This window comes from Haliotis rubra, unplaced genomic scaffold, assembly GCF_003918875.1.
Source record: "Haliotis rubra isolate DU_JTF1 unplaced genomic scaffold, ASM391887v1 Scf736, whole genome shotgun sequence".
NCBI classification, from domain to species: domain Eukaryota; kingdom Metazoa; phylum Mollusca; class Gastropoda; order Lepetellida; family Haliotidae; genus Haliotis; species Haliotis rubra.
In genome coordinates this window covers 15,669-159,847 of record NW_025767453.1, presented here as the reverse complement: position 1 = coordinate 159,847, position 144,179 = coordinate 15,669, and the positions used below count along the sequence as shown (strand labels likewise).

Here is a 144,179-nt window from a genome sequence, read left to right as displayed (position 1 = left end):
TAGCTTCATGGAATGTCGACCTACTTGTGATACATGTTACAGCCACATCAATGTATGCTGACTTATTCATACCTTCATGGAAGGTCGACCTACTTGTGATACATGTTACAGCCACATCAATGTATGCTGACTTATTCATACCTTCATGGAAGGTCGATATACCTGTGGTACATGTTACAGCAACATCAATGTATGCTGACTTATTCATAGCTTAATGGAAGGTCGACCTACTTGTGATACATGTTACAGCCACATCAATGTATGCTGACTTATTCATAGCTTCATGGAAGGTCGACCTACTTGTGATACATGTTACAGCCACATCAATGTATGCTGACTTATTCATACCTTCATGGAAGGTCGACCTACCTGTGGTACATGTTACAGCCACATAAATGTATGCTGATTTATTCATACCTACATGGAAGGTCGACCTATCTATGGTACATGTTACAGCCACATCAATGTATGCTGACTTATTCATACCTTCATGGAAGGTCGACCTACCTGTGATATATGTTGTTACAGCCACATAAATGTATGCTGATTTATTCATACCTACATGGAAGGTCGACCTATCTATGGTACATGTTACAGCCACATCAATGTATGCTGACTTATTCATACCTTCATGGAAGGTCGATATACCTGTAGTACATGTTACAGCCACATCAATGTATGCTGACTTATTCATACCTTCATGGAAGGTCGATATACCTGTGGTATATGTTACAGCCACATCAATGTATGCTGACTTATTCATACCTTCATGGAAGGTCGATATACCTGTGGTACATGTTACAGCCACATCAATGTATGCTGACTTATTCATACCTTCATGGGAAGTCGATATACCTGTGATGCATGTTACAGCCACATCAATGTATGCTGACTTATTCATACCTTCATGGAAGGTCGATATACCTGTGATACATGTTACAACCAGAGCAATGTATGCTGACTTGTTTATTCCTTCATGGAAGGTCAACCTACTTGTGATACAGGTTACAGCCACATCAATGTATGCTGACTTATTCATTGCTTCATGGAAGGTCGACCTACCTGCGGTACATGTAACAGCCACATCAATGTATGCTGACTTATTCATACCTTCATGGAAGGTCGACCTACCTGCGGTATATGTTACAGCCAGATCAATGTATGCTGACTTATTCATACCTTCATGGAAGGTAGACCTACCTGTGGTACATGTTACAGCCACATCAATGTATGCTGACTTATTCATACCTTCATGGAAGGTCGACCTACCTGTGATACATGTTACAGCCACATCAATGTATGCTGACTTATTCATAGCTTCATGGAAGGTCGACCTACCTGTGATACATGTTACAGCCACATCAATGTATGCTGACTTATTCATAGCTTCATGGAAGGTAGACTTACTTGTGGTACATGTTACAGCCACATCAATGTATGCTGCCTTATTCATAGCTTCATGGAATGTCGACCTACTTGTGATACATGTTACAGCCACATCAATGTATGCTGACTTATTCATACCTTCATGGAAGGTCGACCTACTTGTGATACATGTTACAGCCACATCAATGTATGCTGACTTATTCATACCTTCATGGAAGGTCGATATACCTGTGATACATGTTACAGCCACATCAATGTATGCTGACTTATTCATAGCTTCATGGAAGGTCGACCTACTTGTGATACATGTTACAGCCACATCAATGTATGCTGACTTATTCATACCTTCATGGAAGGTCGACCTACCTGTGGTACATGTTACAGCCACATAAATGTATGCTGATTTATTCATACCTACATGGAAGGTCGACCTATCTATGGTACATGTTACAGCCACATCAATGTATGCTGACTTATTCATACCTTTATGGAAGGTCGACCTACCTATGGTACATGTTACAGCCACATCAATGTATGCTGACTTATTCATACCTTTATGGAAGGTCGACCTACCTATGGTACATGTTACAGCCACATCAATGTATGCTGACTTGTTCATACCTTCATGGAAGGTCGGCCTACCTATGGTACATGTTTACAGCCACATCAATGTATGCTGACTTATTCATACCTACATGGAAGGTCGACCTATCTATGGTACATGTTACAGCCACATCAATGTATGCTGACTTATTTATACCTTCATGGAAGGTCGACCTACCTATGGTACATGTTACAGCCACATCAATGTATGCTGACTTATTTATACCTTTATGGAAGGTCGACCTACCTATGGTACATGTTACAGCCACATCAATGTATGCTGACTTATTCATACCTTCATGGAAGGTCGACCTACCTGTGGTACATGTTACAGCCATATCAATGTATGCTGACTTATTCATTTATGGAAGGTCGATATACCTGTGATACATGTTACAACCACATCAATGTATGCTGACTTATTCATTTATGGAAGGTCGACATACCTGTGATATATGTTACAGCCACATCAATGTATGCTGACTTATTCATTTATGGAAGGTCGACCTACCTGTGATACATGTTACAGCCACATCAATGTATGCTGACTTATTCATAGCTTCATGGAACGTCGACCTACCTGTGATACATGTTACAGCCACATCAATGTATGCTGACTTATTCATACCTTCATGGAAGGTCGACCTACTTGTGATACATGTTGTTACAGCCACATCAATGTATGCTGACTTATTCATACCTTCATGGAATGTCGACCTACTTGTGATACATGTTACAGCCACATCAATGTATGCTGACTTATTCATACCTTCATGGAATGTCGACCTACTTGTGATACATGTTACAGCCACATCAATGTATGCTGACTTATTCATACCTTCATGGAAGGTCGATATACCTGTGGTTCATGTTACAGCCACATCAATGTATGCTGACTTATTCATAGCTTCATGGAAGGTAGACCTACTTGTGGTACATGTTACAGCCACATCAATGTATGCTGACTTATTCATACCTTCATGGAAGGTCGACCTACTTGTGATACATGTTACAGCCACATCAATGTATGCTGACTTATTCATACCTTCATGGAAGGTCGACCTACTTAGATGATACATGTTACAGCCACATCAATGTATGCTGACTTATTCATAGCTTCATGGAAGGTAGACCTACTTGTGGTACATGTTACAGCCACATCAATGTATGCTGACTTATTCATAGCTTCATGGAATGTCGACCTACTTGTGATACATGTTACAGCCACATCAATGTATGCTGACTTATTCATTGCTTCATGGAAGGTCGACCTACTTGTGATACATGTTACAGCCACATCAATGTATGCTGACTTATTCATACCTTCATGGAAGGTCGATATACCTGTGGTACATGTTACAGCAACATCAATGTATGCTGACTTATTCATAGCTTAATGGAAGGTCGACCTACTTGTGATACATGTTACAGCCACATCAATGTATGCTGACTTATTCATACCTTCATGGAATGTCGACCTACTTGTGATACATGTTACAGCCACATCAATGTATGCTGACTTATTCATACCTTCATGGAATGTCGACCTACCTGTGATACATGTTACAGCCACATCAATGTATGCTGACTTATTCATACCTTCATGGAAGGTCGATATACCTGTGGTTCATGTTACAGCCACATCAATGTATGCTGACTTATTCATACCTTCATGGAAGGTCGACCTACTTGTGGTACATGTTACAGCCACATCAATGTATGCTGACTTATTCATACCTTCATGGAAGGTCGACCTACTTGTGATACATGTTACAGCCACATCAATGTATGCTGACTTATTCATACCTTCATGGAAGGTCGATATACCTGTGTATACATGTTACAGCCACATCAATGTATGCTGACTTATTCATACCTTCATGGAAGGTCGACCTACTTGTGGTACATGTTACAGCCACATCAATGTATGCTGACTTATTCATAGCTTCATGGAAGGTCGACCTACTTGTGATACATGTTACAGCCACATCAATGTATGCTGACTTATTCATTGCTTCATGGAAGGTCGACCTACCTGTGATACATGTTACAGCCACATCAATGTATGCTGACTTATTCATACCTTCATGGAAGGTCGATATACCTGTGATACATATGTTACAGCAACATCAATGTATGCTGACTTATTCATAGCTTCAATGGAAGGTCGACCTACTTGTGATACATGTTACAGCCACATCAATGTATGCTGACTTATTCATAGCTTCATGGAAGGTCGACCTACCTGCGTGATACATGTTACAGCCACATCAATGTATGCTGACTTATTCATACCTTCATGGAAGGTCGACCTACCTGTGGTACATGTTACAGCCACATAAATGTATGCTGATTTATTCATACCTACATGGAAGGTCGACCTATCTATGGTACATGTTACAGCCACATCAATGTATGCTGACTTATTCATACCTTCATGGAAGGTCGACCTACCTGTGGTACATGTTACAGCCACATCAATGTATGCTGATTTATTCATACCTACATGGAAGGTCGACCTATCTATGGTACATGTTACAGCCACATCAATGTATGCTGACTTATTCATACCTTCATGGAAGGTCGATATACCTGTAGTACATGTTACAGCCACATCAATGTATGCTGACTTATTCATACCTTCATGGAAGGTCGATATACCTGTGGTATATGTTACAGCCACATCAATGTATGCTGACTTATTCATACCTTCATGGAAGGTCGATATACCTGTGGTACATGTTACAGCCACATCAATGTATGCTGACTTATTCATACCTTCATGGGAAGTCGATATACCTGTGATGCATGTTACAGCCACATCAATGTATGCTGACTTATTCATACCTTCATGGAAGGTCGATATACCTGTGATACATGTTACAACCAGAGCAATGTATGCTGACTTGTTTATTCCTTCATGGAAGGTCAACCTACTTGTGATACAGGTTACAGCCACATCAATGTATGCTGACTTATTCATTGCTTCATGGAAGGTCGACCTACCTGCGGTACATGTAACAGCCACATCAATGTATGCTGACTTATTCATACCTTCATGGAAGGTCGACCTACCTGCGGTATATGTTACAGCCAGATCAATGTATGCTGACTTATTCATACCTTCATGGAAGGTAGACCTACCTGTGGTACATGTTACAGCCACATCAATGTATGCTGACTTATTCATAGCTTAATGGAAGGTCGACCTACTTGTGATACATGTTACAGCCACATCAATGTATGCTGACTTATTCATACCTTCATGGAAGGTCGACCTACCTGTGGTACATGTTACAGCCACATAAATGTATGCTGATTTATTCATACCTACATGGAAGGTCGACCTATCTATGGTACATGTTACAGCCACATCAATGTATGCTGACTTATTCATACCTTCATGGAAGGTCGATATACCTGTAGTACATGTTACAGCCACATCAATGTATGCTGACTTATTCATACCTTCATGGAAGGTCGATATACCTGTGGTATATGTTACAGCCACATCAATGTATGCTGACTTGTTTATTCCTTCATGGAAGGTCAACCTACTTGTGATACAGGTTACAGCCACATCAATGTATGCTGACTTATTCATTGCTTCATGGAAGGTCGACCTACCTGCGGTACATGTAACAGCCACATCAATGTATGCTGACTTATTCATACCTTCATGGAAGGTCGACCTACCTGCGGTATATGTTACAGCCAGATCAATGTATGCTGACTTATTCATACCTTCATGGAAGGTAGACCTACCTGTGGTACATGTTACAGCCACATCAATGTATGCTGACTTATTCATACCTTCATGGAAAGTCGATATACCTATGGTACATGTTACGGCCACATAAATGTATGCTGACTTATTCATACCTTCATGGAAAGTCGATATACCTGTGATACATGTTACAGCCACATCAATGTATGCTGACTTATTCATACCTTCATGGAAAGTCGATATACCTGTGATGCATGTTACAGCCACATCAATGTATGCTGACTTATTCATACCTTCATGGAAGGTCGATATACCTGTGATACATGTTACAGCCACATCAATGTATGCTGACTTATTCATAGCTTCATGGAAGGTCGATATACCTGTGATACATGTTACAACCACAGCAATGTATGCTGACTTATTCATTCCTTTATTGAAGGTCGACCTACGCCTTGTGTTACAGGATTTCAGCTTTTCCATCTGTTTTATTTCGGACATAAACCATTTACTCGTATTCAGAGGAAATATAAAAAATACCGACATCATGACTCGAACATTGATTTTCAAAACTGTTTCATTTTGATTATGCAGAAAAATAGACTCTAATTAGGCGAAATGTGATAAGAAGGCAACAACTGACAAGTGCTGAGTTCATTTCTGTTATGAACCGTTCTGACATACTTCAAACTGTCTCATTAACTATCCCACGTATTACTAGCTAATCAGCTTCTTAGACGTGTTTTATTGTAGCAAATGTCGGTGTGAACGAATATTGAGTAATCAGTACCTGCCAAGTATATTGACCCAAACACCTTAGTTATTCACAACCATGGGGTGAGAGCATGGGCTGAAGTCAGTGATAATATATATATTATGAAATATTAATACAATTGGTGAGGTTAACACAGATGCATATATGCGTGTTCTTCACCATTGACAATATCAAGTCCGATAGTCTGAACTGAATTTACTTTCAAGCCTTCGTCAGCTGCATGAATAGAACGTACACATTTGTATTTCAAGTACACAATTATTATTTGGAACACATTCTTTAGTGAAAATGTAGGGCAAATTCAGAAAGGTGGGATATTTGCGATAATGCGACAGGATACAAATACTTCTCTGTTGTTTACAAGATGATCAGGTTCTTATAATCATCATTGCCCCTTGTATCACATACTGGATATAATAGATTTATGTTCCATCTACCATATCCAATTGAATGTCGATAACTTAAAGTTAAAAAATGACATACTGATATCCCACATCGGAAATTGTTCCGATAATGTTCAGGATATATATTATTTCTAAGTACTAGTAGTGTATGCGTTTTATACACTTTCTGTTTCATTGCTTTATACTTGTCGATACTAATCATGTAATATTTTGGAAATACCATTCCTTGTTTAGAAGTTAGAAAATCTATTTGGGTTACCAAAAATTACTGATGCCACAATTATCTAGGTTGTGTAAAACATTCTTGCAGTCATGCATTCAGGTCATGCATTCAGGTTGATATTCATCTGACAAAAACGTCATTTTTTTATTTTGTAAATGCTTAGACCAATAACACAATACAGAGTTTGTGACGTCAATAAATGATGAGGATAGACCCTTTTCTCAATGTTGTTATGAGGCAGTGTTATACAGTGTGCAACAATGTTTCATCTGTACGGTTAGTGTGGGTCAGTGGTGTGCTATGTTTAGACAGAATCTTCTAGCATCGTTTTCTCAGGTGCATAAGGGGGTCTAGCTATTGCCTCTTAACTCAATTACAACTCAAGTCACCAGAAGACCAGCATTGTGTGTGATGCTTACATACCGTGGTATTACTGTCAAAATATTATTGTCTTGATTGCTATCATCACTGCTCTCTATTATATTACCTGTAAATTTGTACAGCTACACGAGGTATCCTCCCATTACTCCTCCATCCCATTACCCCTACAGCTTATAACAACAAAGTTCACGGTCCAATGCACTGCTAATCCCCTTCCTGTTACCTGTTACCTTGACAATGGACAAGCCCAAACACATGAACACAAGATTTAATGTTTTAATTTATGGATTTAATTACACAAATAAATGAATATAATACACATATATCTTCCTGGTCGTGACATGAATATGAGCAGCAGGTCATGTTAACTTTTTAATGTAAATTTTTGTCTTTTAAACAAGTCTCTATCCTCCAAATGGCCTGACAGTAGTGGAAGAAGCAACCCTTCACTTCAGCAGCCGGAAACTCTCTCTCTATAGCATGAATTGCCGCCAGCTCAAAGTCTGTCTGGACACAGGATGGGGCAAGTGGCCAGTTAAGTCTCTGCTGAACTTCATTCTTGATGAGTCTGAAGAGTCTGGAGTAGGTCTCAGTCTGACGGTCGGGGACTAAGGTGAAGATGAGGGGATAGGTTGTGGTTCCACGTCTTGCATGTAGGATGTACACTTGATTCCACAGACCAGGGCAGGCAGTAAAGGTTCCATCCATATAGATGATTTCAGAAGACTGCAAGGCCTGAAGACTATCCATGGTGCCAAATGCCAGGATCTTATCGTCATCACCATCTGAAAACAGGAGGAAAGGTCGACCATTTGCTGTCTGCGTCCAGGAATCTTGAAGGTTCACTTCCGATCTCGTCTGCGGCAAAACAGGAATTGTCTTCTGTCGATGGCGGTACATAGCACTGCTCATGGTCGGGAAGGATGGCATCACTGGTTCGCATGTTCGTAATCTCGTTGTTGTAGAGGGTGTGCATCGATGTTGACTCCTCCCTCGCTCTCTTCCTCAGCTTGCTGACAAACCGGACCTTCTGGTTATCCTCTGGCGGATGATTATGCTCCGTCGCATTCCTCAAAACATTTCCGACTGTTGTGACTCTGCCTCTGCAAGTTGACTGGACACACTTCCAGTGTACACAAGACTGTCTCTCGACATTCCTAGTGTGTAGATAACCCTCAAATAGGACTTGGGTGCTACCTCTCCGTGCCATTGCGAAGACCAGCCATGTTGATGTCATGTTAGTCTCATCTCAGTGTCAATTTCAACATTTACTTCATTTCATCTTAAGCAACTTTCTCTGACCAAGAACACCTTAATCCTTTCTAATTTGTATACACAACACTTTACTACACTAAGTCATCTCAAATTACTTGTCTCATCTAGGTGTCAATTTCAACATTTACTTCATTTCATCTTAACAAACTTTCTCCAACCAAGAACACTTTAATCCTTTCTATTTTGTATACACAACACTTTAATCGCTCCCATGGGTAAGTTCATTATGCCAGACAGGTAAATGCCGTGTGTTGTTTTAACTAATTGTAGGGGTACTGGGATGTATGGGGTAATGGGATGTAGGGGTAATGGGATACAACCCTACACGATTGTGTACTGCCATAGTGATACCTTTGTATTGATTTGTTAACTTTGTTAATTTTAGAATATAAATCTTAACGACAGCACATGTCTTTGTTGTTTGTTGGAATTGTTAACCAAATGCTCGGTTAACATTTAAGTTGGAATCGACACAAAAAATAGACAATTTTCAAAGGCATGCTTTTAAACTGAACAAACCCCTATAACAAAATTGGCTATATCACGGATTCAAAAATTTATAATTGACTTTGACAATTGAGTGATGATTTACAATATACAACTCTGATTTGCCAGTTCATTTTCGGCTTTGAAAATAGAATTATGTACAGTACTCTGCAAATATGCAAGGTTGTTTCCAACTGTACAAATTCATAATAACTTCAGACACTTTCCATGCAATCCATTTGTAACTGACTTATTTCTAAGCCCCACTTCCCATACACCGGAGGCTCTCTGAAAATCTGTAAAATCACAAAGTAGTTTCTCTCTGTGTGATTTAAGCATTTAGGTGATATCACGAAGTGTAGAGATATGAAGCGTTGTGGATTCACATGTTCTAAAGCCTGTCTCAGCTGCATTTTAACTTGGAGATTAGTTCTTATAATGACTATAGTCGGTCTTGTGTTTCACGTGGAAGAGAGCAATTCACCAAGACAACTGCTAAGAGTTCTTTGTCTATAGTTGTCAGGTATCAATGGATCATCCTTTTTATAAACACGTTCAGTTATTCCACTAAGCCATGGTACTGGGAGCATGCCTTTATGAAATACACGGTTTAGCAAGTTTTATTTCAGCGTTAACATTTTTGGAAAAGAGTATCATCTTTTCATTAACGATGTCGTCAATGTCACAAGCTTATATATTTTCTGCTTTGCGAATGTGTTAATTACATCTTCTACTGTGATAGAAGCATTGATATGGTTAATGTTGTGATCGTTCGGATAGCTGAGTGTAGCTCCAGTAGTCTCAAATTCCTCTTCCGAAGAATTAAAATCACGAACATCCTATAAAAATCGTTCAGTGGTTCAAATATTTTTAGCGGCAATTCGTTTATATGTATTTTATTTGAATCCAGTATAGTTGACGTGTGTTCTTCAGATTTCAATTTGTTTTTGGTTTTAAAGCTACCCCAAATATTTCAAAATAGTTTCCTTCACTAGCATTTGCAACCTTTGCTTACTGTGCATCGGACTCTTATATTTGAATGTTCAAATTGAAAAACTCAAATTATGTCATAAATAACAGGGAGCAAGTTTTTAAGCTTGAATATGCTACAAGTCTACCATACACTGACCGTGACACAATGTGCAACAGGTGATAATTTCAGATTCGATCAAAACATAGCATTGAGGACTTGGAATAGATCCTGTCAGAACATAAGATGTAACATTGAGGAATTGGACAGATCCGGATCCAACATAACATATAACATTGAGGAATTGGGACAGGCCCAATCACAACATAACATTGAGGTATTGGGACAGGTCCGATCACAACATAACACTGAGGAATTGGGACAGATCCGAACACAACATAACATATAACATTCAGGAATTGGGACAGGCCCAATCACAACATAACATTGAGGAATTGGATAGATCCGATCACTACATAACATATAACATTCAGGAATTGGGACAGATCCGATCACAACATAACATTGAGGAATTGGGACACATCCGATCACAACATAACATATAACATTCAGGAATTGGGACAGGCCCAATCACAACATAACATTGAGGAATTGGATAGATCCGATCACAAAATAACATTAAGGAATTGGAACAGATTCTTTCAAAACTTAACTTTGAGGAATTGGAACAGATCCTGTCAGAACATAAGATGTAACATTGAGGTATTGGGACAGGTCCGATCACAACATAACATTGAGGAATTGGATAGATCCGATCACAACATAACATCGGACCTGTCCCAATTCCTGAGTGTTATATGTTATGTTGTGTTCGGATCTATCCAATTCCTCAATGTTATATTGTGATTGGACCTGTCCCAATACCTCAATGTTACATCTTATGTTCTGACAGGATCTATTCCAAGTCCTCAATGCTATGTTTTGATCAAATCTGTTCCAATTCCTGAATGTTATGTTGTGATCGGATCTATCCAATTCCTCAATGTTATGTTGTTATTGGATCTATCCAATTCCTCAATGTTATATGTTATATTGTGTTCGGATCTGTCCAGTTCCTCAATGTTATGTTGTGATCGGACCTGTCCCAATTCCTCAATGTTATATGTTATATTGTGATCGGATCTATCCAATTCCTCAATGTTATGTTGTGATCGGACCTGTCCCAATTCCTGAATGTTATATGTTATATTGTGATCGGATCTATCCAATTCCTGAATGTTATGTTGTGATTGGGTCTGTCCCAATTCCTCAATGTTATATGTTATATTGTGATCGGAACTGTCAAATCCCTCAATGTTACATCTTATGTTCTGACAGGATCTGTTCCAAGTCCTCAATGTTATGTTCTGATCGGATCTACCCAATTCCTCAATGTTATGTTGTGATTGGGCCTGTCCCAATTCCTCAATGCTATGTTGTGATCGAATCTGTTCCAATCCCTTAATGTTATGTTGTGATCGGATGTATCCAATTCCTCAATGTTATGTTGTGATTGGGCCTGTCCCAATTCCACAATGTTATATGTTATATTGTGATCGGATCTGTTCGAATTCCTCAATGTTATGTTGTGATCGGATCTGTCCCAATTCCTCAATGTTATATGTTATATTGTGATCGGATCTATCCAATTCCTCAATGTTATGTTGTGATCGGATCTATCCAATTCCTCAATGTTATATGTTATGTTGTGATCGGATCTATCCAATTCCTCAATGTTATGTTGTGATTGGATCTATCCAATTCCTCAATGTTATATGTTATGTTGTGTTCGGATCTATCCAATTCCTCAATGTTATGTTGTGATCAGACCTGTCCCAATTCCTCAATGTTACATCTTATGTTCTGACAGGATCTGTTCCAAGTCCTCAATGTTATGTTGTAATTGGGCCTGTCCCAATTCCTCAATTTTATATGTTATGTTGTGATCGGATCTGTCTGAATTCCTCAATGTTATGTTGTGATCGGATCTGTCCAATCCCTCAATGTTACATCTTATGTTCTGACAGGATCTGTTCCAAGTCCTCAATGTTAAGTTGTGATTGGGCCTGTCCCAATTCCTCAATGCTATGTTGTGATCGGATCTGTCCCAATTCCTCAATGTTATATGTTATGTTGTGATCGGATGTATCCAATTCCTCAATGTTATGTTGTGATTGGGCCTGTCCCAATTCCTCAATGTTATGTGTTATGTTGTGATCGGATCTGTCCCAATTCCTCAATGTTATGTTGTGATCGGATCTATCCAATTCCTCAATGCTATGTTGTGATCGGATCTGTCCCTATTCCTCAATGTTGTATGTTATGTAGTGATCGGATCTATCCAATTCCTGAATGTTATATTTTATATTGTGTTCGGACCTGTCCAATTGCTCAATGTTATGTTGTGATCGGACCTGTCCACATTCCTGAATGTTATATGTTATATTGTGATCGGATCTATCCAATTCCTCAATGCTATGTTGTGATCGGATCTGTCCCTATTCCTCAATGTTGTATGTTATGTAGTGATCGGATCTATCCAATTCCTGAATGTTATATGTTATATTGTGTTCGGACCTGTCCAATTCCTCAATGTTATGTTGTGATCGGACCTGTCCACATTCCTGAATGTTATATGTTATATTGTGATCGGATCTATCCAATTCCTCAATGTTATATTGTGATCGGATCTATCCAATTCCTGAATGTTATATGTTATGTTGTGATTGGATCTATCCAATTCCTCAATGTTATATGTTATGTTGTGTTCGGATCTGTCCAATTCCTCAATGTTATGTTGTGATCGGACCTGTCCACATTCCTGAATATTATATGTTATATTGTGATCGGATCTATCCAATTCCTCAATGTTATATTGTGATCGGATCTATCCAATTCCTGAATGTTATATGTTATGTTGTGATCGGATCTATCCAATTCCTCAATGTTATATGTCATGTTGTGATCGGATCTCTCCAATTCCTCAATGTTATGTTGTGATCGGACCTGTCCCAATTCCTGAATGTTATATGTTATGCTGTGATCGGATGTGTCCCAATTCCTCAATGTTATGTTGTGATCGGATCTATCCAATTCCCCAATGCTATGTTGTGATCGGATCTGTCCCAATTCCTGAATGTTATATGTTATGTTGTGATCGGATCTATCCAATTCCTTAATGTTATGTTGTGATTGGGCCTGTCCCAATACCTCAATGTTACATCTTATGTTCTGACAGGATCTGTCCCAATTCCTCAATGTTTTGTTGTGATCGGATCTGTCCCAATTCCTCAATGTTATGTTGTAATCGAATCTGTTCCAATTCCTCAATGTTATGTTGTGATCGGACCTGTCCCAATTCCTGAATGTTATATGTTATGTTGTGTTCGGATCTGTCCCAATTCCTCAATGTTATGTTGTGATCGGACTTATCCCAAGTCCTTAATCTTATGTTGTGATCGGATCTGTCCCAATTCGTCAATGCTATGTTGTGATCGGATCTGTCGAATTCATCAATGTTATGCTGCGGCGAATCCCAGATTTCTTCGATGTCATACTGTGTTGTAGCGAGTATTACAGCGTAATGCTGAGAAAGTAATGTCAAATTCTGTTTTTACATTATCATTTAGGTTTGAGAAAATACATTATTAATGCCGCGCTGTTGTAAAATAGAAATGCCTAAGCCTCAAGCTAACTATATAGGAATGTTGTATGTAATGTGGTTTATAGTTCAGAGTACTATAGTTTTAAGTACAAAGCAATTTCAGTTATTGTCGTCACTTAGTCCATATATTACCGCCTTTCTTTCAGCTGATCACAGGCTTAGTTATTCCTGGTTGTAAAGATGTTTTCTCTCTAGCTAACATGTCATACCACCAAAGAGGGTTCACTAAACAAACAAAGCGCCAGAGCTACTTAAAATGTTAAGTGGCCTTCACCTTCAATAATGGTTAAAACAAATATGCAACCCATTCCAGAAGGTCAACGTGACCAGCAGCATTAACACTGAGGGGTAACTGAGATACCGGCCCCACGATAAGGATGACACCTTCCAAGTTTGACAGACCTACATAGAGTCAATGCTTCTGAGGTTATCCGGAAAACATACTTTTCTCAAGCATGTGGATCTAGAGGATGGCCGTGATTGATTCTTGCCTTATCAATGTCTCACATGAAAGTTAAAAGTCTGGTTTTAAAAGTAAAATGAGCCAGTGGTTTCGTAAGCGTATTCTGACAAAACTTCATTTACATTTAGCTTCCTAACAATTCCAATATGGATTTCAAGATCCTTTTCACTCTTCCATACTGACAGCATGACAAACTAGTAACGACGTAAGGACAAACTTCAACCAAGGCGTCGCAAGCAGCATATCGTAATTACACTTCGCAGAGAGACTAGTCCCAATAACAACTGTCGTTCGCCTCAACACAATGGATCTTCTATGTCACAAGGTTACTCGTTAACCTTGGTTTATAGAAACTTGATTATGGTAATTTTCCTCAAACTGACATCACCATTACCACTTGCCTTTGCGAGATGCTTGCGTATGTTTTATTCAAAATCTCTGAAATCCACTATTATGTAGGTTGAGCAATATTTTCTCTCCTTTAACCTCACAATTGATACACCATTGAATAATTCCAGTATTCTCTCCCTCCTCTGAACTGTTGATGGGATCGTGGTGACACAAAGACGTTCAGTCATATTTCATTCTACTTATGTTCTGGGCATTCGAACTAAGTCGAACCATTAATAAACATGTTATCTGTTTTATAATATGATCACTAAAACAGATTTGCTAGAATTCTGATTTGGGATTGAGCAACCATCTCAGAATCGGATAATTCTACAACGATGTAGAGTTCCATAGGTAGTCTATACAAATGGCATTATGCAGTCAGCAGATACGTCGCATATACTAACGGAAAAAAGTAGCTATGCATAAAACTAAATTGCATAAAATATAAGTTATTTAAAAAGTTATATCAATAACCCTAAATAAACATGTAGCAAGGCACTTTGCATGACATTTGATGTCACGTTTGGCACGTGCACTTTGTGCACAATGAACTGACTCACTTTTTGCATGATTTTGACACCTGAAGTCCACACACTCCTGATATTGAAAATTGAAGAACGGTTTACTATTCTCTAGCCTCTGAATGTTGTGGAAACACGTTAATTTCAACTTAAACTGCGCGTACGTCGCGCCACGACTTACAGAAAATCAGCGTCTCCCCGCCATGGGTATGCTGGAGACTGGTATGGCCCGAAATGAAGTGGACGGACATTTTGGTGTCCATCGAAACACAATCTCATCTCTAATGGAGACGTTTTCAACACAATCGGAATACTAGAGATTGGACAGGACGTCGACGCGTGACTTCACGTCAGCCAGACAACCACATTCGGCTGACCCATCTAGGGAATCGATTCCAGGCTACCATTTTGACTGCTCGGACCATTACTGGCTTGCCTCCAATATCGTAATATCTCTAAATATGTTTAAGATTAATTAAATGAAACAATTAAACAATTACGATCATAGTGTACATACTTGTATTAGAAATTAATTCAAGATATCTTGAAATAATTTACACATATCAATTCAATTAGAGATATCTTTAATTCGGTTAGAGATATCTTCAATTCTTGCTATTACTGATATCTAAAATAAAAATAGAGATAGCATTGATAATTTTGAAGATATCGTGAAATCAATTATTGATATCTGTAATACAAGGAGAGAATGGCAAACGAATTATTCCCCAAAAGGACGGGAGACGATTTCCAGATATCTTTCAATACTTCCAGCTATACATATCCGTAAATACTTCCGGTTCAGAAAATGGCGGGTGACCATGTACACAGCTCGTACTAGCCGAGAGCCGCGATGCGGTCTTACCCAGCTAACGTTATGCTTTCGTTGTTACAACGTTATTCTGTAGACTCCCATTTACGTTGTCACAACGTTGTGGCCTGACGTTGTGATACGTCATTTCTCGTCGCCACAAGGTTAAAGTTATTTGAGGCAAACGTATTTTACGTTGTCTTACTTTCAATCTAACGTTAATAGCTGAATAGTTTCCCAGTGGTGAATAGTACATAGAAACAAAGCAGAAAATCACTTCAATGTTTATTCGTCAAATTGCATGTTGTTTTGGTTGTGAGCATTCTGATACTGTACTTATAGCTGAATAGTGAAGAAAGAATCTCAAAGTGAAACATTTTACAGAAAACTCTACCGTGACACTTTGTGAGGAGCCCAAAGCATAACGTTTACTCAACGTAAATTTGCAACGTTGTTATTACGTTGTGACATAACGCTATAAAATGACGTAATACTAACGTTGTGTCATTACGTTACCAATCTACAACCTTCCCACATCGCTGCGAAAACGCTGTGTGTTAGCGGGGAATACAGCCAAAACAGTAACACCTGAATGTATAAAGGGAAGCCTACAGGAATAACTGACACGACTAAAGTGTTAACACAAATCTCCGGGTCTCCCAACTGTGCCGGACACTAAAACACTAAGTTAGGAAATATTCAAGAACAGATTTCGGTTTGGGCTTCTCGATATCTCCTCTGTACAAGAAACCCCACATCTCCTTTCAGTATGATAATGTAGGCATTGTTTTATTTATTAAATATGCTATAAACTACGGTAAAAGGAAGAGATGGCGATTCAAATGTATGTTTATTTTGTGTACATAAGTTATTAAGGTAATATTGAGTAGTAAGGTGGATGACATATTTCCATTTAATTAATTACTTTATTTAACTATATAAACACCTGTAAGAGCCTGAGGTATGTTTATATGGTAGAATTGTAGAATCTTACTTATGTTTATTTTCTAATTTTTTTCGCATGCAAAAGCTCTGCATAGTAAGCCTTGTAACACTCAGTCTAACCTCCACCAGTTGTCACACTGCATGCTTATGTAGCCATGGTTCTCCCAGTTCAGCTCTGAGCTTCTTTGGTTAAGACGATGACAGAAGGCAATGGTGATGGTAATGTTTTATTTCGATGGTGTTGATGAAGCTACTGCTGAGGTACAAGGCTGGGAAAGGGAAAAGATGTTTCCACCTCAGCAACAGCAACTGGAGTCATAAAATTCAACAAGCAAGTAAATAATTTTAACAATAAATATTGAATAGTATAAATGTCACAGAAAATATTGCATGTCATTAATTTAAATAACAGGATAAATATATTGCACTTTGAAAATTATAGAAAATTGAAAGCACATGGTCTCAGTCATGTTTATTGATATATACTAATTTTAATACAGATATATTTAATTGATTTTTTGCATTACAAATTAAGTACTACCTTTAATATTTTACTATTACTATTTCTATGACATTTTGCACTTTATAATATGAGTTTAAAAAGAAATGAGGCGGACGCAAGACAGATTAGAAAAATGGCCATACCTGGGAAAGGGGAAAGGGATAAGGATGTTTCCACCTCAGCAACAGAAATTGGAGTGAGGTGAAAAACAGGTGGCTAAAGGAATTAAGATCAGAGGACACAATAGCTAATTAGAAAGCAGGTAACACATCAAAGGAAGTCTTAGATGTGACCCATAAATAAAATAGGGAAATCCCAGAGGATGGGTAATCTAGCTAAAAATAGACAAGAAGTGAAGGGACTTCCTTGTTGACAAGGCTCCAGGAAACAGAAGGAAAAGGTGAAGATGTATAGAAGCAGCATTCAACGGCAAACACAGACACATAGAACAAATGACACTTAAACAAATAACGATGTTTAGGATACATGTGAGGCAATATTAATCCCTGCTACATTTACCCCCCTTTTGGGATATGGCGTCCTCGCCATTAACTAATCAGTCTGATCAGCATAGGGTAAAGGTGGATACAAGGGAAGACAAAAGGAACCAGAAGAACTGGTAATCAGAACCAGACAACATTGTGCTTGACTTCCCACTGATCGTCCTTCATCCACTTTGGTTTGGAACGCGTGTGCTGTAGCCGGTGTATCAAAGAGGGGCCCGATCCTGGGCCCTTATTCTCGAAACGTTCGCAGCCCTAAGAATTCTTAACTTTGATCGTAGCCAATGTGTTAAGAATGGGCTTAGGAAATTCGTAGGGCAGCGAACGTTTCGAGAATAGCTAGCCAGGTTGGGTCGAATCAGAAGGAGCTTGGTGCTGGTATTGGCGGTGTCAGCGTCAAAGTCTGATTGTGCTGATCCTGCCTGAGGCAGCAGGGGTGTGTCTAGATGCTGAGTTGCTGAAAATTCCAACAACCAGTTCGGACGAGGAGAACTCCAGAGGGGACTGAGATAACTCAACCATAGTGTCAGACACATTTAACCGTGGTGTAGGACTGTGTGACTTGGAAGTCCCTTTCCGTCAGTACCAATCGGGAGAAGCATTTGCGGTGGAGCACATGACATTCAGCAGTCCCTACATTCAGTTGTGCCTCCACGACATAGATTCTTCTTCCCACCGATCTGTCTTCCCAAGCTTCTGTTTACCTCGAATGCCAACGTGGCAGGAGCATTTTGTCAGACCAAAAGGCATCAGTTTGCATTCATAAAATTTTAAGGGACCAACCGCGAAAGCGGTATGAGGCTTGTGCTCTTCTGCGACTTCAACCTACCAGTATCCGGACTTGAAGTCAAGACATGAAAAGGAGCGAGTTCCGTGAAATGCATAAAGGGTCTCTTCTATCCTAGGCAGAGCATACAAATCGCGAATTGTGCGATTGTTCAACTCTCTGAAGTCAATACAAAAAAGAAGAGAGGAATCTTTCTTGCGTACAAGTACCACAGGAGAAGCATAGGGACTAAGGTTAAGGGAACCAGGAAGTGTGAGAGAAGACGAGGCAAAGAAGTGTTTCCCTTTTTGTGGTGGTTTACCCCTGCAAATACCAGTAACGATCTGATTGCAGACAGGGACAGTAATCGACTTTTGTTGTCTGCACACTTTCGGTACAATTGATATCAACCCTGAGAATTAATAAGCAAGTGACGCGCTGGAGAAGAAGAACCTGAGATAGGTGAACCAAGTAGATGACAAGCGTAACCCATGGCATTGGTACCAAGAACCAATGGCACTTTGTGGTGATATTGCATGTTGCATGAGACGTTGCACTTGCACGTGAAGCACGCGAGGAAGATCATTGGAGATAAATAGATATTTATCGTAAAGCAATATTGACGAAGATATTCACATTCAGATTGATATCTGAGGTAAAATGAGGCTGAAATTGTCCATGGGAACAAAATGGCAAAGGAACAAGATGGCAAATCATTTGCATGCGTATAACCAGGATGTCATGTCAGGCTATATGCAGACAGTTGAATATCAGTCACAACCATTAGCAGACTGGTTGTAAAACCTGCCACTGGAGACGTGAAAGATAGGGCTAGGTCAGGGCGCCAGAGAAACACAGATGCCAGGGAAGACAGAGAAGACACGGTTCTTGTCAAGATGGCCAGACACAATCCGTTCCTCAACAGTGTTCAGTTACAGAACCAATGGCGGCCACTACACAGAGTCTCCACAAGCATTGTGTGAAGACGTCTCCATGCTTCTGATCTGAGGGCAAGACATCCTGTTCAAAGACCCCTATTGAGCCCAAGACACAAACAAGATCGTCTAAATTGGTGCATGGCAAGGCAGAACTGGAACATGAGGTCATGATGCCATATTCACTGGTCCGACGAAAGTCGGTTCTTGCTCCACGTCACTGATGGTCGTGCAAGGGTATAGCAGTGATGAGGATCAGCTTACCGCCAGGGAAATATCCAGGAGGAAGTCCCTTTTGGTGGGGATAGCGTCATGGTGTGGGGCTGCTGTTCTTTTGACTGTAAATTGGATTTGGGAATCTTAATGGACAGCAGTACCAAAATGAAATCCTGAATCAACATGCGGTGCCTCATTTTGACAACCATATGTTCTTGTCAGTCACCCAGTTTTCATGGACGACAATGCCCGACCCCACTGCGCACGCACAGTTTGCCAGTTCCTTCAAGACAATGCGATTGAAATGATACCATGGCTAGCTCAAAGGCCAGACCTGAATCCCCTGGAGCATGTTTTGGACATTACGGGACGCAAGATCAAACTTGGAGATCCTCCCATGAACAAGCTGCAAGAATTATCCCAGGCTTTAGTGGAGGAGTGGCGCAGGACACCAATGAGGGCATTCAGAAGATTCATCGAGAGCATGAAACGACCTGTCAGAGACACCATTGCCGCCAGAGGGGGATACACAAAATACTGAAGAGACTTCATTTTGTAAAACTGCAATTTGTCTGCTGTATGTTTGTTGCAGAAGAATTCTTCTGCCGCCATGTTGGGCCTCTGGAGGACAATACTTTTGCGTCATTCGAATCAATGGGTATTTATGGTCATTAAATGATGCCTCTCAAAACATCGCTGTGTCAATTTTTAGCAACAAATGTCCTATAAAATGCTCAAAAAAGACAAGATCTACTTAAATAATCCATTGTAGACAAGTTGCTTGTGATTATTTTCTTCATTCTGAGCTGTATATAACACAACCTTTTTATATAGAGGGCGGTGCATGACTTTTGCTGAGGTGTATGCAAACAAATCCTAGTATACTTGTATACTTATTTCTCTCATAGACATTAAAGATAAATTTAGGAAATAAACCTAACAACAAACTCACGAATCTTACTATGTAGCTATATCCTAGTGCATAATGCACCACTCTCGTGGGACTTAAATGGTACTTACCTGCCTGGACACGAATTCTTTGATTGTTGATCATACTTATTGCATTTGAAGGGGTGTTCTCAACTTCTAATTTCTCACATAAAGTGAGCAGCTGCTGGTTCGGCCGTCTGCCGGACAAGTACTTCACATTATCAATTGAAGGCGATATACGATGTAAATTGGAGAAAGCAGTCTGGAGGAGTTGTTTAGCTGATGAAACATTGGCACTTTGAGTCAACAAACGCTGTACGCAGTCCAGTAGAATCAATAAGAAAAGTTTTTATCTTGATCCAGCATATTTATTTAGTTCAACATGCACAATAGATAAACAATAACGATAGTACTATGTCAGTTTGGTAATCATACATCTTGACCTCACATCAATAACAATAAGTTATTTATGACCATTTCTCAAGTCCATTAGTAGCACATGATCCACTATAATCCAGTACAAAATTTTCAAAAGGTGTCCTCCCAAAACTTCTACATGCCAAAACTTCTACAGCTTGAAACAACAAAGTTCATGGTCCAGTGCACACTGATCTCCTGGCTATTACCTGTTGGGCATTGATTGGAACAGTCCAATTAATTTAGTGTAGGAGTTTGGGCACTTCTCCAGTTTGACAATTTTATATTTATTTCACTTCTAAGTACTATACAATAAAACATAACATAAAATGACATATAATGAAGACAATGTATTTCAAAAACTGTACTCATATATAGCACTGGTGTAAATGAATAGTACACACACTTTTTGCGTTTAATGGTGCTGTGTAATTTGCAATGAAGGCTATAATACTATTTACACATTAATGACTATTTACTAATTTAATGTCACAAGTGGCCTCACTCTGTCACATACAGCACTAAAATTATTATATTTCATGTCGCCTAACCAAGTTTGAGAAGATGACCAAGTGCATCAAGGAACTTAATAAAGGTTTTCTTTATTTGAGGCAACATGTCCTTAAGACGTCTCAGGCGATTTTCAGTCTCGCTGTACACTCACTTCCTGCTGGGTGGGGCGATGGTGAAATCCACCAAGATTGTTGTTGTCTGGCTGTCTGGTGGTGATTCCACAGAGGTACTGGAAACCGAGCATCTTCGCCAACCCAGTTGATGACCATATAGTCGTTGAAGTCTTCAGCTCTCAGAACTTGTGGAGTTGCCTGCATAGCATCCAACCAGGTGTCCTGGACATCAAGCAAGGGCAGGAGGGCAAGTCCAGCAGCTCTTCTGATGAAGTCACCTACAGTGGTGCATCTGCTCTTACAAGTGAAGAAGAATTCATTACATCCAGTCAGGTATCTCAGTCCATACCCTATCGTGAGCAACTTTAGAGTGGGTCTGGGGCAGGGCAGGTGTGGTTTTGTGGAGTGACGGTACAGGGCGCTGCTGACGCTGGAGAAGGACGGCAGGTGAGGGACCACAGCATCGTCTACTTGGGATACCTGGCCATTGTAGAGGGTGTGCATCTGCGTTGTTTCTTCTCTCGCTCCCTTCCGTAAATTGCTGAGGAACTTGGTCTTTGTGGCATCTTCAGGAGGATGGATGTGGTCGATAACATTCTGAGAATAGTCACCCACAGTGGTGCACTTGCCAGGACATGCAGTGACGACACATCGCCAGTGTTTGCAGGTCTGCCTTACTTTGTTCCTGTAGTACAGATACCCGTCAAGGTGTATCCTTCTGTGATGTAACAAATTCTACCTTTCGCTGTCGAGTTGATATAATTTGTTGATCAATACAAGCTAGGCCTACTAAGCAGGGAGCACTATTTAGGACTGTTCCATTTCAGCTATGGGCGCTGTCTTAACTAATCTCCCTCATTAGTGTCTAAGATATGGGTGTCTAAGATATGGATGTCTGAGTTTTGGGAGGTAACCGAGTGTGGATTGGAACTCACATCTTGAACTTGGGCTATATAATTTCACCTGTTAAGAGAGTAAACTGACGAATTAGAGTTACCTCCTCTTTGTTGTTGTTGCTGCTTCCGGCGGAAGACTGTGGGATTCATTCCAGTGATTTCTATTAGGTCGTAGTGTGATCTACATGGTCATAGTGAGGCCTGGCTAATGCTATATTAGGTATATAAGGGGCGGTTGTTGAGATGTATGAAGGAGGACAAATACTGCTGCTTTGGACTTACGGTCATCTGTCTCTTAACCTCGTCTACATTAGTCATTCAACAACTGTCAACAATCTTCAATCAGTATATTCGTTTACAGGAATATCAAGACTTTGGTGAGTTAATACTCAATTGTATTGTATTGGAAATAATTCATTGTAACCGTGTTGATTGTTTATTCAATATATTGTTGAATATCATAGACTTGTCTGCGTTCTAAGGGGTTTAAAGGGGACCCACAAGACTTTTATCTCAGTAATTTCTAAACCGTAAGCGTTATATAGATGGAGGGCATAGTGATTTGATTTGGTTATATTGATGGAGGAGATATTGAAGCTATATTAAGCAGCAAAAGAAACGTCAGTTTGGAATTTTCCTTCGCAATAACGTATAACTGTAAACTCATTTAATGTTTTGATTGTATATTTTTGACAACATCTCCAACTTTATCTGAGCAAAGACATTCCTTCCCAAACTCAGATTTGAACCCAGGAAATGGTCTAAAAAATGCAACCTGATCTCGGAGATGGTACGGTGTTCTCCATGTTTTTCATGCAACTCATGCTGCACGTGCTGTTCACAGGGACCATCCCTATAAAATGCATCCCCAAACCTGGTTGAAACATTCACATTACAACGTCAGCAGGATGCCGCGACTCACGACAGCTCAGAGGAACCAGACGCGAGGAAGACTTGAAGCTGGCCACACTGCACAAGCCGTTGCCAATCACTTCAACGTTCGGACCATCTACAGGCTGCAGCAACGTTTCCGGGCCACCAACACCATAAATGAGCGCTCCCTTACTGGCAGACCAAGGGTGGCCACAAGACGACAAAACTGCCATGTTGTGCGACAGCATGTATAGAATCCCTTCATGCACGCCAGACAGTGCGAACACACGGAAGACCAATCAGTACTGATACAGTACGCCGACGTCTTAACAGTTTGCCCTACAACACCAAAACTGGCGATACAGGCAATGGAGAACTGTTCTGTTCACAGATGAGAGTCGGTACTGCGTATCAAGTGCAGATGGCAGAACAAGAATATGGCGACGACGTGGCCAGCGTTACTCTGACCAATGTGTTATGGCAAGAGACTCATGAGGAGGTGCAAGCATCATGGTATGGGATGGAATAGGTCTGAACCAGAGAGTGGGTTCTGTGGTGTTCCAGAACCTTGGTCCAGGGTGAGGAGGCGGCATCACAGCGGTGCGCTACATCTACCAAGCTCTCAGACCCCACGTCATACCACATTTCGCACGTCACCGGAACAACCTTTTCCAGCATGAAAACGCCCGGGCTCATACTGCCAGAGCTACACGGGACTTCCTACAGCAGAACGGTGTCAACATTATGCAGTGGCCAGCCCTTAGTCCTGTTTAAACCCAATTGAACATCTTTGGGATGAAATTCAGAGGAGACTGAATAATGTCATACCAAGGCCGAACACAGCCGATTTATTGCGCCAGGCCTTTCTCAGAATGTGGTTCATGGTGCCAATGGCCTTCATCAATCGATTGGTGAACTCCATGCATAGACGCTATGCTGCAGTTATTGCCGCTCGAGGTGGTCACACTAGATACTGAAGTCTTGAAATTGTGCTGAGTTATTCATTTATGTGTTTTAGTTTAGTTTAAACATATTTTATTCACAATGTGAAAAGGATCGGGGATAATTTCTTTCAACTTATTAAACCTCTCCGAAGATATTTACAATAACTAATTACATCACAAGCAATTATTAGAAACAGAGACAGTGTCAAGATATTGTACACAAAAATGGTTTTTGATCTGCTTATTATGTCCATTTCTGTAATGATTTCATTACAGTGCCTATCTAATTTTGAATTCGTACTGACGTTTGTTTTGCTGCTGAGTATATTATAGATATGGATTAGGGTTTGGCTATGAAACAGGAAGGTATACTTTGGTAATAGTGTGATGATATTAATGGAGTCATACCTCTGCTGTAGAAACTGCCCGGAATAAGAAAGAAAGCATTGTTTTCTTTTTTTGTGTGATAGCTATACTTCAAGTGCTTACTTTCTTGTGCCCGACAATTTAGATAGAGAACAATCTCAGTTTTCTATCCATCCATCCATCCATCCATCCATCCATCCATCCATCAACCCACCCACCCAACCACCCACCCACCCATCCATCCATCCATCCATTGGCATGGTGTGAAACAGTAGGGAAGCTCTGACAGATGTTTCCTACAGATCGTACGCGTTGGAAAAGTCAACGAGGTATGGCAAAATCCAACTAATAGCAAATAACTTCACCTGAACAAACGATGCAACATTTCTTTGGAAAGGAACTGTCTGCACCTCAGACTAACGGTATTCCACACTGAGGCTGATCGATGACACCACACTGTGAACTTGGTTCTAAACTTCGATGTTTGACTGGGTGGGTGTAGCAAGTGGAGGGGATTTTGAGTGGCCGGTGCTCAGCTTCGATGGTGACTTCAAAAGAACTCTTGAGGAAAGCGATCAGTCTCCATTTCTTATCATGGTGTAACGTCGACAATTAATAATGCTTAGATTGTCGGTTAAAGTGGAGAACAAGTAAAAGAGAGTTGCAGTTACTTGAACATTTCACGTGATGGTTGTGTGCAATATGACACACGTCGATTAAAAGGGAGGAGAGAGTACTGCTGTACATGACATCCTCTATATACATATAAATGTTTTTAACAGCCACATAACAGGGTAGGTGCATTGTACTTATTAATGGAAAATATAATGCAAGTATAAAAGATGGGGAAACTTCGCGGAATATATGGTAGGATATATTAGTAACAGAGGGCGGAGACTCAAGGGAAAGTGAGAAGGGGATATCTGAGCAACAGAGGGCGGAGACTCAAGGGAAAGAGAGGAGACAATATCTGAATAACAGTGGGCGGAGACGCTAGAGAAAGAGAGGAGAGGATATCTGAGTAACAGAGGTCGGTGACTCTAGAGAAAGAGAGGAGAGGATATCTGAGTAACAGAGGGAGGTGACTCTAGAGAAAGAGAGGAGAGGATATCTAAGTAACAGAGGGCGGTGACTCTAGAGAAAGAGAGGAGAGGATATCTGAGTAACAGAGGGCGGAGACTCTAGAGAAAGAATGGAGACGATATCTAACTAACAGAGGGCGGAGACTCTAGAGAAAGAGAGGAGACGATATCTGAGTAACAGAAGGCGGAGACTCTAGAGAAAGAGAGGAGGGGATATCTGAGTAACAGAGGGTAGAGATTCAAGGGAACGAGAGGCGAGGATACCTGAGTAACAGAGGGTGGAGGCTCAACGGAAAGAGAGGAGACGATATCTAAGTAACAGAAGGCGGAGACTCAAGGGAAAGTGAGGAGACGATATCTAAGTAACAGAGGGCGTTGACTCTATAGAAAGAGAGGAGACGATATCTGAGTAGCAGAGGGTGGAGACTCAAGGGAAAGAGAGGAGAGGGTATCTGAGTAACAGAGGGCGGAGACTCAAGGGAAAGAGAGGAGACGATATCTAACTAACAGAGGGTGGAGACTCAAGGGAAAGAGAGGAGACGATATCTAAGTAACAGAGGGCGGAGACTCAAGGGAAAGAGAGGAGACGATATCTAACTAACAGAGGGCGGTGACTCAAGGGAACGAGAGGAGAGGATATCTGAGTAACAGAGGGTGGAGACTCAAGGGAAAGAGAGGAGACGATATCTGAGTAACAGAGGGCGGTGACTCTAGGGAAAGACAGGAGGGGATATCTGGGGACTAGAGGATCGTATTCCTGAGTAACAGAGGGCGGTGACTCTAGGGAAAGAGAGGAGGGGCTATCTGAGTAACAGAGGGCGGTGACTCTAGGGAAAGAGAGGAGAGGATATCTGAGTAAAAGAGACAGGTGACTCCAGGGAAAGAGAGGAGGGGATATCTGGGGACTAGAGGATCGTATTCCTGAGTAACAGAGGGCGGTGACTCTAGGGAAAGAGAGGAGGGGATATCTAAGTAACAGAGGGCGTTGACTCTAGGGAAAGAGAGGAGGGGATATCTGGAGACTAGAGGATCGTATTCCTGAGTAACAGAGGGCGGTGACTCTAGGGAAAGACAGGAGGGATATCTGGGGACTAGAGGATCGTATTCCAGAGTAACAGAGGTCGGTGACTCTAGGGAAATAGAGGAGGGGATATCTGGGGACTAGAGGATCGTATTCCTGAGTAACAGAGGGCGGTGACTCTAGGGAAAGAGAGGAGGGGATATCTGGGGACTAGAGGATCGTATTCCTGAGTAACAGAGGGCGGTGACTCTAGGGAAAGAGAGGAGGGGATATCTAAGTAACAGAGGGCGTTGACTCTAGGGAAAGAGAGGAGGGGATATCTGGAGACTAGAGGATCGTATTCCTGAGTAACAGAGGGCGGTGACTCTAGGGAAAGACAGGAGGGATATCTGGGGACTAGAGGATCGTATTCCAGAGTAACAGAGGTCGGTGACTCTAGGGAAATAGAGGAGGGGATATCTGGGGACTAGAGGATCGTATTCCTGAGTAACAGAGGGCGGTGACTCTAGGGAAAGAGAGGAGGGGATATCTGGGGACTAGAGGATCGTATTCCTGAGTAACAGAGGGCGGTGACTCTAGGGAAAGAGAGGAGGGGATATCTGGGGACTAGAGGATCGTATTCCTGAGTAACAGAGGGCGGTGACGCTAGGGAAATAGAGGAGGGGATATCTGAGTAACAGAGGGCGGTGACTCTAGGGAAGGACAGGAGGGGATATCTGAGTAACAGAGGGCGGTGACGCTAGGGAAAGAGAGGAGGGGATATCTGAGTAACAGAGGGCGGTGACTCTAGGGAAAGAGAGGAGGGGATATCTGGGGACTAGAGGATCGTATTCCTGAGTAACAGAGGGCGGTGACTCAAGGGAAAGAGAGGAGAGGATATCTGAGGAACAGAGGGCGGAGACTCAAGGGAAAGAGAGGAGACGATATCTAACTAACAGAGGGTGGAGACCCAAGGGAAAGAGAGCAGGGGATATCTGAGTAACAGAGGGAGGTGACTCTAGGGAAAGAGAGGAGGGGATATCTGAGTAACAGAGGGCGGTGACTCTAGGGAAAGACAGGAGGGGATATCTGAGTAACAGAGGGTGGTGACTCTAGGGAAAGAGAGGAGGGGATATCTGGGGACTAGAGGATCGTATTCCTGAGTAACAGAGGGCGGTGACTCTAGGGAAAGAGAGGAGGGGATATCTGGGGACTAGAGGATCGTATTCCTGAGTAACAGAGGGCGGTGACTCAAAGGAAAGAGAGGAGAGGATATCTGAGTAACAGAGGGCGGTGACTCTAGGGAAAGAGAAGAGAGGATATCTGTGTAAAAGAGACAGGTGACTCCAGGGAAAAAGAGGAGAGGATTTACCTTTATACCGCCCTCTGTTACTCAGGAATACGATCCTCTAGTCCCCAGATATCTGCGCAAATAGGGTTGAGCAACAGAGAGAGAAATGACCTGTCTTTATATATATGCTAGCGAAACGAGAAAAGGTTGCCAACGTGCTTCCCTCGCTTCGATTCGAAAGTATTTTTAAATCTAAAATAAAACCCATTGTCGTGATATTATTAAATAGGAAGTTGGAAATCTGAGAGCACAACCCCGTGAGGAAATGGGTGTCTACCTTTAATGGTGGCCATATTTTATTTTGATATTAAAAATGTTTTTCGAACAGAAGCGAGGTAAGTACGTAACCAACCTTTGCTTGCTTCGCTCGCATATAGGAAGACTGGTAATTTGCTCATTGCTGCACAACCCTATTTGCGCTACAATTTGTCTGTGCTCTAGGGAATAAAGCAGAGGATATCTGAGTAACAGAGAGTGGCGACTCTAGGGGAAGAGAGGAGAAGATATCCGAGTAATAGAGGGCGGAGACTCCAGGGAAAGAGTGAGTGAGTGAGTTCAGTTTTACGCCGCTCTTAACAATATTCCAGCTATATCACGGCGGGGGGACGCCAGAAATGGGCTTCACACATTGTACCCATGTGGGGAATCGATCCAGGGAAAGAGAGGAGAGGATATCATTCTGAGAAATAGAGAGTGGTGACTCTTGGGAATAGAGGAGATAATATCTGAGTAACAAAGAGAGGTGACTCCACTGAAAACACCAAAGTTACTAGTATTTCTCCAAAATGGGATCGCTATATCTGCACTATATGATGCCGTTTGATTGTCATCGAACAGGAGAAAACTTTGTATTGGAAGTACTAAGACAGAGTCATGTCTTCTGATGGTTCAGTTCACAGAGAATGTTTTACACATGCTGTGTAAAGTTTAGGTCAGGCAACTCGAGTGGACAATACTTTTGTGCCAACACAAATATCTGAAGATGATTCTGAATGATGATTTCAGGAAACTGGAACGGGCACTGCATCTGCTTTTACATGCATCATGCCATCGGGTATATCTCATAAACATATGTTATATTTGGGATTACACTTTCTCAGTAAAGTACAGATTCTAGTACTTTTTTTCTCTTTTTTTTCTTTTTGGGGGGGTTGAGTCCCATCCGGGATTCGAACCCACACCCTCAGAGTCAGGCACCTAATCGCCAGGACACAAAGTCAGACGCCTAGACCGTTTAGCCTCCTCGGCTTCCACAAAAATGGAAGTCGGACAACTGGTAGTCTAGACTGCGGAGTTTGTGCACACCTCTGATCAGTGGAAATTGGCACGGCTCCCACGGCCGAAAGCTATGAAATGGAGAAGAATGGGCACTATAATGATGACATGACAGATGTCTGACGGACTAACATCTGGTCTCTGAAATGAACATTTTTAACAGAAAAAGCGGATCCTAAATCATTATAATACAACACAAGGGAAGGGAGTTCAGAGACTTTCTTCGTCAGGGTAATCAAGGGTGACACAACAAGGACAGAAGGACAGTAGGGTAGATAATTCGAATGTCAGTGATATTTTACTCACTGTTGAAGAAGAAAGCAACACATCCTCACCACATATGTACCTTTCAATCACTGATTTGGACAAATGCTAAGTGTATGTGTCTGATTTGAGTATTGTAGACACATCAATAAAGATGACTTGTTTATTTCAGCATTCAAGTCATCTGCCTAAACATCTATAGCACTACACTGCACCTCACTGACTCTACAGATACAATGTATCACTGTTACAGCACCTCACTGACTCTACAGGTACAATGTATCACTGTTACAGCACCTCAATGACTCTACAGGTACAATGTATCAATGTTACAGCAACTCACTGACTCTACAGGTACAATGTATCACTGCCATAACCTCACTGACACTACAGGTACAATGTACCACTTACAGAATCTCAATGACTCTACAGGAACAATGTATCAGTGTTACAGCACCTCACTGACTCAACAGGTACAATGTATCAATGTAACAGCACCTCACTGACTCTACAGGTACAATGTATCGATGTTACATAACCTCACTGACTCTACAGGTGCAATGTATCACTGTTACATAACCTCACTGACTCTACAGGTACAATGTATTACTAACAGAATCTCACTGACTCTACAGGAACAATGTATCACTGTTACAGCACCTCAGTGACTCAACAGGTACAATGTATCACTGTTACAGCACCTCACTGACTCTACAGGAACAATGTATCGATCTTACATAACCTCACTGACTCTACAGGTACAATGTATCATTGTTACAGAACCTCACTGACTCTACAGGTACAATGTAACACTTACAGAATCTCACTGACTCTACAGGTACAATGTATCACTGTTACAGCACCTCACTGACTCTACAAGTACAATATATCAGTATTACAGCACCTCACTGACTCTACAGGAACAATGTATCACTGTTACAGAACCTCACTGACTCTACAGGTACAATGTATCAGTGTTACAGCACCTCACTGACTCTACAGGAACAATGTATCACTGTTACAGAACCTCAATGACTCTCTATGAATAATGTATCACTGCTATATAACCTCGCTGACACGACAGGTATAATGTATCACTGTTACAGCACCTCACTGACTCTACAGGTACAATGTATCACTGTTACATAACCTCACTGACTCTACAGGTGCAATGTATCACTGTTACATAACGTCACTGACTCTACACGTACAATGTATCACTTACAGAATCTCACTGACTCTACAGGTACAATGTATCACTGTTACAGAACCTCACTGACTCTCTATGAATAATGTATCACTGTTATATCAACTCGCTGACTCTACAGGTACAATGTATAATTGTTACAGCACCTCACTGACTCTACAGGTACAATGTATCACTGTTACAGCACCTCACTGACTCTACAGGAACAATGTATCACTGTTACATAACCTCACTGACTCTACAGGTACAATGTATGTCTGTTACAGAATCTCACTGACTCTACAGGTACAATGTATCACTTACAGAATCTCACTGACTCTACAGGAACAATGTATTACTGTTACAGAACCTCACTGACTCTACAGGTACAATGTATCACTGTTACAGAATCTCACTGACTCTACAGGTACAATGTATCACTTATATAACCTCACTGACTCTACAGGAACAATGTATCACTGTTACAGAACCTCACTGACTCTACAGGAACAATGTATCACTGTTACATAACGTCACTGACTCTACAAATACAATGTATCACTGTTACATAACCTTACTGACTCTACAGGAACAATGTATCAATGTTGCAGAACCTCACTGACTCTACAGGTACAATGTAACACTTACAGAATCTCACTGACTCTACAGGTACAATGTGTTACTAACAGAACCTCACTGACTCAACAGGTACAATGTATCACTGTTACAGCACCTCACTGACTCTACAGGAACAATGTATCGAAGTTACATAACCTCACTGACTCTACAGGTACAATGTATCATTGTTACAGAACCTCACTGACTCTACAGGTACAATGTAACACTTACAGAATCTCACTGACTCTACAGGTACAATGTATCACTGTTACAGCACCTCACTGACTCTCTATGAAAAATGTATCACTGTTATATCAACTCGCTGACTCTACAGGTACAATGTATAATTGTTACAGCACCTTACTGACTCTACAGGTACAATGTATCACTGTTACAGAATCTCACTGACTCTACAGGTACAATGTATCACTTACATAACCTCACTGACTCTACAGGAACAATGTATGTCTGTTACAGAATCTCACTGACTCTACAGGTACAATGTATCACTTACAGAATCTCACTGACTCTACAGGAACAATGTATCACTGTTACAGAACCTCACTGACTCTACAGGTACAATGTATCACTGTTACAGAACCTCACTGACTCTACAGGTACAATGTATCCACTTACATAACCTCACTGACTCTACAGGAACAATGTATCACTGTTACAGAACCTCACTGACTCTACAGGTACAATGTATCACTGTTACATAACCTCACTGACTCTACAAATACAATGTATCACTGACATAACCTTATTGACTCTACAGGAACAATGTATCAATGTTGCAGAACCTCACTGACTCTACAGGTACAATGTATCACTTACAGAATCTCACTGACTCTACAGGAAAAATGTATCACTCTTACAGCACCTCACTGACTCAACAGGTACAATGTATCACTGTTACATAACCTCACTGACTCTACAGGTACAATATATCAGTGTTACAGCACCTCACTGACTCTACAGGAACAATGTATCACTGTTACAGAACCTCACTGACTCTACAGGTACAATGTATCACTGTTACAGAACCTCACTGACTCTACAGGTACAATGTATCAATGTTACAGCAACTCACTGACTCTACAGGTACAATGTATCACTGCCATAACCTCACTGACACTACAGGTACAATGTACCACTTACAGAATCTCACTGACTCTACAGGTACAATGTATCACTGTTACAGAACCTCACTGACTCAACAGGTACAATGTATCACTGTTACAGCACCTCACTGACTCTACAGGAACAATGTATCGATGTTACATAACCTCACTGACTCTACAGGTACAATGTATCATTGTTACAGAACCTCACTGACTCTACAGGTACAATGTAACACTTACAGAATCTCACTGACTCTACAGGTACAATGTATCACTGTTACAGCACCTCACTGACTCTACAAGTACAATATATCAGTATTACAGCACCTCACTGACTCTACAGGAACAATGTATCACTGTTACAGAACCTCACTGACTCTACAGGTACAATGTATCACTGTTACATAACCTCACTGACTCTACAGGTACAATGTATCACTGTTACATAACCTCCACTGACTCTACAGGAACAATGTATCAATGTTGCAGAACCTCACTGACTCTACAGGTACAATGTATCACTGTTACAGAACCTCACTGACTCTACAGGTACAATGTATCGATAACAGAACCTCACTGACTCTACAGGTACAATGTATCACTGTTACAGCACCTCACTGACTCTACAGGAACAATGTATCGATCTTACATAACCTCACTGACTCTACAGGTACAATGTATCACTGTTACAGAACCTCACTGACTCTACAGGTACAATGTATCACTGTTACAGCACCTCACTGACTCTACAGGAACAATGTATCACTGTTACAGAACCTCACTGACTCTACAGGTACAATGTATCACTGTTACAGCACCTCACTGACTCTACAGGAACAATGTATCACTGTTACAGAACCTCAATGACTCTCTATGAATAATGTATCACTGCTATATAACCTCGCTGACTCTACAGGTATAATGTATCACTGTTACAGCACCTCACTGACTCTACAGGTACAATGTATCACTGTTACATAACCTCACTGACTCTACAGGTGCAATGTATCACTGTTACATAACGTCACTGACTCTACAGGTACAATGTATCACTTACAGAATCTCACTGACTCTACAGGTACAATGTATCACTGTTACAGAACCTCACTGACTCTCTATGAATAATGTATCACTGTTATATCAACTCGCTGACTCTACAGGTACAATGTATAATTGTTACAGCACCTCACTGACTCTACAGGTACAATGTATCACTGTTACAGCACCTCACTGACTCTACAGGAACAATGTATCACTGTTACATAACCTCACTGACTCTACAGGTACAATGTATGTCTGTTACAGAATCTCACTGACTCTACAGGTACAATGTATCACTTACAGAATCTCACTGACTCTAGAGGAACAATGTATTACTGTTACAGAACCTCACTGACTCTACAGGTACAATGTATCACTGTTACAGAATCTCACTGACTCTACAGGTACAATGTATCACTTATATAACCTCACTGACTCTACAGGAACAATGTATCACTGTTACAGAACCTCACTGACTCTACAGGAACAATGTATCACTGTTACATAACCTCACTGACTCTACAAATACAATGTATCACTGTTACATAACCTTACTGACTCTACAGGAACAATGTATCAATGTTGCAGAACCTCACTGACTCTACAGGTACAATGTAACACTTACAGAATCTCACTGACTCTACAGGTACAATGTATTACTAACAGAACCTCACTGACTCAACAGGTACAATGTATCACTGTTACAGCACCTCACTGACTCTACAGGAACAATGTATCGATCTTACATAACCTCACTGACTCTACAGGTACAATGTAACACTTACAGAATCTCACTGACTCTACAGGTACAATGTATCACTGTTACAGCACCTCACTGACTCTACAGGAACAATGTATCACTGTAACAGAACCTCACTGACTCTACAGGTACAATGTATCACTGTTACAGCACCTCACTGACTCTACAGGAACAATGTATGACTGTTACAGAACCTCAATGACTCTCTATGAATAATGTATCACTGCTATATAACCTCGCTGACTCTACAGGTATAATGTATCACTGTTACAGCACCTCACTGACTCTACAGGTACAATGTATCACTGTTACATAACCTCACTGACTCTACAGGTGCAATGTATCACTGTTACATAACGTCACTGACTCTACAGGTACAATGTATCACTTACAGAATCTCACTGACTCTACAGGTACAATGTATCACTGTTACAGAACCTCACTGACTCTCTATGAATAATGTATCACTGTTATATCAACTCGCTGACTCTACAGGTACAATGTATAATTGTTACAGCACCTCACTGACTCTACAGGTACAATGTATCACTGTTACAGCACCTCACTGACTCTACAGGAACAATGTATCACTGTTACATAACCTCACTGACTCTACAGGTACAATGTATGTCTGTTACAGAATCTCACTGACTCTACAGGTACAATGTATCACTTACAGAATCTCACTGACTCTAGAGGAACAATGTATTACTGTTACAGAACCTCACTGACTCTACAGGTACAATGTATCACTGTTACAGAATCTCACTGACTCTACAGGTACAATGTATAACTTATATAACCTCACTGACTCTACAGGAACAATGTATCACTGTTACAGAACCTCACTGACTCTACAGGAACAATGTATCACTGTTACATAACCTCACTGACTCTACAAATACAATGTATCACTGTTACATAACCTTACTGACTCTACAGGAACAATGTATCAATGTTGCAGAACCTCACTGACTCTACAGGTACAATGTAACACTTACAGAATCTCACTGACTCTACAGGTACAATGTATTACTAACAGAACCTCACTGACTCAACAGGTACAATGTATCACTGTTACAGCACCTCACTGACTCTACAGGAACAATGTATCGATCTTACATAACCTCACTGACTCTACAGGTACAATGTAACACTTACAGAATCTCACTGACTCTACAGGTACAATGTATCACTGTTACAGCACCTCACTGACTCTACAGGAACAATGTATCACTGTTACAGAACCTCACTGACTCTACAGGTACAATGTATCACTGTTACAGCACCTCACTGACTCTACAGGAACAATGTATGACTGTTACAGAACCTCAATGACTCTCTATGAATAATGTATCACTGCTATATAACCTCGCTGACTCTACAGGTATAATGTATCACTGTTACAGCACCTCACTGACTCTACAGGTACAATGTATCACTGTTACAGCACCTCATTGACTCTACAGGTACAATGTATCACTGTTACAGCACCTCACTGACTCTACAGGTGCAATGTATCACTGTTAAATAACGTCACTGACTCTACAGGTACAATGTATCACTTACAGAATCTCACTGACTCTACAGGTACAATGTATCACTGTTGCAGAACCTCACTGACTCTCTATGAATAATGTATCACTGTTATATCAACTCGCTGACTCTACAGGTACAATGTATAATTGTTACAGAATCTCACTGACTCTACAGGTACAACGTATCACTTACATAACCTCACTGACTCTACAGGAACAATGTATCACTGTTACAGAATCTCACTGACTCTACAGGTACAATGCATCACTGTTACAGAACCTCACTGACTCAACAGGTACAATGTATCACTGTTACAGAACCTCACTGACTCTAGAGGTAACATGTAACACTTACAGAATCTCACTGACTCTACAGGTACAATGTATCACTGTTACAGCATCTCACTGACTCTACAGGTACAATATATCAGTGTTACAGCACCTCACTGACTCTACAGGAACAATGTATCACTGTTACAGAACCTCACTGACTCTACAGGTACAATGTATCACTGTTACAGCACCTCACTGACTCTACAGGTACAATGTATCATTGTTACAGAACCTCACTGACTCTACAGGTACAATGTAACACTTACAGAATCTCACTGACTCTACAGGTACAATATATCACTGTTACAGCACCTCACTGACTCTACAGGAACAATGTATCACTGTTACAGAACCTCACTGACTCTACAGGTACAATGTATCACTGTTACAGCACCTCACTGACTCTACAGGAACAATGTATCACTGTTACAGAACCTCAATGACTCTCTATGAATAATGTATCACTGCTATATAACCTCGCTGACTCTACAGGTATAATGTATCACTGTTACAGCACCTCACTGACTCTACAGGTACAATGTATCACTGTTACAGCACCTCATTGACTCTACAGGTACAATGTATCACTGTTACAGCACCTCACTGACTCTACAGGTGCAATGTATCACTGTTAAATAACGTCACTGACTCTACAGGTACAATGTATCACTTACAGAATCTCACTGACTCTACAGGTACAATGTATCACTGTTGAAGAACCTCACTGACTCTCTATGAATAATGTATCACTGTTATATCAACTCGCTGACTCTACAGGTACAATGTATAATTGTTACAGAATCTCACTGACTCTACAGGTACAATGTATCACTTACATAACCTCACTGACTCTACAGGTACAATGTATCACTTACAGAATCTCACTGACTCTACAGGAACAATGTATCACTGTTACAGAACCTCACTGACTCTACAGGTACAATGTATCACTGTTACAGAATCTCACTGACTCTACAGGTACAATGTATCACTGTTACAGAACCTCACTGACTCTACAGGTGCAAGGTATCACTGTTACAGAACCTCACTGACTCTACAGGTACAATGTATCACTGTTACAGAATCTCACTGACTCTACAGGTACAATGTATAACTTATATAACCTCACTGACTCTACAGGAACAATGTATCACTGTTACAGAACCTCACTGACTCTACAGGAACAATGTATCACTGTTACATAACCTCACTGACTCTACAAATACAATGTATCACTGTTACATAACCTTACTGACTCTACAGGAACAATGTATCAATGTTGCAGAACCTCACTGACTCTACAGGTACAATGTAACACTTACAGAATCTCACTGACTCTACAGGTACAATGTATTACTAACAGAACCTCACTGACTCAACAGGTATATTGTATCACTGTTACAGCACCTCACTGACTCTACAGGAACAATGTATCGATCTTACATAACCTCACTGACTCTACAGGTACAATGTAACACTTACAGAATCTCACTGACTCTACAGGTACAATGTATCACTGTTACAGCACCTCACTGACTCTACAGGAACAATGTATCACTGTTACAGAACCTCACTGACTCTACAGGTACAATGTATCACTGTTACAGCACCTCACTGACTCTACAGGAACAATGTATGACTGTTACAGAACCTCAATGACTCTCTATGATTAATGTATCACTGCTATATAACCTCGCTGACTCTACAGGTATAATGTATCACTGTTACAGCACCTCACTGACTCTACAGGTACAATGTATCACTGTTACAGCACCTCATTGACTCTACAGGTACAATGTATCACTGTTACAGCACCTCACTGACTCTACAGGTGCAATGTATCACTGTTAAATAACGTCACTGACTCTACAGGTACAATGTATCACTTACAGAATCTCACTGACTCTACAGGTACAATGTATCACTGTTGCAGAACCTCACTGACTCTCTATGAATAATGTATCACTGTTATATCAACTCGCTGACTCTACAGGTACAATGTATAATTGTTACAGAATCTCACTGACTCTACAGGTACAACGTATCACTTACATAACCTCACTGACTCTACAGGAACAATGTATCACTGTTACAGAATCTCACTGACTCTACAGGTACAATGCATCACTGTTACAGAACCTCACTGACTCTACAGGTACAATGTATCACTGTTACAGCACCTCACTGACTCTACAGGAACAATGTATCACTGTTACAGAACCTCAATGACTCTCTATGAATAATGTATCACTGCTATATAACCTCGCTGACTCTACAGGTATAATGTATCACTGTTACAGCACCTCACTGACTCTACAGGTACAATGTATCACTGTTACAGCACCTCATTGACTCTACAGGTACAATGTATCACTGTTACAGCACCTCACTGACTCTACAGGTGCAATGTATCACTGTTAAATAACGTCACTGACTCTACAGGTACAATGTATCACTTACAGAATCTCACTGACTCTACAGGTACAATGTATCACTGTTGAAGAACCTCACTGACTCTCTATGAATAATGTATCACTGTTATATCAACTCGCTGACTCTACAGGTACAATGTATAATTGTTACAGAATCTCACTGACTCTACAGGTACAATGTATCACTGTTACATAACCTCACTGACTCTACAGGTACAATGTATCACTTACAGAATCTCACTGACTCTACAGGAACAATGTATCACTGTTACAGAACCTCACTGACTCTACAGGTACAATGTATCACTGTTACAGAATCTCACTGACTCTACAGGTACAATGTATCACTGTTACAGAACCTCACTGACTCTACAGGTGCAAGGTATCACTGTTACAGAACCTCACTGACTCTACAGGTACAATGTATCACTGTTACAGAATCTCACTGACTCTACAGGTACAATGTATAACTTATATAACCTCACTGACTCTACAGGAACAATGTATCACTGTTACAGAACCTCACTGACTCTACAGGAACAATGTATCACTGTTACATAACCTCACTGACTCTACAAATACAATGTATCACTGTTACATAACCTTACTGACTCTACAGGAACAATGTATCAATGTTGCAGAACCTCACTGACTCTACAGGTACAATGTAACACTTACAGAATCTCACTGACTCTACAGGTACAATGTATTACTAACAGAACCTCACTGACTCAACAGGTACAATGTATCACTGTTACAGCACCTCACTGACTCTACAGGAACAATGTATCATGATCTTACATAACCTCACTGACTCTACAGGTACAATGTAACACTTACAGAATCTCACTGACTCTACAGGTACAATGTATCACTGTTACAGCACCTCACTGACTCTACAGGAACAATGTATCACTGTTACAGAACCTCACTGACTCTACAGGTACAATGTATCACTGTTACAGCACCTCACTGACTCTACAGGAACAATGTATGACTGTTACAGAACCTCAATGACTCTCTATGAATAATGTATCACTGTTATATCAACTCGCTGACTCTACAGGTACAATGTATAATTGTTACAGAATCTCACTGACTCTACAGGTACAATGTATCACTTACATAACCTCACTGACTCTACAGGTACAATGTATCACTTACAGAATCTCACTGACTCTACAGGAACAATGTATCACTGTTACAGAACCTCACTGACTCTACAGGTACAATGTATCACTGTTACAGAATCTCACTGACTCTACAGGTACAATGTATCACTGTTACAGAACCTCACTGACTCTACAGGTGCAAGGTATCACTGTTACAGAACCTCACTGACTCTACAGGTACAATGTATCACTGTTACAGAATCTCACTGACTCTACAGGTACAATGTATAACTTATATAACCTCACTGACTCTACAGGAACAATGTATCACTGTTACAGAACCTCACTGACTCTACAGGAACAATGTATCACTGTTACATAACCTCACTGACTCTACAAATACAATGTATCACTGTTACATAACCTTACTGACTCTACAGGAACAATGTATCAATGTTGCAGAACCTCACTGACTCTACAGGTACAATGTAACACTTACAGAATCTCACTGACTCTACAGGTACAATGTATTACTAACAGAACCTCACTGACTCAACAGGTACAATGTATCACTGTTACAGCACCTCACTGACTCTACAGGAACAATGTATCGATCTTACATAACCTCACTGACTCTACAGGTACAATGTAACACTTACAGAATCTCACTGACTCTACAGGTACAATGTATCACTGTTACAGCACCTCACTGACTCTACAGGAACAATGTATCACTGTTACAGAACCTCACTGACTCTACAGGTACAATGTATCACTGTTACAGCACCTCACTGACTCTACAGGAACAATGTATGACTGTTACAGAACCTCAATGACTCTCTATGAATAATGTATCACTGCTATATAACCTCGCTGACTCTACAGGTATAATGTATCACTGTTACAGCACCTCACTGACTCTACAGGTACAATGTATCACTGTTACAGCACCTCACTGACTCTACAGGTGCAATGTATCACTGTTAAATAACGTCACTGACTCTACAGGTACAATGTATCACTTACAGAATCTCACTGACTCTACAGGTACAATGTATCACTGTTGCAGAACCTCACTGACTCTCTATGAATAATGTATCACTGTTATATCAACTCAAGCTGACTCTACAGGTACAATGTATAATTGTTACAGAATCTCACTGACTCTACAGGTACAACGTATCACTTACATAAACTCACTGACTCTACAGGAACAATGTATCACTGTTACAGAATCTCACTGACTCTACAGGTACAATGCATCACTGTTACAGAACCTCACTGACTCAACAGGTACAATGTATCACTGTTACAGAACCTCACTGACTCTAGAGGTAACATGTAACACTTACAGAATCTCACTGACTCTACAGGTACAATGTATCACTGTTACAGCATCTCACTGACTCTACAGGTACAATGTATCACTGTTACAGCACCTCACTGACTCTACAGGAACAATGTATCACTGTTACAGAACCTCACTGACTCTACAGGTACAATGTATCACTGTTACAGCACCTCACTGACTCTACAGGTACAATGTATCATTGTTACAGAACCTCACTGACTCTACAGGTACAATGTAACACTTACAGAATCTCACTGACTCTACAGGTACAATATATCACTGTTACAGCACCTCACTGACTCTACAGGAACAATGTATCACTGTTACAGAACCTCACTGACTCTACAGGTACAATGTATCACTGTTACAGCAACCTCACTGACTCTACAGGAACAATGTATCACTGTTACAGAACCTCAATGACTCTCTATGAATAATGTATCACTGCTATATAACCTCGCTGACTCTACAGGTATAATGTATCACTGTTACAGCACCTCACTGACTCTACAGGTACAATGTATCACTGTTACAGCACCTCACTGACTCTACAGGTGCAATGTATCACTGTTAAATAACGTCACTGACTCTACAGGTACAATGTATCACTTACAGAATCTCACTGACTCTACAGGTACAATGTATCACTGTTGCAGAACCTCACTGACTCTCTATGAATAATGTATCACTGTTATATCAACTCGCTGACTCTACAGGTACAATGTATAATTGTTACAGAATCTCACTGACTCTACAGGTACAATGTATCACTTACATAACCTCACTGACTCTACAGGAACAATGTATCACTGTTACAGAATCTCACTGACTCTACAGGTACAATGTATCACTTACAGAATCTCACTGACTCTACAGGAACAATGTATCACTGTTACAGAACCTCACTGACTCTACAGGTACAATGTATCACTGTTACAGAATCTCACTGACTCTACAGGTACAATGTATCACTGTTACAGAACCTCACTGACTCTACAGGTGCAAGGTATCACTGTTACAGAACCTCACTGACTCTACAGGTACAATGTATCACTGTTACATAACCTCACTGACTCCACAGGAACAATGTATCACTGTTACATAACCTCACTGACTCTACAGGTGCAATGTATCACTGTTACAGCACCTCACTGACTCTACAGGAACAATGTATCACTGTTACATAACCTCACTGACTCTACAGGAACAATGTATCACTGTTGCAGCACATCACTGACTCTACAGGTACAATGTATCACTGTTACATAATCTCACTGACTCTACAGGTACAATGTATCACTGTTACATAACCTCACTGACTCTACAGGTACAATGTATCACTGTTACAGAACCTCACTGACTCTACAGGTACAATGTATCACTGTTACAGCACCTCACTGACTCTACAGGTACAATGTATCACTGTTACAGAATCTCACTGACTCTACAGGTACAATGTATCACTGTTACAGCACCTCACTAACTCTACAGGTACAATGTATCACTTACAGAATCTCACTGACTCTACAGGTGCAATGTATCACTGTTACAGAATCTCACTGACTCTACAGGTGCAATGTATCACTGTTACAGAATGTCACTGACTCTACAGGTACAATGTATCACTGTTACAGCACCTCACTGACTCTACAGGAACAATGTATCACTGTTACATAACCTCACTGACTCAACAGGAACAATGTATCACTGTTACATAACCTCACTGATTCTACAGGAACAATGTATCACTTACAGAATCTCACTGACTCTACAGGAACAATGTATCACTGTTAGAGCACCTCACTGACTCTACAGGTACAATGTATCACTAACAGAATCTCACTGACTCTACAGGAACAATGTATCACTGTTACAGAACGTATACCGTTGCTTCATAACAGTTCTACTGCTGCTCATAATCTATACAACCCAGTTGTAAAAACTGCGCTCTCGGGTTCCCCAACGTGATGATAATGAGAAGCTGATTCGTAAGAAACGTCCAGAAGATCAACAATCTGTCAACGTTTCATGTTTCAAGCCGCGATATGTGTTCATACCATATCATCCGGCTCCAAGCCATCATCATTGTCATCTACGGTAGACCAGATCAAGCTGGTATGCGATAACATTCTATTGTTCATTTATGTTGAGGCCAGCAGTGAAAATAAGTATGGTATGAAGGTAGCGATGTCGTAAGAAAGTGGCCTTAGGACTGTATCGAGTACAGATAAATCTTTTTTTTTCAATTAAAATACAACACTGAGTGCAAATCCTTGTGTTACTATAGTAAACTGTTGAGAGATACATACTTTTTATGATCAGAAACTTCAGACAATTAACACATGTAAAATGTATATTTTGCAACAATCGTTTTCAGTAAGTAAAGTGTATGCTTGAAGTATTGTGTATTGATAGAGCATCATATGTCGAGGAGTTTCTGTCTGGTTGTCGGTTTTACGCATGCTGCCGAGACAGAGGGAAACGTTAGACTGCATTAACTAAATAACCCTATGGTTAATCTAATATACATGTTAGAACTCGATTACTTGAGCATGAGGCGATATAGGGCAGGTTTGACAAGACATGCTTGACGCCAAGTCTTACACACATCTGACATTTATCCATGTCACGTCAGGCTATGAGAGTTTCTTGGAGAGAGAGAGGGAGACATAACAATGTTTGAGTCATTTGATGTTGTAATCTGTAATTGTTTTCTTTTCATCTAAACGGTATTTACTATTTACTACGGCCAACCTATTCTTTTGGGCAAGTATGTTGATCATACCTGGAACCAAACAAGAAGATAACATTATGTGCGGCCACGTGCCTTTAGAAAGAAACCCATTGATTCCAAATCAGGTCTCATAATTACGAATCTACTTCGTCTACTACGAAGTGTAGTAAGATTAACTTTTGCCCTGAGCTATTATATATTACCCATGCTATGCTAATGATCGCCACTTTAAAAAGTTAGTCCGACTGCAATAAAACATGTGACCGATAACCACAATGTCACCGTTTCAAAACTGAAACGAAAAAAAATCATGAAAACTAATTCACCTACCAGGAAATCCAACTTTTCCCGTTATTGATTGCTGTCGAGCATCCGGATAGCTGATCCCAACGTTTGGTATCGATTCCCTGCCCTGCTGATCCCACCTCTATTGACACCAAAAACGTTGACAACGTGACGTTGTGTTGACCCTGTTTTATATGTGCCTATGCCTCTCACTAAACCGGCGCTTGTCAGTTGCTGTGGGTGTTTAAATACACTCAGTTGCTGCAATCACCAGCTCTCTTATAATGATTTACTCGATCCCGCCATGTACATCCAACCACGAGTTCTCAAACACCTCGAGCCCATGACTCTGTCCGTGCGACATGAAATTAAGGTCCTGAATAGGTTACCCAATCATTATGTGTTATTTATTGGATGATGTTGTCAGCAAACACTAAGTGGCATAGTTAGGTTCCAAATATAATATGAGGCATCTCATCTACGAGTTTCAAAATACAGGTTAATCTCCTGATTAGACAGTAATTACTCTGTGGTCTAAGAATAGCTAGTTCTTTTTGTGTGTGTGGAGGATTTGGGGTTCCATCTGAGATTCAAACCCACACAGTCAGAGTATGGCACCTTATTTCCAGCACATAACGCCAGTGTTCTGACGGCTAATGAACAGCACATCATGCCACGACTCACGACTACACAACGTCATGTGGCTATTAGGATTTCCTTGAGGGAATTTCCTCCCGTATAGAGCATGTGTGGGATGCCCAGCATCCTCCCGTATAGAGCATGTGCGGGATGTCCAGCATCCTCCCGTATAGAGCACGTGCGGGATGCCCAGTATCCTCCCGTAACGAGCATGTGCGTGATGCCCAGTATCCTCCCGTATAGAGCACGTGCGGGATGCCCAGCATCCTCCCGTATAGAGCACGTGTGTGACGCCCAGCATCCTCCCGTATAGAGCACGCGTGTGACGCCCAGCATCCTCCCGTATAGAGCACGTCTGTGACGCCCAGCATCCTCATGTATAGAGCACGTGTGGGACGCCCAGCATCCTCCCGTATAGAGCATGTGTGTGACGCCCAGCATCCTCCCGTATAGAGCATGTGTGTGATGCCCAGCATCCTCCCGTATAGAGCACGTGTGGGACGCCCAGCATCCTCCTGTAGAGAGCATGTGTGGGACGCCCAGCATCCTTCCGTATAGAGCACGTGTGTGACGCCAAGCATCCTCCCGTATAGAGCACGCTTGTGACGCCCAGCATCCTCCCGCATAGAGCATGTGTGGGACGCCCAGCATCCTCATGTATAGAGCACGTGTGGGACGCCCGGCATCCTGACATCAATGTCATGGGCAACACGCTGTTCCCGCTGTCTTCTTGTTATCTCAACCTCCACCAATTAAAGGTTGCATGGAAACTTTTCATTGATGTTGCATTCTCAAATTTATTAGAATTTAAACAATGCAGTTTCTTTCCCTTTTTAAGCTAGTAAACATAGCGCGTCCACTTTCGGCTTCCACTGATTGTCTTTCCTCAATCAGTAAAAATTCCCCAGATACTTCTCTCAGTGACAATCCATATGCTTCTACCACCTCATGAAGTTATGAAGTAGACAGTGTATGTGTATTCCCAAATGTAAAGTATTCATTTGCATGAATTAGGATTTGTTTTGTTTGTCATTGTGTGTATGTGGTAATTTCCTAATTCAAGTCATTTAACAACTTCTGTACTTGTATGAGATTAACATCAGAATATCTGTTACTGTACAATATTTGTTAATGTACAATAAGAAACACCAATGATATTTTGGACAATACATAATGATACAATATTCTTCCCAAAATATACTACCTATCAAAAGTTTAGACTCACTTAAAGCACTCACTATATGTTATGAATATATACTCTTTAAAAAAATGAAACTTGACATAGGAAAATATTGAATTTTAGAACATATTTGACACAAACCAACCCATCCTGAATCCCAACATGTGGGGGAATGGTTGCCGACGACACAACGTTTGAAAAAAAGAAACGTTGAATAACGTTACACTCACGTCTGTAGTGAATCGCTAAAAAGCACTACAGGAAATGCACGTGCATAATGAAATTGTGTATCACCCTGCGCTGAAGCCTGTGAATGTAGGCTTTAAAAAGCCACATCAATGGTACTCCACCTGCATTGCTTTAAGCCACTATAGACGACAAGAGAATAAGAAGACTGACAGAAGCTCAACGACACAACGCCATCGGCCGTTTGTAAGGACGGACATCGCAGCATGAGGTGGCAAGGCACTTCAGCGTGTCCAGACAGACCATCTCAAACCTATGGACCCGATACAACAATACTGGGAGTGTTAATGACAGACCCAGGTCAGGTCGACCTAGTGTTACCACCGCTGCCCAGGATCGCTTCATCCGGTTGAGACATCTTCGTTCAAACACAACGGCCGCATCATCCACAACAATCCAAATCCCTGGACTGCGCCAAATCTCCGACCGCATTTGGTTACGAGAAACCAAACTTTTTGCCAGAAGACCAGTTCAACGTCACGTCGTTCCCGTCATCAACTTTAATGGTTGATCTTTGGAGCATGACAATGCTCGACCTCATGTTGCACGTGTTTGACTGGATTTCCTCCAGCAAAACAATGTTCAGGTGTTACCTTGCAATTGGCCTTCACGACCCCCCGATTTGTCCCCCATTGAACATCTATGGGATACTCTTGATCGACGCTTGCGCCAGCGTAATCCGCCACCTCAGACACTACAAGAACTGCACACAGCACTTCAGCAAGAGTATCAAAACATTCCTCAAGACAGCATTCAGCATCTCCTTTCTTCTATGGGTCACCGCTGCCAAGCTGTTATCGAGGCTCATGGTGGTCACACCAGATACTGACATATTACACTGACCAAGTAGCTTTAATAACCCACTGTGGTTTTACCAAACACTTTCTGGATAATCATGTGTTGGAAATTTGTAAAGTGGTGATTTTACTGTAATTGAGCAATGATGTCATGTTTGTATCAATTATGTGCACTCAGTAAGTAAACTCCAAAACAGCATGTCAAGTTTCTTTTTGTGAAGAGTATATATATGGTTACATCGAAGACGAATTTCTTCACTAACTGCAAAATTGCACGAGTATCATGCATCAAATTTCATCATTTATTGAACTCATGACAACAATCTTTTCAACGTTTTCAATTCGTTTTACAACACATCAGTTCATGAGTAAACAGCACCTTCAAACAGTATGGAATATTTTGCAAAATCTAGTTCAGAACAGTTGACTGAAGTAAGAGGCTACATTTACACTTGTGAGTCTAAACTTTTCATGGGTAGTATATGTTCAAATTCTAAGCATGTTCAGATCATGCTGATGTTGTGTTCAAGTGTTGTTTACATTGTGAGATGATAATTCAAGTGATGAGATAGATAGATAGATAGATAGATAGATAGATAGATAGATAGATAGATAGATAGATAGATAGATAGATAGATAGATAGATAGATAGATAGATAGATAGATAGATAATCTTTATTTCCTCCGAAGTCGAAGATACAGCCGGTTGTAACATAGGTTATACAGATGTATTTACAGGTTACAGAGTGTGACAATCAAATTTAGAATAGGTATTTTAGTTGATGTAGACAGGGTTTTACAGAGTTTGCGATTAGTTTTATACACTTAAACCACATTCCTTGTTCAAGCTCTTGAGCATATACATTTGGTAGACCACCGAGCATAAATGAGACAAATAGGTCTTCATCATTCCATAAACTGACAAAAGTGTCAACATCTAGCATGTCAACTAGTAACTCAATCAAAGCGTTTCTACTACTTTGTATGAGAGTACAGTGTAGAAATACATGTTTTACAATATCATAGGCATCTATGCCACATTCACACTCAAGAGACTGAATGTGCTAAGTGTGCTGATACGTAAAAGAGCAGCAATATTATAGAAACATTCTGGCATTTTATAATATGCAGAACATAGTCTGTGAACATATTTAGGGTATCTTATAGTCTGATATCTTTCAAGGTTAAGTCTCAACCTCGGTACAGAAGCAACATATGTATCCTCAGCTTTAAGTATTCTTTCTTTAACCAGTACAGACCACTCAGCCTTCGTTAAGATGGAAGATTGGGTTACAAAGTTGTAAATAGTTGTACAAATCTAGGTCATACATTGTAACAAGATTGAGCATGTGGAAGATTGGCGATGACTTGCTATATCGCTCTTTCTCCAGTAAAAAAGTCTGTCTGTAGTGACAGAGTCTATGCTCAAGTCTATACATAGTTTGCCGAGAAATAGCAAGGACTTCTGGTGGATATATCTTCGTAGTGTGACCAGGGCGAGACTGTCTCTGGCTATTGTGGATGATCCACGTTTTGAAAGGCCTTGGAAACTCTTACAAAACTGGTTTTGTACAGTTTCCAGCATATCATATTCCTTTTCAGGTAAACGGGCCTATACATTACAAGAGTACAAACCGCATGGCAGAATAACTCTTTCCCAAATACGGATACATCAGAGTGGGTTAAGGCCACCAAAACACAGGCCATAGTTCTTATTGGCATTAAAGAGTATCCTAAGCCTTTCACATACAAACTGCGTACGTCCTATAGTTTTACCGGATGAATAGATTTGGAGACCAGTAAATTTTACATGTGTATTAGAAGGTATTTCCTTCTCACCAATGTATAGCTTAGGCTAGACATTTCTTTTTGTATCTCCAAATACAAGAAATAAACTCGTTGAGGCATTAAAACGCAAGTGTCATGTCTGCGCATACTTATGTACAACATCAAGCAAACTATGAAGTCCATCTGGGTATGCACTTAACAAAGACAAGTCGTCGGCTAACAGCACCCCTGGTGTTTTACCCCATGGTAAACATATGCCATGCCCGATACTGTGTAGTCAACGATACTGTGAAGTAAGTCGTTTATATATAGAGTGAAGAGCCAAGCTAATAAGACACGACCCTGACCTACCCCCTGTTTTACATCAAATACATTAATTTAGAAATACAGCCACCAGTGCTAACACAAGATACCATTGATGTATACATAGGGTATATAAGTCGCCACAGTCTACCCCGAATTCCGACATTGTAAAACTTATAAAAGTCCATTCAACCAAACTCTGTCAAACGCTTTCATCATAGTCTTTAAATACTCTTGCATATGTTTCCATTCTAAGTACAATGTTTAAGTGTTGGGCGAAACTTCTTCACCATGCCTACCAAGAACTTCGACTCACACAAACACTTATATGATACGTATTTTTTTTTAATGCAGAGTTTGTGATAAGCAAAAACATAACAATAATTAAGTGAGTATGGTTTTACGCCGCTTTTAGCAATATTCCAGCAATATCACGGCGGGGGACACCAGAAATAGGCTTCTCACATTGTACCCATGTGGGGAACTGAACCCCGACCTTCGGGGTGACGAGCCAAAGCTTTAACCACTTGGCTACCCCAACGCCCCACAATAATTAAGCATTAAATCTACCCTGATACAAGTTCAGAATGATGTGCTTATGTCCGTCGACTCTAAAGGAGCTGTTGCTCTTGACTTGTCCGTAGCATTCGACACCAGGGGCGGTATTCATAAAGCTTCTAAGAATTTTCTTAAGAGTTAAGAATTCTTAAATCCACTAAGAATTCTTAGTTTCCATAACAACGTTCTTAACTTGTAATAAAAAACTTAGACAAGTAATTTTGTTCTTAGTTTTCTTCTTAACTTTAAGAAACCTCATGAGGACACCTAACTAGTTACGAAAATTCTTAGTAATCCAATATGGCGGCTCACGGAAACGCAAACTTTCACACTAGGAAGAATGTTTTTGATATGTACACCGACAGAGAGTTATTACGACGTTATCGTCTTGACAGAGGAGGGATAGAGTTTGTGACAGGCTTGATATCGGATGAAATCGACGCACTTATCTTTAGAAACAGGTCCTTACCAGCCCTATACAAAGTGCTTGTAACATTGAGGGTTTTGGCTACAGGCAAAATGCAGCTTTGCAATGCAGATGACATGGATATTTCACAACCAACAGTAAGTCGGGCTGTAGCGCAGACGTTAGCTGCTCTAAATGCACCTCATATTGTGCAGAGATTCGTCTCGTCTCCATTGTGTCAAAGACAATTAACCGATAACGCTAATGAGTTCGCTCACGTTGCAAACTTCCCAAATGTGGCCGGTGTCATTGATGGGACCCATGTTCAAATAATCGCACCACACGTCAACGAACCTGCGTTTGTGAACCGAAAACGCTACCACTCAATCAACACCCAACTAGTTTTTGATGCGCATTACCGGATTACCGACGTCGTCGCCAAGTGGCCAGGATCAACACATGATGCACGGATCCTTCGAGAAAGTGGCCTCCAAGTTCTCTTTGAAACGAGGAGGGTACCAGGCAACTTTCATTTATTAGGAGACAGTGGGTATCCCTAAAAACTTGGCTTCTGACACCATACCTGCGGCCGAACAACGCTAACCAACTTGCGTATAACCGGTAAGTTAATTCAATTAGACTTACTTCCCTTATTTTAGGAATGTCAAAAGTTGAAATGGGTTATTGCAAAATTATGATCTCGAAATGAAATGTGAACTTGTTCAAATAAAATGAATACAATCCAGTGTTAATTTGAGTGTAATTGATTTATTACTGAGGCAGTATATTATCAAAGCTTTATTAGACAATTCACGCCAATAGCATTCCATTATAATTTGAAGATATATGTTTTTTTCCACTTTTATATGTCTGTATCTTCAACTTTGAATTGTCAACATTATTTATGAGACACCCTTACCAATTATTTGGAACATTTACTCAAATGCATTTTGTTATACCATGAATAATACCTGAACGTGATAAAATACAACAGAATGCATTTATTGGTGTTCACAAGGATACATATAGATGTTTCTTTACTAGACAATATAAACTGGAGGCCATACAAAAAGTCCTGCTTTATATCACTGTTTAAAGATAATATTGGTCAGGCAAACTAAGTTTAATTTGTATTGAATATTATATTTGTTGGGTCATCAAACAACTTCAGAATGTAAAAACAACAACCCAATAATCAAAATTTCATTATGATCCTAAAACATCAGTGTCATTAAAAATGAAATGTTGTGACAATAATAGTTATATTCAGGTTATATTAGAGTGTTATAATGACAAGAAAAAGAAGCGAAAGACCTGGGCCTGATGATTTTTCTTCTGAATTTTACAAATTTTTCTGGAAGTAGATTTTGAAAAAACCTTTGATACAGTTGTTTGGAAATATATTGATAAAGTACTAAGTTTTTTTCCAATTCTGGCCCAGTAATAAAAAAATGGATAAACATACTCTACAAAGATATAAATTCTTGTATCTTTTTGAATGGATTTGCTGATCCTTTCTTTCCAATATCACGTGTAAGTTTCTTTGAAATTTGCCCAAATCAAATAAGAGAATAAGCAAAGACTGTAAACCAATATACATGTATGTTCATAGCTGTATAGACTCTGATATTAGCATCTTTACATACTAGTAAATACATATTCTCTTGAAGGTGTTAAGAACATGCAAATTGTTAATCTAATGTCTCACTAACGCCCCCGACCCTCGGCATGCTGACTTCTTGAATTGTGTACTTAAGCTGATGAGTGTAGTAGGTTCCTAAGAATACATTTAGTTCCATAGACTTAGACGTTATCAATTTTGTAAAGTAACACAACAGTACTGGATTACAAAAAAGATTGAATGAAAACATTGGGATGAATATTTTTTTCTAATCTGAAAAATTCTTCACATCTAAAAAAATGCCTAAGTCCAAAAATAAAAAAAATTCAAATAAAATTAAAAAACTGGCATAATCACTTGAAAGTTGGCACTGTACCTCTATCATTAGTGCGGAAGGCTTGGACAAATATGAAAAGAATGAGATGAATAGTTTTTCCACAATCAGTCAGACAAATTTATAACTCTGAAATGACAAAATACCCCAATATTCACATAAAATTACAAAATCGGTGAAATTACATGAAAATCATTACTGCCCCATTAGCATTAGTGCGAAAGTCATGTGCAAAATTTACTCCTCCCAGTATTTTTCAGCTCTTTCACTAAGACTGCTTTCCTTAGTTTGAGAACTTCAATTTCCAGTTTTAATTTTGAATCGTTAATGCTGCTTGTTCCTTTGCAGAGGCCTGGCAAGTATGACAGCTTGAGGATGGAGCAGTTGGAGTTGAAACTGGTGGACACACTCTGACTAGGGGCTCGCTCACTGTTGTCGGCATGACTGGAACCTGCACCCCGGAGAAATCCAGCCTCCTCAGATCCACCTCACTGAAAGTGTCTAATCTGTTAAAAAAAACAGAAATTGTTAGTCATGTCGTAAATAAATGTCCTACTATGCCATTGGCCCGAGTAACCATAATATCTGTTTACTTGCCTTAGAAAATAATAGGACCAACTGTCTGATCAGCTACAAATGGAGTGCTTTCTTTGGATGTGTCACTAATGCTGACGTGGCTGTTGCAAATCTACCAGTATTCATAAAAATAACACTCAAATATTTTTATTGGTTTACAGTTTCAAGCATTGTACCTTTTAATGAAAAATTATATTGCATGCATCTTAATCCAAAAACCATAATTTCTAAACTGTTTTTGAACGTCATTTACATTACCAGCAAATATTACTGTGTCATTAGCATACATTATGATAATTACAGTTTTACATATGGCAATGGCTTCATTAGCTAATTCAAAACCCTTACATCCATGGAAAGATAATCTTTTCAGTCATTTACATACAAGAAAAATAAAATTGGGTAGTTAAAGTGTCGTTTCATGTTTTTAATGGTTTTAATGACTTCATCTTAACTTATGTCCTGATTCAATACCGAGTTATCTCCCATGCCAAAGTCATTTAGCTAACTGTCTCAATATTATCACATTGATTTCTCTGAAATGCTCAGAAATCTATAAGTGTTGCCATGTTGCTATCTGTCTTGTTAATCCTATCAGATTTATTCAAAATCTTCCAATAGTCCAAAAGGGACTTTGATTTCATGATTCTTAATCTGTTATTTGTTAACAAAGCCATGTCACTCTCTCAGTTTGGGGGTTTTGCATATATGATAATATGATAAATAAATGTCAAATGCCATGTGTATCTCATTTCTCCAAATATGAGCTGCATCACTTGTGGAAATATCAAAGTCCCATATTTATATTAATTTGTGTATATTTGTATGTTTTCCCTATGAAACTACCCGTTTGCAATGAGTAACATAACATTATTGTACTAACTCAGTGAAATATCATATGATGACCAGAAAATAAATACCTGTTGGCTTCAAAGCTGGGTGACATCGCCAGTACTTGCAGCATGCTGGAGTCAGTGCCGTAATTTAGAAATTATTATTCATTCATTCAATCAATTGTCGCAGGAAAAGTCTTGTGTTTTTACTTCAAATGCCTATTAAAAAATATCTATACTAATTCAGATTAAAGAGCCAGAAAATACAAACCACTCAATCACTTAATATATGTTATGTATATTTATGAAACTGTTTGTGGTTGAATGATAATTTCTAAATTACGGCACTGACTCCAGCATGCTGCAAGTACTGGCGATGTCACCCAGCTTTGAAGCCAACATGTATTTATTTTCTGGTCATCATATGATATTTCACTGAGTTAGTACAATAATGTTATGTTACTCATTGCAAACGGGTAGTTTCATAGGGAAAACATACAAATATACACAAATTAATATAAATATGGGACTTTGATATTTCCACAAGTGATGCAGCTCATATTTGGAGAAATGAGATACACATGGCATTTGACATTTATTTATCATATTATCATATATGCAAAACCCCAAACTGAGAGAGTGACATGGCTTTGTTAACAAATAACAGATTAAGAATCATGAAATCAAAGTCCCTTTGGACTATTGGAAGATTTTGAATAAATCTGATAGGATTAACAAGACAGATAGCAACATGGCAACACTTATAGATTTCTGAGCATTTCAGAGAAATCAATGTGATAATATTGAGACAGTTAGCTAAATGACTTTGGCATGGGAGATAACTCGGTATTGAATCAGGACATAAGTTAAGATGAAGTCATTAAAACCATTAAAAACATGAAACGACACTTTAACTACCCAATTTTATTTTTCTTGTATGTAAATGACTGAAAAGATTATCTTTCCATGGATGTAAGGGTTTTGAATTAGCTAATGAAGCCATTGCCATATGTAAAACTGTAATTATCATAATGTATGCTAATGACACAGTAATATTTGCTGGTAATGTAAATGACGTTCAAAAACAGTTTAGAAATTATGGTTTTTGGATTAAGATGCATGCAATATAATTTTTCATTAAAAGGTACAATGCTTGAAACTGTAAACCAATAAAAAATATTTGAGTGTTATTTTTATGAATACTGGTAGATTTGCAACAGCCACGTCAGCATTAGCGACACATCCAAAGAAAGCACTCCATTTGTAGCTGATCAGACAGTTGGTCCTATTATTTTCTAAGGCAAGTAAACAGATATTATGGTTACTCGGGCCAATGGCATAGTAGGACATTTATTTACGACATGACTAACAATTTCTGTTTTTTTAACAGATTAGACACTTTCAGTGAGGTGGATCTGAGGAGGCTGGATTTCTCCGGGGTGCAGGTTCCAGTCATGCCGACAACAGTGAGCGAGCCCCTAGTCAGAGTGTGTCCACCAGTTTCAACTCCAACTGCTCCATCCTCAAGCTGTCATACTTGCCAGGCCTCTGCAAAGGAACAAGCAGCATTAACGATTCAAAAATTAAAACTGGAAATTGAAGTTCTCAAACTAAGGAAAGCAGTCTTAGTGAAAGAGCTGAAAAATACTGGGGAGGAGTAAATTTTGCACATGACTTTCGCACTAATGCTAATGGGGCAGTAATGATTTTCATGTAATTTCACCGATTTTGTAATTTTATGTGAATATTGGGGTATTTTGTCATTTCAGAGTTATAAATTTGTCTGACTGATTGTGGAAAAACTATTCATCTCATTCTTTTCATATTTGTCCAAGCCTTCCGCACTAATGATAGAGGTACAGTGCCAACTTTCAAGTGATTATGCCAGTTTTTTAATTTTATTTGAATTTTTTTTATTTTTGGACTTAGGCATTTTTTTAGATGTGAAGAATTTTTCAGATTAGAAAAAAATATTCATCCCAATGTTTTCATTCAATCTTTTTTGTAATCCAGTACTGTTGTGTTACTTTACAAAATTGATAACGTCTAAGTCTATGGAACTAAATGTATTCTTAGGAACCTACTACACTCATCAGCTTAAGTACACAATTCAAGAAGTCAGCATGCCGAGGGTCGGGGGTGTTAGTGAGACATTAGATTAACAATTTGCAAGTTCTTAACACCTTCAAGAGAATATGTATTTACTAGTATGTAAAGATGCTAATATCAGAGTCTATACAGCTATGAACATACATGTATATTGGTTTACAGTCTTTGCTTATTCTCTTATTTGATTTGGGCAAATTTCAAAGAAACTTACACGTGATATTGGAAAGAAAGGATCAGCAAATCCATTCAAAAAGATACAAGAATTTATATCTTTGTAGAGTATGTTTATCCATTTTTTTATTACTGGGCCAGAATTGAAAAAAAACTTAGTACTTTATCAATATATTTCCAAACAACTGTATCAAATGTTTTTTCAAAATCTACTTCCAGAAAAATTTGTAAAATTCAGAAGAAAAATCATCAGGCCCAAGACTTTCGCTTCTTTTTCTTGTCATTATAACACTCTAATATAACCTGAATATAACTATTATTGTCACAACATTTCATTTTTAATGACACTGATGTTTTAGGATCATAATGAAATTTTGATTATTGGGTTGTTGTTTTTACATTCTGAAGTTGTTTGATGACCCAACAAATATAATATTCAATACAAATTAAACTTAGTTTGCCTGACCAATATTATCTTTAAACAGTGATATAAAGCAGGACTTTTTGTATGGCCTCCAGTTTATATTGTCTAGTAAAGAAACATCTATATGTATCCTTGTGAACACCAATAAATGCATTCTGTTGTATTTTATCACGTTCAGGTATTATTCATGGTATAACAAAATGCATTTGAGTAAATGTTCCAAATAATTGGTAAGGGTGTCTCATAAATAATGTTGACAATTCAAAGTTGAAGATACAGACATATAAAAGTGGAAAAAAACATATATCTTCAAATTATAATGGAATGCTATTGGCGTGAAATGTCTAATAAAGCTTTGATAATATACTGCGTCAGTAATAAATCAATTACACTCAAATTAAACACTGGATTGTATTCATTTTATTTGAACAAGTTCACATTTCATTTCGAGATCATAATTTTGCAATAACCCATTTCAACTTTTGACATTCCTAAAATAAGGGAAGTAAGTCTAATTGAATTAACTTACCGGTTATACGCAAGTTGGTTAGCGTTGTTCGGCCGCAGGTATGGTGTCAGAAGCCAAGTTTTTGAGGGATACCCACTGTCTCCTAATAAATGAAAGTTGCCTGGTACCCTCCTCGTTTCAAAGAGAACTTGGAGGCCACTTCCTCGAAGGATCCGTGCATCATGTGTTGATCCTGGCCACTTGGCGACGACGTCGGTAATCCGGTAATGCGCATCAAAAACTAGTTGGGTGTTGATTGAGTGGTAGCGTTTTCGGTTCACAAACGCAGGTTCGTTGACGTGTGGTGCGATTATTTGAACATGGGTCCCATCAATGACACCGGCCACATTTGGGAAGTTTGCAACGTGAGCGAACTCATTAGCGTTATCGGTTAATTGTCTTTGACACAATGGAGACGAGACGAATCTCTGCACAATATGAGGTGCATTTAGAGCAGCTAACGTCTGCGCTACAGCCCGACTTACTGTTGGTTGTGAAATATCCATGTCATCTGCATTGCAAAGCTGCATTTTGCCTGTAGCCAAAAACCTCAATGTTACAAGCACTTTGTATAGGGCTGGTAAGGACCGGTTTCTAAAGATAAGTGCATCGATTTCATCCGATATCAAGCCTGTCACAAACTCTATCCCTCCTCTGTCAAGACGATAACGTCGTAATAACTCTCTGTCGGTGTACATATCAAAAACATTCTTCCTAGTGTGAAAGTTTGCGTTTCCGTGAGCCGCCATATTGGATTACTAAGAATTTTCGTAACTAGTTAGGTGTCCTCATGAGGTTTCTTAAAGTTAAGAAGAAAACTAAGAACAAAATTACTTGTCTAAGTTTTTTATTACAAGTTAAGAACGTTGTTATGGAAACTAAGAATTCTTAGTGGATTTAAGAATTCTTAACTCTTAAGAAAATTCTTAGAAGCTTTATGAATACCGCCCCAGAGCTCAATCAATTCTCTTGTCCTCACTCGAATCGTGTCGGCATAAGTGGAGATGTTTGGAGGTGGTTGGAATCGTACTCAAGCAGCCGATGTCAATCAGTTGCCATACATGGTAAGGAGTCACGGAAGCAGGAACTCACTTAGGGCGTTCCTCAAGGATCAGTTTTAGGTCCCATACGGTTTACACTATGCACACTACCAGTGCTGTTCAGTAGGGGATACTATTTGAAAGTACAAGCTTGGGTTTCACATGTATGCCGACGATTCCCAAATATACCTGGGATTTACACCACTTGTGCCTTCCTCTGTTGCCACTGCTTAAATGACTTGTGGATTGTGTAAATGAGATACAAAATTGGATGTCAATTCACTTTCTTCACCTTAATGCTGACATGGCAGAACTTATCATCTTCGGTTCAAAGTCAACACGATCTAAGTTTCAGTTTCCTCCACTGAAACTCAGTGACTCTGACGTCACCCAAGCAACAAATCGAGGAGTCAGTTTAGATTCATCCCTGGCCATGGAGCGACATATTGATGTTGTCTGCAAGACAAGTTATTTCCACCTCAGAAACACCAGCTCAATCAAGAAGCACATTGAAATATCAGCTGAAAAGACTCTTGTTAATGCCTTTGTCTCCCCTCGCGTTGACTATTGTAATAGTCTACTGTATGGAGCATCACTTAACAGACGCCAGAGAATACAAAACAGTGTAGCTAGATTACTCACTGGAACCAAACGTCAGGACCATATAACCTCAGTTCTACGCGATCTTCACTGGTTACCTATTCGACAAAGAATCATGTTCAAGATCCTTGTCTTTGTGTTGAACGATCAAGCGCCACCATACGCTAGTGAGCTTATCTCCCACTACATCCCCAGGTGGACTCTGAGAAAGAAAAATCATCACTAGTATTGGAGACACCACCTACAAAAAAAAGACCTATAGTGACAGATCTTTTTTAAAAGCAGGACCCATTTTGAGGAACAATATCCCCCAAAACATCCAGGACATACGCGAACTCGACCAGTTTAAGCGAATGCTAAAAACACAGCTTTTTGACACTGCCGTTGCCTGAGCAATTTGTTGGAACAGGTGCTGTATAAATATTAACTTTATCATTATTATGTTTTACAGATTAAAAATAGTATGCAGGAGAGAGGGTTCAAACCCACCAAAAACTTTCCGGAGAATATGAAGGCTCCCCAACACTGCAGCCTTCTGCATTACCCAGAGTGTAAATAGGGCTGTACTCCCGGTGGAGAAGCCGGGTGCTCTCCGGATCTGCGCCAAGAGATCAGGAGGTACCAAACCAAGGGCACCGAGAACAATGGGGAGCCTGACGACAGTGTAGCTGGGATGCAAGCGAGACATTTCAAAGGCGAGGTCCGCATATTTAGCATTATCTTTTCCTGAATCTTGCTTTGTAAACGGGGACATTGTGGAACCTGTGAATGAGTAGTTGAAGTGGCATATGAAACATTTATACCGATAAGGACCATTTCACGTGTGCTTTAACCTGCACTTCCGCACAAAAACTATTCTTTAGGGTACAATATGCCAGTGGCGTCATGAACACTACAGTGGGTACAGAGTGCCTATGGGACAGAAAAAGCATCCATAAGCAGCAAAAAGAGCATCCCCTTCCGTTGATTTGTTTTCATCATCATTTTATTCACTCATTAACGCCACCAACGGTGGTACATGAGCATACATATATATATTACCCTGTGATTAAAAGACACAAGATGCCTATATACATTGATATTTGTGTACAAATATATTAGTCGATTATTGATATAGAGTATATAAGAACTGTACATACATACATGATTATAATATATTAAACGAAAAGTGTTGATGGACATAATCAGCAACTTTTTAGGATAACTTTTATAAATTTGGATAGGTTTTTCAGTTCTCTAAGCTTTTTTGTTAACATTAGTCTTTTAAATTTTATCAAATATAGCCAGTCATAATAATAACTATTAGTCAGCTGCACCCGCTGTTGGTTAAGAGCCTCGCACTTCAGTGAGTAGTGAAACTTGTCACCAACCGCAGGTGAGTTACACAACTGACAAACACGTTCTTCCCTTGGAATTGCTAGAAATCTGCCTGTTTCAATCGGAATATTATGATTATTTAGTCTGAAACGAAGAATTGGAATATAAATTTAGAAAGGTAGGGGTAGGTTTCAAAATTTGGCTTTTTCTTTAAAAGTACGAGTATAAGCCGCCATATAGCTGGAATATTGCTGAGTGCGGCGTAAAACTAAACTCACTCACTCACTGTAGTATAAGCCTTTTGAACTTTCATTAATTTCTGACTGCCAAGATGGGTGAAATTGATCTGGTAGTGTTGTATTAACCATTGAAGCAAGCCATGATGTTGAGCAGATTGATGGGTTTTCAAAAATATATGAGAGGCCACATTTATCGAGAACTGACTTGATAAACGAAAACCATGTATTATTTTTAACAGTATCTTGAATATTTATGGACATAAAAGAATAAAGAACCTGGAAAAGTTTACGCGATTGCATACTGCTTGCAAGTTTATGCCAGAAGGAAATGACTCTTTTATAAATAGCTATGTACAATGGACATCTTCAAAATTCACCGTAAAGCATGAACAATGGAGTAGAGGCTTTGAGACCAGCCGCCAATTTTAAAAACTTTAGGTGAACTCTTTCAACAGTAACAAGATTTTCATGACCCCACACCTCACAACCATCAACAGTATCGGGACAACCATAATGTCGAAAGCTGATAGCAGACAATCAAATGGTAAATTGACATTTCTAGCCCTTTGTAATAGAGAGAACATTGCTTTCGTAGCACTTTCTGACAAATTCTTAATAGCTTTTATAAGCCGCCTGTTTCTATGAAACTTTATACCAAGATATATGTAATTGTCCACTATACTAAGATATTTATCTGCTAACAACTAACTTTCCAGTAGGATATGCTCCGTAGATTTGAAATAATGAACCCGTGAAGAATTGGTCTTCAGTAACCCAGGCGACTAACGGGATAGGGTGGTCAGGCTCGCCGACTTGGTTGTATCCCAAATGCGTAGATCGATGCTCATGCCGTTGATCACTGGCTTGTCTGGTCCAGAAACAATTATTTACAGACCACCGCCATATTGCTGAGTGTGACGTAAAACTTAACTCACACGTAGATGCTTGATTGGCATTTTAGAAGATGATATTTGATGAACATAGAGATTTTTTCTGGGTTACATCTTCTTTTTATTCTCGAGTACAACGTTTCAGGGCTTGTTCTGGCCCCATCATCAGGTAAAACTGAACAGTAACTGTTAACTCTGGCCGTGACGTCACAATGCTTATGACGTCACAATGCTATGACGACGCAATACATGTGGTGGTCAATAGATACAGATGACATGGCTAATAGAATACATGTTATTATGAATATATAAGATGTCGTTTACTGCAAAATTAATGGATCAATTTAGAACTGTGCAGATACTTATACAAAATTGTTGATTGATTTAGAAATGTACAGAGACATATTTATAAATGTATAGAATGTAAAGTAATAGCAGTGTATACATAGAAATTATGCTTTATACATGGGAACAGTGACGAGGGTAGGGTATATTGTCTTATTGTTTTATGTACCATGCATTTGGGAGGTAGACACCCTGATCCCTGTTTATTGCTGGTTTTGTGCGTTTGATGAAGATAGCTTCAATCAACTTGCGTTTCCGCCAGTCACTGATGTTTTTTGCGAGGACTTCAGTTTCCCAGTCAATTTCATGATCGGGATTATTCATAATGTGTTCGGAAACTGCAGATTTCAGATCTGATTTGTTTTGTGTTCTTTCACACGTGTAGCTACTGGTCTGCCTGTCTCACCAATGTAGATGTCACCACAGTCACATTTCAGTTTATACACACAGCCTTTAGGGTTGGATATAGCGTGATTGCACCCCTTACCATTTGCACGTAGCAAAGTTTTAAGGGTTTTGCCAGACGAGAAAGTGGTGTCAATGCTGGCCATTTTCTTTAGGAGTCTGCTGACTTGGTGGCTGATGGGCCCAACATACGGGATGTTGATGCGGATGGGAGATGGTTCAGGTTTCGGAGGAGGCTGAACTTGATCTTGTAGTGTTTTCTTTATGGTGGTTTCTACAAGGTTCTTTGGATAACCATTGTATGTGATGAATGTTGTCATCAGGTGGTCTGTTTCTTGTTGCAGTAGGTCAGGGCTACAAATCTTTTTCGCGCGTCTCGCAAGTGTGGCAACAATTGCTCTCTTGATTTGGGGATGGTGGTTTGAGTGATAGTGAATATATTGGTCTGTGTGGGTAGGTTTGCGATAGACCGACGTGATGAGCTGGTGTTTGAGTTGTCAATGGCGATGTCCAAGAAAGGGAGGTTGTTATGCTGCTCTGTTTGCATCGTAAACTTAATTCTAGGGTGTTGATTGTTGAGGTGGTCTAGGAGTGCATTGGGGTCTTGATGGTTGTCTAGGATAGAGAACGTGTCATCAACTTTCCTGTGCCAACATAGTGGTTGGAATGGTGAAGTAGCCAGAGCAATTTCCTCAAAGTTGGTCATGAATATCTCAGTTATGAGAGGTGAGAGTGGAGATCCCATGGGTAGACCATGAATCTGCTGATATATCTGATCTTGCCATGTAAAATAGGATGTTTCAAAACAGCTGGATACAAGGCTGATGATGCTGTCGATGGAAAGTTTTGTGTCGATATGGTCTATACAGGACTCTAATCGGGATCGCAGGATTGCTAGGGATTCTTCTAGAGGAATGTTAGTGAATAAGTCTACCACGTCATAACTGACCATGGTTCCACAAGCTTGGTAATCCTTAAGTTTGTTAACAAACGATGATGAATCAGTGATGAAGGATTTACCTTCTTTCCCTAATGGTGCTAAAAGTTTCGACAGGAATTGGTCAGTATTGTAAAATACCGACCCTCGGGAGCACACTAAGATTCTGGTCTTCACTGGCGATTTATGAATTTTGATAGTGGCACGATCGTAAGGTGGCTGGGAGTTGTTGGGATTCAGTTTGTTGTGTATGATATCATTAATCTCACCTTTGTCATGAAGTGTTTTCAGGTTCTTCTTATGTTTAGATTCTAACTTTGCAGTTGGGTCCTTAGACACTAGTTTGTACGTGGAGGTATCACTTAAGGTAGTGTCAACCAGGGTCAGGAATTCAGGTGTATTCATAATGACGGCTGCTTTTCCTTTGTCAGCTTCGGTGATAGTGATGTCAGCATCACCACGTAACTCTGCTTGGGTACTTATATGTGTCAAATTTAGGAAACCAAACGATCGGCACTTCACAAAATCAAATTTATTTCCACGAACGCGTATCTCTTGCATAGTACTATATCACACGAATTACTCAGCTTGTTCAGTATGAAATTCGGCTGAATGAGCCTGGTAACCTATTCCGCCTGGTATGTCGCAAGTTTAGTTATGTTTCCTATCACCTCCTTGTGGGCTGTCACCTTAAGTTAGCACAGTAATAATTACTACACAACATACCTCTAGCCAAAGATGCATATATCTTTGCTCTTGCCGAGAGCCGCGATGGGACTAGCCGAGAGCCGCGATGCTGTCCTATACAGTTTATGAAGGTGGTGTTCTCGGCCGCGATGCCGGGTCATGTCTTGACTGTATAGGACCGCATCGCGGCTCTCGGCTACGATGGGGCATGTCATGACTGACGGAACCAATCCGAGGCAATCGCTGCAAACATGTCTCAAAATCGAACACAAGCTCAACGTGTAACAGACCATAGTTCCCAATCCCTAATTTCCCCACGAATTGACCAAGGAACACATTCTACATGTGTCCAAATATATCCCCCTCAGGACAGTGGAGGGGGAATAACTCTATCCACATTACGGAAATTCACGGAAATTGTTCGCCTGTTTCCGCTGTAATATTTTAAAATTATTTTCACATGTGAATAAATCCATATCTGATATATATGACACACATTTAACCATCACATGTTACATAGATTTGTACCTTAATAGGTATACACGAATATTTCGAGATCGATCTCACGTGTCCGGGAAACTGCCGTCTTTAAACAACATGGCGCCAATGTGTAAGAGTTGTTGAGGTTGTCATTTGTGTTTTATGCACATGCTGACATAATTGTCGCCACAGCGGGACAGACATGGCTTCGACAGAGTACACAAATGTCGACTGCCAATCAGTTAGCGATTTGCAAGCATTGTTGTGGGGAGTTGGACTAAAGGACGAGGTTTTCTCCAGGTGGACACAGGGTAAACAATGCAGAATTACACTGGCCATCATTGGCATCAACTTTTATCTTCATTTATTATAAAGAAAATGTATATGATTGCATCCGTACTAACAGTAATTTCACATTGATTTCATTGATTATAGATTGATATGTTTCACCAGCTTCAGCTTCAAGCTAAGGAGCAAACACTGAAATATGTGAATCATTATTTCTCCATCACCTGAATTCAGTTTGATAGTGATTTTGGTTCAAATACGTGCAGGATAGACTCTCACATGTGCGATAAATCCAGTAAACAATATATGAATATTTGTTTAAAAAATAACGATATATTGCCTTTTTCAAAATCATGCATAGTCATGTTTTTAGCAACGTTTACTTAATTGTCAAGTCAAATAAGGAACAAAATCGATAAAGCAAGACTTTTTTTTTCCAGTTTCCAATGTATAATCATGATAATGCATGTTGTTGTTTATATACTAATGTATTACAAATTTTCATACCTGCTCAGCTTCTATATTTTCACTTGTTTCTATTTGTTATCACAAAGATAAGTATGTATCATGGGCCCAAGGCCTCTTTATTGAATAAAATCTGTCCGTCTGTCAGATTGTAGGACAAAAAACCCTGTGGACAAAAGCCCCCTGGGACAAAAAAACCCTTGGACAAAAGCCCATAAGGACTAAACCCCCAAACATGTTTTAACTACTGAGTGATTGGCTTAAAGGTCACATGCAACGTAAAACACAACTTTGCAGATTCTGATACCTTTTGGTATGGACATACCGAAACAAATCGTCAAAAATGCAAATTCAACTTATAAAGTTGAAAAATAACGCGATGAAAAAAAAAGCGCGAAATCGGAGTTCAAACGTTTCACTAATTTTCCCCAGACTTTTCGGGGGAAAACTGGTTTCAACAGCTGGGCTGCGCTCATAGCACGTGCGCAAGTAAATAGGTTCGCGCAGCTTGGAAGCGGGTTGTCGGGTGAATACTCGGTGAAGGCTTTGGTGTGAGGTATTTTTCTAATGTTTTGTTGATATCTCACAGGCTCGAGCTTTTTATATGTTATGACAGTAAGTTAACTGTTTATATAATTTCATTTGTCTATTTCACCACACGACCTTCTTACCGAGACACTTTCTCAGTTCGATACTTAAAAGCAATGTCATTATTTAGCGTTGACAGAATTTCTAACTGTGATATAGATATGTCATTGTCACAGACAAAACTCAATGTCTTGTTTTATTGACACCTGTGTGTCTGCCTGCCTGTCTGCTAATGACAATATTCAATACACAGCTGCTATCACTGACCACATGCAATTTGAACTTAACACCAATGAGGCTATACACCATAAACAAAATGCATTGATTTATGGCCGAGTTCGTTCTCTGTCACATTATGTAATTACACAGACAGGCAGGTGTGATACTTGAACACATAATATGTTATGATGTCTGTTGATTGCAAAATGTTATACACAAAAAATGAGCATGTATTTACAAAACCCAACATCTCTATATATATATACACACAATTAGCCGTGAAGGCATCTGCAAATGAACCAGCCGTTACACTTGAGTGCACACCCACCCGCTCTGACTGGGTTAGGTATCCCGGCTGCTTTGGTTCTTGGGAAGTAAACCGAAGTACACAATTTTGCACTTTCGATTTGCGATTGTACGCTTATAATTTTGTTTATATATTTTTTCGTTACCAGCAATGTATATTATATGTCATGAATAAGTGATAATTGTGTTTTAATTATGTTTGATTTTTTGGTTGCATGTGACCTTTAAGTAACATGTTTTTATTGGTGTCAACTCTCCTCCACCAGTTAGCCCGAGGAGTACGTCCAGCCAAGAGAACCATCAAATCAAGAGACCACAAGGCTTCAAGTTTGTTGAACCTATGTTCCGATCGAAGAGATGCTAAGATCTCCATTGAAGACTTTCTGATCAGTGTCGGACATAACATCAGGTTGTGTTGAGATGCAAATTAGTGCTCAGATTGGGATGGACCCAGTTTGTGCTAGTGCTCATAATATGTGATGTCGGCTGAATAAATATTTGACTGATAAACAGTCTTCATTATTCATTTGGAGCTTTATTTTTTTTTTGTCCTACATGGTGAGGGTTTTTGTCCTAGGGGGCTGTTGTCCTAGGGTTTTTGTTCCAGGGGGGTTTTGTCCACAGGGGTTTTTGTCCGCACACCGTCTGTCAAGAAAGGCACATGCTGTACATAGTTGAACATATTCTAATCCATGAATTATCATTAGATCCTATATTAAACATTATCTTATCAGTGATAAGAAAACATTATCATAGTTTACTTATTGGTGTTTTACAATTGGCTCTGCAAAGATGTGGTTAAATAGCAGTCTACCTTTGATACTGGATACCTGCATGAGATGTTCAACCAGCAATGTTTACCTGTCGCTCTAAATTATTAGGGTAAATGACATTTCCAGTTATTAAAGTCAAGGAGAAGCATCAATCCTCAGTACATGTGGCACCGATGTATGTAATTGATGTGAAACCAATCATGGAACTTCAATTTTCAGGTAACTTATTGGTATTGATGTGTGCTTTTTAGTGGTCATGAATTCCTTTGGTATTCAATTTTGAAATTGAAAACATATTAAACCATACAGTTGATACTAATGCAGTCCAAATTTTTTTGCTTATATTATTTGTCCAAATATTTTCATTTAGCCACATTGTTGTGTGTTGCCATTTCAGAGGCATCAGACAAATATGGCCAAAAGGTAACTGGTATAATGCAAGTGTACCAAAAAGTTAAACTTTTTGGCAGCTGTCTATCAATAAATGAGTCTGTGCCAGGTAAATAAACAATCGATCAATGTCCTACACCATCAGGGTAGGTAGGATTACATGCAAACAACCTAGTAACTAATAAAGACAACCTATTTAGCTGCATCTTTTAGCAACCTATCTGTGGATGTACATTCTAACCAGGAATCCACATTGGGATATGTTGAAAAAAAAGTCCTGCAACTTATGATGCTAGCTGTCCTAATCCAAGACAACCCATATACAGAATTCCATTTATCTAAAACATCCGAAAGCTCATCAGCTTGCACCATTTGGTTACAGACACTTCCAGAATAGCCCAGCATTAGAGTTACCTCCCTTACATGACACTCATCATTCCTCCCACCTGGACTCTGTCATTCTTGTGCAGTTTGAAATTAATTGTTTCTATTAACAAGCAACATATTTGTATAATGAATTTGCAACTGGTAATACTAATGAAATACAGTAAAGAAATACAAATTTGATACTAACTGATGATTAATCTAAGGCAAAAAAACAAACAGAAAAGTGATAGTGTTGGTGACCTAAGTTAACAATCCTCGTTCAGTGCTAACTGACATGCGGTTCTATTGACATGTCTGCCCTCTTGCGTTATGATGCATGTTACCAAGAAAACAAATGATAAACAGTTTAAAGATGGTTTAAGGACTGGTTAAATATCTTCTATACATTATTTTCAATAAATTTGAGATTATCATAAACTTATGGGGCAATATGAATTTCTCATTTCTACTTCCAATATAACTTTAGATCAGTATATCCAGATGAAGCTGACTAGTCACGCGACATTCCACAGATGCATTGTGGGACTGTGGACCTAGACTTAGTTGGAGAACGTTGACATATCACTGTATATTTGTGACTCGAGCTAAGACATTTTTTTTCGTCAAAAAAGTTAAATGTAATATTTCCACCAGTGATGTTAGCTGACTGAAGCAACTGCAAACCAAGAAATGGGGTGCTCACATACAACGTAAAACACAACTTTGCAGATTCTGATACCTTTCGGTATGGACTTACCGAAACAAGTCATCAAAAATGCAACTTCAACTTATAAAGTTGAAAAATAAAGCGATGTAAAAAACCGTGCGAAGTCAGAGTTCAAACGATTCACTAATTTTCCCCAAGCGCTTGGGGGGAAAAGTGGTTTCAACAGCTTCACTGGGCTGGGCTGGGCTGCGCTCATAGCACATGCGCAGTGAAATAGGTTCGTGCAGCTTGTAAGCGGGTTGTCTGGTGAATACTCGGCGAAGGCTTTGGTGTGAGCTATTTTTCTAATGTTTTGTTGATATTTCACAGGCGCGAGCTTTTTATATGTTATGACAGTAGATTACCGATTTAACTGTTTATATAATTTCATTTGTCTATTTCACCACACGTTCTTCTTACTGAGCCACTTTCTCAGTTCGATACTTAAAGCAATGTCATTATTTAGCGTTGACAGAATTTCTAACTGTGATATAGATATGTCGTTGTCACAGACAAAACTCAATGTCTGTTTTATTGACACCTTTGTGTCTGCCTGCCTGTCTGCTAATGACAATATTCAATACACAACTTCGATCACTGACCACATGCAATTTGAACTTAACACCTATCAGGCTATACACCATAAACAAAACGCATCGATTTATGGCCCGAGTTCGTTCTCTGTAACATTATGTAATTACACAGACAGGCAGGTGTGATACTTGAACACATAATATGTTATGATGTCTGTTGATTGCAAAATGTTATACACAAAAAATGAGCATGTATTTACAAAACCCAACATCTCTCTATATATATACACACAATTAGCCGTGAAGGCATCTGCAAATGAACCAGCCGTTACACTTGAGTGCACACCCACCCGCTCTGACTGGGTTAGGTATCCCGGCTGCTTTGTTTCTAGGGAAGTAAACCCAAGTACACAATTTTGCACTTTTGATTTGCAATTGTACGCTTATAATTTTGTTTATATGTTATTTCATAATCAGCAATGTATATTATATGTTATGAATAAGTGATAATTGTGTTTTAATTATGTTTGATATTTTGGTTGCATGTGACCTTAAACCAAAACAGTGTATGATATGTTAACCAAAACAGTGTATGATATGTTAACCAAAACAGTGTATGATATGTTAACCAAAACATTGTATGATATGTTAACCAAAACAGTGTATGATATGTTTATTTCAGCCTACCTAATTAGTGCTGAAGTTTTCAACATCATGATAAGATACTTTATTTAATGATAAGATACTTTATATATATTAATAATTTTGCCTTGTCAACATCATGATAAGATACTTTATATATATTAATGATAAGATACTTTATATATATTAATAATTTTGCCTTGTCTTTTGTCCTAAACTGGTTGATGCTGGAAAAATATCTGCTTTGTCATCAATATGTCAGGTCATTCAGTCACCGCCCATTGATGAGATAAACATGTACAGGGATTGGAATAGTGCTCAAGTTACATGCTGTGGCTTGATAAATATTGAAATGGCATGGATGAAATAGTTTCATTCAATCATTGTGCCCTGGCGGCCCAACTAAAATTATAAGTGACTGAGTGAGTTTAGTTTTAAGCCGCACTCAGCAATATTCCAGCTATATGGCGGCAGTTTGTAAATAATCGAGTCTGGACCAGACAATCCAGTGATCAACAACATGAGCATCGATCTGCGCAATTGGGAACCGATGACATGTGTCAACCAAGTCACCGAACCTGACCACCCGATCCCGTTAGTCGCCTCTTAAGACAGGCATGGGTAACTAAAATCATGAAAATATTCACATCATGATTCATTTAATGGAAAACACGATAAATTTGATCAACTGAATTTGTTCAAAACCTATTTTTGAACCCCATCATACTGTTATTGGTGGCACTTTATCTCACAGCTGAACATGGGATGGGCCATATTTGATGCCAGTGCGCATGACAGGAAATCCTATTTTGTATGATAATCTAGTCCTGGACAAATGAAACGGAACTATTCTTGCACAAAATGACAGTGTTCGGGAAATCCATCCTTCAGGTTTACATGTTCACATGTTGTTTACTGATAGCAATAAATTGCAAAAACATAATTGTTGTGATGTTTTAAATCTACTTGGATCATCAAAAGGTATCGGCTCGCTTATTTTCACAAAGGCACACTTAAATTATCTGTCTGTGTCCTCTTGCACCCTTCGAAAAAGCTCAAAGCTAAAGTGTGTGAAGTGAAAAATGCATTTGCCTACATTATGTTGACTTGCGCAAGCTCAATTATATCATAGTAGAATTTAATTAATGTCTGAGCTTTAAACTGTTTTACAGGCAGACATCAATAGAAAATAATTTTAGCCATTGTTGCCCCAAAGTTGTGTACCCAAAAGGGTTGGATGATTATTTTTCCTTATCCTGATTCATGCTTAATTGCTTGTCTCCTTCTTCTTGCGAATGATAGTGGAACACTTGAATCCCCTTTTGAAGCTCCCTTAAAAAAAGCGGACGTAAAATCACTCACCCAGGGTTATCTCCCTTTAGATGTTTGGGCGGGAAAATCCATCACATGACCCAACATGCTCTTCACTCTCTCCTTCTTCGCCCTAGAGGACGGTTGTGAGAGCGCCTGGGTCCCCTATACGGCGTTATATCCTTTTATATTTAGGCCTTTACTACTAAATTAGCTGTATATGGCATTTAGGATGATATACCAGCAATATGGTTTGAAATTTTTGTCTAAATTATCTGTTTTTTCACGTTGTTGACATGATTTTTCATCTTGTTAATACAATTGATGAAAACTTGCATTCGTTGCAGGTACCGGTTGTCGGTTGCTGATCCGCATTTATTATGTCCTAATTGTACTTCTACATGTTCTTCCAGCTTTCGCTGTCAACTTTGTCAGCATTTATTTGAAATTGAATTTAATTATTATTTATATTCCATTCTTAGACGTGCCAAGGACAGGTCTAGACGGCTTTTACAAGTCATGTCTAAACCAAGTCATTGCGCTGATAACCGTTTATTGCTGTCTGCTGACATTCACCATTCCAGTGATTTACCGGTGGCTACTACGGAGCATGTTGCTGTGGCTGATGGTAGCTCCGGCTCCAGGAAGAGGTCGTCAACATCAACTATAACCTCGTCACAGTCTCAGAAGACTAGGGCATCGTCTTCTCAGAAGAAGAAGTCGTCTGTAGATAAGACTCCGGCGAAGTCTTCCCATGGGGCAGCGCCACAAGACGAGGTCCTTCACTGCAGAGATCATCTCTTCAGACGAAGTAAACTTCACGAGAACCTGCCAGCCTGGACAACGATGAATCTGCAATAGATATTCCAGAGGAGCCTTCGTGCAGGAGCAGAACCAGATGTTCACCGGAGCATCGCAGATCATCCTCCTCAGATATGGACAGCCATCAGGAGCCTGCGCGCAGGCACCCTACATACCATAGAAGAGAATCTACACCTTCACGAAGGCACAGAGATACGTCTCAAGACACCAGGGAGGATCCTTATCCGAACCAGTCGCCTGCGCGCAGGTCTCCACGAAGGTCTCAACGCAAGTCTCCAGGCAAATCTCCGTGCAGGAAGGAGGCACAACGGCAACGATCTCCAGAACAAGAAGCCTCTAGATCTGAAGATGACGGCGGAATCATATTCTCCGATACAGAGATCAAATCTTGGATGGCAAATGGATTGGAACTTGCATCACCTTCTAAAGAGGATAATGAAGCATTTACGTATATGATGTCAAACGAGGACTTTGATACATTTACCCTTCCACCCATCGATCCTGTCTCGGATGTACCGGAGAACCTCAGCACAGCCTTCAGGAAGGCAACGAAGTTCCTGAGTCAAAGCGTCCCGCCATTCAACGCAAGGAAGTTCTCACTTCACTACATGGAACCCTTCATGAAGGCCCCAAAGATAGATGAGAACTACAAGATCATCAACAACTCCCGATCTAGGACTTATAAAGTAGAGGATAAAAAGTTGGCACAACTAGACACAACTACCAGACGTACCTTCTTTGGTCTAGCCAGGTCAAGAGCCATCAATGAAACCCTCATCGCAAAGTTCAGGAACTCGACCTCTGAAGAAGATAGAATGATCTACTCAGCATTGCTGACCCAAAAGAAAGATCATCAGTTTATGTCCGAACATCTGGCATCCACATCAGTGGGCCTGACGCTCTTGAGAAGAGAAGGATTGCTGTCTTCCTGTAGTTGGAGTGAGCGCTTCACCAAGTCACTATACAGAGCTCCGTGGTTAGCATCATCTATCTTCGCAGGGGAAATTGAGGACGTGGCCAAGGAAGTAACAAAAGAGTCAAGGGAGGTAATGATGATCAAGTCCATCGATACACTAGCCAGTGTTATCCGTCAGACGTCGCACACACTCATCGGCCCACAACTATGTTGTCGACCAGATGGAGAACATACTCGACGCCATCATAACTCTACTCGAGAAGGAGGCGATCGAAGAAATAAAACAGGAGCTCGTCAGGCCCGGTTTTTACTCCCCAATCTTCTTAGTACCAAAGAAAAATTCCAGGGAAAAGTTCCGACTTATCTACAACATGAGGAAATTCAACCAAGATTATCTACGCAGTCCCGCAAAGTTCAGAATGATACATCTTCCTCAACTGCGACAACTCATACATCCATTAGACTATCTCGCCAGCATAGCTCTACAGGATGCGTATCTTGACATCCTGATACATCTGGACTCAAGGAAATATCTACGATTCCTCTTCAACGGACGTCACTTCCAATGGAAGGTGCTACCATTTGGAATATCGTCGGTCCCCTGGTTGTTTACTCGAGTGACAAAGCCAATCATCACATATCTACATCGTCGAGGTCTACGCAGTGCGTTTTACCTGGACGACGGGATTCAAGCTCATCAAGATCCCAGTCAACTCAGACTGCAGCTAGACTTCACAATCAGGCTACTCACTCAACTAGGATGGCTAGTAAATCTGCTCAAGTCGGAACTACAACCCACACAGGATCTGCAATACCTAGGAATATGGCTCATCACATCGGCAAATCGTATAGTCGTCCCAGAGGAGTGTTGGGTCAAGATACAACAAGTGATATTTCAAGCACTACTCTCTCCATTACCACTACGAAGTTGGCAGAGCCTACTTTGTCTTCTCACGTCAGCACAAGACATGACACGCAGAGGAAAGCTACAACTGCGCCAACTACAAGTGTTCGTGAACGCTCATTTAGACAGTCCGGACTCCTTCGGACTACCGGATGGACTGAAACCATATCTTCAATGGTGGACTCGGAAGTCGAATGTTTGCGGAGGAACCTACTTATCAGAGCCGGAGTACAACACTCATCTCTACGTAGATGCATCACTTCAAGGATGAGGAGCCCACCTGGACAACGAAGTGGCAACAGGGAATTGGTCGAGTCAGGAGCAAAATCTGCACATCAACATGCTCGAGATGAAAGCAGTAATAAACGCCTAACTACACGGTCTAGCATACTAAGGAACGCACAACTGATGATCCATACGGACAGCTCCACAGTGGCGTTCTACATCAACAAACAAGGATCAACAAGGTCAAGGAATCTTCTAGACCTTAGCTTTCATCTGTTCAGCATAATAGACAACCTGAACGTCAACTTAAAAGCATGTCACATTCCCGGAGCCAAAAATATGATAGCAGACGCCCTATCTCGTCCAACACAACCATCCCCGACAGAATGGATGTTACATCCAGAAGCATTCAGATGCATCATACAGAGGATAGGATCTCCGCTGATAGACCTGTTTGCTACAAGGTTCAACAAACAACTACCAACATTCGTCTCTCCGGTTCCGGATCCACAAGCATTGGCAATAGTTGTTTTAAGCATCTCCTGGGAAGGACTAAACACTTACGCCTTTCCACCTCCAGCTCTAATACCGCAGGTATTGCAGAAAATCAAGCAGATGAAGAAGCTGCAACTGATTTTGGTCGCACCCTACTGGCCAGCGAAGGTGTGGTTTCCCATCCTCATGCAAGAACTCGGAAGTCAAAACATTGCAACTCCCAGAGTGGCCGAACCTACTAATTCATCCGCACACCAAGTAAATACACGGAAATCCAACAGTATTCCAACTACACGCATGGAACGTATCAAAACCTGCTTTAAGAAGAGAGGATATTCCGCCAGAGCAGCGAACACAGTCACACTAGCTCTATGTAGATCAACCCGCGGCTTGTACGACGACAAGTGGCAGAGTTTTGAGAAATATGCATTGAGGAAGGGCTTCACGGCGATGAAAGCAACACATCCTCAAGTGGCGGAATACCTTTGTCATCTAAGACAAAGGAGGCGGTTAAAAGGTTCAACTCTCTCTACATACCTAGCGGCCCTCAGCACGGTTATCACCATGAAGACGGGTGTTAAGCTGACCAAAGTACCAGAGATACTGGCTCTACTACGCTCCTTTAAGTTTGAAGACCAAAAAAAGAAATTTACAGCGCCTGCTTGGGATCTCAAGGTAGTCTTGCAGCATCTCACCAGTGACGCTTACGAACCACTAGCAAGGACATCCTATGAGTTTCTAACACTTAAAACTCTGTTCCTGGTCGCCTTGGCAACAGCAGCTTGGATGTCGTTTGATGCACATCGCAACATCATACATCTGGGATTGAGATGGAACTTCATAGCAAAGAACCAACTGCCCGGTCAACCAGACAGACAATTCCACATCCCAGCACTCTCGGCAGTCCTTGGGCCACAGGATACTCAGGATCTATCCTTATTCCCAGTCAGAGCATTGAAAGTCTACCTACAAAGGTCTAAGACGAGGAGACGAAAATTCAAGCGCCTTTTCATCCCTCTATCTACGGAGACGCCTACAGAGATCTCACGTACGACGATATCGATATGGATGAGAGCCGTCATCGTAAGGGCCTACAAAGCAGCAGGACTTGAACCTCCACGAGCCTCCAATCCTCATGAAGTCAGAGCGCTGGCATTGACACTCGCTCTACATGGAAACTGCTCCATCTCGACAATAATGGAGGGCTGCTATTGGAAGTCAGAGACGGTGTTTGCCAACCACTACCTCAGAGACATTGCTACCGACGACATCTCCGGCATTCACCAGTTTGGGCCTCTTGTTGTAGCACAACAATTGACAGTTCCTCAAAGGCGCTGAGATGAATCTCACCCTTTTATCACGTGACTTGTAAAAGCCAACGTTCGGAAGAGCTAGAGCTTAGAGTCCATGCGCACGTCTAGGATAGGCCAGCATGAGTGACAGACCCTATACTTGTAAGGACTTACTCGTATATGAAGAAGGGTTGCTTCTCCACTTGATGCGGGCATCAAGATGTGGAGTCGTATAAATCCACACTTAATGTCAGGAGAAGTGGTTCCAGAGAAATCTGACAAGTTGTGGTCCCCCCAAACTCATCAGAGGAAGCTGGAAGGAAGGATCAGCATAGTACTATAAGAAGTTCCCTCAGGGGGGTATGCAGGACGTAAATCAGCAATGAATCCAGAGTGGCTTGACCCACCACCGGTTCCGTTGGATTCTACAAGCAATTAAGCATGAGCCAGGATAAGGAAAAATATGTTATTTTTTTATTAAAATTGATATTTTATACTTATCCTGACTCATGAGGTAAGACCTCCCAACCTCCCCTCATGGCACTCTGGATTCCCTGTAATCCAGTTGTCGGGCGTATATTTCGGAGAGAGTGAAGAGCATGTTGGGTCATGTGACAGATTTTCTCGCCAAAACATCTAAAGGGAGATAACACTGGGTGAGTGATTTTACGTCCGCTTTTTTGAAGGGAGCTTCAAAAGGGGATTCAAGTGTTCCACTATCATTCGCAAAAAGGAGACAAGCAATTAAGCATGAGTCAGGATAAGTATAAAATATCAATTTTAATCAAAAAATTACATTTATCTTGTGATTCATAATCTCAAAGTACCTGATTAAACCAGAGAAGGAAGAAAAAAAAGTATAATCATAAAATTGCTAAAATATCTTTTAATCTGTTTAAGCAATTTAAGAAACATTTGTCAATGTTAGCTTGCCACGGTGGTCCACAGGTGCTCATTTCTTTGCGAGGATTAAAGATTTTAAAAACAATGTAAAAAAATTGAGATGACCCCCCTGACTTGAAATGCTTCCCAGTACACTAAATCATGACAAGGCCGGACACTTCGGCCTACCTCACCTGTCTGTTTTTTTCCGATTGCTACGCTAGCATCACATGCAATCGATTAAAGCTTAATGTAAACATAATCATGGATGATTGGCCTATTGATCACCACTCATGACACCTACCAATTCTTTATTATTATTTCTGCAAGTCGATTGAAACTCGATTTTGACCCTCAACTGAACGATCTAGTCACAAATGGATGACTATAGGTTCGCACAAATCAGGGATGTGATCGAGGGCCTGTGCTGTGATCATGTTGATATGGAGTAAGTGGTAGATCATGTAGATAGGCTTGATCGTGTTGATACATGTGTATTCATGTTGCAGGTTTGGTATTCAGTGATGATGAAGCCACTGCCCTGATACAGTATGAAGGGGGACCCTGTGCTGTCATTGCGCCAGTGCAAGCTTACCTCCTCAAGAGAATTCTGTTCTCACCCACTGCCAAACCCAGCATTACAGATGTAACAGGTAACAAGATTTCACAGGTTTCATGTAGATAATTGTGTTTGTTGTTACCTTCTGTGCATTACAGTATTGTTTAGAATAGTTTTAATGAGAACACAAGGACACTTCTTGTGTCAACGTCAATAAACATTTCCCACTAATTCTTAAACTGGCTTCATCGATTCAACTGTAATTACATGAGGGTCAAGTAAATATTGGAAGTTGGTTTTGATGTGTGCCACAAGCTTGCATCCCCAGTCTTGTGGGGAAAGTTAAAAAAAGACCCTTAAGTTGTGTTTAGGAGGTGTAACGCGAACTCCTGCACAGGGGAGAATCAAGGGGAAGCAACTCAGAAGGTGGATTGAGTTTCACTTCTCCAGCTGAGATCAGAAACACCTTAAAGGGGCAGTGATCCAGAGCAATTTCTGTGGACTGGTTGTTGCTTTTGTTATTGTTTTTCTCCCGGGTGATATCCCAGAATTCTTGATTGGTTCGTGACCTCTGCTGCGCCACCCGCATGCTCAATTGATAGTATAAGTATAGATTGATCAACAAAGAGAGAAATCTTTTTCACTCGATATTAGTCATGTTCATAATTTTGATAACAAATGAAAACATTTTGAAGTTTAACCAGCTGCCAGCAGTAAAAAAATGTTAGGACTGAAAAATAACGAAGTCAATGTACACTTTTATATTTTGTCTTATAATCCTAATTAGTTTATTATCATATTTTTATGCATTATGAAACTTAATAAAATGCACACGATCTGCTTATACTTATAGTGAATTTATAACTTGACTGTAATATCTAGACATTTTATAGTCTGCCAATGTCGATTATATATTATTTCACACTCTCGCCAAAATTGCGATCTGCGATGTTGTCTGTCTCATTACACTTCACGGCGAAAAAAAATGATTCTGTATGCTACAACAAATGAATAATGTAGATTTACTAATCTATACTGAATACAGCCTGTCGTAAAGTGTTCGTGTAAAAACAACGTCCTTCCTTGAAAGGATTAACCGCTAATACATTGATTCATTGCTCATTATTGGCTAACTAAATTACTTTTCTAAAGAATGGCGGACATCATGCAATTAGTTGCCAGGTGTGCTATCTTGGGTGACCAATGAGATCATACACTAATGTGAAAAACCTGAAACAATATATCACTTTTTCGCATATTATACTGTTAAAAGACACATGACATGGAGCAGGATTCTTTGTCAGTTGCAGATGAATGGCATATCGTTCCTTTATGTGGATATGTATACGTTAGCACCCTCCTGACGGCTCGAACGTTGAATCCATATCACCCGCAGAGGGGGGGTGCTAACCTACTTATACCACGTGGGCGCCGAATGGACTCGTACATTGCTTGTTGCACGTGCGTTTCCTGCACCGCCAAGGTTGTTATCCAAATATCAACCTCTACACGTGCAGATAGAAGGTTGCTACACAGAAAACCAACCTGCCAGAACAATGGACATAACATACCCTAGTGGTATAATGATGGATACATTCCTCGAACAAGGTATTAGCCTGACATTGTTGCTATAACTCTAGTCGGTTTTAATTTTATTTTGTTTTACATAAACACTACCTTTTGACAAATCCTCTGTGAAGGATAAAAGCAATTAATCAATGAGCGTGTTATCGGTTAATCGTTTGATTGATGTTTGTTTTGTAACTCAGCTGATAATTCCTCTTGCTGCACTTCCATGCGCATATTACATAACATGTAATACATTTGCCACTTCAGACCTTCCTTTATAATGTTGAGTATTTACTCCAGACACGAGAAATGCCAAATGGGAACCTTTGTTGGGTAATCTGAGTGATGTTACCACTAATAATACCTGTTATAAATATTATATATAAATATTATAAATATTAACTGATCATCAAGTGGATGATGACAAGTAACATGTGTAGGTTTACCACCAAACACCGGTTACAGCAAGTTTTTTAGTTAAACCTATATACCTATTTACCTAAGTAAAATTTTCCGATTATTCTAGCAATGGCAATTTGGGTTGTTTAGATTACGGAGTCATATGCATCAAAATTTGTGTTTTCAATACCATAGCACAGGTAATAAACATCATATTTTTACAGGACATAATTGGATATCGAGGTAAAAAACACAGACATAGGATCAAATTGGATCGGTTATTATACCATCCAGGCATAAGAAAATCTGAAAACGTTTACACCAGACAAGAACTACTGGGGATATTTTCAAATAACGGTCATCCACCCTTCCTAATGTCCAACTGTCTAGGTTGAAGAAATTCTGCCAAGGTGGAGAGTCGCCCAGTCGCCATGTCTGTCACTGTCGAGAGAGCAGGTGCTGACCAGCCTGCAGCTTGGTTTCGTAATTAGACAGTTGGCGAGAAACATTAATCTGCTTTAACATCTGCTCCTCCTGTGTCTGCTAGTGCTGTAGCAATGCATCAAACTATCGATGGAGTAGTAATAGAGGGGGGGTTTTGCTGCACATGCGGCTTAGAGGCTTATTTTTATTAAATAAGTTCCCCAGCCCCCCTTAAAAACAGCGATGGTCTATCGAGAGGCATCCTTCGATGTGCTGCCAGCCTAGACCCAAAGTTCCGAATATTGACTGATCGGGAGACCCGGTGGTGTGATGGTAGAGCGTAGGACTCGTAATCCAGCGACGCGAGTTCGAGACGGGGTATCGGCGGAAACTTTTGCAAGTGAAACAAGCACCGTCGTTGCTAAGTTAAACAAGATGGTTGTCAAGCCTAGTAACGCCGGGCCTGCCAGACCCCTCGTTGCTAAGCTACACAAAGATGGCCATCCAGCCTAGTAATGCCGGGTCTGGCAGACCCGTCGTTGCTAAGCCAAACAAAGATGGCAGCCTAGCTTAGCAACGCCGTCTAGACCTGATGTCAGAGTATTTCTCTGGCTGTGGCCTGTCACGCGGGTATTGAATACAAAGCAAGGCACACAGACGTATTAGGGTTGCTGGCTGGTTGTAGCGAAAAGGATGTTTGAAACCAGTTTTAAAACCGGTCACTGTTAAAAAATTTAAGGGAACCAGTCTATAGCTGAAAACAATTTTTAGAAGCCACAATCAATTGTTTTAAAATCGGGTTACATAAGCTTGGAAAGCAAACGGGGTTTGGACTGGATTTAAATGTAGCCGTAATATTCGGCGACGACTTTGTGGAGTGGGTCTGCCATGAACTCGTCCAAGTAAGCTACGGAGTAGGTGGTTGTCAGGCTATAATCGATTAACGTATCCATGAGATGTTGTAACCGTTCGGTGCCCATGAGACCTAAACTATCGTACAGGCTGGTGAATTTCCCTCAACTTATAACTCGACGCAGGGCGGCGTAAATATCGCCACTGACGTCCACCCGGACGTGTCTGAACAACCATTTCTCGATCAATCTCCACATGTTGATAATGAGATACATAAGACGAATCTTTAATAAGAAGGGGGCAATACCGTGTCGTGAGGCACTGTCATCAATTCCTCTCGGACGAATCCCCTACCCGGTCCGTCTTGCAAGTAATACAAATTCGGTTTGTTGTCTTTGATGTCCACTCGGTCGACGTGGTAAGTTTTAATGGACCATACGGGGTCTGTGGCGTAACGTTTATCCCCTCCTTCGAGTTCACTGGGCTAGTACAGATACCTCACGACGACCCGGTCCGGTAGTTTCGTCTCTTGGCCGTGACGCGATGGCGCAGCCGATTCGGTCGTCACGGATTTCATTCGAATGGCTTTGACGTGTCTTTTATCGGGGGTGGGTGACTTCATTGTTGATCGCCGACACCACTTGCGGTACCACCCATTCCGTCGATCGTTTTTCTGGGTTGACCATCTCTTGGGCATACAGATGTCCGAACAAACGCTCAGCTAAAGTCCTGTTGAATCTTTCAACGATGGCTTGGCTTCAGTGAGCTACTTGTAATTTGGTTGGCCAGGTCAAAGCGACTGTGTTTGTAGATGCGTTCTAAGGCCTTGGCGAATCTTTGGTCGTCAACGGTCGTCAACACGAGTGGCTTTGGCTAGCTTCGGGATGGCGCTCACACCTTTTCAGTAACCCCGAGGGCTGTAGTAAATCTTCTCCATGATGTATACACGCTATCGTTCATTCAATTGTCTCGACGCATCGGTGGAGTTTCCTTTATTGGGGGTCTCGGAAACTCCCAACGCTTCGAGGTCAACTGTTGGTACCCATAGCTATAAGTGTGGATGCCATCATTCGCAATCCATCGTTTGGTATCCAGGGGCGACAGCGAGGTCTTGTTCAGAGTGATGCCGTAGATGTTGTGTTTGTCGCTTCTCAACGCATTCATGGGGTGTTTGAACGTGTGTTTATCGAAGAGAGCCTGTTTGAAGAGAGTGTGTTGGATGTGTCGTTTCACCACGTATTTCTTCACCCCTTTGGCTTTTTTGATTTCGTCGTCATTGGCTTTCTTAATAGATTACATCTTAGGTCTCAAGCAGATGTACTCGGCGATTGGTGTGCCGGCGCATTCGTCCTTCATCTTGCCGAGGACCTTTTTATTGGTCGTGCTGTGTAGGGCGTGGTCTGGGGGGTAATCGCTGGTGTCCTACAGGTGCAGGTGTTTCGCCATGTCCTCGGTACGAATTTCCATGAGCAGTGAATCCGTGTCCGTGTACAGCACTTCACATTGATCGCCGTACTGTGGCTTGAGTTGGTTGTAATGAAAGTTGTACATGAGATGTTTGGAGAGGTCGAGGATGCTCATCCTCACGTAGATGGGCCGGTTGAGCTTTATGCGGCTTTTGCTAATGTGTAGCGATGCCAAGTCGTTATCGAATAGCTAGCTTCAATTGAAGGCCGGGCTGGCTATGAGTTTCCTGAGTTTTTCTTCCTCGTGAGATCGCACGAGTTTGGCCGTCACCCGTTTTCTCAAGTTTTCCATGGTTTTAACGAACACCGAGTTGTTCATCAGTTTGCAGAGGTTTTTCTCGAAGTCGCTGACAGCCTGTTTTCTCAGCTCGGTATTCAGCCGAATGTAAGGTTCCATCCAGGGACTTTGATCGAATTGCAGCACCCGAAGTATTTTGGTCAGCTTCATGCCCAGCGACAAGAACAGTTGCAGAATCCGATAGTGCACCACGTACTTGGTCTTGTGCATCAAGTTTTGAACGAGTTTTTCCACGTTGGCCAGCTTATTTTTCCCAAGCAACATTAGTTGATAGTCCGACATCCAGTCTCGGTTCACCGTTCGGGAGCCAGCGGATAGCTGTTGTGAGCAGCGTGCAATGCTACGGGATACTCCAAATCCACTTCTAGGATGTAGCCTTTGTTCTAATCCGGCGCATCTCTTTGGTGGCCATCGCCAGTCCCAAGTCGAGCACGAGCATGCCCATGTCTTGCAGGTTGAAATCGAGTTTGGGTGACGGTTGTTTGGTGATCATTTTGCTCAATCGAGTGTAGCCTATGGACAGCCCGCTGACCACGGCAGCGTGATACGCGTCGTTGTGGAACGTTTTTCCGTCAGGGTTAGACATGACTATAACATAACGTGTGGGTTTACCTCTAATTGTGGTTTTGTCAGTGGGGGCACCACCGGTGGTGGTGGTGGTGTCTTTTGTTGAGGGAGCCATACGACCGCGGTGATACCCACGACAGTGGCTGCCACGGCATACGGAATCCACGGCGGGGTCAGTTTATGATGCTTAGCTAACCCCCTTTTTTTACCGGCGGCTACTTCTTTTGGATTCTTGGGTTTCTTCGTGACGGTATCATTCACTCGGTGGGGGGTCTCCTCCTCTATCGCAGGAGCTGTTTAGGTGTTCGGCTCTGTCATCTCGTATATCAGTAGTCAGACTTTTATGTTTACATTGGCAGTGCCTCGCCGCGGTGATGGGAGCTAAGAATACACCGTATCGGTGATACAACTCGCAACTGAGGGTGTTCAAGGCGTGACCGATAAACGGATCCGCGTCGAAATCTTCGCACAAATAAGGTCGACGTGCCGGTGGAATTGGAAGCAGAGACGAAGTGACCCTATGGTTTTCGTCATTTCGGCACTGAATCGGGATTCGTATCTTGCGTACAGTTTATTGATGTCCCCCTCGGACATTTTATCGGTGGTCATGTTTTCGCCCAAATATTGTTTCCACTTCCCACCCACGATGAGGGCCACGAGTCTCTCTCGTTTATCCCTGACATGATCATTTTCACTTTCCTTCTCCTCCTCGGATATCGGGGCAGTGGGGTAGCCTAGTCGTTAAAGCGTTGGCTCGTCACGCCGAAGACCCAGGCTCGAATCCCCACATGGGTACAATGTGTGAAGCCCATGGTGTCCCCCACCGTGATGTTGCTGGAATATTGCTAAAAGCAGCGTAAAACCAAACTCAGTCAGTCAGTCCTCCTCGGATATCATTTGTACGAGCATGTGGTCCAACTCCATCTTGTAATACATCAATCTGTTTTTAAATCTAATATAATAAAATCCGACATAACCCAAACAGAACGCGATGAATGTCAGGTAAAACAACACGTCGATTTTCAAACGTCCTCATGGTTTTTAATCTATAGGAGGTATACATTTAACTTTGCTTAGCAGGTTGCTTGATTTTGCCTAGCAGGTTGCTTGATTTTGCTTTTTGTCAAAAATGGTCACGTGGCTCGGCCAGAACCTGTGGACAGTTGTCGTTGGCGTGGCCGGCCTGCTGTACGTCGCCGTTAAAGAACTTTTATCCAAATGAGACACAATCCGATGGCGATCCCACCGACCATGAGCGCCGTTTTGCTGTCGAGGTGTTGCTGATGTTCGACCGCCGTTGTGGGGCGTGGGGCTGGGCGGCTCCGGGGGTACCCGTTTCGCCGGTACGCGTGGGCAGTGGGGCGTGAATCACGTTGACATCGGGGTTGACGCCCTGTTTCTGATCGGCGTATTCCAACGTGTCCTGGTAACGCCGGATTGGCACTTGGTAAATCCACCGGTCTGGCGATGGCGTCCTCGAAGTTCGACACAAACTGTTTCTGTGCGTAGTAGGCCGTCCCTTGACCCACGATGCCGGAACGTCAATGCGACTGAGCGCCAACACGTATGTTCGAATCGAATCGTTCAACCGTACGGTATCCGCGCGAGAGAACCCTTTCAACGTGTCCAGCATATATGTTTACAATCGTCTTCAACGTATGGGGGCTGCTCGACTTTTTGGATGGTGAAAGGAATTCTACCTTGACCTGTAAAGTTCATGCGATCATCTCTCCATTCATTACTTCCCAGAACATAGGCCGGTGTTAGTAGGATATCTTTTTTTAACAAAGCAGCGCTGGCTTCTTTGACGGGAAGTCCATCACTGTAGGGAATACACAACCCTTGGTTCGTACCGGTATACGCCAATCCGTGTTCGGATCGATTTTGAATTCACCGCAAATCCATTTGTAAGCCCGCCGATCGTACGGATTGTTCGACGCATCCCACGCCTTGTCCTGCGGAAGCGGTGTGCCAATCTCTTTCAGGATGCGTCTGATCTGGTAATACACGTTGAAATAGAACACGGACCGACTCAGCGCATCACAACACGTGTCGTTCAAGGTCACGCCGCACCCTGTCATCACGCACCACACGGCGAAATTGGATTGATTCTGCCAGAACTGCATTGGGTTGTGAAACCATGTGTGTACTGCCTTGACATTCGTGACCGAAAGCCTATACTTTTCCAATACATCAATAAATCGAGCTCGAAAGTGGGAACCCTCCTTTTCATCCACCACGATCTTCATGTGCATGAGATCTGTAGCACTTAAATTATCGCTTTTCTTTTAAATCACTCCCGGCTTGTACTTGGGTGTAGCCATATTGAAAGTATACCGCAGTGTCCCGTATATGTGTAACATGTACGTCACGCTCCCGGGAATCACGAACGACGAGCCCGTTTTACTGCTGCACGCGATCGATAACACGTCGGGAGACCTCGAAGTCGCTCTCTGCGATCTCACTTACTACCCGCGATGGGCGAACATCAGTCAACGTCAAGGGAACAACAGGCTATTCATCGATGACAATCGCCATGAGTTGTCCGACAGTTATTACAGCGTGTGCATGCTCCACGACGAAATATTCCATGGGAGCCAGCCTCAAACTCAATGAGTCGAATGGCACGCTGATGTTCACAAATGGGGAAAAACCCATCTGATTCGGTAGGCCCTTGGCGAGAACGCTCGGGTTTCCGTCGAACAACGTACAACCCCGAGACACTGTCACGGGTTTGAAATTGCCGAGCCTCGTGGTCTATCACGAGGTGTTCGTTCATCTCGATCGGGTAAGCACGACGGACAACATTAAGTCGAATGCCCTTCCACGCTGCTGAGATGCGTGCCCGTCAAAACAGAAAAGTGCGACAACAGTCGAACCGAATCGTTTACAATACAAAAAGTTAATGCGGGGCAACATCACGGAACTCAAACTGTCCGCTTTAGATATAAGACATAAACCCATACATATCGGCTATCTTAGCGCCACGTTGCACATCAAACAACCATGACTCAAGCTTTGGGTCCAGGAACGGCCATGCGAGTGAGAAAATGCGCCAACCTAGCGATCTCCGACCTCGGTATACGCATTAGAATTAAGAAACAATGTTTACAGACAAAAAGAAGTGAGCAGTGGTGGTGGTAACCTAGGAGATTTAGACAATGTCGTCACCAGAGGTCTCTTAAAAAGCACCCAGTACAATCTCGTCTTCAATGACAATAACAAATGGATGATGGTCCCGGCATCTGATGGCAATCTAGGCGATTTAGACAATGTCGAGACCAGAGGTCTCTTAAAAAACATGTTGTACCAGTTCGTCCTAACCGATGATAACCAATGGACGTTGATCTCCTCCCAAATCGACTGGCTACTCGATATCACCCTCGTTTCTCCCTATGTGTTTTTGCGGAAACGAAGGATCATTATTTAACGAAAGTCCTCAATAAGGGGGTTCTCATCGCGTCTTACGTCCCCTCGCGACGAAGGAGTGTGCTCGTGAGCCTCATCCCTAGAAAAGCGGGTCATTTGCTAGCGAATCGACCGGATAGCGAAATATGAGTTTACAGTTGGTGCCTGAATTCGAAGAGGTGTCCAATGTCTTAGAAGGGATTCCAACCAATTCAACACTTTTTATCGGGGAGGCATCACCCAACCAAAATATTGATATTATACTGGGAGTATACCTCCGTTGGCCTTGAAAACATCAAAATAACGTATGCTCCATTTATATACAGAAAGACGTCAACTCTTACGCATGTCTCAAAGATGTCACGATTACCTTGGATAATAAAATCGCGCTCGCGAAGATTTTTTTACCTCCAAAAATCCATCTCATCAGCTTAAAGTTTACGCTTGAAAAATTATCGGAGAACCAATTGAAGGCTCTTCCCAAATACGAGTATAATCACCATGAGTAACGTGTCAAACCAGGCTACCATCGCATTCTCCGATCTCGGGGACACGCGAGGATTCGACCAACCCGGTACGGAAAACGCCTTGTACGTATTGCACTTACAAAACAGCGTGTACCATCGACGAGAGGTGATACTAAAAGTTGACTGGTTTATTAACCTTAAATTCATCTACCCATACATAAGTTTAGATGATAATGGTTACGTCATCGAAATAAAAAATAAAGGGATTATTTGGACGACTGCCTCTCCAGCACCTCATTCGATACAACTTTTGCAAATACCAGATCATAAGCCGCACTGATGTTTGGTATTCCCCCATATCGATTTGATTTTATAAATCCAGATTTCAGTATGAAATTACATTCAACACTGATTATAGAATGCTATCTTCGAAATGCCCCCGAAAATGAGGTGACCCTTTTGGATGGGTTAAACATACGCTGGGTTAGCGAACATAAACATCAACGTTGCCGTATTTATATACAACCTGGAACAGTTCCCACGACCAGCCTGGTGGGAGTTTTTGTTCGTATTCCTGATACCACGAAATCCATTGTAGTATCCAGGGTTTATTTATATGACAATCTCAACCTCATTAGCTATTAATATATTAATGAAATATTGACGGAGGACCAATTGAAGCTTATTTCCTAACTTATAATATACTCGAGATGGGATTGTATCTGGCCATGGACGAAGTGGCTCAAACGCTCGAAACCGTGGATGGTTTTCATTTGCGACAGATCAGCGAAATTAAACACCAATTGGAATGAGAACGCGACATGCGACTCGGATTGCACAAAAAATACCATCGAGCCGTCAATGCCATCGACGGTGTTGATACTTCTCTCGTGGCAGTTAGCGTGGGATTAGGCGTAGCAGGCGTTGGCTTATTATCCACCATCGTGGCCACACCCGTCGTCCTCGGGTTAGAAATAACCGTCAGGGTATCGGGGCTGGCGGGAGTAGCCCTTAAGTTCATTTCACGTCGTCTGCAACGGAAGACGCTGAAGCATGACGAGATCAGGGTTCTGGCCTAAGCCAAGTTAAACATGATCGACGATCATATTTCCACCGCGATCACCGATAGCAAAATCTCGGAGGAAGAGGTTCGTTTGGTGATGTCGGAAATCGCGAAATACCACCGAATGAAAGAAGAGATTTGAACCAAGACTCGAAAACATAGGCTAAGATGAGAAAGAAAAAGCTCATAGAACAGGGTCAACAACAAATCATTCAAACCTTCCTTACCAAGAACAAAGATCTCATCAAAGATTCACCTTAAACTGTTTTGTTGATGTAAACATAACCTAGTAAAAAAAAATAAACCCTCATCATACTACTACTTTTCAAGAAACCCACATTAGGTCAACCCGACCGTAGGCAGTCAGACGAGAGCAGCTAGGCAACAGCTACAGTTTATATCAATGCACATCAAGCAAACTGTTTTTTGTAGATTTAAAATTGCTATATATAACTCATACGCTTTCCAAGCTTATGTAACCTGATTTTAAAATAATTGATTGTGGCTTTTAAAAATGTTTTCAGCGTCTGGTTTCAAACATCATTTTCGCTACAACCAACCAGCAACCCTAATACGGCTGTGTGCCTTGCTTTTTATTCAATACCCGCGTGACAGGCCACAGCCAGAGAAAATTTCTGACGCAGGCCTGGCGTTACTAGGCTGGACGACCATCTTGTTTAACTTAGCAACGACGGTGCTTGTTTCACTTGCAAAAGTTTCCGCCGATACACGTCTCGAACTCGCGTCGCTGGATTACGGAACGGATATTCGGAACTTTGGGTCTAGGCTGGCGGCACAACGAAGGATGCCTCTCAATGGACCATCGCCATTTTTAAGGGGGGCCGGGGAACTTATTTCATAAAAATAAGTCTCTAAGCCGCATATGCGGCAAAACCCAAACATACACATCTCTTTAAAAAAAACCCCACCCCCACCCCACCCACCCACCCCCACACACCCCCACACCCCACACCCCCTCTATTACTACTGATGGATTGCAATTGTTGAGTCTATTGCTCAGCACAAAGTACAGGAAGTACCCAGATTCGTTTGCTTTGATTTAGAGTTATCCACCCCTGTTACATCTTAAGCAAACACAGCATGCGACTCGGAGTTTGAAATTGTGAATAAGTTTGTTTTAACTGTTTACTTGATCCGGGTTTCAAGTTTCTTGTCAGTTATTAAAAGAGACTGAAACTGCTTCAACTTGTTTTTATTTCATATAAACTATACATTATTTTGGGAAATGACTTCAAATGAGACAATTCAAGGAGAAAGAACTATTGCAATAGTGTTGCAATAGTTGGTCGCAATAGACAATGGCTATCGCAATAGTTGTTATCCCCCTTAATAGTCACCCTAATCAGAAGAACTCCCTCCCGCCTGTCAGTGAGGTTTTCTCTACTTTCTGCACTTGTGTTGCTATGGGAACAACCAAATTTGCACTACTTACTTCCTGCACTTATTGCTTTATGGCTCGAAAAGCGTGGCTTGCCAGACGATGTTAAAAGATGTAGAACTGCAATCACTTCCTGGTCTCGGCTGCTACTCGTCTTCGCATGCGCAGCCACCTCAGCCACCTCAGATTATTGCTTTCGCACGCCTCGCTAGACGTGTGGGTTGCCAGCTTTTCATTGTATCCTACGGGATTTTTTTTGTGTGTGGTTAATAAACTGACTTTGTGTGAATTATTATCTTTTCTTCTACGAGAAGTGTAGGTATTATCTTTCACTTTCTCTTGTTATTTTAGTTAAGTAGTTCTGTTTAGTGATGTCGTTTGCTTATAACACGGTCCCGTCATTACTCTATCACTTCACCATTTCAACACTTCGCCGTATTTGTAGTCGTTGTGTTTTATTTGGTTCATGCTTATGTATTATACCATACAGTAGTGGTATATTTTATTATGTCTGAATTATGGTCTCTTTATCATTCAGTTCCTTGAGACGTTGTTCTTAATTATGCTGTTGTATTCATGACCATTGTCTGTAATGTTTTATGTGCGTTCACTGGATTTTCTGCTTTATTGCAGATCCATGTACAGCGCAAGTTGTATACATTGTAAGGGTGGGAAGTCTCTTAAAGACCCTCATCCCCGATGTTTGAATTGTACCAATCAATGTTCCTTTGGCCATAAATGTGCCAGCTACACTGTTCTTTCACCCAAGGGTTTCTCCATTTATCTCCAGGTTTCTAGGAAGCGCCTAGGGCAACAGCGACGGAAGAATATGTTTTCTACTATGGGTAGCGTTACCTCGACGCTGGTCTTGACGACCGCTACATCTACATCCAGTGTTGCAGCGTCCACTGTTTCTCCAAGTGCGTCTGTCACCAGCATCCAGATGATGACCTCGCCTCTTATGTCACCGTGCGTTACAGCATTTGGTGCTTCGACGCTTGGAGCTCTGGCGCTTGGGCGCTTGGTGCTTGGGCGATTGGCGCTCCTTCGCCTCCTACATGGTTGCCGATGTTGTCACCGCAACGGCAGATGGGTCAACAGTTTTCGCCGTGTCAGGCGCCCCAGGCTCCTGTCTTGCAGTCCTTTCCAGTGTTCCCGGGGCAGGCGTCTTATGCATATCACCCGTCTACAGGTTTTCCAATGCCTCAGGCGTCTATGATGCAGACGTCATACGGCCAACAGCAGTTTGATGTGTCCATGCTCAGCACTCTCTTGACTTTTTTATAAGGTCAAGCTGGTACCTCAGCGCCTATGCCATTTATGCCTCTAGGAACATCAGCGCCTTTGCCACCTCTGCCACCTCCGACGCTTACGGCGTCTATGCCTCCTCCGGCACTGGTTCCTATCCTGTCAACTGTGTCAGCCCCTGTGCCTACGCCAATGTCTCCCATTGCTTCCACGTCTTCGGCAGGTGACCATAGGTCTTCTTCTCAGGCGTCGTCTCAACGTAGCCGTTCCCCCCTGCCGTTTCGTTCATCGGCCACTGTCTGGGCAAAGTCCAAGCCATGAATAGGATAGTCATCACGTCGGACTCTAGGCGCTTTAATAGTTGGATTGAGAGACATCCCCGCGAAATCCTCATCAAGTGTAGATAGAATCTCCCTGACCGCCTCATGTGTCGGTAACATTAAGGAAGGCGAGTCCCAAATAGTAAGCGACTTTGCAACATCAGGTTGCAGGGACTGAGGCTACCGAACAATCAGCAATCCAGTCAAACACGTGATCAAAACCAAGGTGATTAGATCCCATGTCCTCCTCATAGTCTGGGGCAAAGTCTCTCTCTGAGGACGGTGAACGAAACGGCAGGGGAGAACGGCTACGTTGAGACGACGCCTGAGAAGACGTATGGTCACCTGCCGAAGACATGGAAGCAACGGGAGACGTTGGCGTAGGCACAGGGGCTGACACATTAGACAGGATAGGAACCGGTGCTGGAGGAGGCATAGACCCACGTGGAGGAACGTTCTCGTGCACCCTCACAGTCATCTTCCGCATCCTGTTCCAGATCGGTTCAATCTGCACGCATGGACCATTTACAGAAAGTGCTGAGGCGTTTTCGGCCAGAGCAGCCAATGCCATTGCGACGGCGCACAGAACTTCTACTAGACACTTGTATGACGACAAGTGGCAGTCGTTTGAACGATTTTGTGTTACCAGGAAGCAGGATCCGCTGAAAGCATCTCCTCAGTTCATAGCAGATTTCCTACTTTATCTCCGAACGTCCAGATGTCTGAAGGGAGGCACCAATGCCACGTATTTGGTGGCAATTAGCTCAGTTTTAGCGGTTCCCACTGACAGAAGGATTTCCAAAATCCCAGAATTACAGGCCATGCTTCGTTCGTTCAAACTTGAAGACCAGAAATTGAAGTTTCGACCGCCTGCATGGAATCTCAACACTGTTTTAGACCATCCACGTGGTGCACCTTATGAATCACTTGAGAACGCTTCCCTCGCTGATTTATCCAGGAAGACGGCTTTCCTTTTGTCTTTAGCGACAGCGACTAGAGTGAGTGAGATTCACGCCCACGACATGACTAGGTTCAAGTTTGAGCGTAGTCGTCATGGTTCTGTACATTTGGGTTTGTGTTGGGATTTCATCGCTAAAAATCAACTACCAGGTCAACCTGATCGACAGTTTTCCATTCCGCCATTATCATCTATTGTTGGCACTGAAGACGATACTGAGTTGTTCTTATGTCCGGTTTGTGCGCTCAAAACGTACATTGACCGCACCAAAGGCGTCAGTGGTACACGGAAACAGTTATTTCTTCCCCTACCCCGCTCGTCACAATCAGATGTCAGCAAAAACACAATTGCCTTATGGTTGAGAACGACCATTCTTCAGGATTATAAAGCAGCTGGGCTTGACCCTCCTACATCCTCTCATCCACACGAGATTCGAGCGCTTGCTTCGACTATGGCGCTTCACAGTAATTGTACTGTGTCGTCCATTATGCAAGGTTGTTTCTGGAGGTCGGACACAGTTTTTGCCAGTCATTATTGCGTGACATGGCTGTCAAGGACGTTAAACGATGTCCACAGCTTCGGACCATTGGTGGTTGCTCAGCAACTCGCCATCCCCCGAAGAAAGTGACCCTCCTGCCTTGTGTTTTCTTCCCAGGGACCACCATGTGGTGAATGTGTTGTTTTCTTCAGAAACAACTAGGTATGTCAGTTAAGGAGTTATACTTGTGTTTTCAAGTCCATGCTTTTTACTGCATTCCTTAAGCTTCGCCGGCTTTAAAATTAGTGGTTCTTTTCATTTATTCTTATTTGCGAATTACCACTGCCTGATCGTCACTCGCTGATTCGCTCTCTGTTCTAGGCGCATTACCGATGCTTACCGAGCATGGGATTTGCGGATTGAGCTGGCCCGCGATTATATAAGCGAGGCGATCCCTCAGATGACACGCCCACCTTCCAGCCTGTCGGATAAAGTGCAGGAAGTAAGTAGTGCAGGATTAGTTAAAAATTTAGTAAAATCTAAATATTTTTTATATTTGTATACTTATCCTGCATTACTTATGATAAGGGCCCACCCTGCGCTATCAGCTACCTCCCCTGCTTTGTTTGCCATCTGTGGGATTTCTGGCAATAATCTGAGGTGGCTGACGTCACCTTCCGGTGACACATGCGCAGACGAGTAGCAGCCGAGACCAGGAAGTAATTGCAGTTCTACGTTTTTTCGAGCCGTAAGCAATAAGTGCAGGAAGTAAGTAGTGCAGGATAAGTATACAAATATAAAAAATATTTAGATTTTACTGATTTTGGTTTACAACTATTATGAGTTATGGCTATACCTTAGGACACAGTTACTAGATGATAAAGGTTGTCGTGGCTTACAGTGTTGCTCTCCTTCAGTGCCTAAGATGTGAACACTTATAGATCAACATAGACTCTCACTCTGGCTCTGTGAGCCGATCTACCAGGCCATCAATGCATCTTCAGGTTTGATGAGTCCTGGAAGTAGTCACAGAGGAAGAAAGCAGCCAGGGAATGTTATTGGCTCTGATGATTTGTGAAGGTTTCATTGACACACTGATGACTGTTGTTGCGTTTTTCAGTGAGCCTTTCTCCTTGCACTGCCCTCCCCAGTGATTCATAAAACATGTATGTATGTTTATACTTTATTGAATTGTTTGCAGGTGAGGAGGCTTCAGAGTTTCTTTTTGAGGCTTTGTTGGAGATGGTGTCTCAGGTGGCTCAAGAAAACTACACCCTCGTGTGTATGGACGACTGTGACCTGGAGGCCCACACATCAGCAGCTGACTCCCAGGAAACAGGCCAGCGTAGTCCCAAGAGGAGAAAGCTGGATCAGGAGACATTCCATGCCAAGCTCAAGTGAGTTGTTTCCTTCAATGAACACTTCCTGTAGCATTCAATGACCTGACATGTTGCCATTGTTTATTATTTTGAATTTAATTTAAGCTGTAAACTGAATCTTCCATTATTAATCGATCAGTTCTAAGCTGTGAACTGATAAGTTACTGGGATAAGTAGGTGTACACAATTTTGGTGCTTTGAACTTGTGAAAATGATTACTCTTAACTATTAAATCAATGTCATTTGCAGATGTATAAAATGTACTGAGGAAAATCATTTGAGGATATCCCTGAAGAAACTCTTCCATCAGTACCAGGGAGACTACGGTGTACTGTTGTATCTGTATTCCATATTATTAACCAAGGTAAGACTGGCACAACCACCAGCTAACACCAGAGGAAGACAAATAATCCTGCTCCTCTGCAAGGATCCGTCATCCAAAATGTCTGAGATAAAGATTACCATGTGCCTTTGTATTTTCAACTGTGTACACATATTTTGCTCCAAGCTACCGGTGATTCAGTTGAAAATGATCTGATATTAAGTCTCAAGTCCATGGATGACAAGGCAGTAATGTGATTGTTGAGATTAATGTGAAATTGGTACTAATGTAGTGTGGGTGAAAAGTGAACCTTCATGGACAGGGTAATCTAGAATGAGAGGAAATAAGCAATGACATTTTCACCAGTGTTAATGTAAACTGTTATTACTGATTGAAAATGAAATGAATGACAAACAAGCCCCAAGTCTAGGAAGATTGTTGTATTATATATGTTTTCAGAAACCATATGTTTTTGGATGACAGTGTTTAATCACGCTATAACAAGATTGATTGCATCACGTAAACATTGTAAATTCTCGGCATGTCCTTATCATTAAGTTGTCTTGTATGATGTATGATGTCACATTGTTCCTGGGATTAACCAAGAAAACACCAAATTTTCTTAAGCTTTGGAAGATCCATAGTACAAGCATATACGGTGGACACTTTATATTTCTGTCTGCACTGAATTTCGCTAGTTAATCCTTAGAGCATGATTATCTTGAGCACAACAGCATATTTGCTGACAAGCTATTTCCGATGATGTAAAAAATGTCTCATTACTGGGGAACTATTTTATGGGAGTCATTAATTACCCCACGGTTTACCAAGTCTGTGGCATTGCGGACCGCGTTATTGCGAAGGATGACAAAGACAGATGACAGTTGTTCTCAAAGACAATTCCGTAAACCTTGTTCAGAGAATTTGTACATCAGTGATGGAGGTGAATGTTGGAACAGATACCCTCCTGATATGCAAGTTCACAGTTTAGCTGTACTTTAAAAACTATTTCATTGAAAAATTGTCTCCATCTTTGAATAGGTAAATGAGTTATTTGAACATTGTATTTATTGTTGTCATTGTAAGCAGCTTATGTAAAGTCATGTGTGTTTTTTATCATGTTTGTAGGGAATACAACAGGTAAAGAATGAGGTGGAGGATCCCTCAGAAGCTCTCATAGATGGCACATACGGCCATGGAAGGTAGATACTGTCATTCAGCTAATATATAGGTTGTTGGAAGGGCAAGATCAGGCTAATACAGCTAGAGTGTCAGTGGGGCAAGATCAGGCTAATACAGCTAGGGTGTCAGTGGGGCAAGATCAGGCTAATACAGCTAGGGTGGTAGGGGGGCAAGATCAGGCTAATACAGCTAGGGTGTCAGTGGGGCAAGATCAGGGTAATACAGCTAGGGTGGTAGGGGGGGCAAGATGAGGCTAATACAGGTAGGGGGCAAGATCAGGGTAATACAGTTAGGGTGGTAGGGGGCAAGATCAGGCTAATACAGCTAGGGTGGTAGGAGCAAGATCAGGCTAGTACAGCTAGGGTGTCAGTGGGGCAAGATCAGGGTAATACAGCTAGGGTGTCAGTGGGGCAGGATAAGGGTAATACAGCTAGGGTGGTAGGTGGCAAGATCAGGCTAATACAGCTAGGGTGTCAGTGGGGCAAGATCAGGCTAATACAGCTAGGGTGGTAGTGGGGCAAGATCAGGCTAATACAGCTAGGGTGGTAGGTGGCAAGATCAGGGTAATACAGCTGGGGTGGTAGGGGGCAAGATCAGGCTAATACAGCTAGGGTGGTAGGGGGCAAGATCAGGCTAATACAGCTAGGGTGGTGGGGGGCAAGATCAGGCTAATACAGCTAGGGTGGTAGGGGCAAGATCAGGGTAATACAGCTAGGGTGGTAGGGGGCAAGATCAGGCTAATACAGCTACGGTGGTAGGAGCAAGATCAGGCTAATACAGCTAGAGTGGTAGGGGGTAAGATCAGGCTAATACAGCTAGGGTGGTAGGGGCAAGATCAGGGTAATACAGCTAGGGTGGTAGGGGGGCAAGATCAGGCTAATACAGCTACGGTGGTAGGAGCAAGATCAGACTAATACAGCTAGGGTGGTAGGGGGTAAGATCAGGCTAATACAGCTAGGGTGGTAGGGGTAAGATCAGGCTAATACAGCTAGGGTGGTAGGGGGCAAGATCAGGCTAATACAGCTAGGGTGGTAGGGGTAAGATCAGGCTTATACAGCTAGGGTGTCAGTGGAGCAAGATCAGGCTAATACAGGTAGGGGGCAAGATCAGGGTAATACAGTTAGGGTGGTAGGGGGCAAGATCAGGCTAATACAGCTAGGGTGGTAGGAGCAAGATCAGGCTAGTACAGCTAGGGTGTCAGTGGGGCAAGATCAGGGTAATACAGCTAGGGTGTCAGTGGGGCAGGATAAGGGTAATACAGCTAGGGTGGTAGGTGGCAAGATCAGGCTAATACAGCTAGGGTGTCAGTGGGGCAAGATCAGGGTAATACAGCTAGGGTGGTAGGGGGCAAGATCAGGCTAATACAGCTACGGTGGTAGGAGCAAGATCAGGCTAATACAGCTAAGGTGGTAGGGGGTAAGATCAGGCTAATACAGCTAGGGTGGTAGGGGTAAGATCAGGCTAATACAGCTAGGGTGGTAGGGGGCAAGATCAGGCTAATACAGCTAGGGTGGTAGGGGTAAGATCAGGCTTATACAGCTAGGGTGTCAGTGGGGCAAGATCAGGCTAATACAGCTAGGGTGTCAGTGGGGCAAGATCAGGCTAATACAGCTAGGGTGGTAGGAGCAAGATCAGGCTAGTACAGCTACGGTGGTAGGGGGCAAGATCAGGCTAATACAGCTATGGTGGTAGGGGCAAGATGAGGCTAATACAGCTAGGGTGGTAGGGGGGCAAGATCAGGCTAATACAGCTACGGTGGTAGGGGGGCAAGATCAGGCTAATACAGCTACGGTGGTAGGGGGCAAGATCAGGCTAATACAGCTAGGGTGGTAGGAGCAAGATCAGGCTAATACAGCTACGGTGGTAGGGGGGCAAGATCAGGCTAATACAGCTAGGGTGGTAGGAGCAAGATCAGGCTAATACAGCTAGGGTTGTAGGGGGCAAGATCAGGCTAATACAGCTAGGGTGGTAGGAGCAAGATCAGGCTAATACAGCTATGGTGGTAGGAGCAAGATCAGGCTAGTACAGCTACGGTGGTAGGGGGGCAAGATCAGGCTAGTACAGCTAGGGTGGTAGGGGTAAGATCAGGCTAATACAGCTAGGGTGGTAGGAGGGCAAGATCAGGCTAATACAGCTACAGTGGTAGGGGGCAAGATCAGTCTAATACAGCTACGGTGGTAGGGGGGCAAGATCAGTCTAACACAGCTACGGTGGTAGGGGGGCAAGATCAGTCTAATACAGCTATGGTGGTAGTGGGGCAAGATCAGACTAATACAGCTACGGTGGTAGGAGCAAGATCAGGCTAATACAGCTAGGTGGGTAGGAGCAAGATCAGGCTAATACAGCTAGGGTGGTAGGGGCAAGATCAGGCTAATACAGCTACGGTGGTAGGGGGGCAAGATCAGTCTAATACAGCTACGGTGGTAGGGCGGCAAGATTAGGCTAATACAGCTAGGGTGGTAGGAGCAAGATCAGGCTAATACAGCTACGGTGGTAGGGGTAAGATCAGGCTACTACAGCTACGGTGGTAGGGGGTCAAGATCAGGCTAATACAGCTAGGGTGGTAGGGGGCAAGATCAGTCTAATACAGCTACGGTGGTAGGGGGCAAGATTAGGCTAATACAGCTAGGGTGGTAGGAGCAAGATCAGGCTAATACAGCTACGGTGGTAGGAGCAAGATCAGGCTAATACAGCTAGGGTGGTAGGGGCAAGATCAGGCTAATACAGCTAGGGTGGTAGGAGCAAGATCAGGCTAATACAGCTAGGGTGGTAGGGGCAAGATCAGGCTAATACAGCTAGGGTGGTAGGGCAAGATCAGGCTAATACAGCTAGGGTGGTAGGAGCAAGATCAGGCTAATACAGCTAGGGTGGTAGGAGCAAGATCAGGCTAATACAGCTAGGGTGGTAGGGGCAAGATCAGGCTAATACAGCTAGGGTGGTAGGGGCAAGATCAGGCTAATATCAACCTGATATCAACATGCACACCTATTTGCCATGAATCTTACGTAAATGAAATGAATTATTTCAAACCACCTGAATATATTTTTTAGGATAAGACTTTTGGTTTATAATTATATGGCTATTTCTCTTCATAGGTATTCAATGAAAGATGCAAAAAGATAGTTGATTTTGTATGGAACTATTAAAATAATAATGTCAGGTTTGTCTGAAGGAAGACATGGCATGGTTTATATATTTTTAACAATTCTTGTGGAAATACAGTTACAGGTTGATGTCCTGTCCTTACTATATTGTTTTCATGAATATATGGATTATATTATCAAAAACAATGCGCACCTGGCCAATTATTATACATCATTGTGTCAATGAACAAGACGATTCTTTTTAGAATGTGTGCATATATATTTCATCATATATATATATATATATATATATATTCATTTTCATTGATATTGTCAGTTTTACTTATATGGTTAAATTAGATCGCTGTTCATTAACCTGTTATATGACATTACAATGTTGAATATTGCACATCATAATAACTAAAGTACATGTTGCAGTTTGCCTACCTTTCATCTTCTAACATTTGTAAATGTTAAACATATGGTGTACTATGCTAAATATGTCAATTTTTATGTAAATAGTATTCAAACTAACAAAACCTTTCAAAGCATAAATAAATGTAAAGCCTATATCCTTGTATTGCATCTATATTTGAATTCAAAGCATAAATAAACGTAAAGCCTATATCTTTGTATTGCATCTATATTTGAATTTCTGTTTCTTGCTATGATACTCTTTCCATGCATATTCCAAATGTATTGAGCCAGTGCATGCAACAAATAGACGAATGGATGTCTGAAAAGTTGAGAAAATGCTACACAGTGTAAATACTGAATGTTTGCAATGTCTTGGATTTGGTATAGTATACTACATTTATGACGAACATGCTTATTTTATAGTTTATAATGAACTGATGGTTATGCCAAATTATTTAATTGTCCTAGCCACTTACTGTTTATTTTACCTGAAATGCATATAACAAACTACAGTTATATCAAAATCAAATTAGTGGTTGTCTTTGAGTATGTTATGATCGTAGTTTACTGTGTGGAGATGATTCGGTATCATCATCATGTTGTTTTCAGGTTTGTGTGAAACCATTCCTAACATGTTAGAATTATAGAAGTATGTTTCTGAGAAATGTTTAACCTTTTATATCTTCATTCTGCAAGAACACCAGCATTTTCACCATAGTTATATTTTTACTGTAGTTTTGCAAACTTCAGTCAGACTTTTTCATAACCTAACAGAATCCAAACAGCAAGATTCTATTCATGAATGGAACTGTGAGTAAATGGCCACATATGATAACATTACAATTTTTCCACATTTGTTGCAGCCAGAGTTTGATCAATCTCCTCCTAACGGGCAAAGCCATCTCCAACGTGTGGGACAATGATAAGGATGTGTCTGGTTTACGTAAGTCATGAGGGCATCTAGCATTCACCTTCAGTTTGCTCCACTGCACCGATGTCAAGTTTTTGATAGGACACAAGTTCATGGCACTGTTTGATGGATAACTACTTTTAATTCTTTTTAACAATGCTTCAATTATAATTTTTGCCTTTATCTGGTGTATACTGGTGGCAGGTACAGTGTGTGTGCATGTCTCTGTGTAACAAAGATAACTGGAAAGTACAGTGAGTGTGTAGTGATAGGACTGAGTGTAATAACAAAGATTTGCTTGTGGTAACACTAACAAACAGGGTCTAGAATTAGCTTATTGGAAATACTGTTGCTGTGAATTATCGGTAAATATGTTGAGCTAGCACTTTTCACGAGGTATTTCAGGTATATCGATTTAAAAAATATCTTACTCTTTTTGGTGCCCCCCATGACGAGATATAGGAATTATTAATATTCCAGGTATTTATGTTTAAATCAGTACTTATAAATGGCGGAAAATAAATAATGAATAAATCAAAACTTTTGAAAATATCTCGTTGGAATAATTTTGCTTGTGAATAAATCAAAACGTTTAAAAACATCTTGGAATATTTTCCATATTCAACGCCCCCTCGTTTTGTAATCTTTATTTCTTACACACCCGTGGGTGAGAAACCCATGTGAGAAAACTGGTATCACACATATGTGTGAGATCGATTTCTAATCCTGTGATTGGCTACTCTATGGTGATGACCTAGGGTCAGGTAATGACGGACTACTTTCCTGATTAAAATTCATTGATAAGTTACTCGTGCTTCAATCGAACAGAAACATGTTACTCTTGCAAAAAAAACCTTTACACCTACCTGTAATTTTCACGATTGCAACATAAATAGGTATCTATACAATGAGTCACAAGTAGAATAAATATAACACGAATCTATTTATTTTCTAATTCTTTTTATTTAATCTTTTGATTTCTAGTCATGAATTCAAAATGGCTCGAACAATCAGTGATACCTGTGTAAACAATTATGTGAAAATCACCGTTAGTGATAAAGCCCGGGATTCCCTTCGAATATTCAAACTGTACAACATTGGTACTTTTACGGGAGAGATGCGACAAGTGTCATATGTCGTCTTGCAAAAATACCTGACACGATAACGTCAGTGCCTGTCCATTGTGAGATCGATTTGCCTCATTTCTTTGATGCATTGATGAAGACGACATTTTTCACTGATAAACATGATGAAGACCCACTTCCAGCTCCGAGATACTATGTGATTCCAATGTGACAATCAGAACCAAAACACACTCGTTGAAACAATGTACAACATGGAACGTTTTGCAAGGCTTTATGAGTGCAAATGGCGGCACACGTCTTTTCTATTTTTATCGAACATGTACAGGAACCGTTGATCTACACAAAAGTCATTGCTCAAGACATTCCTCCGACGCATGATAATGAAAAGTTTATGTCTTGATAACATACAGGATGTAATCAACTCACATTTCGTACTGAAAACTCCGTAAATTCCATTACATTCCATTCGGGAAAACGAGAAGGCTGTGGCGAAGAAGAGTAGTCCCCCATTGACAGTAAACGTAACCTCAGCAATGTCACATTCAAGCACACTGGGTGCACCTAATTACACACACTCAAAAGTTTTGGCTCCAGTCGATGGAAGAACATTGAACGTAAACTAGTATACACAAGTGCAGGTCTCTAATGTGCAGAGATAAACAAAACAATCTTCTGATGACGACAACCACCAAGCGATGACGATGACGTCACACGCTCAAATATTTTACGCTTGCAATAATTAAAATCATCCACATTTGCATTGTAACATCATCGTTTTAGAGGGTTATAATTTATAATTTTCTGTGATCTTATCTAGTTATCATTATCACTATTGCCTTGATGTTGCGAAGAGGTGGCAGAAACTTTTTTGTGGAGGGTCACCATGGGAATGAGTAGTGATTAGGAAACCAAGTGACGTCACTCATTCATAAACGTTGTGTTGTGTATTATTGGCGCACCTACGATGAGAAAAAATGAAATTTGAATCTATTCGACCATAAAATGGTGCGATTTTATGGTGTGTAAGAAACAGATTTACTGTACTTTCGTGTCTGTCAGATACCATTTATCTTACAACTGTTGTTTCAAAACGTATTTAACTCGCTATCGCTCGTTAAATACGTTTTGAAACAACTCGTAAGATAAATGGTATCTAACAGACACTCGTTTAGTAATCTCTATATATACCATCAGTAACAGCCATCTTGGATTTCCCTCACAAGTTTCACACATTTGATTTTCAACAATGGTTTGAGTTTATTCATCAGTAATTGCAATATGCAAGTGCATCATTTTAAAACAAATCTGTAAGTCAATAGATATTACAGTAACCAAATTCAAGATTTGAAGAGTTGTCTCCCTTTGACCCTTTCTGACATCATACAAAGAAAAACTGCTATGAAATCCCAAATGACACTTTACTTGTGGCTTTTGTACGTGCTGAAAGCATCTAAAGCTAAAGCACTAGTTTTAATCGTGTATGTTACATGCATGTAATGTCAGCAAGATATTTTTTCTGCTATGCAGACTCTTTTTTCTTTAAAATACACATTATTTAGAAGAAACGCTATTGCAAATGTTTATGAATGATGGCTAAAGGAGGGGATATTGTCATGTTACAGTGTTTCATCTCTTAAGATTACATAAAATATTTCGCAGGAACTGGTGGTTAGCTCAGTCGATAGAGACGTTAGGAAATCGAAACAAAATACATGTAGCTGTTTCAATCCGACTATTTTCAAAATATTTGCTGTTGCTTATTTTGTTTGTAATGATATTACTAGATATGTGTGGTTGCTAAGGTTAATCAGTTACATAAGGGGGGCGGTGGGGTAGCCTAGTGGTTAAAGTGTTGGCTCGTCACGCCAAAGACCCGGGTTCGAATCCCTACATGGGTACAATGTGTGAAGCCCATTTCTGGTGTCCCCCCACTGTAATATTGTTAAAAGTGGCATAAAACTGTACTCCTCACTCAGCCCAGCTCATTATTGAATGTGATATAGGTCACCTTGTTGGGTTTCTTTGATTGTACAGTCTACACAGTTACAATATGTAGTACCGTTAGTATGTGCAAGGTGGGTTTTTTTCAGACACGTATAACCTGTTTAATGTTTATGTTGCTTGTTTTGCCATTTGATGCTTGATATATCCTATATCCTGCTAGTATCTAGTACATTATAGATGCTTAGTGTTTGAATGTAAACCCTGAGCTTGTAACATGTTAACATATTATATGTGTATGCACGGTATACTAGCTCGGACATCAGGAGTGCTGGGACTTACGGAGTCCCTCATTTTTCCGAGTACCCTCAGCCCTGCCTCTGTTACACCATTTCCGTAAGACCCGTGAAGGTCCAGGTTAGAATATTGATCTTCAGTGACCCATGCTTGTCGTAAGAGGCGACTAACGGGATCGGGTGGTCAGGCTCGCTGACTTGGTTGACACATGTCATCAGTTCCCAATTGCGCAGATCGATGCTCATGCTGTTGATCACTGGATTGTCTGGTCCAGAATCGATTATTTACAGACCGCCGCCATAAATCTGGAATATTGCTCAGTGCGGTGTAAAACTAAACTGACTCACTCATTTCCGTAAATTCAGCATTCGTGTTAAAATAATGTTGTATCAATCCTCATATATTCAACAGACGTCCTCTTTACTGTCATCTATTCATTATCAGTTGTGCTAGTAATATCACACATAGTATTCAGCCATTTCAAAACTTCCACTCATGTACAAGGCAGAAAATCCTGATTCCTTTCTGTGTGTGGTAGAGTCAATCCATATAATATTTTATTGTCTTAGCCCAGGTCTTTTGGTCTTTTGGCTCTTTTGGTAGTTATCTTGACTTCGTTAATTTTGTCTTTGCTTAAACTGAAGTAATGCCAGCATGAAACATATTTAACTGAATAAAAGGAAAAGGATATAATTTAAATGGTTAATCGTTATGTCTTGTGATGTTTTATCTTAAATTTCACATTTTTATTGGCCATTTATACATCTACTGGTGACACTACTGGCAACAGTGGCTGTGTAGCTGATTCAACATGTATTCACAGCCATTTTTTGGCCAAGGCTCCTTAAATACAATGTTTATACCTAATGCAGGATATTAACCATCCCAAAACACACTCGCGTGATGACCTATATATACCTTTTGCACTTTGTGGGTATTGAACCTTTTTGAGGGTTTTTTCCCCCAGAAGTTTGTACTCCTATTAATAGTCCAACAACTAGAACATTATGTATGGGATAGTTAGGCACCCAGTTATGTATGAAAAAATCTATGATATCATGCAGGCTTGTTCTAGCTATAAACAAAGCCTGTTGATGTTTCTGTGTCCTTTATTCCTGCCATCACCCATAAAACCATTTCAATTTTCTGTATGAAACCAAACAATTAGCCAGACTGAACTAAATAGTTAACAGATACTCTAGCGTGTTTGAATCAGGGATTTGAATTTTTCTTCAACAGTCTGTAACCTGTCCAACTTTATGTTTGATGTTAGAAACCACTGATCCATCAGTTTTATTCTGGCAATGATGTAACGGAGGTTTGGTAATTCATGGTTCATAATTCAGGAATACCACCTCTGTTACATCATTGGGAAAATATACTAGGATGGAAGGAATTGAGATTTTCAAACTTTGCACATATGCTGGTGCTTTTACTGGCAGGTAGTTTTACTCACACAACTAATTATGGATAGTTGACAGGGAAGAGTACTTCTGTTGCATATCTGAATTTTCTATAGTGTTTATCAGCCAAAATGCAGCATATATGGCAAAGATATAATGGGAACGGTATAGTTTGAATCATTTACAAAGATATTTGTTATTTGAATTAAGTATCTGTACATAGATTCTATAATTAAGCATGAAAGATATGTTACCGTGTACTGTTTTCCTTGTTACATGTTTGTTATTATCCAGGACTGCAAGGCATCAAGAAACAATCCCCTGTGGGCTTCCTTACGTTGTTGGAGCACCTGCGCTACTGTGAGGTGAATTACGCAGTGACTTACCTCTCATTTTGATTTGGACTCAATTTGTTTGAGCATTTTTATCTCGTTAATGAAGAGACTAATGTATACCATTAAAAAGTACTTACTGAATATCTCCAGTTGTGAAGTTGTTGAACTCCAGTGAAGTCCTCTTGTATGCTCTGCAAACATGCTAATTACAACACTTAGTTCTACAACCTGCTCCCTTGTGTTCCTGTCTGTTGTTCCTCCTAATATGTTGTAATGGTTTTATTCAGGTAGGCTGGTTCCTGAAGAACCCCAAATACCCAATTTGGATTTTAGGAAGTGAGACACACCTGACAGTCCTGTTCACAAAGGTAATTAAAGACATGGATTTGACACTTTACCATGCTTACATTCCTCAAATACTCAAATACATTGTGTTATGTGGCATGAGATTATTGGTGGTTATTTCAGATCAAGGTTGAGACATTGTCTCTAATGAGCACTGAGAAGCAAATAAGTGTTTTAAAGGTATCAGAATTGTTAGCTGTCACTGACCATAATAGCTTTGCACGTTCTCTAGAACACTGAGTGCAAGGTGTTGCAAAGATGCTTAGAGGTCACCCCCTTTGACATATTATTATTATCTACATGCCGGGGGGATATAGTCAACGCGTCGTCTGTCCGTCCATCTGTAAGCATTTTGTTTCTGGAGCATAACTGAAAAACTGTTCAATATTTTTCAACAGAAATTGGTAGATATATCAAACAGAACTGAAAGTGGTGCCTTTTGCTATTTGCAGATTTTTGTCAATTTTATTTTTCTTGGTTTCCATGGAAACAATTTGAACTTAACCGTTCGATATCTTTCTTCAAGACTTGGCGGATATATGAGGCAGATCCCAAAGTGGTGCCTTTTGCTATTTGCAGATTTTGGGCATTTTTACTTTCTCGGTTTCCATGGTTTGGACTTAGTCTCAAAAGGGAAGGGGATGGCTTCGTTTCCGGATCACAACTCGAAAACAGTTCAATATCTTTCTACAAGAATTGGTGGATATATCAAACAGATCTTGAAGGGGTGCCTTTAGCTATTTGCAGATTTTTGGCATTTATATTTTTCATGATTTCCACGATTTGCACGTAGTCAAAAGAAATTAAGTTGGACTTTAAGTAACTGTCAGATGATTTCTTCTTCAAATTTGTGGGGGCAGGGGGGGATTTGTCATCTTCTGATGAATCTTTGTTTTAAGACTATCTGACATTTTGAAATATGGAAGTAGCGATTATGCTTGATCAAGCTAATACTTTTATCTTAATAATTTTTCCTTATCCTGACTCATGCTAATTATGCTTGTCTCCTTCCTCTTGCGAATGATCGTGGAACACTTGAAATCCCTTGAAGTTCCCTTCTTAAAAAAGGAACGTAAAATCACTCACCCACGAGTAGCGTCGCTTTCCTCCATTTGGTGCCCAAATGGTCACATGATCGGCCATATTTGTCACTCTTTCCTTCTTCGCCCTTGAGGATGGTTGTGAGAGCACCTGGGTCCCTATACGGCACATATCCTTTTATATTTTGAAACCTTACATCAAAATTATTGCTGTATATGGTTTTTTAGGATTATATTCTACATTACGGTTTGAAATTTGATTTAAATTTTCCATTGTTTGACATGTGTTGTCTTCATGTTTACATTTGATGAAAACTTGTATTCGTTGTAGGTACCGAGTGTCTGCGGCTGACCCTCATTTATTGTGTCCTAATTGCACTGTTTCATGTTCATTCAGCTCTCGCTGTAAGTCTTGTGTAAATTTAAATTCGGTTGAATTTAATAATTACCTTTTTTCCATCCATAGACGTGCTAAGGACTGGGTACGTAGGTATTCACAAGTCATGTCTAAATCGAGTGATTGCGCTGATGACCGTGTGTTAACCACTGCTGCAGATATTCATAATTCTAGTGAATTGCTGAACGTTTCTCGGGAGCAGGTCGATGTACCAGGGGTGAACGCCGGAGGCCATAAGAGATCATTGTCTACTGAGCTGACCTCAGCGCAGATGAAGAAGGCTACTACCATGAAGACTTCAGCAAAATCTAAGACCAGCTCTACACAGAGGACGAGGTCTTTCTCAGCCGAGATTGTTCCTCAGGAAGAAGCAGAGGTTTATGATGATCCACCCATCTTCATACCTGAGGTCACCATCGTCAGTAAGAAGACCAAGCCTGCTTATACAGCTACATTGGCATTGGTATCAGCGCAGACATTGACAGAAGACGCAGACATCGGGTACCAGAGATAGCAGCAGCATCAACTCTTCACGAGTGCAGCGAGCCTTAGATGACATCTCTTCAGTAGCAGATGCGTCATCCCTGCAGCAGTCTCTTTAGACAACGCAGAACTTCAACCCGGGACTGTTCATGCAACAGTTTACAGACCAAATGATGTCGATGATGGAACGTCGCTTCGCTCAGGAGAAGGCTGCTATGAAGACCGCTACAACGACTACTAGCCTGCGTGAAGGCTCTACAGTCTCCCCACCACATCCGGATGAAGAGGGAAGCCTGCGCGAAGGCTCACGGACACGGCGATCTTCCCCATCTGAAGTGAGGAGTCTGGACTCCGTTACCAACGTAGACGCCCCAGAGAGTGCTGCTAAGAAGTCTCCACGCAGGAAGAAATCGAGGCGTTCTCCCGAACCCTACAGACGTCGCAGATATGAGTCGTCATCTCCATCGGACTCTGAAGCCCATCAAGAGCCTGCGCGAAGGCACTCTTACAGAGGGGAAGCTACGTCCAGGAATCCACCTTCGCGAAGGCCTAGAGAATTATCTCGAACCTCCAGGAAGGATTCAAGATCGCATCGGGATCGATCACCTTATAGCTCATCTTATAGATCATCCTATAGAGACTCATGTCGTCGTGCATTCTTAGAGCAAGAGATGTCTAAATCAGAGGATGAAGGTGAAGGCATATTCTCCGATACGGAAGTTAATGGCTTGGACTTATCATCACCTTCTAAGGACACAGATGAGGCGTATACCTACAAGATGTCCAATGATGATTTCGACACACTCACCTTTCCAACAATCGACCCGATCTCTCAAGTACCGGACAACCTCAGTGCAGCTTATGATAAAGCCACCAAATTCCTAGAGTCAGCACATCCCGACTTTCAACGCCAGGAAATTCCCTCTACATAGGATGGAACCCTTCCTGAAGGCTCCAGAGGTTGATGATGACGACAAGATTATCACCGACTCCCGTCAAAGAACTTACAAGATAGAGGATAAGAAGTTAGCACAGCTGGATACAACCACCAGACGTACTTTCTTCGGATTTGCCAGATTGAGGGCTATCAACGAAACACTCATCTCGAAGTTCAAGAATTCCTCGGCCAAAGAAGACTGGATGATATACTCCGCGCTACTAATGCAGAAGAGAGACCATCAGTTTATGTGGGAGCACCTAGCATCTACTTCAGCGGGCTTGACTCCACTGAGAAGACAAGGGTTATTGTCAGCATGCACTTGAAGTGAACGCTTCACCAAGTCTTTATACAGAGCCCAATGGTCAGCATCTTACATTTTCGGAGGAGGAATTGAAGAAGCCAGAGAAATCCCTCACGACTCTAGGGAAGATATGATTGTTAAATCCATCAACACCTTGGCTAACGTGATTCATCAGACGTCCCGACGCTAGTCCAACAAATCTAAGTTTGCAGGAGTCCAGAGAGCCAGAGAAAAGAAGTATTCCAGCATGAAAGGAGGAAGAGGCTCCTTTCGTCGCCCAACCGGTGCTCCTAGAGGTAACCCCAGAAGAGGCTGAGCACCTAGGGGTGCAAGAGGAATCAAGCGCTGATGGCCAGGTTCGAAACGACTGGAGTCTTCCACCCCCAGCCGTTCCTGTACAACCTTCGACAGTGGGTGGATGTCTTCAACGGTGCTGGGAGAATGGGGGAATATTACAGGACGACTACGTATCTCAGATACTATGCAGAGGGTACAAAATACAGTTGGAAGCCACTCCGCGGCTCACAAGCAACCCGGTGGCCTTCAACTATGCAGCAGACCAGATAGAGAAACTGGACGATGCTATCAAGACCCTACTCGACAAAGAGGCAATAGAAGAGATAGATCAAGATCTCATCACACCCGGGTTTTACTCCCCAATTTTCCTGGTACCGAAGAATTCCAAGGAGAAATTTCGGCTCATCTACAACATGAGGAAGTTCAACCGAGAGTATCTACGCAGACCAGCAAAATTCAAGATGATACATCTTCCTCAGCTCCGACATCTCATTCGTCCAGCAGACTACCTCGCCAGCATAGATCTGCAAGATGCGTACTTCCACATCCCGATACATCCAGACTCAAGGAAATACCTACGATTCCTTTTCAACGGACATCACTTCCAGTGGAAGGTTCTACCGTTTGGAATATCGTCGGTCCCCTGGTTGTTTACTCGAGTGACCAAGCCCATCGTCACATATCTACATCGTCGAGGTCTACGCAGTGCTTTCTACCTGGTCAACAAGATTCAAGCTCATCAAGATCCCAGTCAACTCAGACTGCAACTAGACTTCACCATCAGGCTGCTCACTCAACTAGGATGGCTAGTGAATCTCCTCAAGTCGGAACTGGAGCCGAAACAAGATCTGCAATTCCTAGGAATTCGACTCATCACACCACTGAATCGCATAGTCGTTCCAGAGGATCATTGGGTTAAGATACAACAGATGATATCTCAAGCATTGCTCTCTCCGTTGACACTACGTGCTTGGCAAAGCATGCTCGGTCTACTCACCTCAGCTCAAGACATGACTCGCAGAGGGAGATTACAGTTGCGCCCACTACAAGTATTTGTGAACGCCCCACCTAGACAGCCTAGATCCGTTAATACTACCGGACAGCCTGAAACCATATCTCCTGTCAAACGTTTGCGGAGGGACCTTTTTGTCAGAGCCGGTTTGCAACACTCATCTCTACGTGGATGCCTCCCTACAAGGATGGGGTGTGCACTTCAACAACGAAGTGGCAGCAGGAAAGTGGTCGAGTCAGGACCAGAAGTCACACATCAATCTGTTGGAGATGAAAGCAGTAATCAACGCTTTACAACATTGGTCCAGCGTACTAAAGAACGCACGACTCATGGTACACACGGACAACTCCACAGTGGCGTTTTACATCAACAAACAAGGGTCAACAAGATCAAGAAGTCTGCTACAACTCAGCTTTCTCCTGTTCAGCATAGTTGACGACCTGAGCATCTACATGAATGCAGGCCACATTCCGGGAGCAAAGAATGTCATAGCAGATGCCCTATCTCGTCCACTACAACCATCCCCCGACGGAATGGATGTTGCATCCAGAAGCATTCCAGTTCATCAGACAAACTATAGGATCCCCTCTAATAGACCTGTTTGCAACAAAGTTCAACAAACAGCTACCAGCATTCGTCTCACCGATTCCAGATCTTCAGGCATGGGCAACAGACGCTCTAAGCATCTCATGGGAAGGACTAAACGCTTACGAGTTTCCGCCTCCTGCACGACAACCACAAGAACTACAGAAAGTCAAGAAGACAACTACGTTGCAACTGATTCTGGTCGCGCCCTACTGGCCAGCGAGGGTATGGTTTCCCATCCTCATACAAGAACTCGGAAGTCCAACCCTGAAACTACCAGGGTGGTTGAACCTAATCATCCATTCATACACCAAGCAAGCTCACGGGAACCTGACACTGTTCCAACTACACGCGTGGAGCGTATTAAAGCTTGCCTGAAGACTAGAGGGTACTCCGCCAGAGCAGCGAAAGCAGTAACACTAGCTCTACGCAGATCAACTCGTACAATGACAACTTGTACAATGACAATGAGGCTTTACAGCGGTGAAAGCAACACATCCTCAAGTGGCGGAATACTTATGTCATCTACGACAGACGAGACACTTAAAAGGTTCAACACTCTCAACTTACTTAGCTGCCCTCAGTACAGTTATCACCATGAAAATGGGTATCAAGCTGACCAAAGTACCAGAGATTCTGGCACTACTACGCTCGTTCAAGTTGGAAGACCAACAAAAGAAATTTAAGGCTCCTGCCTGGGATCTCAACATAGTTTTACAACATCTCACCAGTGATACCTACGAGCCTCTAGAACGGACATCCTTTGAACTACTAACTCAGAAAACGCTGTTCCTGATCGCCCTAGCAACAGCTGCAAGGATGTCAGAAATACATGCTCTGGACTTTGAACGAACACGATTTGAATCAAGACATCGTGACATCGTGCATCTTGGACTGAGATGGGATTTTATCGCCAAGAACCAACTGCCTGGTCAGCCTGACAGACAGTTCCACATCCCAGCACTATCTACAGTCCTTGGGCCACAGGTACGCAGGATCTATCCTTATGCCCTGTCAGAGCACTTAAAGTCTACTTACAGAGAACTGAAACAAGGAGACGAAAATTCAAGCGCCTATTCATCCCCTTATCCACCGAGACGCCCACGGAAGTCTCTCGGACAACGATATCGATCTGGATGAGAGCCGTTATACTAAGGGCCTATAAAGCAGCAGGACTTGAGCCTCCACGAGCCTCCAATCCACATTAAGTCAGAGCCCTGGCGTCAACACTTGCTCTGCATGGAAACTGCTCGATTACAACTATATTGGAGGGCTGCTTTTGGAGATCGAACACAGTGTTTGCCAACCACTACCTCAGAGACATTGCCACCGAAGACGTCTCGGGCATTCACCAGTTTGGGCCACTGGTTGTAGAACAACAACTAATGGTTCCACAAAGGCGCTGAGTAAATCTCACCCCTTTTATCAACGCTCTGGAGAGCAATGGCTATAAGTCCATGCACACGTCTAGGACAGACTAGCATGAGTGATAGACCCTGTACTTGTATAGGACATACTCGTACATGAAGAAGGGTCGCATCTCCACTTGATGCGTGCATCAAGAGATGGAGTTGCAATAGATAACTAATGGAATATTGGTATATCTAAAATCCACACGATAATGTCAGGAGAAGTATCGAAAGAAATCTGACAAGTTGTGGTCCCCCCCAGACTCATCAGAGAGAAGTTGAAAGAATCTTCAACAGTGCCGTCATAAGTTCCCAAGGGGGGTAATACAGGACGTAAATCTACAACCAGTGAATCCAGAACGTGGCTTGACTCACCACCGTTTCCGACGGATTCTGCAAGCATAATTAGCATGAGTCAGGATAAGGAAAAAATATATAATATTCTGACTAAAATTGATATTTTATACTTATCCTGACTCATGAGGTTAGCCCTCCCAACCTCCCCTCTTATGGCACTCTGGATTTCCCTGTAAATCCAGGTGTCGGGCTTACATACGGAGAGAGTGACAAATACGGCCGATCATGTGACCATTTGGGCGCCAAAGGGAGGAAAGGGACGCTACTCGTGGGTGAGTGATTTTACATCCGCTTTTTTAGAAGAGAACTTCAAGGGATTTCAAGTGTTCCACTATCATTCGCAAGAGGAAGGAGACAAGCATAATTAGCATGAGTATAAAATATCAATTTTAGTCAGAAAATTACATTTTTGTAATAATTGTCATGTTACTTGTCACAAGTCCAAATATAAATGAGTAGAAATTCCCAGTCAGCATGTTGGATCTCTTGATTAATGAAACTGAAGATGTTGTTCCATTTATTAAGATAGTTGTTTCCCATGTTGTGTTTTCCAGGAGCAGAGCCTAGTGACACAAGAGAGTCCTGAGTTAAATGCTAAACATATATTTTCAAGATACGACCCAGAGGGTAAGAAACACCTGGTCATTGTATTTCAGAGAAATATGTCAGAAAATGCTGTGTTATTTGAGAAAATCTGTTTTCTTCCACAGCCATCACCACAGGCATATAATTTGTTTAAACTAGTTATTTGGCTAGATGCTGGTCTGCATGAAACAGTTTAATTTAGTAGGAGAGGATAAAATTCCTCAAACAAATCAAAATAAATAGTGCTTTTCAGTAAGTTGGGAGGAATAGTAAATTTTAGAGTATTTTTGTGTTGACAGATTTTACTTGATTGGTAAAGTATGTATTAATTGATTCTTTGAAATGAACTTTAACTTGGGATTGCATAAGTTCAAAGGAACACATAACATGCTTCATAAACCCATATGATTTAACACAGAAGTGTAATTTATAATTCATATGACTGTAGGTTATCGAAAGTGCCTAGGTGTTGCATGATAATGGGAGAAGGATTTTGACTAAACATGGTATGTTAACATTTCATCCAAAGGTTTTCAGTCATCAGAGATTTCATGGAAAAGTTTGACAATGGTGGGAAAACATCCAAATCAGTAGCAGATGTAAATTTAGAACACACTATTAGTATTGTGACACTGGAGAATTTGCTTAAGTTGCAGACGATGATCAGTCCGTCATCCATCTCCTACAAGAGTCCTTGACCTAAGGCATACTGCACTTGCAAGGTTGACTCATTTCCAAACTGTTTGTTTAGTAAAATGTTTCCAAAACATGATGGTATGCACTTGCTCAATGTGAGCTTCTGACTTCTTAGATGCCTTACTTTGTTGTTTCAGGCAATGGTTTTATCTCAACATCTATGCTGGATGAGGTCCTCAGTGCTCTAGATCTTGTCTCTGAGAAGGAATAGTAAGTACTGCAGATCATGCTGTTGTCTCTGAGAAGGAATAGTAATTGCCCATGCAAAATATATCTGCTGAGAGACTCTGCCTCTTAGCACAATGAGACCCCAGATATCCAGAAACCTCGCCTTCCAGTCCATTTTCTTTTAAAAAATCTCCTACGTTATAAAAGTGACTGTCTATAACGGATATGCGTTTTCCGTTTCCGGAAGGTAAATTTTACAAACCTATCAGCTAAATCAACACAAAATTTACTCACATCCGCAATAAACTTTGATCATCCGCTGACCGTGTGAAGTGAAGTGTGAGAGTCCCATGACACGAGACAAGGTCTGCTAACCTGGATTAATGGCCGGTCAGCAGCTAGCAGGGTATTGGTGGTGATTAGGCCTATCTGACACTGTCCATCGTGTTGCAAGGCAGCAGCACCATGTGTAAGCAGTCCTCAATGAAAGACTTTTTCAAGACAGAATAATTGTAAAGGTATCACTATGATTATTATGTTGTGATGCTGGCTTTTAACCTCTATACAATAAAGGTTTGATGATCATGAACATTTGGATTTTCCTTGAGGTGTATGAAAACAAAAAATCTGAGATATCCGGATATTCAGTTATCTGGGTATCCGGGTTCTCACTGGGCATGCACTTTTGGACAGGCTTGTCCAAAGGGTCGACCACAGTGTTCCACCTTACTTGTTCTCAATTTATTCTTTTTCTTTCTGTGGTCTGTTATAATATAATTTTCAGAAAGTATGTGTTTAAATTGTTTGAAAAATATTAAATATGAGCGTTTTTAGCTCATACTAATATCGTCATTGTGAGCATATATATTGTCCATCTTTGAATCTACCAAAACTATCTTCTGAACATAAGAATGTCATAATTCCTACGGATATGTCCCTCTAACACTTGATTGCCTCTTTCCTGCAACATGTTTCTGAATCCACTGGTTTAGCTTGAATAGGATTTGTGATGTCTTTTTTCCTACTGGTTTTCCGAGCCCTTTCTGCACTAGTTCCTGCAGAAGTGCAGGAAAACTTCATAATTTTTCCTGTGGCTCACATGAATGCCTGTATGCTCTCTGATAAATATTTTAATGTTTATCAGGTTTTGCTATCCCTCTCTCTCTCTTTTTCAATAATGGGTAAATCTAAAGGCTCTAAATTCATCTCTGCTTCCCTTTTGAGTAGGAAAAATTGTGCAGCATATGGTAAACTTAAGTGTCCGCATGCTGATTAGATGCTTCATGGGCATTTGGAAGTTGGAAGGTAACATAACAACATATGGTATGGATTTACAACTTCTTTAATATTTACAACTTGATGTTTCTGGGCTACTTCTTGCCCCTTCATCAGCACCGTTGTTCCGCATGCTGATTGTTCGGAGTGCTTTGAAACTCCTTGCTGCTTTGTTTCCCGATGTCAGTCAATATTGTCCTCTTAATTTGAGAAGTATGCGTGAGTCATTAAGAAGGGACAGGAGGGGAAGATGAGAAGAACTAAATGTCAGGACCCCTGATTCAGTACCGCTGGAAACCAAAGTTATCTCAGATATTAAGCAATATTTGGGGGAAGCTAGGCATTCCTCCTGTCCCATATGATTTGGATATATGCCTCTACCTACCACACCATAATCAACAGTGAAGCCCAAATTCATCACAGAGGAGGCATTATCACTGACTTTGAAGCAAATCGGAAACCTCTGTAAAGGACGGGCAGATTACATAACTAGTTTACTCCAGGACTAGTGAGCATAGGCATAGGAACTGGGGGGGGCAGCTGCCCCCCCATATTTTTACAAGCTGGAAACTTTTTTAGACAATTAAAAATAGACATAATAGACAATTAAACACAAATTCAAGCCTCTGGTAATGTTGAAAAAATAACATGATCAAAAACTTTTTTCCGCTAATGATAGAATCCAAATGTTTTAATTCATGTCACTCAAAAGTGAAAGTAGAGGCAGTCAGGCTGTTATTAACAGCCAACATGGATTCGAATCAGCGGTAAGTTGACAACATACATTGACATTACAGTGTAGTCTATACAGTAACATTTAGTTTACAGTAATAGCCATATTTTAAGTATAATAGGTGCTGTTTGATTTATTTATTGAAAATCTAAACAATAACATTAAGACACGATTTCAAATTCATACATTGGCAGTGAGAGAGCTGGTTTTATCTGAAAACCGAATTCATGTATGAAATAATAATGGCTGCATTATTATACCCTCGCTACGACGTAGTCGCTGGTATATAGCGCTCAGCCCGTCCGCCCGTGTGTCCGTGCGTCCGGAATGGTTTCCCTGAGCATAACTAAAAAACTATACCACTTACAAACTTCAAATTTGGCATGGAACTTACCCGTATGGTGCCATTGTGGATTTTGGCTTTCAAATGCATGATGCCAAAATTGAAAATATCTTCTCACATCAGAGAACTCTACAAAGATGATGTTGACTTTGTTCGATTGAACAAACAGCTTTCCATGCTTCATGACACAGTGAAATCTGTCTCCACTGAAAGAGGATGCTTAATCATGGAAGTCACAAATATTGATACTGTTGTATCAATTATCAACTCATCGCCTGTAATAAGGCACCTGTTCAAGGAGATAAGCACTCTTTTGAAGATCTATTTGACTATTCCTGTCACCACAGCAACATCAGAACGTACCTTCTCCACGGTTCGACGCCTCAAGTCATACGTTAGATCTACAATGACACAGGAACGTCTGAACAACGTTCTGCTACTGCATGTCCACAAAACCATTGCTGATGAACTATGTGTAGTGGATGTTACCCGGGAGTTCATTTCTTTCAATGACAGAAGACGCAACTACTTTGGACTTTTCTCATAAGAGCTGAACATTTCATGAGATGCACTAGCCTGTATAAACAGTCGATCTAGTGTTACCTGAATAATGTAATGCATTTGCTATTAATTAAAGTTTCAAGTGAACTCGTCTGTCCTTTTCATATATCTCCTCTCTCCACCCCACCCCGTTATCAATTTCTCAAATCTTGCCCCCCTAACTTTTAAACTGTACCTACGCCTATGAGTGAGGACAGCACACTTCCACCAAAGAGATCATGACTAGAGTCTAAGTCACAGTCCAGAGCAATGTCAGCTGCTGTCACATCAATAGAAGTCAATCCAGGGCAGGAGTACTGGGATTACTGGATCAGACCATCTCCATTACTTCAACTAGTCAGGATGCATCAGAGGCCAAAGACTGCACAGCCCATAGAAGCATAGCTGTCCCTATTAGTCGCAATCTACAGAGGGAAAACAGGATCAGCTCTCAGCAGTATGGACTGCACAGGCAGTGGAGTCAACCTAAATTGCACAAACTGCACTTACCACAGCCATATAGATGCCCGTCACATGAGTCAGGACTGCTCAAACTGCACAAACTGCACACACAGCAGAGAATGCATGTCCAAGATACAGTTGGTCCTAACAGAGAGGGCAGTGATAATGGTCTTGGATCTATGGAGAGCTTGTTGGACCTTATGAGGAAAGATTTAGTGGACCACAACTTGGGACGTTATACATTTGCCGACAAGTTTGCTGCATAAGAAGCTTTCTTTCCCGACCCTGTGCCGCCATTACCGGATCGTGAGGATTTAGGAGTTGCGATACAATGGCTGGAAGCATCGTTATTTAACATCAGGACCAAGGGGAAGCTTCTACTGTCCTCATTTCTGACAAAGATCAGTTAGCACGTTAACTCTTGTATATTCTCTCAAGTACCCTGTTCACGTGGGCTGGAACATCCTTTAACGAAAGGATAGTTATAGCTCTGACAAATTGTCATCAGTTGACAAAGGCTTTGTCAAGGTTCTGGAACATCCAAGAAGAGTGTATTCAGGACTTCTTACAAACACCTTCCAACATCGTAATAATTATTTCATCTCCAGGATTAGGAAGATGTTTCCATCCACCAAAGACTTTGACGCAGCAGAGGATCCATCCTTTCATCAGAGCAACTAGTGCCATTTTTGACATGTATCATGGATGGACATTCTTGTATTGGACAACTGCCTGGACAACAGCCACACCATGCTAAGTTACCTTTTAACTTAGACCCTTGTGTAACTTGAATCTGCACCTGTTGTCTTGTACTTGGTGTATTTCTGACTTCACAGGATGGACCAAGGATAGCATCTGTATCAGAGATTGTCTTCTGTTGGAGTTCCAACCTTATCGAAGGAGAGGAAATTCACCTATTTAGCTTTGTAGTCTGGTTAGCCTTATAATCTGACTACAAATCGATGTGAATGTGCACAACAGATGATTGGGTAGTTAATCAAGAAAACAGACATGGTTTTGATATGCCACATGGGATTTCTTGAAACATGGATCTTTGTCTGTTGACTGCCAATCACAGCTACTGGCGACAGTCTAGTTGAAGGGAAATATGAAGATATGCGTCCAGAAGATCAAGGCTCATAACCCAGTCTCCCACCCTGAGTGATGTAGTTAGTTTCTTGACAAGTTCCATTTGAGTCTTGTTTTAAAATGGTACAAGGTAGTCTTTGTTGAGAAATTACAAAACCATTATCACACACATGTCCAACTGATTATTTTTTGGCACTATGAAGACTGGTGAATTAAACCTCAGCTGGAGTTTGTCTCCCTTGTCTCATCAAGTCCAGGGACCAATTATGCAGCAGCCAATTTGGGACCCCTCACATGAATTGATGATCCACATCCTGGAATACATCTACTGAAGTCAGATGGAAGTGCAACTAGTGCCTTTTCCCATCAACTTTAAGTGTCCAGCATCCATAATGTGCAGTTAGTTGTTGGCGTAAGCCATGAGATGTTTTCCCACAGGTATTGCAGTCACTAACTAACAGGGTTTCTTGAACTTGTGTTACTTTGTATGGCCAATTCCTCTGCCTCTACAGATAGGTTTTTCTCCCTTGCCATAGCATGGTTGAAATGTAGGGCTCTGTCTATTGTCAGCTTATAAAGGGCATAATGCAAGGGTCCATGCAGGCGTTCAAACAGAGTAAGTAGATTGTGGCTTTACTTGTACACTTAGGTTAACAGATCTTCCTGCATTTTTAGAATGCTCTCCAATGCTATGTTGATGAAGCCAAATTTATCTAGCTCCTTTCCAATAGCAAATCTCCTGTCATATGGTTGTAACTCCTGTTGTAAAGCAGTTGGCAAAGTCAGCTTCAACATAAACGTTATTCATTTGTCTTCTGCTGTCATTGATCATTGGATCAGAGCAGCACACCCTTCCATTCCATTTCGAGCTCTTCAAGGTGTCAGTGAATGAACTACTATGTCCGTGTGGTGCGGTTTAGTTTTCATTCCTAAATTCAAACTGGGAAATTGTCTTCACTAGCCCCTATATTCGGGATATCTACATCACTACCTGAACTTTCCCCTCTTTAAGAAGTAGCAATGTCTGTCAAGTTCTGAAATGTGATTATTTTCTGCCTTCTTTACCCAAGTGGGTTTTATGCTATTTGATTGAAAGAAGACACAGGGGCTTTCCAGAGATAACAATAAACCAACTCCTTGGAAGTCCAACTTTCAGATCCACAAGTTATTTGACAGAAATCAATTTGTACGATGCCCAAAGGATGTTATGTGACTGCTATCAGCTGTTGATAGACAAATGGATCTGAGCACGTCATTATCTTGGATAAAGTTTGAAAAAGTGCATAAATGTAGTTATGAATTTTACACTTATATGCAATATTTAATACTCACATGGGATATATTGCCCAACTGTCCAACTCCATACAGGATCAACTCATCTATACTGTACCCTAGCTTCAGAAGATAACAGGGCGGTGGGGTAGCCTAATGGTTAAAGCGTTGGCTCGTCACCGCCGAAGACCCGGGTTCGAATCCCCACATGGGTACAATGTGTGAAGCCCATTTCTGGTGTCCCTCGCCGTGATGTTGCTGGAATATTGCTAAAAGCGGCGTAAAACCAAACTCACTCAGTCACTCAGAAGATAACGAGGAAGACTTGGAGCAGGCCTGACTCTCCACCGTGTAACCAAACTGAGTTACCTCCCCTTGAATGCAGACTTTCCTTCTCATCTAGCTTTAAAAACGTCTGCAAAGCATATTATCCTTTAAATCTTTAATTTTTTTATGTTACCTTGTAGTTTGCATGACAATTTCTTTAAATCTTTTACCTCATGGCCATTAGTTCTTTGTGACTAAAGAAAAGAAACTTGTCATGAAATCAATCATTTAGTATGATCATTGTGAACATAAAGGGGAGCGTGTCTCAGAAAGCTGTGGAAAGCCACTGATACTGCTGCAACTTTTTCTGCCACCACTGCCACCAACATGACTGCTTGTGCTTCTTCAACTGTGAAGAGCCTCGGGATGAGGAGTTTGAGCTGTTGTTGGAGGGAGGCGGAAGGGATAGTACGATCGTTAGGCTCTTAGCTTGTTGTTTGACATTTATGAAAGTCAGTGGTCACCAGAAAATACATATATAAACATCAGTGTTTATTTGCAAAATGTTTTAATCTTTCATTTGAAAACATTTCTCATACTACTCAAGAGTACTACAGCCTTTTTTCAAATACTAATTGGTTTTGTGCATTTATGATTTCACTTTTTCCCCTACAACCCTTCTGTGTCTCTTCTCTGACTTAAACTTATAGGTTGTACAATAATACATCTTACATAAATTTAGTGAGATATGCATTAATTGCTTTAGTGCACAACAGCACCATGTCTTTCTCGTTCATGTTAGACACAGTTTTCAAAAAATGGATTCAGTTTATGTTTGAGTTTTTATGCTGTGGTTTTCTAAAAGGATGATTATTTACCAAAAGAAATCACTGACACTAAAATGACATGGATGGATGTTAAATGCTCATAATGTGAACCGCTGGAATGTCTGGTAAAGAGTCAGTTATTTATAGAATGGAATATTGTTGAGAATCTTTATGCAATTGCTGAATGTGGTGTGAAACAATAAACAAACACTTGTTTTTTCTAGAGTTACCTGGTGATGAAGAAACAAAATTTGCTTCATACATGACACCTCAATCTTAACATTTAACTGTCACTATATCCAAAGATGCAAAAATATCACTGCGATCAGCCCTTGTCAACATATGTGTTGCTAAATGTTAAGGAAGAAACATATTCCCATTGGTTCTCATATTCTGTTCCAACGTGTCATGTTCACATAGTGTCCACAGGCAGTATACAGTAATATACACTGGTCAGGTGACTTTATGAGTGATCAGGTTCTGTAATTTCGTTGATTAGGCATCATTCTACCTTAATTCCCTGACCATTTCTCACAATAACGATCACTGCCGCCATATAGCTGGAATAGTGGAGTCAAACAACAAACATATAAACACTGTATTATTACTTTACAAACATATGTTTGAACGGGTGTTGGAGATAACAAGCCTTATACCTGTGTACTATTACAGTTCAGGCCAGTGTCATCACTGCTACCAGACTATCAGTAATAATTTAACTGAACATTTCCAGTAAGATGAAGAATCATATAATATGGTGTTACGTCCTTGATAATATTTCATTATATTGTCTTTCATCCATTTGAAAAAAAACCCAGTTTTGTTGAAAACGTAATCTATTGAAATTGTTGTATGGTTTCTTTTATTAATTCTGTTTACCAAGACAAGAGAAATTTAAAGGAAGAAATTTGTGCAAGTGAAAAGTGGTCTCGTTAAATTCAGGTCTTAGGTCTCACTATATCCAAACAAAAGTCAGAGGGCATACCATTACAGGTAACTTTAGAATGACCTTTGGCCAAGTCTGACCAACAGATGAACCTACAAATGGTAAACTAGAGCTATGCAGCTCTAGTTTTAAACTGGCAAATTATTTGTAGACTATGCTTTATATTTTTAAAATAAACAAACTAACATTGTAGACTCTAATAGGTATCAGGTTTGTGTGGCAGTACTTGCCACAGGCTATGTAAAGTCTCCTCTATTCTAATGTTTATCCCAATCAAATGTGAGTAAGACATTGATTCTGAAAGATTCATTCATAGAAACTACAGCTGCCATTCAGAATACCTTTTATTGACCATTTCAAGGCAGCATGATTAGAAAACACATTCTAACTGTTACTTTATCAATCAGGAAAGCAAACCTCTGATTGGTGAGATGAAATTTCCTTCAGATGTGATCAGAAATAATATATCCTCTGATATTTGTTCTACATCTGACTTTTGATTTGATTGTGAATTGTGTCATTATAGCCATGTAAATTTGAATCATTTAAAAAAAGGATGTTTTAAACTTATTCTTCATTCCTAATCTAAAATTCTTGTGTTAACTGTAATGACTAAAGATGTTTTTATTTGTATTTTGTTACAGTGTTGATATAATGAAGACAAAATTAGATGCCGAAAACCTTGGCATCATAACCCAACACAGTTTCATGCAGGAATTCTTTCCGGGACAGGTTATACAAGATGTTCCTAGGAATTTCACCCTGTTTCACTACAATGGCCTTGCAAGGTCATGCTCCCATGGAAAGGTAAGCCCAGACTCATTTGACTGTTGCGTAGGATTTGGCAGAGTGACAGCATCATGGCATGAACATAATGGTATTGGTCTGAATATGAAGAACATGACAATGTCAGAACATATCCCTGATATAGAGCTTATTCCACGAGCAAATGTGTCATACGACTTACACAAAACGAGTGTGAAATTTTGTACTGCCCGAGCTAGAGCGAGATAGTATTGGGTTCACCACCATCAGACAGAAACTAAATATCAGTAAAGGCAGTGCAACATCTAATTTTCCCTCTAATTCGAGACTGTCCATCAATGGAAATTGTCTTAGTTCAAGTCAGAACTTTTCAGCAAGCAACCTCTCATCGGACATGATTTGTGGTGACTGCTAGGTTTGAATAGCAACAATCGATCAGTTTGCCACTAAAACATGAAACAATGCAGTGGAAGGTAAGGAGAAAAATGCCTAGAAAAAAACATACCTAGCCATTTCTACATCAGTAAATAAGGCATTCTGTCTGGTGTAACATTAAGTTGATGATGGATATATATTTATTATACACATCTGCATTCACTAATGATTGAAAAAGTAATATTTGGGAAATACGAAGGAATTATTATTTATACCCTGACAATAATTAGAATTATGCCAAATGGAAATCAACCATATATCAGTCACAAGTCTTCCCAGTTTGAAATTAAGGATAACACTATGTGTTATGACAGGTGTTGATAACTCAATTGATTATTTATTTAAGCTTTCTGATACTTGTACTCTTCAAGTAGTTTAAAATTAGAGAGATTTATTCTGAAAAACAAGACATCACACCACCTACTCCAGAAGATGTGAATCATTATTGTTATTATCCCCTGCCGCGTGTTAAGCGCGAAGCGGGGGATATAGTATTAGGCTACGTCCGTCCGTCCGTACGTACGAATTGGAATATCTTAAGAACCGTTCACTAGATTCTTTTCATATTTGGTACCTAGGTTCATCACACTATAAGAAAGGTCCAAATCAGGTTTGGTGACCTTGACCTTCATTTCAAGGTCACATGGGGACTTTAACGTTTTACCTGCATGTTAAGCTATCTCAAGAACCGTTCACTGGATTTTCTTCATATTTAACACCAAGCTTTATCCAGGGAAGGCGCAGGGCCCAGTCAATGTTGGTGACCTTCACTTAATTTTCAAGGTCACAGAGACACTTTGAAGATTTCAGCATATTAACCTACATGTTATGCTTGTCAGCGAGATACCTCAAGAACCATTCACTGGAGTTTCTTCGTATTTGACACCGAGCTTCATCCAGGAAGGGCGCAGGGCCCAGGGCCCAGTCAATTTTGGTGACATTCACTTAATTTTCAAGGTCACAGAGACACTTTGAAGATTTCAGCATGTTAAATTGCTTGTTAAGATAGTCAGCAAGATATCGCAAAAAATATTCAGTGGATTTTCTTCATATTTGACACCAAGCTTCATGTAGGGAAGGCCCAGGGCGCAGTCAATTTTGGTGACCTTCACATACATTTTAGGGTCACGATGATGCTATGAAGATTTCAGAATGTTAACCTGAATTGTCAGCAAGATATTTTAAGAACGGTTCACTGTATTTTCTTCATAGACTTTCAAGACCTCCCTTGATTGTTTTTCAATAAGCAATTTCTTTAGTACTAGTTTTGCATATTTCATACACTATGACATTCATGTCAAGGTCAAAGTCAGTCTTGAAAATATGTGTGTGTTTGAACAACTAAAGGGCAAGGTAATGTTTTTGTTGACATTTAACTTCATCTTAAACTTTCATTACTTTATAAGTTTGATTTGATAATTTGCGGCGGGGGATTATGTCACCTTAGTGACAATGCTTGTTATAGGATATCTATATCGTGCCCATATTCACGCAACAAGTACATGCTCAAGGTACTTGAGTGTAAACGGATGTCTTTTTTATGGCGTTCTTTTAACCAACTCAACACCCTAGGGAGTATTCAACTCATGCAGCCTGTTAGGCACAACGAGTTATCACACAGCCATGTCCTCACAAGGTACCCATTTTGCAACTGGGTAAACTGGGACACATAGTCACAGAACCTTGTCCAAGTTTACTGCACTCTACTATACCTGCAAGTAGGTGTCTGCACATGTTCGTGTGTCCACCATCTGGTCACCTACCAATCGGATGAGTGGGTTCTTTTTAGTGCACAGTTGTGTACTGCACACTAGGGGTTGTGACAACACTGAAAGAGCCGGCAAGTAATGTTTTTTTCACACCTGGTCACAAGTGGGGATCAATCCAGGCACCTTTTGCTTTCTAGCACGTCACCTTAGACAGCCCGCCCACCATGCCCCATGAATGAAACATACATGCATATGCTATTTGTTGCTTGTTTTGGTAACATATGTTAACTAGTTACGTATTCTCTTATATGTTTAGCAAGAATCTGCCTTTACAACAAATGTTATTTTGTTTTACATGTACTTTCTGCTTGCCAGGTTGTTTATCAAGAGGCATCAGTGAGACTAGAAGATGAGTTAGAAGTACAGATAGTAACTGATACCTCTCCAGTCAAGTGCTGTTTGCAGACAAAATGGCCAACAATAGAACTGACATGGAAGTCTGGTTACACTCCCTCCCTGAACTGATCAGAAACCTCTTGTTGAGGTGGATGTTAAGTTGCTGCTCAACGTCGGGTGTTTCATGGAGATCTGAAGCCATGTTGTGTAATTGATGATCTGTCATTGCTGGCAGCATGTGACCAACAGAGAAGGAGGGTAATGGTTAACTTGCCGGCTTCCTCAGAACAACACTCACAAGAAGACAAGGAGACAGATCCTGTACCAGAATTCCTGTACACATAGCTGTTTCACTAAAGTCTTCCAAGCACACTACAATAATCCTCACCCCTAAAGGCTGAATGTCAGGGCTGAGAACAGAATACTGTTTTGGGGTGGTATTACATCACAGCCTGTTTGTGAAACAATGTTATAACTACTGAATTGTCTTTTAAATTTGGACAAGTTTACTACAGCAGTTCATTTCAGCATTTTGTTGTAGTTAAATAGCACTTGTCAAACTAAAATGTGATGTTAGTATCCAGCCTGCAATACCTAGTGTAGTGAGAAGAAAGATTTCCATCTTGTTTGTCAGATACAGAATATGCCTTATTGCGTGACACACATGGTCTAGAGCAAAATATTCAGTGTATCATAATACATAAGTTATTCTGTTGTTATTCTTATGCATGTATTTTTGTTGAAACATTTTATTAATTATGAATCAAACCTAGCACAGTGTCATATGATCTGAGAAAGTAAGAGATTTTGTCTTCACTTGTGATTGAAATACACTCTGTACATCTAGGCCAGTTTCTCACTGTTATGATCAATAAAGGGCAAAATTTATTTTTCTTGTAATCAATTATGAATAGCTTATTTATATGGGAATGAATTTAAAAAATGTGTGGCATGTTTTCAAGGTAATGAAATCAAGGAACAGATTGTTTGTACTGCAATCTTAAACCAATCTCATTGGTTACTGATATGTTGTTGCTGACTACTTTCTGTGAGAGGTCATAGTATTCTGTTTGACATTGCACCTCATTTATATGATTTGAATACTGAGGTTGTTAGGCAATCCATCATTTGTCTGTATGTTGGGTGTCGTATTTTCAGCTGGAGACACTGTTAACATTCATGGTTAAATTCCACTACTCTGTTCTTGAAGGATAGAAATGGTAGGCCCTTGAAGATCAAAGGTACTTGACGTAGAAGAGTATTTCTTTATAATAATGTTTCGATATACACTAACAAACGAAGAGCTTCAAGGACAGACCTCGTCTGCAGCAAGAATAACTTCATGATACTCATTATTTTCTAATTCTGTTTTGATTGTTTACTCTTAAAGTAAGTGCATCTATGTCTTCAAACTTTGTACAAATATTTTACAGCAGTAAATATTCTTTTACATCTAAATTTGTGTTGATTGTTTTTTCATTTACAATAAAAATGTGCTGTCATAACTTCTTGTTTAACATGTCAACCAATCATTTGTGTGCAAGAGTTAGATTGTTTATTGGCTTATAATGCAGGGAGAGATGGTAGCCAGTGTGTATTGTTTATTCTCTTATAATGCAGGGAGAGATGGTAGCCAGTGTGTATTGTTTATTCTCTTATAATGCAGGGAGAGATGGTAGCTGGTGTGTATTGTTTATTCTCTTATAATGCAGGGAGATATGGTAGCTAGTGTGTATTGTGTATTATCTTATAATGCAGGGAGAGATGGTAGCCGGTGTGTATTGTTTATTCTCTTATAATGCAGGGAGAGATGGTAGCCAGTGTGTATTGTTTATTCTCTTATAATGCAGGGAGAGATGGTAGCCGGTGTGTATTGTTTATTCTCTTATAATGCAGGGAGAGATGGTAGCCAGTGTGTATTGATTATTCTCTTATAATGCAGGGAGAGATGGTAGCCAGTGTGTATTGTGTATTATCTTATAATGCAGGGAGAGATGGTAGCCAGTGTGATTTGTTTATTCTCTTATAATGCAGGGTGAGATGGTAGCCGGTGTGTATTGTGTATTATCTTATAATGCAGGGAGAGATGGTAGCCAGTGTGTATTGTGTATTATCTTATAATGCAGGGAGAGATGGTAGCCAGTGTGTATTATTTATTGGCTTATAATGCAGGGAGAGATGGTAGCCAGTGTGTATTGTGTATTATCTTATAATGCAGGGAGAGATGGTAGCCGGTGTGTATTGTTTATTCTGTTATAATGCAGGGAGAGATTGTAGCCAGTGTGTATTGTGTATTATCTTATAATGCAGGGAGAGATGGTAGCCAGTGTGTATTGTGTATTATCTTATAATGCAGGGAGAGATGGTAGCCGGTGTGTATTGTTTATTCTCTTATAATGCAGGGAGAGATTGTAGCCAGTGTGTATTGTGTATTATCTTATAATGCAGGGAGAGATGGTAGCCAGTGTGTATTGTTTATTCTCTTATAATGCAGGGAGAGATGGTAGCCAGTGTGTATTGTGTATTATCTTATAATGCAGGGAGAGATGGTAGCCAGTGTGTATTATTTATTGGCTTATAATGCAGGGAGAGATGCTAGCCAATGTGTATTGTTTCTGTCCCCTGTGTTATAATGCACCATGGTTATCCATACTTTTTAATTTCTTAGCCCCTGGTGTATAATGCAAGGAGGTGAAGTTATCAGTATTGGTCATGATGCATGAAGTTTTCAGTCAGCAGATAAATACAATTAAATATTAATTTCTGTGAGAGGTGCTAAAAGCGCAACGGCAATAAGATTTTCTGATTACCCAGATTTATGCTCCAAATGGCTTTCAGTCTTTTAATTGAATTGTATCTCTTGCTATTAAACAGAACACAAGACCTCACACTTCCAATAAAGAAATTATCAAACATGCCCAACCCTGTTCTGCCTATCCCCCACCCAACATCACTTGACAGGAGCTGTACATCGCAGTCATATTTTCTTAAACTGGGATTATCACTTCCAATTTTGTCATTTTTGGCCGGCGTGCAAGATTTGTTTGCAGTTTTGAACATGGCTGTCTATGGGATAGATTAAAATTACGTTATACTTCTGGTGCTTACTCAGGTGTCATTCGTTAACTTATCAACGGAAAGATGAAAGGAAATTATGTTCAAGTAGCTGAAGATGATTTACAAGATGTTTGCAAACTATCAAAAGAAAATGACTTCTACTCAATTTATGAAAAATATTCTTGCAACAGTTAATTATCATGTAAGTCTATGGAAATTTCACTAATGATGACTTGCTTATGTCCAACTACTGTACTTCTCGTTGGATGGCTGATAACCCTTGAGAATTTCCATTAGTTCATTAGTGGCCACTATGCCACAACGGGAGACGGTGATTTCGTAGACTGAACCAGTTCGTAGACGCGGTGGATTCGTAGCCCAGACTGGTTCGTAGACGGTGATTTCGTAGACGTGTATTAATAATTGAATAATAGTATATATTAAGTTTGATTTTTACTTAGATTGTGTAGTGAGCATCTCTTACAGGTGAAGTCCATCTGCAGGTGCCCTTTCGTCATCTGGCGGTAGGTAGCGATGTCGATCCCTGTGTCGCAAAGGCGATGCTGCCACTGATCGCAGCTGTCGCACTGGATGGCATGTTGTCTAGGACGCACTTCTTTCACACATTCAACGCATAGAGCCATGGTTGATGCTGAATGATTTCTTCTTACCTTCTTGAGATTTATATACCATAAGTGTTTGTACAGGTAAACTTTGTCGGCGGATCAGACAAAATTAGTCTACTCATAATTTCCCGACTGTTTTCATTGTTGTGGGTGGATTAACAGGTTTCACTGAGTTGTTGTGAATGTTAATTAGTAAGTGGTGAGTTGTTTTGATTGCGAAATACTGTGTGTAGGAGATGTAAGTGTTTTCTTAAGAAGTGTTTTCTGCTACTTCTCTGCTGGTCTGCGTAATTGAATGTTGAATGACGATACTTACCTCTTACCTAATACATATCTTTTGGTTTAAACAAACAACATTTATGCGACGCTGTTTTTTATTACTAAGATAATCAATATTAAAATCCCCCCGTAATTACCATATCTATGTCTAAATCAGATGCGTTTCCGACATATCAATAAGATCCCAGTAACGATTACTCTTAATTCAGCACGGTAGAAAGTGACGATCAAGGTATGATGATTTCTACAAGTAACTTTTACCCACACTGATTCTATGCAGACACCTTTCGGTTACATTAAAGTCATAATATCGATTTTCATCATCATTGAGGTTGAACTTTTCCCATTTTACTAACGTCTACGAATCCACCGCTCAATCCGCCTACGAATCCACTGGATTTCAACGTCTACGAACCAGTCTGGTCTACGAATTCACCTACACAACGGCAAGTCATTGCAAAGTCCCTTTAAAAAATTATCCAGGCTCTGATATCTCTTTCGTTGGCGGCCGTCTGAATGATGGAGAATTTTTCCTTGGTCGAAACAGCACAAAACTCTCTCCTAAACCTCAGATCGTGTTGACACGAACACTGGGGATAGTTAGCCGAGCTGAGTCTGATCGTTTCGGCTCGGGGAACTGATTTCTTGTATGTTCACCAGTTGATGATGCCAACTGAAAAATATGAAAATGAACTGGCGGCGTTTATGTAATTTTAGCTATCACCTTGTCAGTGTATCATGTTTCGGGACTGGTTAACTCACTGAGGCGCATTTACACTTCGTCCAGCGAAGAGTGCCAACAGTAACGTTACCCACCATCCGCCTGTGTGCATAAATTGGCTCTATTTGTAGTGCAGGATGAGTTAAAATTATATTATATACATACCAACAGTTACGTAAGTATTCTTCCCACCCACTACAGTGTCATTCCTTTGAATGTGCTTCATGGCTTTCAAAGGAAGGGTCGTGTGCAGCTTGGGTCGGGTAATACCGCGTGTGTGCGTGCGCAATTTGTTTTGAAACTCTTCTCTTTGGGATTAATTACAATGTAATTACAATATAAAGGGTCGAACCACTTAGCGTTACCTCTGTTAGTCAGCGGGAGAAAGAATAGGTGGGAACGGAAGGAACTCTTTCCGTAACAGAATCTATAGGGTATTGTTCCATAGTGGTTAGGAAGTACTGGTTTCAGCGCATGTGATGATGGTCACCACTGATCACGATGCGAGTCTGAATTAAGAGTTTCCGTTTTTTCAGCAGAAGAAATTTTCAATTTCTCAGAGGTAGTTACTTGATGTTTTCTGTCATTGCTCCACCTCTCAAAATATTTTTTTACAGTTGATTTTGATTCAATTTATAGTAAAAGACACGAAACGACATCAAGAACAGTGTACGTGATCAGCCGGTGATATGCATGCATAATGCTTGCTCCATGTAAATGGAGTATACTTTGTCCGTAATTACCTCACACTCACATCTTGGTCCAGGATTTTTAGCCTATAATGTGTAATGTGTACATGAGCGATACTCGTATATTGATTTTACCCTATTCCTATGATATGATATAACATCGCTGTGTTGGTTGTCCCCCGAGCTGATGAGGATGCTAAGATGTACAGTGATGTGTGCATATATCATTCCTGTTTTGTTTGTACCCTTATGTAGTTAATGCAATAGTACTCAAAGTTATTGTGACACACATACACCAAACATAATCAGTATTAAACGCGAGTGTAACGCTATTACATAGAATATGCCCTGCTACTTGCACGTTTCGTGCAATTCGAACAACAGCTTGGATGCGTTTCTTTGACCATTTTAATACACTCGAATTCAGAAATTGGTTTCTAAATATAACCGATGGAAAAGTCTTCCTCTGATTCTGTGCGCAGTGATGTGTGTGTGCCAATGCTGATACTACAAGTATAAGTACAGTGATATATACACCCGTGCATTAATTAAGCACCACCCTATTTTGATAATAAGATGTGATGCTACAGAAAAGTTAGGGTATAGCCATCAATTTATTCAACCTATAGTTAAAGAAGCTGTATCCATTGACGGTTTTACAAATACCATAACCTTTTCTTTTCTTTATGAAAGAATATGTTGATGAAAATGTGGTGGGACTGAATTTTTACCCAAAATAACTATTTCTCTCCTGCTCAAACTACACAATTAAATATAGTTTTGACTAAAAATAACAATTCTGTTACATACAAAGATGACATTTACACATCAAGTAAGCTTTAGTTATGCATAATCAGGAAGAACCCGAATGTCAAAGATTCAGACCTTTTCCCAACAATTCAGATTGCTAATTGACAAAAACTTAAGAAGGCCACATTAATAAGATTTTGGAATAAATCTTTTATGATTTTGAGTTTATTGTATTGAATAAACACTTCTCCTTGCCTGATACTCATAATTACAGCTAAAATCTGTTTGTTTTGTTTGTAAAGGAACGTTTACTGCGTTCTAAAATTTTACTTTTTTTTAGTTTGACTAACTTTTTCGAAATCTTAGTGTACAAACTTTCATCCATTCACAATAAATAACAAATTTATAGGCCACATAACAATCAATTATTACTTTCACTTTTCAAAATAAGGTAACTTGTTTTAGGAGAGAAAAACTCCTGTTTTAAATATAGGCAATTATCCTAATTAAGTACATGGTAATTTCAATGATGTTTTCATTTTTGAAATGTTAAATGCTTTTCTATCAAATTTTAAAGGTCAATTTGGGAAAGAGTTTATAATTTCATTTCAGACAAAATTAATTGGTAAAAATACAGGGTGGTGCTTATTTTATGCACGGATGTATATATGTATGTCATCCATATTTTTTTAACCTGATGCTAATAATGCAAGTAAGTGCCGTGATCTGTATGTATATCATCTGTTTCGTTTGCAAATTCAGGTTTCTAATGAAATAAGAGAGAATGTGATGCTATTCCTGTATTGTTTTTACGCCTAGGCTTTTAATGCGCAGAGAGACCTTGATGGGTGTGTATATCATCGTAGTTCTTATGTGAGGACACCCTATCATCGCTCTGTTGTTTCAACCCAAAGCTTATACTGAAGGGAAGGACAATGATCAATGTTCATATCCATTCTGTATTGCCCGATGTATAGAGGTCCAACGAACAGTGTGTGTGTCAGAGCTGTTTTTCTATACGATATCCAATCTCATGTGCAAACTCCGGCACACGTGCGTTGCCTATTTATACAGTAAATATTTAGAAAACACAGTCACTGAAGGGTCTGTCTGACAAACACAAACTCCTTGTTCACACTTGGTTGTGGACTATAAAGGGATCTGGAAATATACCTACGTGGTGATACAATGAACTTGTTTCGTTAGCATTCAATGAATTCTCTTGGCGGGAAAAGCACGCCCCAGTTGATGCTGCGGAGATCTGTCACGTGCATGGATGTTGATCAGCTTCTTGACTTTCAACCTCGGTTTCGTCTCCAAGCATGCGCAATCATTGTGGCAGCCAGCTTCTTTCTATTTCCCGAATAATTATTAATAACTGTATATTGATAACAATGGATCAATAACAACGATTGAATTCACTGCTGTTTAAAGCTTGTGTTTAAATCTCCTTCCTTTGTCTGTCGCATGTCCCACCAGTCCTTTAGGTCGAACCCGCCACGGTCAAATACAATTTCGTGTATAAAACAATACTCCCGGCAGACACGGGTGGAATTCAGGGTAAACAAACGACCAATTAGCGAACCCCCACCCTCCTAATTACCACAGCGACTTTTGAGATTCACTAGAAAAGGTATTCGTTCTGAAGATGGTGAAACCTACGGGATCATTCAATAATTGTTGAAACAGTCAGCATACGGACGGTCATTATGTGAATTAATGCTGATTGAAACGTTTTGTAAAATATATGGGAGTGAGACAATTCTCAAGAGCAATGCACTGAGAAGCCGACTCAGTATTCGTGCTTTTACCAGATTCAATAATGGTTGTTAGTGAAACCATATGGAACAGATATTTTGGTAACTGAGAGAAGAGCAATTGAGCGATTGTATAGAAATGTGTGTATTTGCGCTCGATTCAGAAAATATTTACTTCTGGTACTTTCTCTGTTCAGTTTACTGTAAAGGAGGGAACTAGGCAGCCATGACACAGGAACAAGTGCGGACCTTCCTTCATTGCTGTCTCGACATCCACAGATTATTCCATGACGATTCGAAATTGTAATCCCCTCGGCTTTCTCAGTTTACTGCTGAGACAGACTGATATGTTTAGATTCTAGTAAATATGTTAACAGCTTAGAGATACATATTCACAATGATCAAAGTTTATAAATTTAGTGATACATTTTCTTGCACTCGCTGATTCGTGTCAAGTGACATTTTTTGCTTTTCCATAGCATCAGCATGCCTCCGTTTGAACTGACGCCACCGTTGTCCTCTATATGACCTGACACCACCGTGGTCCTCTGTGTGAACTGACGCCACCGTGGTCCTCTATATGAACTGACACCACCGTTGTCCTCTGTGTGAACTGACGCCACCTTGGTCCTCTATATGAACTGACACCACCGTGGTCCTCTGTTTGAACTGACGCCACCGTGGTTCTCTATGTGAACTGACACCACCGTCGTCCTCTGTGTGAATTGACACCACCGTGGTCCTCTATGTGAACTGACGCCACCTTGGTCCTCTATATGAACTGACACCACCGTGGTCCTGTATGTGAACTGACACCACCATGGTCCTGTATGTGAACTGACGCCACCGTGGTCCTCTATGTGAACTGACGCCACCGTGGTCCTCTATATGAACTGACACCACCGTTGTCCTCTGTGTGAACTGACGCCACCTTGGTCCTCTATATGAACTGACACCACCGTGGTCCTCTGTTTGAACTGACGCCACCGTGGTTCTCTATGTGAACTGACACCACCGTGGTCCTCTGTGTGAATTGACACCACCGTGGTCCTCTATGTGAACTGACGCCACCTTGGTCCTCTATATGAACTGACACCACCGTGGTCCTCTATGTGAACTGACGCCACCGTGGTCCTCTATATGAACTGACACCACCGTTGTCCTCTGTGTGAACTGACGCCACCTTGGTCCTCTATATGAACTGACACCACCGTGGTCCTCTGTTTGAACTGACGCCACCGTGGTTCTCTATGTGAACTGACACCACCGTGGTCCTCTGTGTGAATTGACACCACCGTGGTCCTCTATGTGAACTGACGCCACCTTGGTCCTCTTAATGAACTGACACCACCGTGGTCCTCTATGTGAACTGACACCACCGTGGTCCTCTGTGTGAACTGACGCCACCGTGGTCCTCTATATGAACTGACACCACCGTTGTCCTCTGTGTGAACTGACGCCACCTTGGTCCTCTATATGAACTGACACCACCGTGGTCCTCTGTTTGAACTGACGCCACCGTGGTTCTCTATGTGAACTGACACCACCGTGGTCCTCTGTGTGAATTGACACCACCGTGGTCCTCTATGTGAACTGACGCCACCTTGGTCCTCTATATGAACTGACACCACCGTGGTCCTGTATGTGAACTGACACCACCATGGTCCTGTATGTGAACTGACGCCACCGTGGTCCTCTATGTGAACTGACGCCACCGTGGTCCTCTATATGAACTGACACCACCGTTGTCCTCTGTGTGAACTGACGCCACCTTGGTCCTCTATATGAACTGACACCACCGTGGTCCTCTGTTTGAACTGACGCCACCGTGGTTCTCTATGTGAACTGACACCACCGTGGTCCTCTGTGTGAATTGACACCACCGTGGTCCTCTATGTGAACTGACGCCACCTTGGTCCTCTATATGAACTGACACCACCGTGGTCCTCTATGTGAACTGACACCACCGTGGTCCTCTGTGTGAATTAACGCCACCGTGGTCCTCTAGCTATGGGAAATGACGCCACCGTGGTCGTCTAGCTATGGGAACTGACGCCAACGTGGTCGTCTAGCTATGTGAACTGACGCCACCGTGGTACTCTATGTGAACTAACGCCACCATGGTCCTCTATGTGAACTCATACCACAGTGGTCCTCTTTGTGACCTGACGCCACCGTGGTCCTTTAGCTATGGTAACTGACGCCACCATGGCCGTCTAGCTATGGGAACTGACGCCACCGTGGTACTCTATGGGAACTGACGCCACCATGGTCCTGTATGTGAACTGACGCCACCGTGGTCCTCTGTGAACTGACGCCACCGTGGTCCTCTATGTGAACTGACGCCACCATGGTCCTGTATGTGAACTGACACCACCATGGTCCTGTATGTGAACTGACACCACCGTGGTCCTCTATGTGAACTGACACCACCGTGGTCCTCTGTGTGAATTAACGCCACCGTGGTCCTCTAGCTATTGGAAATGACGCCACCGTGGTCGTCTAGCTATGGGCACTGACGCCACCGTGGTCGTCTAGCTATGGGAACTGACGCCAACGTGGTCGTCTAGCTATGTGAACTGACGCCACCGTGGTACTCTATGTGAACTAACGCCACCATGGTCCTCTATGTGAACTCATACCACAGTGGTCCTCTTTGTGACCTGACGCCACCGTGGTCCTTTAGCTATGGTAACTGACGCCACCATGGCCGTTTAGCTATGGGAACTGACGCCACCGTGGTACTCTATGGGAACTGACGCCACCATGGTCCTCTATGTGAACTGACGCCACCATGGTCCTGTATGTGAACTGACACCACCATGGTCCTGTATGTGAACTGACGCCACCGTGGTCCTCTATGTGAACTGACGCCACCATGGTCCTGTATGTGAACTGACACCACCGTGGTCCTCTGTGTGAACTGACACCACCGTGAGCCTCAAGTTTAGCTTTCCATGGTGGACTTTTATGTAATCTGACGCCACGATACACCTGTGTGAGCATTGGCCATGTATGGAAACATAACTGTTTCAAAATATCCACTGTTACAAAAATGTTAGCGCGAATATCTGTTGAAGACATGTACTTTGTGCGAATATGTCTTGTCTTCATGTTATTTGTTACACCGATAGTCTATCCTGTTCATTTCGTTATGTGGATAAGTTTTCAGTTGTCATGATACTTTTGTCAAGAGTATGTTTGATTTTCAGCGTGAGTTATTGTTGTTCGTTAAAAATCAACAGTCCTAGAATGTTGAAATGTCCCTTCGTTGTTTTGTCAGCCTCCGTACTAGACAAGGCAATCAACACGTCCTTCGGGCACAAGCCCAACTGCCCATTCAAGGTCTTCGTCCAGGGCCTGAACACGGCCTTAGAACACCACATAACATAAAGCGGAACTATTTCTCTATGAAACAGTGCCTCGGGCTTTTCAGCTAGAATTAATCCCCGGCGTGAACCCCCTTTATCAAACGCTTCACATCGCACAAGTGCACAATCTGGTAATTTGTTTGTCAAAAGCGAAAATGTTTGTTTAATTTGATTTTAACAAATATGGCGGTTTTGTTGTAGAAGCTATTTATTGTTGGCAGGCCACGTGGGTTTAATGATGCTCCTCACGTGCTGCGCGGCTCTCTTGTTTTCGCTATGGTAATAAAATATCTCTCTATGATGTATACGATACAAGATGAACGAAATAATATGCCGTTAAAGATCAATCAGGATGTTATCACGTTAATCAGTTGAAATACGTACTACACAATATAACACACAGTTAATCGTGCCCATGAACACGGCAGAAAACACAATGTCACTTGACCCTTCACAATACACCATGTCCAGCAGCGCTACAGAATACCCAGAATACTACAGAATATACTCTGAACATGTACACTTCGGAATATAATATCAACATGCATACTACAGAATACACTATGAACATGCATACTACAGAATATACTCTGAACATGTACACTTCGGAATATAATATGAACATGCATACTACAGAATATACTCTGAACATGTACACTTCGGAATATAACATCAACATGCATACTACAGAATATACCCTGAACATGTACACTTCGGAATATAATATCAACATGCATACTACAGAATACACTATGAACATGCATACTACAGAATATACTCTGAACATGTACACTTCGGAATATAATATGAACATGCATACTACAGAATACACTATGAACATGCATACTACAGAATATACTCTGAACATGTACACTTCGGAATATAATATGAACATACATACTACAGAATATACTATGAACATGTACACTTCGGAATATAATATGAACATGCATACTACAGAATACACTATGAACATGCATACTACAGAATATACTATGAACATGTACACTTCGGAATATAATATGAAGATGCATACTACAGAATATGCTATGCCTCTGCATACTTCAGAACACACTAAGCCCCTGCGTACGATAGAATATACTACGCCCATGCAAGCTACAGAATATACTATGACCATGCAAGCTACAGAATATACCATGCCCCTGAATACTATAGAATATACTATGACCCTGCATACTTCAGAACATACTAACATACTAACCCCATGCATACAGAATATACTATGGTAGAATATACTACGCCCATGCAAGCTACATAGAATATACTGCATGACCATGCAAGCTACAGAATATACTATGACCATGCATACTTCGGAACATACTAAGCCCCTGCGTACGGTAGAATATACTACGTCCATGCAAGCTACAGAATATACTATGATCCTGCATACTTCAGAACATACTAAGCCCCCAGAAACATACAACCCCTGCATACGGTAGAATATACCCATGCAAGCTACAGAATATACTATGATCTACAGAATACACTATGACCATGCATACAGAATCTATGTCCATGCATACTTCAGAAATACTATGACACAGCATAGTAAAGAACATACTATGACCCTGCGTGAGACAGAATATACTATGCCCCTGCAAGCTACAGAATATTCTATGACCATGCACACTACACATACCCACTACTGTTCACAACCCTCTACATCCCCCCTACTGTTCACAACCCTCTACATACCCCTACTGTTCACAACCCTCTACATACCCACTACTGTTCACAACCCTCTACATTCCCCCTACTCTTCACAGCCCTCTACATACCCCCTACTGTTCACAACCCTCTACAACCCCCTACTGTTCACAGTCTTCTACACGCCCCCTACTGTTCACAACCCTCTAGATACCAACTACTGTTCACAGCGCTCTACATACCCCCTACTGTTCACAGCCCTCTATACGCCCTTACTGTTCACAACCCTCTATATACCCACTTCTGTTCACAATCCTCTACATACCCACACTACTGTTCACAGCTCTCTACATACCCTCTACACACCCTCTACTGTTCAGAACCCTCTACACGTCCCCTACTGTTCACAACGCTCTACATACAGCCTCCTGTTCACAGCCCTTTACATACCCTCAACTATTCAGAACCCTTTAGAAAACTCTACTGTTCACAACCCTCTACACGCCCCTACTGTTCATAGCCCTCTACACGCCCCCTACTGTTCACAAACCTCTACATGCCCCCTACTGTTCACAACCCATCTTCATACTCCCACCTGTTCACAACCCTCTACACGCCCACTACTGTTTACAACCCTCTATATACCCCTACTGTTCACAACCCTCTACACGCCCCCTACTGTTCACAATCCTCTACATACCTCCTACTGTTCACAACCCTCTACACGCCCCCTACTGTTCACAACCCTCTACACGCCCCCTACTGTTTACAACCCTCTATATCCCCCCTACTGTTCACAACCCTCTTCACGCCCCTACTGTTCACAACCCTCTACACGCCCCCTACTGTTCACATCCCTCTACATACCCACTACTGTTCACAATCCTCTACATGCCCCTTACTGTTCACAGCCCTCCACAACCCCTACTGTTCACAACCCTGTATATACCCCCTACTGTTCTCAACCCTCTACATACCTTTACTGTTCACGCAACTCTACATGCCACCTACTGTTCACAACCCTCTACACGCCCCCTACTGTTCACAACCCTCTACACGCCCCCTACTGTTCACAACCCTCTACATGCAACCTCCTGTTCATAGCCCTTTACACGCCCCTACTGTTCACAACCCTTTAAACGCCCCCTACTGTTCAGATCCCTCTACACGCCCCCTACTGTTCAGAACCCTCTACACGCCCCCTACTGTTCACAACCCTCTACACACACCCTACTGTTCACAACCTCTTTATACCCCCTACTGTTCACAACACTCTATATACCCTTTACTGTTCACAAATCACTACATGCTCCCTACTGTTCAAAACCCTCTACACGTCCCCAACTGTTCACAACCCTCTACATAACCCCTACTGTTCACAACCCTCTACGTGCCCCCTACTGTTCACAGCCCTCTTCACGCCCTCTACTGTTCACGACCCTCTACACGACCCCTACTGTTCACAACCCTCTACACGCCCACTACTGTTCACAACCCTCTACTCGCCCCCTACTGTTCAGATCCCTCTACACACACCCTACTGTTCACAACCCTCTTTATACCCCCTACTGTTCACAACCCTCTACATACCCTTTACTGTTCACAAATCACTACATATTCCCTACTGTTCACAACCCTCTACACGCCCCCAACTGTTCACAACCCTCTACATACCCCCTACTGTTCACAACCCTCTACGTGCCCCCTACTGTTCACAACCCTCTACACGCCCCCTACTGTTCACAGCCCTCTTCACGCCCTCTACTGTTCACGACCCTCTACACGCCCCCTACTGTTCACAACCCTCTACACGCCCACTACTGTTCACAACCCTCTACACGCCCACTACTGATTACAACCCTCTACACGCCCCCTAGTGTTCACAGCCCTTTACACGACCCATACTGTTAACAACCCTCTACACGCCCACTACTGTTCACAACCCTCTACACGCCCCCTACTGTTCTCAACCCTCTAAACGCCCCCTACTGTTCACAACCCTCTACATTCCCACTACTGTTTACAACCCTCTGTATACCCCTTCTGTTCACAACCCTCTATATACTCCCTACTGTTCACAACCCTCTACACGCCCACTACTGTTCACAACCCTCTACATACCCCCTACTGTTCACAGCCCTCTATATACCCACTACTGTTCACAACCCTCTACATACCCCCTACTATTCACAGCCCTCTACAAACCCCTACTGTTCACAGTCTTCTACACGCCCCCTACTGTTCACAAACCTCTAGATACCCACTACTGTTCACAGGGCTCTACATGCCCCCTACTATTCACAGCCCTATACACGCCCCTACTGTTCCCAACCCTCTATTTACCCATTACTGTTCACAATCCTCTGCATACCCACACTACTGTTCACAGCTCTCTACATACCCTCTACTGTTCACAACCCTCTACACACCCTCTACTGTTCAGAACCCTTTACACGACCCCTACTGTTCACAACGCTCTACATACAGCCTCCTGTTCACAGCCCTTTACATACCCTCAACTATTCAGAACCCTTTAGAAACCCCCTACTGTTCACAGCCTTCAACACGCCCCGACCGTTCACAACCCTCTATATACCCCCTACTGTTTACAGCCCTCTACATACTCTTTACTGTTTACAACCCTCTATATACCCCTACTGTTCACAACCCTCTACACGCCCCCTACTGTAAACAACCCTCTAAATACTCCCTACTGTTAACAACCCTCTACACGCCCCCTACTGTTAACAACCCTCTACATACCCCCTACTGTTCACAACCATCTACAAGCACCCTACTGTTCACATCCCTCTACAGACTCCCACTACTGTTGACAGCACTCTTCATATGCTCTACTGTTCACAACCCTCTACATACTTCCTACTGTTCACAACCTTCTACACACTCCCTACTGTTAACAACCCTCTACATACTCCCTACTGTTCACAGCCCTCTACATGCCCCCTACTGTTCACAACCCACTACATGCCCCCTAATGTTCTCAACCCTCTACATGACCCCTACTGTTCACAACCCACTACATGCCCCCTACTGTTCACAACCGTCCACATACCCCCTACTGTTCACAGCCCTCTATACGCCCCTACTGTTCACAGCCCTCTTCACGCCCCCTACTGTTAACAACCCTCTACATACTCCCTACTGTTCACAGCCCTCTACATGCCCCCTACTGTTCACAACCCACTACGTGCCCCCTACTGTTCACACAACCCTCCACATACCCCCTACTGTTCACAGCCCTCTACACGCCCCTACTGTTCACATCCCTCTCACGCCCCCTACTGTTAATAACCCCTCTACATTCCCACTACCGTTTACAACCCTTCTGTATACCCTTCTGTTCACAACCTCTATACTCCCTACTGTTCACAACCCTCTACACGCCCACTACTGTTCACAACCCTCTACATACCCCCTACTATTCACAGCCCTCTACAAACCCCTACTGTTCACAGTCTTCTACACGCCCCCTACTGTTCACAACCCTCTAGATACCCACTACTGTTCACAGGGCTCTACATGTCCCCTACTATTCACAGCCCTATACACGCCCCTACTGTTCCCAACCCTCTATTTACCCATTACTGTTCACAATCCTCTGCATACCCACACTACTGTTCACAGCTCTCTACATACCCTCTACTGTTCACAACCCTCTACACACCCTCTACTGTTCAGAACCCTTTACACGACCCCTACTGTTCACAACGCTCTACATACAGCCTCCTGTTCACAGCCCTTTACATACCCTCAACTATTCAGAACCCTTTAGAAACCCCCTACTGTTCACAGCCTTCTACACGCCCCGACCGTTCACAACCCTCTATATACCCCCTACTGTTTACAGCCCTCTACATACTCTTTACTGTTTACAACCCTCTATATACCCCTACTGTTCACAACCCTCTACACGCCCCCTACTGTAAACAACCTCTAAATACCCCTACTGTTAACAACCCTCCACACGCCCCTCACTGTTAACAACCCTCTACATACCCCCTCAACTGTTCACAACCATCTACAAGCCCCCTAATTGTTCACATCCCCTCTACAGACTCTCACCACTGTTGACAGCACTTCATATGCTTCTACTGTTCACAACCTCTACATACTTCCTACTGTTCACACAACCTTCTACATACCCCTACTGTTAACAACCCTCTACATACTCCCTACTGTTCACAGCCCTCTACATGCCCCCTACTGTTCACAACCCACTACATGCCCCCTAATGTTCACAACCCTCTACATGACCCCTACTGTTCACAACCCACCACATGCCCCCAACTGTTCACAACCGTCCACATACCCCCTACTGTTCACAGCCCCTATACATCGCCCCTACTGTTCACAGCCCTTCACGCCCCCCTTACTGTTAACAACCCTACATACCCTACTCGTTCACAGCCCCCACTACTGCCCCCACCCACAACCCACTTCATGTGCCCCCACTGTTCACACCAACCCTCCACATACCCCTCTACTGTTCACAGCCCCTACACGCCCCCTACTGTTCACATCCCTTCTTCACGCCCCTTTACTGTTAACAACCCTACATTCCCACTACTGCCTTTACAACCCTCTGTATACCCCTTCTGTTCACAACCCTCTATATACCCCCTACTCGTTCACAACCCTCCCCACACCCACCACTGTTCACAACCCTCTACATACCCCCCTACTTCATTCACAGCCCTTCTACAAACCCCCTCACCGTTCACAGTCTTTACACGCCCCCTACTGTTCACAACCCTCGATACCTTACTCTACTGTTCACAGGGCCTCTACATGCCCCCTACTATTCACAGCCCCATACACGCCCCCTACTGTTCTAACCCCATTTACCTATTACTTGTTCACAATCCTTCTGCATACTCCATTACTCTACTGTTCACAGTTTCTACATACCCTCTACTGTTCACAACCCTCTACACACCCTCTACTGTTCAGAACCCTTTACACGACCCCTACTGTTCACAACGCTCTACATACAGCCTCCTGTTCACAGCCCTTTACATACCCTCAACTATTCAGAACCCTTTAGAAACCCCCTACTGTTCACAGCCTTCTACACGCCCCGACCGTTCACAACCCTCTATACCCCCTACACTGTTCACAGCCCTCTACATACTCTTTACTGTTTACAACCCTCTATACACCCCTACTGTTCACAACCCTCTACACGCCCCCTACTGTTAACAACCCTCTAAATACTCCCTACTGTTAACAACCCTCTACACGCCCCCTACTGTTAACAACCCTCTACATACCCCCTACTGTTCACAACCATCTACACGCCCCCTACTGTTCACAACCCTCTACAGACTCCCACTACTGTTGACAGCACTCTTCATATGCTCTTCTGTTCACAACCCCTCTACATACTTCCTCACTGTTCACAAACCTTTCTACACACTCCCTTACTGTTCACAACCCTCTACATACCCCTACTGTTCACAACCTCTACATGCCCCCTACTGTTCACAACCCACTACATGCCCCCTACTGTTCACAACCCTCCACATACCCCCTACTGTTCACAGCCCTCTACACGCCCCTACTGTTCACAGCCCTCTTCACGCCCCCTACTGTTAACAACCCTCTACATACTCCCTACTGTTCACAGCCCTCTACATGCCCCCTACTGTTCACAACCCACTACGTGCCCCCTACTGTTCACACAACCCTCCACATACCCCCTACTGTTCACAGCCCTCTACACGCCCCTACTGTTCACATCCCTCTTCACGCCCCTACTGTTAACAACCCTCTGCATACTCCCTACTGTTCACAGCCCTCTACATACTCCCTACTGTTCAAAGCCCTCTTCACGCCCCTACTGTTCACAACCCTCTACATACCCACTAATGTTCACAACCCTCTACATGCCCCTTACTGTTCACATCCCTCTACACGACCCTACTGTTCATAGCCCTCTACACGCCCCCTACTGTTCACAACCCTCTACTTACTCCCTACTGTTCACAGCCCTATACATGCCCCCTACTGTTCACAACCCTCCACATACCCCTACTGTTCACAACCCTCTCCACGCCCCTACTGTTCACAACCCTCTACATACCCCTACTGTTCACAACCCTTCACGCCCCCTACTGTTCACAACTCTATATACCCACTCACTGTTCACAACTCTCTACGCCCCTTCTCTGTTCACAGCCCTCTCTTCACGACCCTACTTGTTCGTAGCCCCTACACACGCCCCCTACTGTTCACAACCCTACATACCCCCTACTGTTCACAACCCTACGTACTCCCTACTTCGTTCAGATCCCTCTACACGCCCACTACTGTTAACAACCCTCTGAATACCCCTACTGTTCACAACCCTCTACACGCCCCCTACTGTTCACAATCCTCTGCATACCCCCTACTTTTCACAACCCTCTACACGCCCCCTACTGTTCAGAACCCTCTTCACGCCCCTACTGTTCACAACCCTCTACACGCACCCTACTGTTCACAGCCCTCTTCACGCCCCTACTGTTCACATCCCTCTACATACCCACTACTGTTCACAATCCTCTACATGCCCCTTACTGTTCACTGCCCTCCACACCCCCCTACTGTTCACAACCCTGTATATACCCCCTACTGTTCTCAACCCTCTACATACCTTTACTGTTCACGCAACTCTACATGCCACCTACTACCGTTCACAACACCTCTACACGCCCCTACTGTTCACCACACCCTCTACACGCCCCCTACTGTTCACAACCCTCTACATGCAACCTCCTGTTCATAGCCCTTTACACGCCCCTCTCTACTGTTCACAACCCTTTAAACGCCCCCCTACTGTTCAGATCCCTCTACACGCCCCCTACTGTTCACAAACCTCTACACGCCCCCTACTGTTCACAACCCCTCTACACACACTCTTACTACTGTTCACAACCCTCTTTATACCCCCTACTGTTCACAACACTCCACATGCCTCTTACTGTTCACAGCTCCTCCACACCCCCTACTGTTCACAACCCTGTATATACCCCCTACTGTTCTCAACCTCTACATACCTTTGACTGTTCACGCAACTCTACATGCCACCTACTGTTCACAACCCTCTACACGCCCCCTACTGTTCACAACCTCTACACGCCCCCTACTGTTCACAACCCTCTACATGCAACCTCCTGTTCATAGCCCTTTACACGCCCCTACTGTTCACAACCCTTTAAACGCCCCCTACTGTTCAGATCCTCTACACGCCCCCTACTGTTCACAACCCTCTACACGCCCCCTACTGTTCACAACCCTCTACACACACCCTACTGTTCACAACCCTCTTTATACCCCCTACTGTTCACAACACTCCACATGCCTCTTACTGTTCACAGCCCTCCACACACCCCTACTGTTCACAACCCTGTATATACCCCCTACTGTTCTCAACCTCTACATACCTTGACTGTTCACGCAACTCTACATGCCACCTACTGTTCACAACCTCTACACGCCCCCTACTGTTCACAACCTCTACACGCCCCTACTGTTCACAACCCTCTACATGCAACCTCCTGTTCATAGCCCTTTACACGCCCCTACTGTTCACAACCCTTTAAACGCCCCCTACTGTTCAGATCCCTCTACACGCCCCCTACTGTTCACATCCCTCTACACGCCCCTTACTGTTCACAACCCTCTACACACACCCTACTGTTCACAACCCTCTTT

At 41.5% G+C, this 144,179-nt stretch overlaps 1 protein-coding gene across 1 annotated transcript; it reads left to right on the top strand.

Moving 5' to 3' along the window:
• Window positions 1-64,012: 64,012 nt before the first annotated feature.
• On the top strand, window positions 64,013-125,003 carry LOC124259772 (ubiquitin carboxyl-terminal hydrolase MINDY-3-like). The gene is made up of 12 exons (XM_046693973.1): window positions 64,013-64,231; window positions 76,553-76,696; window positions 92,719-92,914; window positions 93,146-93,260; window positions 94,347-94,420; window positions 98,764-98,843; window positions 103,831-103,901; window positions 104,159-104,239; window positions 111,592-111,664; window positions 112,456-112,528; window positions 120,885-121,047; window positions 123,525-125,003. The coding sequence occupies exons 1-12, from the start codon at window positions 64,123-64,125 to the stop codon at window positions 123,672-123,674; spliced, it is 1,329 nt and encodes a 442-aa protein (XP_046549929.1). The 5' UTR covers window positions 64,013-64,122; the 3' UTR covers window positions 123,675-125,003.
• Window positions 125,004-144,179: the final 19,176 nt, after the last annotated feature.

Coding starts and splice junctions, on each gene's coding strand:
- LOC124259772 (XM_046693973.1), top strand. CDS start 64,123: ATGGCTTCGACAGAGTACACAAATGTCGACTGCCAATCAGTTAGCGAT. Junction 92,915..93,145: donor ACATTCCATGCCAAGCTCAA/GTGAGTTGTTTC, acceptor TGTCATTTGCAG/ATGTATAAAATGTACTGAGG. Junction 121,048..123,524: donor GGTCATGCTCCCATGGAAAG/GTAAGCCCAGAC, acceptor TCTGCTTGCCAG/GTTGTTTATCAAGAGGCATC.